Source organism: Lynx canadensis, chromosome A3 (genome assembly GCF_007474595.2).
Source record: "Lynx canadensis isolate LIC74 chromosome A3, mLynCan4.pri.v2, whole genome shotgun sequence".
Classification (NCBI taxonomy): Eukaryota; Metazoa; Chordata; class Mammalia; order Carnivora; family Felidae; genus Lynx; species Lynx canadensis.
The window spans coordinates 102,748,014-102,885,064 of NC_044305.1; the positions used below are offsets into that span (position 1 = coordinate 102,748,014).

The following is a 137,051-nucleotide window of genomic DNA, read 5'->3' on the forward strand; positions in this document are numbered from 1 at the left end:
GGGGAAATCCTCTAGTAAGTATAAAGTTCTTTCAAAGACCTTGCTTTCTCCCCTTCCTACATAACCACCTAGGGGGTTGCAGAGAAGGTACTCCTATCTTTACTCTCCAGGAGAGCCAAGTGACCTGCCCAGACTGTTCAAGGAGTGCTCACTCATACGACTAGTTTCCTTCCAGCCTTTGCCATTGGCTGCATGGCCCAGCTCATGAGGTTCTTTTTTTTTTTTTTTTTTTTTTAATTTTGAGAGAGAGCGAAAGTACGAGAAGGGCAGGGGCAGAGAGAGACAGAATCTGAAGCAGGCTCTAGGCTCTGAGCTGTCAGCAAAGAGCCCAACATGGGGCTCAAACTTGTGAACCGTGAGATCATGACCTGGGCTGAAGTCGGACGCTTAACTGACTGAGCCACCCGAGTGCTCCTCAGCTCATGAGGTTCTGATCTTCACTTCTCTCTACTCAGAAAACAAACAAGAAAGCAAAACAAAACAAAACAAAACAAAACAAAACAAAAAAAAAACAGGAAAAGGTAAAAGGGAAGGAAAGGATAGAAAGGAAGAGAAGGGAAAGGAAGGGAAGGAAAGGAAGAAGGGGTGGAGGAGGAAGGCAAGAAAAACCCTCACAAGGCAGAGCTAGTCCCAACCTGTAGGTCACGAGTATTTCTGGTATTTGTTTATTTGTCTTGCCCTCTTGACCTCCCCAGCCCTGTCCCAGCTTGCTGAAGACAATGACCCAATTTGTTTCTCTTTTCTCTCCCCCTCTTTGGTCCATCAAGAGCCACTTTACAAAAGTAATTTGAGTTTATAAAAAAGGGAATTTAAAAGGCTATTTTCAGTTCATGCTCAGGAGACCGTACAAGAGTTTCCTAATGATTGGGTCCTCTGAAAGTTAGTTCTTTCAGAACTTTGAAACTTTCGAATGTGGCTAAGAAGAACCACTGTGTTTCCAAAGTTCTCAGTGAGGAGACTGAAATGCCTGCATAATGGTAGTTAGTTTCATTCCCCTCATGGGAAGAGGAAGCTGAGATGGGAGGGTGATGCCCATCACATCCCATTTAATCAAGGACCTGGTGCACTGTTGTGGGTTGGATGAAGTGAGTTTCTCTGCTGTGTTTGTTGATGTCTCAAGAAAAGCCAGAAGTCACAGCTTGCTCACTTCTCTGCACTATTCTGTAGTAGAACTGGTCCAGGCTTCTCAGCCTTTCTCAAGCCACGTGGCCTATACCGAGCAAACTGGACAGGATTTGGAGGGCTGTGCAATTTAATGAGCTATTTATTATATATTTGTTTACACTGCACCATTAAAGTTAGAAATATAAAACACTAAGTATATTAATTTAGATATTTCATATTAAATTTATATGAAACTTCCAAGTAACAGTTTTTCAGTTTGCTTATTTATCTTACAGATGTGGACATAACCTTTATACATTGAAGTTTTAATTTTTTTAAGTTCTTGATCAGTTCCTGATCAAGAACTTAATGATGAGCCATTCACATTCTTTTAATTTTTTTTAAGTTCATTTATTTTTGAGAGACAGAGAGAGAGACACACACAGAGAGTGCAAGCGGGGGAGGGGCAGGAAGAGAGAGAGAGAGAGAGAGAGAGAGAGAGAGAGAGAGAGGAGGAGGAGACACAGAATCTGAAGCAGGCTCCAGGCTCTGTGCTGATAGCACAGAACCTGACGTGGGTCTCGAACTCATGAGCTGCAAGATCATGACCTGAGCCGAAGTCTGACGCTTAACCAACTGAGCCACCCAGGCACTCCCTTCACACTGTTGATAGTCACCGTCAATAAGAAACTTCGTTTGCACAAGTAGGTCATAAAAATTTTTTATTGATTTTTTTAAATAACCATTCCAAAATTTCTAACAATAGAAATTATCTTTATAGGCTCTAACAGCCTTTTTTTTTTTTTTTTTTTTGCTCTTTCACTGATAAAATGTGATGCTGGCATTTTCTGTAACAATGCAGATCCTTTTCAAACCCTCAGAACTTTCTTGTATAGAGCACTGCACAGTAACAGTGAAGCTGGCTCCCGTTGGAGACTGCAGCTCCTGGGTTGGCAGCTGGGGCAAGGACCCGGGCTGGGGCACAGGACAGGCGCTAAGCCTCACAGGCTGCGGTGGCTTGGGGCAGCTGCTCACAAGTGGGGAGCAACAGGCCTGAGGGACCAGTGCTCACACTGCATCAGTCTACTGCCTTCACCAGCAGAGGGAGTTAGGTTCTCTGTGCCTCAGCCTGCCCATCTGGGAAATGGGGATAATAGCAGTACCTACCAGCCAGGGTTGTTTTCAGGATTGAATGAGTCCTATGTGTGGCCACAGAGTAAGCGCTACCTGCGTGTTTATTAGCCAAAACGAAAAGGTCGAGAGCCTCTGAAACAAACCCCCAAATCATGTGCAGAGCCAGCCAGAATCAGATTACTGAGTTCTGAAATCCCAGCTCTACCCCTCTCTAGATGTGGGCCATAGCGCGTCACTCAATGTTTCCAGCCTCGGTTTCCTGGTCCATACATGATAGTGGCATTGCTACGTACGGTAGTGATATCCAGATTAAATAGGGCAGTTCACATAAAGTGCTTGAAACACAGCAAGTGCTCAACCAACAACCGCTGTCATGACATAGCAGAGCCAGGCTGTGAACTCACAGATACTGAGTTCTAAGCCTGTTCCTTGCCCACTGCCTGGGTCCACCTCCCGTAAGTTGTGACTCCCAAACGGAAAAGTGTTTTACCTGTCAGACTCTCTCCCATAAGTTATTTTTAATCTTTCCACTCAGATTGTAGTTGTCAACCCTTTAGTATATTTTGTTTTTCTTTTTAAGTTTTTTTTTTTTAATGTTTTTATTTCTTTTTGAGACAGAGAGAGACAGAACATGAACAGGGGAGGGGCAGAGAGAGGGGGAGACACAGAATCTGAAGCGGGCTCTAGGCTCTGAGCTGTCAGCACAGAGCCCGACGCAGGGCTTGAACTCACGAGCCGTGAGATCATGACCTGAGCCGAAGTTGGACGCTCAACCGACTGAGCCACCCAGGCACCCCAGTATATTTTGTTTTTCATCCTTGGACTCTGGAGTGGTTTTTCCATATCTTTCCAGAACAATGCCAAGATGGGTCACAGCAATTGCATCGAGGACCAGCCATTAAGGGAATTTCTCTGCAGAGGCATGGAGGCCACTGGTCGGTGACCAATGTCTTTCAAGTAAGTACAACACACCCTTCCTCATTCAAATTTTATTAGGAAATCACATCAAAGAATTACTTAGTTATAAAACTTTAAACATTAAATAAATCATTCTTATCAAATAGATGATTCATGTAAGAATATCAGATTTTTCATAAGACCAGAAGCAAAGCCAAATACAGCATTCCATTTTACAAATATTTTTACACTTAATAGTCATGAAAAAGAAAAGAACTTTAAAAAAAAACCCTGACTCTGTGCAAATGTTAACATCAAGGAACAGCGCTAGAGATGAGGCTGTTAAAGCTTAAATCTTTGATCTGCAAGGTAAGCGCATGAAATAAGTCATCTTTTATTAAAATAGATCTTTGTCTCTTTCCATCATATACATATAAGTGTATTTCTCTTTAAATAAATATATATTATGTATTTTTAATGATGACTTACATTCATCTGGTGCTTTGGGGCCATGGCATTGGATTGGTAAGGAAGACAAATTCTAAAAACATGGAGTGTACAGAGATCCTCCTAAAGCAGAAGACTTTCCTTGAGTTGGGAATGTCTCTCAGGTTTCCTCATATGAGGACTTCTGAGTCTTCTGAGGAGTCGTCGGCAAATAAAAGTCCATCTGGTGATGGGCTCCCCAAGGGCAAGGGGCTGGAATGGGACCAGGAGACTCCATTTTTTACAAGTTTGTCCTCTGGTAAAACACAGTCTTTTTCCGCCGTCCCTGATGCCGGGGCGGCAGAAGCCAAATCTCCCCACTCCTCACTGCCCCCATTCAGGATGTACCTTTCTTCCTGAGGCTTGCTGTCATGAATTTCTGCTGTGACCACACTGATAGCAGCGCTGGGAGTACAAGAGCCAATGATAGAGTCAAGATCAATGTTCATGTCTAGCTGAGCAAGTGCGGGGCCCTCTCCGGGGTCCTCGCAGCTCTCGGGAAACTGTGTGTTGATGTAAATGACATCAGCTTTGTCCTGAACTTCAGGCAAACTCTCCAAGAGTTTTTCTAGCTGCAGCCTCAGCACAGAAAAGGTCGGTCGGTCCAAGGGCTCAGCTCTCCAGCAAGAATGCATTATTTCATACCTACAAGTACAGAAGAGTGAGTTGTTTCCTGGCCCAGCACCCACAGCGCTTAGGACAATCCACACAGTGTTTTCACCTATTCTTTGGTTTTGTCACATCTTAATCCACACGAATTCCACTTTTGGGAAATCACTGAGGTTTTCCTTGTGGCATAGTATTTGTTCAATGTTTATAAATATTCCATGGGTATGTAATAAGTGATTCTCTGGCTCCAGGAATACAGGACATTCATGGCAATTATATCGAACTTTGCAAAGTAGGAGTATTTCAGGTCTTTCCTTCACTCTAGAGGTTGGCAAACTATATGGCCCATGGGCCAAGTCCAGCCCACTGTCTGCTTTGTAAATAAGGTTTTACGGGAACACAGCTACCTTTATTTATTTACATATTGTCTATAGCTGCTTCTGCTGCAGTGGCAGAGTTGTGTAGTTGCTACAAAAACCATATGGCCTGCAAAACTGAAGGTATTTATTTGGCACTTTACAGAAAGAGCGTGCTGACCCCAGTTCCATACCATCAGATTGGGTTTGTAACCAGGAGGAGTGAGTTAGAAGGGCCCTGGGGCAAGGGCTAAAGAGGCCAGGGGGTGAGGAAGGGGGAAGGTGAAGGATGTGTGCCTCACGGGGCTCAGTGTTGTGTATCACTATATTTAGTCTTCTCGACAGCCCTGTCATTGTTGCTTTGCAATAAAAATGAGAATGGACTCAGGGATGTTACAGATGCCATGGCTCTGTGGGCAGCAGGGGCAGTATGGGGACCAGCCTCCAGCTGGACAACTCCTATCCCCAGGTGCTCATGACCCCTCTGTTGTGTTCTGTACAGACAACTCTCTGGTTTTTTCATTTCCAGTGTCTGATATAACTAAGAATTACAGTGGAGGGACATTTACATGAGCACAACAAAACAAAGAGATGACTGAATGAGGGACCACTGGCCGGAGACGAAGAGGGCGTTATACCATCATTTCATTTTGATTCTTTCCTGTTTTGAGAAATTCATATTCACATCACTAGATAAGAAAACAACCCAAATTTAAATCATCTGACACATGTAGTTGATGCGATGTTGTGAACATAAATATGTAATTCCCAGGGTGCCTGGGTGGCTCAGTTGGTTAAGCATCTGACTTCGGCTCAGGTCATGATCTCTTGGCTCATAGGTTCAAGCCCCACGTCGGGCTCTATGCTGACAGCTCAGAGCCTGGAGCCTGCTTCAGATTCTGTGTCTCCTTCTGTCTCTGCCCCTCCCCTGCTTGTGTTCTCTCTCTCTCAAAAATAAACAAACACTGGGGCACCTGGGTGGCTCAGTCGATTAAGTGTCCGACTTCAGCTCAGGCCATGATCTCTCGGCTCATAGGTTCAGGCCCCACGTTGGGGTCTGTGCTGACGCCTCGGAGCCCGGACCCTGCTTTGGATTCTGTGTCTCCCTCTCTCTCTCTCTGCCCCTCCCCCGCTGGCGCTCTGTCTCTCTCTCTCTCAAAAATAACCATTCAAAGTTAAAAAACGAAATCAACATTAAAAAAATAAAAAAATGCAATTCCCATATTTACACTGAACACATAATATAGATCCTTTGACTAATTCTGCTGGCTTGTGGTACTTCACAGACACGTCCAGATCTCATTTATGTAGGCATATAACATCATCTTTCATTTGTTTGCTTTTTCAGCCTCCATCAAGGGCCGGCTCTGAACACAGAACAGTAAGGTCACAGCAGGGGCACATTCCTCTGATAATCCCGATCCTCACTTGGATCCTCAGACTGAGGAGTGCTTTATACTCTCCCTGTTTTACCTTCAGTAGATGGTCACTTAGACAAGGCAAACAGTTTTTCTTTCCATTTTTGAGGTTTTTATGGTATAAATCAATTTGCACGACTTCCTTTTTTCCCCCCCACAAAGCCTTGATTGTTGACACTCTGAGATGAGCTTGGAGGAATTCTGTCCATGGAGACATACTCTCCTTTCCATTACTTCACCAAGGCGCTGTGTTAATTTATTTTCATTTATTCCAGGTCTTAGGAGAAAGCATTTCAATAATCTATCATTTTTTCATGTGGCAAAGTAACATTGTCACTTTGAAACTTATTATTATTATTACTTTCAGTACTTTGTGAAATACCTAAAAATAGGACTATGACTTTTACAGTCATGTGAGCATGTATATGGTCTAAGCTGCTCCCCTAAAAGGGCAATGCTGTATGAGTGGACCAAGGAAAGGAGCAAGAGAGAGAGCCTTGGCCTGGAGAGTAACAGGGACTGTGATGTTTAGTAATTTAAATTTTGTGGACAGAAAGAAAAAATAGTTTGGTAGTTGCCTTTGTAAACGGTCCCTTTTGTTTTTCGGTTGAGATTTTATAAAAGAGATACTCCTATCGGTTGCCAGGGGCTGAAGCAGGGGAGAAGGGGGAGTTGTTTCATGGGTACAGATTTTCCGTTTCATCAGATGAGAAGAGGCTTGGAGAGATGGACACAACAACGTGAATACCCTTAACCCTACTGAACTGCACACTTACACATGGTTACGTTATGTGAATTGTACCACTATTTAAAAAAGGAGTTTAAAAAGATGCAATCATGCAAATTCGTTAAATTTATAAATGCTTGAATTCATCATATGTGTCAAGCACCTGCTTTGTCCCTGGCTCTGAAGCTGAGTACGGCGTTTCCAGTCTGCTCAGGGAAATGATGCTCGGAAGGCAGGAGTCTCCTAAGCAGCACGTGTCTCTACAGCACTGAGCCACAGTCTGATCCTAGCTCAGCCAGCCAACCCCCATCTCTCCCATCTCTCTCCTGCTCAGGGCCTAGGCTGCCTCAGGTAGAAGCGGAGGGACTGACTGATCGGGAAGTAAAGCAGGGTTTCTGAGAGGGAGAAGGTGGGTGTGAGCCGGGGTCCTTGGAGGAGATAGATGAGCGGCAGGTACAAGTCAGGGCCGGCTCTTCACCTGCTGTCATTCCAGGCCCTGGGAGGTGGGGGTCGGGGTGGTCAGGTGTGGACAGGATGAGGCAGTGCTGTGACAGCGGCAGGTGAGCCTCGGGCAGTGACAGCCCCTGATGCTGGGTGGCCACAGCTTCAGGGCTGCTGACGTGGATGACACCTCAGCAAGTGCCGGCTGTGTGTAAGGCTAATGGGCCGCGACCCTCTGATGTTGCTCGATCAATAGCAGCTCTGTGGAGAAGTGCATTCCCACTCACATATGGGGCTACAGAGGCTTGGAGAGGAGAGGGACTCATTGAAGTCACACTGTCAGTGGCAGCTTCAAGTCTGCCCAACCCCAGGGCCCCTGTTCTTGTCCATGACAACCTGCTTCAGTAAAAATAATAATTGCCGACCTTTTGTTTCTGTTCTGTACCCTATGGCCATCCTGTGAAGTACCTGTATAGATATTAGCTTGCTCAACCAGCATGACCCTACCACGCAGGTACTAATATCCCCATTTTAAAACGAGGACACTAAGAGGGTGATATTTGGCCCCAGGTTGAGGGTGAGGCTGTGGCCCAACTCAAGGAGTATCTAGCACCACTGATCATGTTCTTAACCATTCAGCCACCCTGCCTGTCATGGGTCCGTTTTTGCCCTATGGGCAATGGGGTACACAGAACGATGATCTTTAGGGCATCCCATGATCAGACTAATTTCAGAAAGATGGCTTTGGTTGCCACCCAAAGGATGTGGTAGGAGCCTGGGGGTAAGGAGAAAAACGAGACAGGAGACAAAAGGGCCTGTGCGATTCCATGGGAAACAACAATGACCCTCACCCGCTCATCACTTAAATGCACTGGGATGTCACTGGGCCTCTGTGTCCACATGTGTGAAGGGAAAGTGGAAGTAGGTGGCCCCAGCCGCTGGCCAGCTCTGGTCTTCCATGGTTTGATGGTGTGAGGGGTAGGAATGGAGGGGGGCTCTGAAGGATATTGGTAGGATAAAGAAAGAACAAGGTGGCTCCCAGGTGTCACTCTGGAAGACGAGGGGAATCAGTGTAAGTGCCATGAACCAAACTGGTCAGCTGGTAGGGGGGTGCCCTGAGGGCTGCCGCTGGGAGGCCATGAGCTCAGCTAAGGAAATGTCCCATGTAGGCGACTGGGGAGCAGGGCTTAGTCATTCACAGGTGGGGGTGACACTGTGGGAAGAGGTGGTCTTCACGGGGCAGGATTAGAGAGTGCAAAGTGCCCTCTGTTATTTACATTGTTATCTACATTGTTATCCTACTCGGAGTTGAGTTTAAAAAGACCAATGGGCGACTAAACACAGGAGTGAGCTCATCTCAACTAAGGTTAGGCAGCAAACATGGAGAAGCTCAGAGGTATCTGTTCATTTTTAAAAGAAAACGTGCAGATATGTAAACACAGAGGCCTCTTTGGGAGACACTGTTCTCCAGCATCAGATGCAAGAGGGGACGTGGCAAGAAGGTCCACCAGAAACCCCACAAGCCTGCAGCATGGGGACCATGGAGTCATCTGCTTTGCCTGACTTCCCCGACATGCAGCGTCTAAGGCTCTTTCCCCTAAAAGCTCTCACAGAAGGGGCGCCTGGGTGGCTCAGTGGGTCGAGTGTCTGATTTCGGCTCGGGTCATGATCTCGCGGTTCGTGAGCTCAAGCCCCACATTGGGCTCGCTGCCGTCAGCACAGAGCCTGCTTTGGAGCCTCTGTCCTCCTCTCCTTGCCCCTCCCCCACTTGCACTCTCTCTCTCTCTCTCTCTCTCTCTCTCTTTCAAAAGTAAATAAACATTAAAAAAAAGTTCTTACAGAAAAGCGGCTCAGCATTCCCCATTTGGCTCTACGTGAAATCTCTCAAAACCACCATGTGACAGCAGCTTAGACCTTGCTAAGACCCCAGATAATCACTGCAAATACCAACTTCTTTGGGAGCACAAGCGAAGCGAAGAAAGACACGGCGACAAAACTCTTCATTCAATATTGTTTGGCTGAGACTGCTTCCTCATTTTCAGAAGCAAACGTTTCGTTAACGTGCTCCCTTTAAAAACTACCATGAAACCCCAAATGTAATTTAATTAGGATTTCGTGGTATTTCTCAAGGGCTGATGTTTTTTTGTGTCTGTTCTTAATGTTATATACTTACAGCCACAATGACAACCACCGCCACCCCCACAAAGCAGGGTGAGGGATCAACAAAGTTTCCTTCTGTTTGGCTTGGATGGGATCTAGGAGGCCTGCATGCAGACTGGCCTGGGCCCTGTCACCCGTGTTGAGGAAGCAGGGCCAGAGCATATGCATGTGGAGGGGGAGGGGACCGGGGAGGGGGGAGGGGAAGGGGCCCCGGGAGGCATCCAACACGTGCCTCCTCACGTCAGTGGCCCATCGTGGTGTCCCGTGACACAGCAACGTGCATGCCTGTGGTCCCGAAACGTTCTTGCTAACCACGGTGAAAGTGCCCTCTCTAGGCCCGTGACCCCTGTTGTGTTGGGAGGAGACTCCACATCAGGAAGGTTCAAGCCACCAATGATGCTACTAATAATGGGTACCATGATGAGACACTCCCGCAGGCTAAGCATGCCACCCATTACCTTCTGCAACTTTTCTTCCCAATCCCTCTCCGAAGAATATGTGACTCTACTTTTTTTTTTTTTTTTGTGGCGGATAATAAGGCACAGGGAGGTCAAGTCAGTTGTGATGGCCACACACATGGCTGGTTGGGAGGCGGAGGCCTGTCTCTGACTGCAACTCCTGGGCCTCTTCCCATAGTGCCCACCCTGAAGAGAGAGGGCCTGTCAGGATAGATGTGCGCTGTGGTCCCACACGTTGGAGCTGGGGCCCCTCAGGAGCACAGTTTCCCAGGGCAGGTTTTATTTTATTTATTTAAAAAGATTTTTTTTTTAACGATTATTCATTTTTGAGGGACAGAGCGTGAGTGGGCAAGGGGCAGAGAGACAGGGAGACACAGAATCCGAAGCAGGCTCCAGGCTCTGAGCTGTCAGCGCAGAGCCCGGATGCGGGGCTCGAACTCACGAGCCTCGAGATCGTGACCTGAGCCAAGTTGGATGCTTAGCCGACCAGGCCACCCAGGCGCCCCATTTCACAGGGTTGGTTTTTTAAAACATGCATTTCTGGGCCCGCTCTGTACCAACAGAATCGCGATCTCTGGGCACAGCGCTGAGGAATCTCTTTGCTAGACTATCTCCCCAGCAAGTCCGAGGACCAGGCTGACCTCAGTGTCACGGGCTCAGGCTTCCAGATTTCCTGACTGGAGATACGATTGTGGTCAGTCACAATCAATGTCACAAACAATGGGGTTTGTCGGAAATGCTGCACAGAAGGGAAACTGCCGCTGTGAGAGGGCAGGTAATCACACAGGTGCCCTCATGCACTACAGAGTCAACCTACTGGTCTACAGGACAGATCTCCTACTGGTGCTTATGGACCTCAGGGCACGTGCAGGCTCCCTGGAGAGGCGCACACACCGGCTCCCCGGGCTTCGCAGAGCCAGCCGAGCGGCCCGTGCAGAGTGCCCCGCGTCACCAAGAAGCTCACTTACAGTTCGGCCAGGCAGTCCTCGGGCTGCTTCAGCCTGTGGCCGTGGAGCAGGTAGTCATACATTTCGTGGTTCTGGACGCCGGGGTACGGAGTCATTCCCCGTGTTGCTATTTCCCACATGGTCACGCCAAATGCCCACTGAGAACAAAGCAACAACAAGTTAGGATGCAAGTCTTTTCAGAGAGGCTGAATGGACTTTTTCATTTAGAAAGGTCATTTCCTTAAAGCCCGATGGTGGTGCACAAAGCTGACAATTATGCCAGGGATATGCTGCTCTCCCGACGCGGCAAGAACCAGGGGGTCAGAGAGCCACGCTTGCCCAGTTGTATAAAAGCTGTTGTGACAAAGGCAGATAGAGCCTTCTCTCTTTCTCTCTCTCTCTTTCTCTCTCTCTCTCTCTCTGTAATGCTCTGTTCCACTGCTGTTGTCAGGTGTCTTCTCTTCCCAGTCTCTGGGGAAGGGTATAATTACATAGCACCTTTTATTTATTTATTTTGAAAATTTTTAATGTTTATTTTTGAGACAGAGCACGAGCAGGGGAGGGACAGAGAGAGGGAGGGAGGAAGACACAGAATCTGAAGCAGGCTCCAGGTTCCGAGGCGTCAGCACAAAACCCGATGCGGGGCCTGAACTCTGGAACCGTGAGATCTTGACCCAAGTCACTGTCGGACGCTTAACCGACTGAGCCACCCAGGTGCCTGTACACAGCACCTTTTGCTTCCAAAGAGCCACTGGATGAACCCATTCAATTTAATGTGGATATGACATATCTTCGTGGTGGTCAGTAGGTCACTATATTGTAGCACAAAAAAAAAAAAAAAAAAAAAAAAAAAGATGGGAATAAATGAAAGGCCTGGGCAAAGACAGATCTTCTGAAGGTCAAGCTGCTTCACCGGAATCTAGTGTTCCAGTTAAGGAAGAGCATCTAGCAGTAAATAGGAGGTGTGACCATGCTCCCAATCCTCGGTTAATCAGAAGTAAAATGTCTTGCAAAACTGTTGTAAGTCATTCCTTTCCGTGACCCTTCCATCTTTGCCACGTGGGACTCCACGTCAAAACTCTGTACGTACCACGTCACTTTTACTTGTGTAGACTCGGTCTGCCAGACTCTCTATGGCAATCCATTTCACAGGCATCTTGGCGATGCGGCCTTGGCGGTAGTAATCGCCGCTGTAAATCTTCTTAGAAAGGCCAAAGTCCGCGACACAGACGGTCATATCATCTCGTAACCTACAGAGAGCGAGTTCGTGCCTTCAGCGACCTCCGAGGCAAAGCCTAAACCGGATGCAGCTGAAACATTTATGATAAGGAACTGAAAGACCCCATCAGCTTGTGAGGGTCCTGCTCTGGGACCAATGGCAGAGCCAGTGATGGGGGCGTCAGAAGAGTTATGACCTTGCACCCCCCGCGGTCCGTGTGGGGATCTGTGCACAGAGGGTGGAGCCATGTGCAGGGAACAGATGGTGCACAGGAGGAGAGAGAGAGCAGCAGCCCAAACCCAGGGCCCTCAGGGGGACTCCTCCAGTGCCCACTGGCCGTCCTGCTGGAGGCAGCACTGCTCCTGCCACTTTGAGGGAGTTGGGGAAGTACAAGCTCTAAGAGGGGGACCCTGGACTTCCTGCTAAGGTAGCCAGGTGGTACTTGAGGAATTAACTGCATGTAGAAAGGGATGCAATTGCATTTAGAGCCCAAGCTGTTAAGGCAGATCCTAGACAAGAGGAAGGAGAAAGAGGGGGAGAGATGAGTGGTCTGGAGGTGGGGTAACTGCCTTGTTCCTGTCTGCCCGGCACTGACTTTTAAAACTGACGAGTCCCATGTCCTGGGAAATCTCTCAGTCTCAGGCAAAGACGACAGCTGACCACCTCACCTGATGGGAAAAACATGAAGGAAATAGGAAGGGCAAAGAGAGCTTTTCATGATTTTCCCTCCATGGCAGAAAAAATTACTTAAACAAGAAATACAAACAAGCCCCTTCTGGGTTTTCAAAAATGAGGTGCAGGTGGTAGGGGGCCGGTGGGAGGCTAGGTAAGGAGTGAGGGGGCCCCTTCTGCAGCCCAGAAAAACAAATAACAGCAATACATTTAAGGAACACTCTCTCATTTTGCAATAATAACTTAAAATCAAGAACTAGTTATTATTCTTGAAGATTTACAGCATATAACGACTCTGCTGAAGCAGGATGAAGAGATAGAGGAACTTGAGTTCAGAGTTTTCATAGAAGTCCTTGTCTGCTGCAAAGGAAAGCTTTGGTGTGGGTTCACAGTACATATGCACAAGGAGGCATCATGAAACTTGAGGGGCAAAACCTTTATCATTTCCTTACTGTCTCCAGGATTAGCTGACTTACATATAACTCTGGGTCCAAAACTAGCCGATGGCAAGGGGGAAGGATCACAAAGATCAGAAGTAGCACCCACTCCAAGCTGAGAGTGCGAAAATAAAAAAGGAGTCACAGAGGAAAGTCTTGGAAGTCAACCAGACTCTTGGGAGCAGAAATTGTGAAAAGACCCAGTTTTACAGCAGAGCCATAGAAATCCCATCTCTAGAGCCAGCCACACGCTCCCCTCCCAAATCTGCCCTTCCTCCATATTTTCATAGCAACAGGCCACTCCGTATTCCTACCCTGTCCCCCCAAATGTCTAACATGATGAGGTCTAACCCCTTCCAAGTCAGACCAGGGCTCTTACATGCAATTTCGAGCAGCTAAATCTCGATGAAGAAAATTCCTGTTGCTCAGATACTCCATCCCCTGGGCAATGTCCACCATGAACTTCAGTAGTGTCTGCAGCGGAATGTGCTGGGTGTGGGGGAAGGGGGAAGAAACAAGAAGACAAAGTCTTTTTATAAAAGGAAAACTTGGAGAGTTCTTTCCACCGGAAGTGGGAAAATAGTGTTTATATTTCTTTTTTTTTTTCTTTTATTTTTTAACGTTTATTTATTTTTGAGACAGAGAGAGAGCATGAACGGGGGAGGGTCAGAGAGAGGGAGACACAGAATCTGAAACAGGCTCCAGGCTCTGAGCTGTCAGCACAGAGCCCGACGTGGGGCTTTGAACTCACGGACCGCGAGATCGTGACCTGAGCTGAAGTCGGACGCCCAAACCGACTGAGCCACCCAGGCACCCCAGTGTTTATATTCTTAAAAGCTGGGCCCTGAAGCAAGGAAACACACCTTTAATTTCCACATCATTTTTTTTCACAAATAGTGTTTAAGGGGCGCCTAGATGGCTCAGTCAGTTAAGCATCCAACTTTGGCTCAGGTTATAATCTTAGCACTAAGTGGTCCAATTTTGGCTTAGTTCATGATCTCACCGTTCATGAGTTTGAACCCGCATGGGGCTCTCTGCTGTCAGCATGGCCTGCTCTGGCTTTGGATCTTCTGTCCCCCTCTCTCTCTGCCCCTCCCCAACTCACACTATCTCTCTCTCAAAAATAAATAAACATTAACAAGATTTAAAAAACGGTTTTTAAAAAAGGAATAACACACAACAACAAACTATAAAACTTCTTGGCGGGCGCCTGGGTGGCGCAGTCGGTTAAGCGTCCGACTTCAGCCAGGTCACGATCTCGCGGTCCGTGAGTTCAAGCCCCGCATCGGGCTCTGGGCTGATGACTCAGAGCCTGGAGCCTGTTTCCAGTTCTGTGTCTCCCTCTCTCTCTGCCCCTCCCCCGTTCATGCTCTGTCTCTCTCTGTCCCAAAAATAAATAAACGTTGAAAAAAAAAAAAAATTAAAAAAAAAAAAAAAAAACTTCTTGGCAAAATTTCACATTCTTTCTGTCTTTAAAAATATTCACAGTGAGGGACACCTGGGTGGCTCAGTTGGTTAAGTGCCCGACTCTTGATTTCGGCTCAGGTCATGATCTCATGGTCATGAGATCAAGTCCCAAGTCGGGCTCCATGTTGACCATGGAGCCTGCTAGAGATTTTCTCTCTCTCTCTTCCTCTGCCCCTCTTCCCTGCTCACACTCCACACCCCTGTCTAAAATAAATAAAACAATAATAAATAATAAAATAATAAATAAAATACAATATTGACAGTGATAACATTCTTTTTGCAAGTTATGAGATAAATGGGATTCTTGTGTCCTTTGGAAATGGCAGTGGGGCAGAGCACCTGTGCCAGGAAAAGAGGGGAAAAGAGGGGTGGTCTGCTTTCAGTGGGGGAGGGACAAAAAGCCCACTTACAAGGACTGTTTCCAATTATGCACCCATATGCTATCATCTTACCTTGAAATGTCTGGAAAGATACTTTTCTTCCAGACAGAAATTAGGATAGTCTTTGCCTCGTATCATAGCACCAAGGACCACAAGAAAGTATTTGGGGCTTTTCATTTTTGTTTCTCTAGAGCCGTCCTGTAAGTTTCAATAGTCTATCCTGTAAAAATCAGACTGCATGGCTATGTTAGAAACCCTGCCACGATGGAATTCACGATGAGGGGTGATGACCGATGAAGACTTCTATGCTATAAATAATGTCTTAGCACAGTCAGGGCCCTGAAGAAAACCACAAGCTCCTGGCAGTCATGAATGGGTCCATCCATGACATAGCCTCCCCAAAGCTTTGGATTTGTCATGGTTATTCTCTATGGAACATGAGTTTCCAAAGTGGTATTCACGAAGACACTGAATTTTTAATGATTCCATGGTTTATATGTTCCCGGCAAAGATACGTGTTAATCACATTCTGTATATATAATAATATGCTTTAATCATTCTTTACTCTTACATACTGAGTTGTTACAAAAATGTAAACAAAAAAAGTGTAAACAGGGGCGCCTGGGTGGCTCAGGTCAGTTAAGCGTCCGACTTTGGCTCAGGTCATAATCTCAGTCTGTGAGTTTGAGCCCTGTGTGAGGCTCTGTGCTGCATTCTTGTTAGCACGTGGTATTAGTTTTTTGGTTGGGTTTGATTTGGTTGTAAGCTGCTCTGATAGGTGGATAGTGATACCTTATCATGGCTTTATTTACAGGTCTCTAAATGATTAATGATGTTGAGCATCTTTTCTTGTGGTTATTTGCCATCTTTATATCCTCTTTGGTGAGTGTCAGAGGCTTTTGCTTATTAATTAATTATTTAGTTTATTGTTGGAACAGGGAGAGTGTGCACACGCAAGTGGGGGAGGGGCAGAGAGAGAGGGAGAGAAAGAATCCCCACATGGGGCTCGATTACACAAACCCTGAGATCATGACCTGAGCCAAAATCAAGAGTCAAATGCTTAACTGACTGAGCCATGCAGGCACCCCTATTTTATTTTATTTATTTTGTAAATATTTATTTATTTATTTATTTTGAGAGAATGAGAGAGAGCATGTGAGCAAGCATGAGTGGGGGAGGGGCAGAGAGAGAGGGAGAGAGAATCCCAAGCAGGTTCCTCGCTGTCAGTGCAGAGCCCAACTCAGGGCTCGCTCTCACAGTGAGATCATGACCTGAGCTGAAATCAGGAGCCGGACGATTAACCGACTGAGCCACCCAGGTGCCCCTTGTTCATTTTCTAACTGGGTTCCAAACTGTATGATTCCATTCATAGAACATTTTCAAAAAGACAAAACTATAGTAATGGAGAACAGACGAATGGCTACCCGGAATTAGCCATGGGGGCACAGCATCACTACAAAAGGGGTAGCAGGAGGAGGTGTTTTGGGTGATGAAGCTGTTCTGTATCCTGACTGTGAAGATGGATATATTCATGTGTTAAAAACCGATAGAACTGCATACCAAAATGGAAAAAGAGTCTATAATACTGTATGATAATTAAAAAAAAAAATTATAAAGATTATAAATGGTCTCTATCTGCTCTAACAATTCAAGGAAAGAAAATCCAGTAAGAGGTTACATTTGCAAAGGGACCCAAAGGGGAAGCGAGTTAAACTTCACAAGTAAAGACAGATGATATTTGGCCATCAAACAGCCCAGTGTATTTTACTTTTTGGGGGGAGGCGGGGGAAGAGCGCGCACGCGCGCGCGCACACTGAGAGAGAGAGAGAGAGAGAGAGGAGAGAGAGCGAGCACTTAGGGTAATATGAGAGGTGAACAGAGGGGCAGAGAGAAAGGGAGACTCTTATTTTTTTTTTTTAAATTTTTTTTTTTTAACGTTTATTATTTTTGGGGACAGAGAGAGACAGAGCATGAACCGGGGAGGGCAGAGAGAGAGGGAGACACAGAATCGGAAACAGGCTCCAGGCTCTGAGCCATCAGCCCAGAGCCCGACGCGGGGCTCGAACTCACGGACCGCGAGATCGTGACCTGGCTGAAGTCGGACGCTCAACCGACTGCGCCACCCAGGCGCCCCTTGAATTTTATTTAAATCCAAGATAGCTAACATATAGTGTAATAATAATTCCAGGAATAGAATTTAGTGATTCATCGCTTACATATAACACCCAGGGCTCATCTCAACAGGTGCCCTCCTTAATGCCCATCACACATTTAGCCCATCCCCCCACCTCCCCTCCAGCAACCCTCAGTTTGTTCTCTGTATTTAAGAGTCTCTTATGGTTTGCCTCCCTGTCTCTTTTTATCTATTTTTCCTTCCCTTCCCCTACGTTCATCTGTTTTATTTCTTAAATCCACAAATGAATGAAATCATATGATATTTATCTCTCTCACTGACTTATGTCACTGAGCATAATACAGTCTAGTTCCATCCACATTGTTGCAAATGGCAGATTTCATTCTTTTGATCCTCAAGTATATATTGTATACATTGTATATATATACCACATCTTCTTTATCCATTCATCAGTCGATGGGTATTTGGGCTCTTTCCATACTTTGGCGATTATTGATAGTGCTGCTATAAACACTGGGTACATGTGCCCCTTCAAATCAGCATTTTTGTATCTTTTAGATAAATATCTAGTAGTGCAATTGCTGGGTCATAGGGTAGTTCTATTTTTAATTTTTGAGGAACCTCCACACTGTGGGAGAGAGAGAATTTAAGCAGGTTACATGCCTAGTGCGGAGACTGCCATGGGGCTTAATCTCATGACCCTGAGATCATGATCTGAGCCAAAATCAAGAATTGATGCCCAACCAACCGAGCCACCCAGGCACCCCCCCCCCTTTTTTTATTTTAAACTATAGAATTCACTCTTATGCAACATGATAATCCCATCCCTCCAAAAATTATTAGAAAAAATCATCCCCATACCAGAAAATTAATATGAGTGAAATTGCCCATCATGTGGAACAAGATCCATTCAAGAGGATGCTGTGCAGCCATTCACAGGCAACAGTCTGGAGGCTGCTGCCCTGCTGGAAGGGTGCACAGGAGATGGCGCTATCAGAGAAGAGCTGAAGACAGGGGGTCTGCAGCCTGGGGGCCAGTCCAGCCTCCACCATTGTCTGATCTGTGCCTCCGTTTCCTCACCGGAGATTCTATTAGTAACTACTCCCTATGGTTGTTACGCTATTACTGCATTAATATATGCAAAATATAGGCTGGCCTCTACGTATGCTTGAGAAATGTTAGCACCTTTGATGGCGTGTGGATAGGTGCACAGATAGTGAGCACCAACCTGTGAAACACGTAGGCACAGAATAAGCAGTTGTGATGGGAATGTCTGAAGCTGCCAATGAAACGTGCTAAGATGTTGGGAATTGTAGGTATCTTTCCCTTCTTTTCCAGGCTTCTTATAATAGTGTCCGTTCTTTTGGGTGGAAAAGGGAAGGAAAACGCTCAGCCATGCCGAGTCCCTTACTTTCAATTAGGCCCTTCACTTCTTTGGAGGAACCTCAGTGATTTATAATAGCTCTGAGATGTGGCTACAATTTTCCTAACTCTGGTTAGTATCTGGGTGGGTGGAAGACTTAAAAGAAGTCATGAGGAAGAGAACAAAATCTGAGCATGAGACCAAGGGGAAGTGAAAAAGAAAGGGGCTCACTCTCCTGCTTCGGCCACTTACATCTTCCTGGGAGGAACAAAACAAGAAAAGAAAAAAGAAAAGAAAAAATAACCTTCCATATCCATAACACACAGTGTTATATCCATAACACACAGTGTCGGCAGGACATAGGAAAGAAGGTTCCAGAATATTTTACCCTAAATTGGGCCTCAAGTTTTGTTTTTGTTTTTCAAGTGCCTTGCCAAATTTAACAAATGGTAATGCCTGCAGATTTGCCTGTCTCTTGGGATAAGGACTTGCCCATTAAAAAAAAAAATGTTTATTTGCAGGGAGAGAGAGAGGAAAAGAGAGCAAGGGAGGGGCAGAGAGAGAGAGAGTGCAGTGTAGAGCCTGATGCAGGCTCGAACCCCTGAACCAAGAGATCATGACTTGAGCCAAAATCAAGAGTGAGATGCTTAACCAACTGATCCACCCAGGTGCCCCCAGGGCTTTCACCCATGACGGCCCATACTCAGCATTCTTGTGGCCCCTGGTCAATCACCTGGTAGGACCGGTGGCTGCAATGCGGTGGTATGGTGCTTCCGTCTAAGCTCCTGTTTCTGTCTGGTTTCCCTGTGCTGTGGGATTCAGGGCAGGGTTTGCCCTGTGGGGTCACTGCCCTTCTTACAGGCACTATTGAAGGAAAGTATGCTGGCCCACCAATTCACAACACGCTTTCCAAATCCTGAGGATGGAGGGGCCCTTGATAAATGGAAAGGTAGATGGAGGACATTCATGCTCAGTGTCCAGAAAAACAGCTCAGTGCAACTTGCCTCTGGGAATGAAACAGATCCTGCCTCCAGTGATTTCAGGAGTGAACAAGTCAGAAAGAGGAGACTTTAAGAGAAAGAGGCCACTCTGTCAGCATGGGGGACCCACTTGGCTCCACTGTGATGAGGCTTGGGCCAGGAGACTGTGTGCCAAGCCAGACTTCTTCCTCCCGTAAAATGGGAATAATAAGACTTCTGAGCAGGTCTGCTGTGAGGACAGATCCCACACTTCAGCATCCAGGGCGCACAGTGAGCGCTGACAAAGGCCAATGTATTCCCCCTCCCTCCTTTATTTTCAAGGTTACATGCTGAGGTTCCCCAGGCCCTGTCACAGAAGCCTGGAGGACTGTGAGAGGCAACACGACTGGGTAAATTACCTTGGGTCTGGTCTCCAGTCGTGAATAGAGTAAGTAAGTATGCAGATCCCCGTACTTCATGAAGGGTAAAATTACCATGGGCTTTGGGATGCCTTGAGAGCTCATTTCTATACATACACCTGAAATTAAAACCAGAGAAGGTTACAAAGAGCCCTTGTTACCAGTGACCAGAAAAGCATTGCAGGCGCACTGGCCAAATTGAAACCATGTGCTCTCAAGGTAATGATTAAAGAAGAAAAAAAAACACCCATAACTCACACACTCACTACATAGTAGAATATGGAATACACCCTAGGCCCACGTCTCGGTATTTTTTTCCTTTCAGATTAATGCCAATCTTTTTTTATTTTTTAATTAAAAAAAATGTTTATTTATTTTTGAGAGAAAGAGAGAGAAGGGGCAGAGGGAGAGGGAGACACAATCCAAAGCAGGCTCCAGACTCAGTCAGCACAGAGCCTGATGCAGGGCTCAAACTCAAAAACCATGAGATCATGACCTGAGCTGAAGTCACAAGTCAGACGCTCAAACCAACTGAGCCACCCAGGTGCCCTAGATTAGTGCCACCCTGCATGAGAGCTCTCAAAAAATTAATCTGTAACAAGTGTAGCCATCTAGAAAACCACTGAGTTTTGTTATACTGAGCCTAAGTGAGGGGTTGTAACTGCAGTAGAATTCAAGGGCAAACTAGTTTCATGTAATAGTTAAAAACCTTGGGGCGCCTGGGTGGCTCAGTCGGTTGGGCGTCCGACTTCAGCTCGGGTCACGATCTCGTAGTCCGTGAGTTCGAGCCCCGCATCGGGCTCTCTGGGCTGACGGCTCAGAGCCTGGAGCCTGTTTCGGATTCTGTGTCTCCCTCTCTCTGACCCTCCTCCGTTCATGCTCTGTCTCTCTCTGTCCCGAAAATAAATAAACGTTAAAAAAAAAAATTAAAAAAAAAAAAAACCTTATCAGGTGAACAAGCCCAGTTCAATCAAATGCTTAAAACTATTAAAAGAATTTCGAGGGGCGCCTGGGTGGCTCAGTTTAGTGGCCAACTTCAGCTCAGGTCATGATCTCTCAGTTCACAAGTTATAACCTGCGTCGGGCTCTGTGCTGACAGCTCAGAGCCTGGAGCCTGTTTCAGATTGTGTGTTTCCAAATCTCTCTGCCCCTCTCCTGCTCACACTCTGTCTCTCTCTCTCTCAAAAATAAATAAAAAAAAAATAAAAGAATTTGATGGCCAATCATGTCTCTAAATTTTCATGGTTAACACAGGAAACACCATTTATCATGAAAAGCTAGAACTAGGGCCCGTCACCTGAAGTCAGGCTTGCAAAGCTCCTGTACATCACAGTGCAATTGTAAGTGGCGATTGTTCTCAGAGCCTGTGAAAATCACTAGCTGCAAAGGAGTACAGTAGTTTCTTCAAAATGATGTTGTATCCAAGCATTATTTTTCACATCTCTCTGTAGCTTTGATCCTAATAAAACTTTGAAAGTTCCCCCAACTATTGAGCACTTATCAAATCACGGGACAGAAAAAAAAGTCAGAATATACAATTGTTTCTAGGTTGTTCTTCTGTCTTGGAATAGCGGCACTTACACAGCAACCACTTGATATGATAGCGACAGGGCCACAAACCAAATTCTATTAAATCATGACCCATAAAATGGTCAGCACAGATTCTAGGAAATCGGTACTTGAAAATGTTAATAAATTGTTTCTCAAAGATGATCTATGGAATGTGTCCACTTTGAGTGCTTTACCCCACTGGTATTTGATTCACGGATAACCTTAAGTCACTAACATTGTAATTTAACATAAGCTTTGGTCTTGCCTTTGAGTAACTGGGGGGCCCCATTTTAATCCACAGTCAACTAGAACTCTGTGGACACTAAATGTTCCCGAGCCCTTGGGGTGTCTAGGAAATGCAAGCCCATTTTTACCATCAGCCTCAGAAAGTATAACTGTAAGGTGTCTTTGGGGCGAAAAACACGATGTTATAAATTACTGTGGAGTTATACAAGATGATAAACTTATCTGCCCCAGAGATTTCTCCTGTGGTGTGGAGTGGATTAGCCAAGCCCCACTGGCCCCCCAATCCCGCATTTCTCTGAGGTACCTAGCAGTCGGATGACATTTGGGTGGTTGAAGTCTTTCATGCACGCTGCCTCGCTGAGAAACTCCTCAATCTCTCGCTGAGAAAAAGTTGTCCACTAAAAGAGAAGACAGAAAAAACGTGGGGCACTGATGATTTACTCAGTGAAGGGGAAGGAGGTGATAGCAATTTTGTCCTCTAAAAGTAAAATCAGGAAAAGGCAAACCACAGCAATCATAAACAGATGAGTGGTTATCAGGGACGGGTGGGTGGGGAGGGATGAAGGGGTTGCATGCAGGAAATTTTAGGGCAGGGGGACTTCCGTATGATACTGTGATGGTGCACATATGACACTGTATTTGTCAGAACCCACAGAATGTTCAACCCACAGAATGTGAATGCTAATGTAACCCCTGGGCTTCAGGTAATAACGTCTTATATGGGTATATCAGTTGTAAAAAAAAAATGCATGGATGCAAGATGTAATGGATATGGGAGACTGGGAAGGGAGAGAGAATCATATGGGAATTCTGTGTATTTTCTGCCCAATTTTCTATAAACCTACAACGCTCTAAAAATGAAAGTATACTAGTTTAAAAAAATGAAAGTCAAATGCATCATCTGTTGCAATGATTTTTAACTGAAAAAAAAAAAAAAGAAAGAACTCACATCTCTGTCTCTCTCTTGCAAGACTGGTTGCTCAATCATGCCTTGTGAACTGGATATACTTTCCTAACTTTCACACGGTACCATTTTGGGATTAAACCAACTTGTGAGAGACATCTAGAATTCTATATTACGCTAAGCGAAAGAAGCCAGTCACAGGAGAATAAGGACAGTGTGATCCCACTCTCATGAGGTACTCAGGGTAGTCAAACTTAGAGACAGAAAGGATGGTGGTAGCCAGGGGCAAGGAGCGGCAGGGGAGATGGGAAGTTGTTTAATGTGTAGGGAGTTTCTGTTTTGTAAGATGAAAACAGTTCTGGAGATGGATGGTGTGGATGGTTGCACAACAATGTGAATGTACTTAATGCCACTGAGCTGTACTCTTAAAAATGGTTAGGATGGGGGGCGCCTGGGTGGCTCAGTTGGTTCAGCATCCAACTTCGGCTCAGGTCATGATCTAGAACTTCATGAGTTGAGCCCCACATCGGGCTCTGAGCTGTCAGCGCAGAGCTTGCTTTGGATCTTCTGTCTCCCTCTCTCTGCCCCTCCCCCACTCGTCCACTTGTGCACTCTCTCTCTCTCTCTCAAAAATAAATAAACATTAAAAAAAAAACCATTTTATGTTGTATTTTGCCACAATTAAAAACAATTAAAATCAAAGCCAGGCATGCCTTAGGGAATTTGCTTTAATAGGGTATAAGTTTTGACTGAAATCCCCAGATGAGAGCCATCTAGCATAATGTCTATACATTCTCTGGGCTTTGTATACATTAATTTTCCTATTAAAGCAAATTTAAGAAAAAAAATATATAGATCTGCAAAATGTCTGCCACCTTTGCTCTCACTTAATACCTTTGCTCAGACAACGAGGCGGGTAGAACTTTGAAAGGGTAGGGTCTGCCTTCAAACTCCTCCCCCAAGGGGGCAAGATCGGAGGCAAAGACAGATGAGCCTGGGATGCAGAGGCCAGAGACTAGCCTTTCGATTTTTGAAAATTAGCACAGATGTAATTCATATGCAAGTTATTCTCTCTTTTTAATGTTTATTTATTTTTGAGAGAGAGAGAGAGAGAGAGTGCGAGCAGGGATGTAGTCAGAGAGAGACAGAGAGAGACACAGAATCAAAGCAGGTTCCAGGCTCCGAGCTGTCAGCACAGAGTCCGAGCAGGGCTCAAACTCAGGAATCGTGAGAGCATAACCTGAGCCGGAATTGGATTCTTAACTGACTGAGCCACCCGGCTGCCCCGAAAGTTATTCTAATGAAGTCAAAGAGAGCACAGCCAAGGCCAGAGAGAAGAGAGCCCAGGCCTAGCTCCTTTCAACAAGGTCCCGTAAACCTTCCACATAGTAAATGTGGACAATGGAAAGGAGCCTTCACAGGGACCATTGTGAGGTTCAAATAAAATAATGCAAGAGGCAGAATGGTCCTGAATGTGGCTGGCACCCAGATTTGACTATGTACTGGGTTTAGCTCCACTGAATACTCTAACTTCAGGCTGTCTTGGTTTCCAGGGATGATACCTTTTTTTTTTTAATGTTTATTTATTTATTTGAGAACGAGAGAGCGAACGAGTAAGGGAGGTGCAGAGAGAGAGAAAAGAGAGAATCTCAAGCAGGCTCCATGCTGTCAGCACTGAGCCCGACACAGGCCTGGAACTCATGAACCATGAGATCGTGACCTGAGCCGAAACCCAGAGTCGGATGCCACTGACCCATGCAGGCACCCCAGGGGATAATCCTTGAACCTGCTTCCGAGTTGCACTGATTTCCTCTTCCTGTCTTCCTTATGAATTCAAGAGTGACTGCAGTGTCCTTTGGCACACAGTATTACATAAGTATTGGTCATTATTAGAGACATAAAAGCTTCAGAAAGCAGAAAACAACAGCCCATGTGACTTGTAGGTTATTAGGGTTCCTTTTCATCACTGACTTAAACTTCAGTCTCCGGTTCTGGTTAAAAAGTCTCAATACATGCTTATAAGCTAACTTATGTTTTAATTCCCAGTAAAAGTGAATTTAAATTTTAGGAAGAAACCAATTTTACTCCTTGATCAAAAACAATATTGAATATATACAAGGGTAAATGAGAAAGCAATGTTGAAAACATTAACAAACGAAGCATCAAATCATCTCTCTCCTTATGAATCATGAAAACAACTGTAGATAAAATGCCAGACAATCACGGTCTATTTATGGGTGCCCAGCTGACACGTGAAGAATAAAACTTAAACCACAATCCTGTGCGCCCCAGGCCCTGGAAATGCACTTCCTGGAGAAGGGCAGGAGGGCACATGCTATCATGCTCTGCCACTGCAGCCTGGTCAGTGCTTGGTGATAGAAAAGATCAGCACAATCTTCCCCCTTTTAAGCTATCTGACTTCAACAAGTCGCCATGTATCTGAGCCTAGTTTCCTTATCTAGACCAGTCATTTGCACGGATTCAGGAGTGCCCTAGTCAGCACCCGTCTTACTTTTGTCAACGTTGTAATTCATTCTCTCCACACTGCCACCAGAGTGAACTTTCTAGAATGAATCTGCTTTTGTTCCTCATTTGCTTAAGACTCTTACTAGTGGCTCTGCAACTTGCGGGATAAAAGCAGTTCCTTGTGATGACTTATGAGGCCCTTTCTGACCCAGCTGCAAACTCTCTTCTCAGCTTGCTTGGAAGTTCCAGCCTGTGATCACGGCTCACTGCTCTTCATATTGCCTTTGACCAACGAATACGTCTCTCTCTCTGGGAAATGTACCTTCCAGGCAGCCCGCAACTTCCTGAGGAATATGCAAGCATCCTCAAGTGAGGAGTGACCCACCAAGCTGGCCAGATCAGCCAGACCAACTCCTGGGGTCAGAGGCTGCCGCCAGATCAGCTCTGTCTCGGGAATTCATATTTTACTTTGGAGACATTCACTCTACTAGGTGAGAGAGAGGGGAGAGGGAGAGAGCAGTTTGAGAGAGACAGAAAGAGACAGAGAGGGAGGTATGGTAAAAATTACAAATGTACTACCTTGAGGGTAAGGAATGTATAATGCACTTATAAGGACCTCATTACATTCACTTTCTGTCTGTAACCACACAGTGTTCTGGATGGTCTTCTGACCCATCAGTGACTGAGATCATGACACATGAACTCCATCACTGGCCTTACAGAGCACCAGATTACTGAAGCAAACTACCCAGACCCAGGGGGGATGGGTTAATGCGTGATAACTCACACTTCATAGTCTTCACTGCCACTTTCTGAGAAGGTCCCATCTTGCTGCTTAGATTTTCCTTCCATCACAGACCCAAACCTCCTGTAAAGAAGAACAACATCTCCATAGAGTTTGCAAAATCTCCCCTGACCATAAAATGCTACAGTTCCCGGGCTGCTGTTTTTAGGTGGCCTGAGAGTGACCCACATGCGGCAGCCGGGCAGAGCCTGCCGGGGCCACCCACGCTCACAAACCAGGGACGCAGGCCATGCACTAGCCTCCTGTTTGTCCAAGCTTGGTTGGCTCAGGCTCAGCTCAGCTCATCATTTATTAAGCATTAGAAACTGATCCAAGAAACTTACAGAACAACACGGGAAATGTTACTGAAATGTATAAAGTAGAAATTCTTCATACCATTATCATTCATCCTAACATCAATTTGACAAAATCTATACGCGTTTTCACTTTGTTCTTAGGAACTAATTAGGAAGGTGCCCCAAACAGTAAACCTAAGAACCAGAGGTATTTAAAGCATATAGGAAACCGAACAAATAATTGCTTTTCAAATGAAGGAAGGGAATTAATATTTTTCAAGGGATTACAGTACGTGTAAGACACCATAGAGGCCCTTTCCATATGCAAAATCTGAGCGGCAAAAAACCACCATTACTTTTTCATTGTAATAAATTATAAAACAGAACCTACTTGTATTGTAACTGGAAGTCACAAAATGGTATTTTACATAATAAATACACATTAAAAAAAATTTTTTTAACGTTATTCATTTTTGAGACAGAGAGACAGAGCATGAATGGGGGAAGGTCAGAGAGAGAGGGAGACACAGAATCTGAAACAGTCTCCAGGCTCTGAGCTGTCAGCACAGAGCCCGACGCGGGGCTCGAACTCATGGACCGCGAGATCATGACCTGAGCCGAAGTCGGACGCCCAACCGACTGAGCCACCCAAGTGCCCCAATAAATACACATTTAAACATTACAGTAAACTGCTTCCTTTCTAACCTCACATTTTATTTTATTTATTTTTTAACATAATTTATGTCACACGGGCTTCCATCCAACACCCAGTGCTCATCCCAGTAAGTGCCCTCCTCAGCACTCATCACCCACTCTCCCCTCTCCCCCACCCCCATCAACCCTCAGTTTGTTCTCTGTATCTAAGAGTCTGTTATGCTAACCTCACATTTTATAAATTTTTTTTTCAACGTTTATTTATTTTGGGACAGAGAGAGACAGAGCATGAACAGGGAAGGGGCAGAGAGAGAGGGAGACACAGAATCGGAAACAGGCTCCAGGCTCTGAGCCATCAGCCCAGAGCCCGACGCGGGGCTCGAACTCACGGACCGCGAGATCGTGACCTGGCTGAAGTCGGACGTTTTAACCGACTGCGCCACCCAGGCGCCCCCAACCTCACATTTTAAAAGAAATGAACTGCTTACCTTCACCCAGGATTTTCCCAAGAATTAATAGATTCCTGTCAATCACGACATCTTCTAGTTTATTCTGCAGTTCCTCGCTGACTCCCAAGCTGCGCACTGTAAGGGAGTGACGAAGTACGTGTAAGGGTTGTCAGTCTGCTCCCTTTCGTTCGAACAGAATTGAAATGATCAGATGGTCCTATCAAAGAGTTAAACATTTTCTTCCTTTTGTACCCATGGCTCTTCCCGCACAATGTCGGTAAATAAAACATCACACGGTGATGCTACTATGATTTACGTGAGTAAAATGAATCCTTCAGGGCAAGATTAATTCTGAGGCTTATAAAAATCAGAACCATATTTCTCTTCCCACGGGTGCAGCAGCCAGCAGATTCACGTGGCGGGTGGGGGTTGCCCTTGATTTAAAGGAGTAAGGAAGAGAGTCGCTATGTACTTTCTTGCTTTCTAGTGGCGTACGTGCTATTTTATGGCTAACTATAGGATACCAAACAGCTATTGGGTTCCCTCCCCTGTCCTAGGCCAGGGAAGGAAGGCAGAAACCGCAGGAAACACTAAGAGAACAGGCTCCCTCCTATTCTGCCTATGGCATCTGGAACCTCATTAATATGACACAGAACGTGCTAAATTGAGCACGTGGGGGCAAGTGGAGACGATCTTCTATACAAGGTGTCAGCATGCAGCATTGACCATAAGCATTATCAATAAGAGGAATTTAACCAATTCAGTAACATTTTGGCAAATGATGCAGTTTGTGCCATAGTTATGATAAGCAAGCCTTTGAAAGAAAAAAAATGTGGACAATTAGAAAAGATACATTAGCTCTTAAAGAAAAAAAATTTTGTTTTTACCCAGATGGTCCTCTAATAAAGGAAAGAACGGGTCTAAACGGAGAATTTTTTTTAATGCAAGAACAGATCTCTAAAGGTCAAAACTTGTAGATCAGAAACGTAAAGAAATCAGTAACATTGTACCTTGAGTGAGTTTTTGTTTCTTGGCACCCTGCATTCTATCATTCTTATATCTGTTTTGGTGCTCTTGTTTCGGCAAACATCCTGAAGCCTGGACTTGATATTTGCACGTACTTGTACATGGTTTCTGAAGTCTTCAAGAACACAGCCATCTGTGTATTCTCGCTCTTCAAACTGGAAGGCTCCACTCCGAATCAGCAAAACTCAAACCATAATTGTTGTAAAGTATGTTGGCAAATTGTTCTCTGAGCCCATTGCCACAAAAAAGCAGGAAATAAGCTCAGAGATTATGTCAATTGCTTTGCTGTTTTTCTTGAAATCCTGACCTCTAACCACATCTCTCCTATCACTGTGGTGAGTTCCTTCTTCCTTCCGCATTTCTTGGTGTTAGGAGTCTTTAACACAGGCCGCTTTACCTCAGGTCCACTTCAAGACTTCCAGTAAACCAGCCAGCAGGAAAGCACTTGGCAATGTCTCGCTATCTGCTTGCTGGTTTCTGAAGACATTTTGCATGTTAAAAATAACTCCTTTGACTCCTTTGCCTTTTGTTAGAAATCTATCAATTAATCTGCTGTTCTTTCTTTGCTCTAACTACTTTAGGGAAGATGAAAATTAACTTACAGGTGAGTTCAATGGCTCGCCGACAGAAGGACTTCTTTGCTATATAATTGACGACCAACTCCCGAACCTCCTCTGTTGAAGGCGTTCCTGGGCGAATAAAAATAAAGACATCTCCCACTATTAGGAAAGGGCTGCTGGGGCAGATGCTGATTCCACAAGGATGTAACCAAGCTGTTGCTTGTTGAAAGGCCTCTTTGACTGCAAAGACCCCTCCCACTGGGAGAAATGGACTTCTTTCCTTAGCTCTGTTTTAGGCTTACTTGGCAATATACCACTGAGAACAGAACACATGGGGCTCCCGGGTGCTCAGCTGGTTGAGCATCTGACTCTCGGTCTCCGCTTAGGGCATGATCTCATGATTCGTGAGTTCAAGCCTCACATGGAGCCTGCTTGAGATTCTCTCTCTCCCTCTCTCTCTCTGCCTTTCCGTCTCAAAAATAAACATTTAAAAAACAAAGAGAGAGACAACACAAAACAACTGAGAAGCTCCCAATGGCCAAAGTGTAACAACCTGAGCAAGCAAATAAAGTAGTACTGGATTCTAATCCAAAGTATGAAGTGAATGTCCATGAGTCCATACTGATACGTATGACTGAATAATTAATGAGGTGAAGAGACAAATCTATGCAGAAGAATTCCAAATATTTTATGTAGACACTCTGCCCCAAAGGGTGTAGGAAGCATAACCCCTCACCTGTGTGGGCTCCGCTTGTTGACTTGTTTCCAAAAAGGAAGGGAGAAAAATAACTGTGTCACATCCAAGTGACAAAATTAATGCTAGAACCCAGGTGGTCACATCTTCCAGTCCAGTGCCTTCCCCTCTGTATGCCAGGCTCCCTACCACCACAGGGCCTTTGCATGTACTGTGCCTTCTGGCTGTAATGCTCTTCCTTTTGTCTTTCGCCTAACTAATACCTGCTCTTTTCTTCAGATTTTAGCTCGGTTTCACCTCTGCAGGGAGGCCTTTCCCGACTTTCTAATGCAGTCAAATTCTCCTGTTATACACTCTTACATGTCCCTTTATATAGGATTTACACAGTTGCCATTTCATTTTTTTTTAATTTTTTTTCAACGTTTTTATTTATTTTGAGACAGAGAGAGAGCATGAACGGCGGAGGGGCAGAGAGAGAGGGAGACACAGAATCAGAAGCAGGCTCCAGGCTCTGAGCCATCAGCCCAGAGCCTGAGGCGGGGCTCGAACTCACGGACCGCGAGATCGTGACCTGGCTGAAGTCGGACGTTTAACCGACTGAGCCACCCAGGCGCCCCACACGGTTGCCATTTTATACTTATGTGTAATCACTTGTGTGATTATTGCTTGATTCTCCATGAACTGTGAGCACCCCTGAGGGCAAGTAGTACCTGCTTTTGTTCAGCATTGTACCCCAGGCTATCACCTAGAAGGCTCTCAATACATATTATTGTGCTACTCTTACAACTTCTGCAGAGCCTACAAACCACATCTAGACTCTGGGATGCATTTTGGTCAAGTATATGTTCAGGATTTGGGTCAGATTTTGTCATTTCTTCAAAATAGGCATTCTTAGAATTTACATACTGAGATATAATAATTATAAGGATAGAGTTAATAAGTACTGTAGGTACCCGACCCTTAGGACTAGGATGGACACGAAAAATGGGCAGGATAGCCTCTGCTCTCATGCTTCTTCTCCATGACAGTGAAAAGTTTTGGAGTGGAGTGGAATGTTCCAGTAGCATTCCCAAGACTCAGCAATGAATAAAGGTGCTCAGCTCCTGCCAAAACACAGTCATTCACCCTCCATCACTCTGTCCTATTCCAGCTGTCACAACCCACATCTTACAAAGTACTTCCTCTACCCCATGAGTGATAAACTGGGTTTTCACAGAAACCCAAACGCGCTGCAGAGGCACTGGAGTAGAAAACTGAGTTCCAGAAACAAATTTACACATAGCTTTCTTATCATAGGTTGCCTTAAACACGCCTTCCCATTTTTGTTGATATTTAACTACTGTTTGGTTATAAAGTCAGATGTATAGAAAAGTTAGAACAAGATATTCTTTTACACTTGAATGTGAAAATACAAAGGTTTTCTCTATTAGAAAAAATGTATAAAGGGGCGCCTGGGTGGCGCAGTCGGTTAAGCGTCCGACTTCAGCCAGGTCACGATCTCGCGGTCCGTGAGTTCGAGCCCCGCGTCGGGCTCTGGGCTGACGGCTCGGAGCCTGGAGCCTGTTTCCGATTCTGTGTCTCCCTCTCTCTCTGCCCCTCCCCCCGTTCATGCTCTGTCTCTCTCTGTCCCAAAAATAAATAAATGTTGAAAAAAAAAATTAAAAAAAAAAAATGTATAAAATACAGTAAAAAAAAAAAAAAAAAGAAAACGCAGAATCATCCACACTTATACTATTCAGAATTGCTAATGATTTGGTGAATTTCCTTCTAGTATTTTTATCTATACATACATTTCATTTTTTTTAATGTTTATTTATTTATTTTGAGAGAGGGAGAGAGAGAGAGAGAGGGAGGGAGGGAGAGAGAAAGAGAGACAGCACACAGGGTAGGGGCAGAAAGAGAGGGAGACAGAGAATCCCAAGCAGGCTCCATGCTGTCAGCGCAGAGCCTGATGCAGGACTGGAACTCAGGAACCATGAGATCATGACTTGAGCCAAAATCAAGAGTCAGTCACTTAACTGACTGAGGCGCCCTCATTTTTTTTTTTTTTTTTTAACAGTTAGGATTATTTTTAAGAGTTCTAACAAAAATCCTCATTTTACAGCAACGAAGTTTGAGTACTGAAGGCCTATGGATGAATGAGCCCTTTCAAGGCTAGCTTTCACTGCTGGCTGCCTCTGTAGCATTGGCCTAACTAAGGAAGCTGCCTGTCCCCAGGATTGTGCATAAGACAGGGCACCCAGCCAGGTACAATGTGAGGAGCGGGGCCAGCACGAGAGGCATTATTACTTGGCATGAGAAGCACAGGGTAACACGGGGCAGAACAGTTTAAACTGGGAAACTTACCCAACTTCGTCTCCTGGACTCTTTTTCTGATGACCAGAGAAATATATAAAATTGACCCAATCAAAACAACTCCGCAAAAGCAACCAAGGATGATGAGCACAGGATCTGTGTTGCCAGGTGCCGGGGTTGACGAGGGGGCAAAATCTACCCAACCTAGTAAAATACCAACAGACCCAATTGAAAACATCTCTTTGGGATCCGAAACACATAAGAAACATTAGCTTGTAATAGGGAAGAAGAGAGTCAAAAGCTCTAGAACTTAATCCTTTTATATCTGTGATCTACATACGCAGGCGGTCCTCGCTCTGATGGTGCAAGCTGAGACCACGCAAAGTGATCTTAACAATCAATGGGTGACGCTTTTCATATCAGTTATGAATATATAAGGAATTAAAAAAAAAGGAAAACCAGTGTTTATATGGTACACTGTAATTCAAAAACATTGAGGAATATTGAGAAATAAAAGATTGTATTTCTTGTAAAAAACGTCTCAAGAGGAGTTTGAATGGTACTGTCTTCTGGTCACATAACTTATGATATGGAGAGAATATATTTTCTGTGCTGTGGAGAATTTTCCTCCTCCTCTCTGGGTCTGGATTCATCCCCAACACTTTACCCCCTGTGCTTTCCACATTGCGAGCTATCTCTGAGAGTTCCTTTATGTGAATTCATTCATTCATTCATTCATTCATTCATTCACCGTTGTTCCGTGGCTGCATAGCGGGTCTACCCAATGGCGGCAATATCTGCCTTCCTGTATCAGCTGTTTCTTCCGTAACTCCACATTCAATTCAAATTTCTCTTCCAACACTATCACTCTTCCTTTCTTTTCTGCACTTCGCCTTTGTTCACCAACTCCCTCCTTCAATTACTTATTTTATTATTGACTTATTTTTTAAGTAGGGCTTCACGCCCAGTGCAGAGCCCAACACAGGGCTTGAACTCATCACCCTGAGATCAAGACCTGAGCTGAGATCGAGAGGTGGATGCTCAACGACTGAGCCACCCAGATGCCCCTCAAATACTTATTTTAGGAAGTGTCATGTGGGTGTGTCCCTGGGAGATAAGGAGGCAACGCAAGCTATGGTCTTACTAGACGCATTGTGATCTGAATAATGGAAGTGCGTGTCCAACTACCGAGAACTTTGAAACAAGCAACAAGACCCGTCATGGGCATCGATGAGCATCTGTTATTTAGGTAGTGGTTTGTGGACCGGACCACTGGCGGCAAAGTTTATACTTCATGCAATTACTCACAGTAACACATGACGGTAACTCCAAATTCGGACCATGTCATTGGGGAACTAGTGTTATGTAACCAAACTGTGGCAGCTGAAAAGTATGCATGTTGGGATTGTGCAAAAAAGCAAGGACTGCCAGCATAGCACAGCCTTTTAAAATGGTGGAGAGTTTATATAAAGATGAAAGCTCTGTCTTCCCAAACTCTGATGTTTTTTTAACCTGTGCCCTTAGCATCAGAATCTCACGGTCTCAGAATTTCAACCAGGTAGACACGTCTTGCTTGCCATCACCAGTTACTAACGTTCCCCAGATACAGAGCCGAGGGCTACAGGAACTGTAATATGGCTCCAGTTCAGCATGTTTGGGGGTCGCTGGAACAAACAGACAGGAACTCGATGGTCTACTTACAAGTCCTATTTGCTATGGATACAAAGACCATATCTGGCAAGACCTTGTAAATGCAAAAATTGTACTGATACAGATGCCTGTGCATGCAGGCTACGACAGCAGTTTAATATCAAACAACCCAGAGCAGTGAGAGTCAGAACAAAGGCTCCACTGGTCTATGGAAGCATGGACAGCTTTTAGGGCCACATGGGACACCACAGTGGCTCCTTGCCAAAGGATACTCCAACAAATAAAGAAGACAGCATGCAGGGCTGAGCATTTAGCTCAGTGAGCCCAATGCTGTGTAAGGAGAGCTTTTATAGGAAACACTTTATGTTTTGTACCGATCAATCACGAAGCACGGACCAAGGCTTGAGTGAGTAATAACATGGTAAGCTTTACTGCTTAAAACACACAAAACAAACACTAGCACATAAACAAACAGTGCCCATTACACAGACCTAAAGACTAGCCATACTACAGCTCTCCAACATTCAGTCACGTATACGTCATTTATACTAAATTCAGTAAGTCAAGTCAAATTTGGTATTCTGGAAGGACTGATCTTTCCAGTAACTCAGTACCACCAATAGTAATGGCAGTGGGAGGACTCACAGGTATCAGTGCTCTGTGATGTGTGTTAACATATCAACTACCTTTCTCAGAGCAAAAATTCCTTCTGGTCTTTGTCTTTCATTCTTAAACCAGATACCCATCCCACAGGTTACTCTCTGGCACTCTGCATTGCCTGGACTGGCACATTCTATCAGACGATAAGGAACCCGACTCTCACCGTGCGCAGGGATGAACATTTTCACTGGGTCGCTGAACGGCCCGACTCCCCCCTTTTGTGATGGCGGCAATCCTCACCGTACATGTGGCGTTGTGGACTTGAACAGAAATCTGAGCATGGCTGCCGTTCTGGCCAACTTCTTCAGACAGCTCTTTCTGGGAACAGAGAAGGAGGGAAAGGGGATGAAACAGTGAGCTGCCAGGGGCGTGTCGTCTGCTCGCCCACAATTCCTTCTGAGGGAAGTCATCCCACCCACCTCCCAGGGGGCACAGGCTGTGTCTCTACCGCATCCCTTCCTTACTCAGCGCACAGCTAACGGAACCCAAGGGTGGGCAGGGATGTTGAACGGGCTGGCTGCAACCTCTGGCCTTAGGGCCTTGCCCAAGTGAGTCTGTGAAGGCATGGCACTCAGAATGGTCAGTGAGATGTCTCTGGAAGAGAGGGAGCATGTAGCAGAGGCAGCCAGAGGGCAAGAGCAAGCCTGGCTCTGGGAGACCCCTGCCCTCAGAACCCCCACAGTACAATGCCCAAGAGCCAAACTATACCTTGACATTGACCACCTGCCAACTTCCCTTGAACCAGCATGCATGGGCTCCTGTTCTTTACAATTATAAGAATTTTGACTAAAATCTACCTTGAGGAGGGCACTGGCATGTTTTTTTTTTTCCCCTCTAGTGTGACACATGCACAATTTTCTCAATTTCCAAAAATCTGGTTTCACTTTTACTTATTTTGTTTTATAACCACTGCCATGCACCATGCGCCATTAAACACAGGAGAAAGTGATTTAAAAAAAATTTTTTTTAACATTTATTCATTTTTGAGAGACAGAGTGTGAGTGGAGGAGGGGCAGAGAGAGAGACAGGCAGACAGACACACACACACACACACACACACGCACACACACACACCACACCACACACACAGAATCTGAAGCAGGCTCCAGAATCCAAGCTGTCAGTACGGAGCCCGACGCGGGCTCGAACTCATGGACCTCGAGAACATGACCTGAGCTGAAGTCGGATGTTTAAATTTTTTTTTTTTCAACGTTTATTTATTTTTGGGACAGAGAGAGACAGAGCATGAACGGGGGAGGGTCAGAGAGAGAGGGAGACACAGAATCGGAAACAGGCTCCAGGCTCTGAGCCATCAGCCCAGAGCCTGACGCGGGGCTCGAACTCACGGACTGCGAGATCGTGACCTGGCTGAAGTCGGACGCTTAACCGACTGCGCCACCCAGGCGCCCCAGAAGTCGGATGTTTCAACAACTGAGCCACCCAGGTGCCCCAGGAATAAGTGATTTTTGAAAACAAAACAAAACAAACAACAAAACAAAACAAAAAACCCCAGAACTCTGTTTATATAACACTTTTCCCTTTGTTTCCAAACCTCCCTCTCAAAATAAATAATTATTTTTTTAAAAAGACTGTTTTAGGACCTCATTTCAGCCTTCGGACTGTTTATTTTGAGAGGGAGGGAGGGAGGAGGAAGAGCAGAGAGAGAGAGAGAAGGAGAGAGAGAATCCCAAGCAGGCTCTGCACTGTCAGCACAGAGCCCAATGCGGGGCTCGGCCCCACAACCGTGAGATCATGATCTGAGCTGAAATCAAGAGTCGGAAGCTGAACTGACTGGGCTCTCCAGGCACCCCAGAAACACGTCTTTAATCTCTGCAGTTTGGAGACCTGATTTCACAGACAGAAAGAGAAATGTCACAGCACGCAGGTGGCGCACAGATACCACAGATCACTGACGAGCAGGCGCCTGGTTTGGGTTGGTAACTTTATTCCTGGTCACTTGGTGTCATGCTGATTCCTTCTAACAGTGGGGCAGGTGGGGCCAGCTCAGCCCTTACGGAGGAGGGCAGGCCAGTCATTGGTGACCAAGGGGGAACCTGGGTCAGCCACCCACAGACTTCCTAAATGTAAACAAGCAGTGACCATCAGGTCTCAGAAATAATCTTAGACAAGGGATAAAAGGGGAAAATATGGCTTTAAAATGTTCTGGTTTTTTCCACCCCACTGGACTGTATGCTAAGGAGATTTGTCACAGATTTTTTTTTTTTTATTAATTAAGTAAACAAAATAATAATTAACAATTTGGGGGGTATTCAGGCAATATCTTTTTAGAAATAGAGCATTTTATTTATGGCAAACCCAGTTTTGATTATGGGTTAGTTGGTCATTCTCTATTTAATTTGGGTGGGGGACAGGAACTCATCAAGCAGAGCAACTCTATGGTTCGAACCCACACAGTCATGGAGCCCTGCAGTGAGTCCGGCTGGCCCCTGAGAAATAACATGTCTGCTTCACAATTTACTACCTAACAGCTCCTGAACGTACAAAAGATGTCCTGCCTGACAAACAGCTTTTGGGCCTGCTTCTAGCTTCACGCTTTTCATCTGCCAGGACTCAAATACAATATATCATGGGGCGTCTGGGTGCTCAGTCTGTTGGGCGTCCGACTTCGGCTCAGGTCATGATCTTGCAGTTCATGAGTTCAAGCCCCGCGCATTTAGCTCTGTGCTGACAGCTCAGAGCCTGGAGCCTGCTTCCGATTCTGTGTCTCCCTCTCTCTCTAGCCCTCGCCCACTCATGCTCTGTCTCTCTCTCTCTCTCAAAAATAAATAAAACATTAAAAAAATTAAAAGATATATATAATATATCATTTGTGAGAATTATCTCTAAATTAGAGGACATGCATAATTGTGAATGAATTAAATTCCTATAAGAAGAGAAATCCTAACACAAAATCATCCTTTTGGAAACAAACATACCAGTAGTTGATAAGATCTATTCGCTTAGGGCCTATAATAAGTCACTGTGAAAACCCAGAGAAGGAGCTTTGAAATTTCCACCTCCTGTTCCTTAAGTGCCTCAACATGGCAGTCATCCTGGTTACTGCTGTCATCTTTCCGAATCTTGAAGTACGAAAACGATGGCAGCCACCGCTTACAGGTAACATGCTTTGGAAATACGTAAAGAATTTTCCCATTTTAGGGGTGGAGCTATAATAAATGCTGAAGTAGTGATTAGAAAGATACATGATAACTATTTCAGTGGAGCACAACCATTTTCTCTAAGAATTGCCTTAAATGATAAAGATGATCCCTGTTTCTAAAAATCGATGCAACTGATCCAAATTCTTTTGATGCCAAATACGTAAGCAAATGTATGACCGACCATATCTATATCCCCAATATTTATTTTCATTTGATTTTGAAATTTGACAAAGAAATCCATTTAAAACCAGACCATGTAGGAGCCACCCATGTGTGTATGCTCTCTCTCACGGTCAGGTGCAGAGCATAGAAGGTGAGGCCGTTTCCCTGGCATGAGGTGGTCTGGTTCTGGGGCACACGCCACGGGTGAACTGCAATTTCTCATTCTGTGAGTTTTCAACTTCACCAACAAAGGCCCGTAGCCTCGAGGACTTAAAATCTAAGAGCATTTTCAGGTAATGAAATCAGATTTACAATAGACATCTGATGACATACATGTAGACCCTGTAGGGAAAGTAATAGCGTGTCTTTGGAAACAGTTTCTTTTTTTCTCTTGTGAGGCACTAAGGTCAGCACAACTGCAGTGGCATTTGTTTGCTAATCACTGAAAGGTGTTAAGATCTCCAACTCTGTCAGAATTCACAGCCCTATAATTTATGTAATTAAGAATAAGGCCCATTTTATTGCCTCGAAGAACAGTAACAGTCAACGGGGGAAGCACCACCAGATAAGAGCTTCTGTCATGCTACGCCAACAAAGGTGGCTTGTTCAACAGGCTTCACATTCACAGGACTCATTTTGCATTTGTCAATGCAAAACTCACATCTTACTCTTCAAATGTGTCCTGTTCTTACTTCCTTTTGCTAAGAGGCCACAGTGTGGAATTTGAGTGAGAGACACTGTATCATGAAAGCCAAAGGAATCTGGGAAGGGGTTAGTGGGCTCTGAAAAGCACGGCTCTGGATGTCAGTCTGGCCTGGGTTCCTACCCCAGTGCTGCCAATTCCAAGCTTTGTGACTCTGGTAAGTACTCAGCATCTCTGAGCTTCAGTTTCCTCAAGGTAAACGTTGAAAGTAATACCTTTCTCTCTCTCTCCTCTTTTTTTAATTTATTATTTATTTATTTATTTATTTATTTATTTATTTATTTATTTTTGGGACAGAGAGACACAGAGCATGAACGGGGGAGGGGCAGAGAGAGAGGGAGACACAGAATCGGAAACAGGCTCCAGGCTCTGAGCCATCAGCCCAGAGCCTGACGCAGGGCTCGAACTCACAGACCGTGAGATCGTGACCTGGCTGAAGTCGGACGCTCAACTGACTGCGCCACCCAGGCGCCCCTCTCTCTCTTTTTTTAATGTCTCATGATGTTTTTGTAAGGGTTAATGAATTCCTACACACACAACATGAAGCACACAGTCTGGCACACTGTAAGTAATCAATGGTGGTTATTATTATTCCTATATTCCTCTACCTAAAAGGTGCCATATTTGGATCATCTTTCCCTATAAATGCAAGGTCCTCTTACAGAAGTGACCTTGTAGTGTCTTTCAAGTCCTGGCACAGGAGAGAAAATAACCAAGGCTGCCTAATGCCTCACACCAAGAAGTTTATTTGACTAGTTCATGCGATTTACGTCCATTGTAGGTTTCTCCTCCAAGCTGTGCATATCACCCTTGATTAATTCTTGGGTTTCGGCAGTGTTCCAGACCCCTGGCTGACCTATCCCACAAGAACCTTGCCCATTTCTCATACTTTACCATGACACCTGCTCAGATGCCCTGCCCTCCTTTGAGAGTGAGTGAGAGGGAGCAATAAGGAAAGGAAGAGCCAGTGTGCTCATGCCCAAATCCAAGCTTGTTAGGACGCAGTGGTCTAGGCCTGAGGAAGGAATCCTTGAAGGTACTGTGGCTTCTCTAGGTCTTTAAAGAAGTTATTTCTACATGTCCTGTTGTCTCTAGGCCCATAATAATCTGCCCATAATGAAACCGCCTTCTGATTTAACATCTCTACCCCTTCCAAATACAATTAAACCAGCATTAGAACTACAATCCTATAATAATGAGTTTTGTATAAATAACACATATAACGATGAGTCTCTCTGTTGAACATGTGGGCCATTCTGGGTCAAAGTGAAACAGACTTATTTACTGTAAAATACCAAAGAGGCTTGAGCTTACCAATAAACCTTATTGATCTTCCAGAGAGGGGTATACGATGTGATATTTTATAAACTTATTTGCTCATTGAATCCTCTCTCATGGAAGGTCTACTGACAACTTCTGGGAATGGGAATGGATGGGAAACACTAGTCCACACTCATCAAAAGCCTGTCTCATCACAGAGTGAAACTCTCCAGCCAGTATGGATGTCAGTCAGGTCCACGCATCAAGCCCCATAAATGCCTAGAAAGTAAGTTCAAGGTCCTCGGTACAAAGATGAGCAAGACATGGCCCCAACTTCAAGGAGAATAGATTGCACTTGCTCCTGACTTTTGGATTTTTGAGCTTGGATTAGGAAATGCAAGGGATAAAAAAAAAAAAAAGAACAAAAAAAGGTCGATACCTTCATCAAGATATAGCAAATGTGTGTACAGTAACTATCAGGAGTTTTTTAGTCTGAAAGTGATATAACATGTGGGGATAATAAAGGTATAAACAATAGCCCACCCAAAGATCACTTCCAAGAAAGTTCTGAAGCCGCATACAAAAAACCCACCCTTATTAGAGTAACTCCTGGGAATAGCTTTTCAAAAATATCCAGTTCCATTGTCTTGCATAAAGAAGGTATACCTTAGTATCAGTTTCCTAAAAATGGAAATGAAAGAACAATTTGAGAGATGAAGTTGTATCTAACTCTTGCCCTTCTGAAATGAATGGGAGTTTAGGAAACAGAGGTGATGGGTACGGAGGTCATGAAACTTCACTTTTGGGCAGGGTTTTTTTTTTTTTTTTTTTTAATTTTTTTTTTTTTTTCAACGTTTTATTTTTTTGGGACAGAAGCAGACAGAGCATGAACGGGGGAGGGGCAGAGAGAGAGAGACACAGAATCGGAAACAGGCTCCAGGCTGTGAGCCATCAGCCAGAGCCTGACGCGGGGCTCGAACTCACGGACCGCGAGATCGTGACTGGCTGAAGTCGGACGCTTAACCGACTGCGCCACCCAGGCGCCCCAGGGCAGGGGTTTTAGGATCCTCCCTGGGTCAGCTTTTTCTCCAGCGTTTTTACTTGCCTCTGGTTGCAGCCCACGATGAGCTTGAAGCATGGCTACATCTGAGGAATGGTATCCTAAGGAAAGCAAGCCGCCAAGTCTTTTGTTGTCACGAGACCCTCATGATGCACAAAGTGCAGCATGAGTACAACGCAAATGAGGTTCTCACTAGGATGATCCAGCAGCACCAAGGAGGTAATGACTGGAAAGGTCACAGCTCTCACTGTGGCAGTATTGTTCTCACTGCAGAGGGGACCATGCCGAACAAAAGGCAACCAGAATGTACAGTGCAGCGGAGCGCTGTGGGCATTTAGTGCGTGAGGCTCTCCAGCTGCGTCATCCATGAGGCTTTCGCCACTCTTGCCCTTCAGCACGCCTCAGCTCAGGTCCCCTCCGGAGAGGCAGCTTTCACCCATGCCAGAAGAAGTCGAAAGGATGACCTGAACTCTTTAAACAAACTGGGGTGTTTTCTGTTTAGACCTCTCAAGTGTCTGCTGATAATTACAACCTTCTGCCAACCAGAGAAAAATAAAATCCTTACTGAACTGGAACACAATTATTGCACCTTCAGGTGCTGTTCACGATTCACCACGGTGAAAGGGGCTTGCCTCTAAGACAGGCATTTGATTCCCCTGATTCAGCCGGTGTGGAAACGCAGTTAATAAGGACCCTGCACGGGTGCCTTGGGACAAAAGACCAAGAAACAAGAGGCTTCTATCGTAGGACAACGCTCCTAAGCAGGGTTGTGCCTTGTACAAACAACACCCTATCATCACTCTGAGGCACATAAACTCACGCGCTTCCAAACTCTCTTCTTTTTCCTCTACTTCCATCACCTACCGCTTCCAAGAGTCAGCGTCCTGATAGGTAAACTGAGGCAGGAAAAGACAAAGAATAAATCCCACCCGTCCTTTTGGAAACAACAGCAGTTGCATAAGAGTTGGATGTCATGAAGCTGACGACGACTGAAGCAAAGATTGGATGTCGTCAATGGGGGCAGCTGTGGACTCTGTCCCTCTCTGCTGCCAAGAAGCTGTACTGCTGTCATGTGGCACCCCCAACAAATGCCACGAGGATGCTAAAATCTGATCTGTCCCCAGGGCTAGGTCGATCAGGAATATAACAACACAAAACAGTGTGCTTTGCATGATGGCAGTAAAGAGACAGTCCTGATGATGAACCAGTACATCTGCCTTTCCATAGGAAGCTCTACATCACAAAGAAGTCAGTGTCACCTCAACTATCTTCTCAAGTGGGAAGGGGACCTGTCTGGTAGCTGCCTACCCATCCACACTTGGGCATTACCCCTATTCCTGTGGAGCTGTGTTAAGGCAACCTGTTGCTGGCTTAGCCCTGTCCTCTGGAGTCTGGTTACCCCTTTTCATTCTCTATGAGGCTGGGGTTCTTCCCTGATAATCTTCAGAAAAGCATCCTCTGGAATTTCCAAGAGGCTATGAATTGTTGGACTGCTAAGCCATATAGCTTCTGGACCTTCTGCTCTAGTTATCTGGGTAGTTCTCAACTATCTTCCTACAAGAGCCCAAGTTCCCAGAAGGCACGAATCAAGTGGTGACAGAGAGGAGTTCACCTATTTACCGAATGCATAAACGAATGGGTGAGTGAGTGAGCGAGAAAAGCCCCAAAGATTCCTTGGAATTTTGTTAACTATTCAGTCATCTCTAGTTTTTACTATAGTCTTCACATCCCAGTGAAAGGGACCTCATTCAATAATAATACTTTGTTGTCGGGGTACCTGGGTGGCTCAGTCGGTTAAGCTTCCGACTTCAGCTCAGGTCATGATCTCACAGTTCGTGAGTTTGAGCCCCGTGTCAGGCTCTGTGCTGTGCTGACAGCTCAGAGCCTACAGCCTGCTTCAGATTCTGTGTCTCCCTCTCTCTCTCTGCCCCTCCCCTGCCTGCACTCTGTTTCTATCTCTCTTAAAAATAAATAAATGTTAAACAAATTTTTTTAATTAAAAAAAAAATCTGTTGTCTTCTCATGACAAAACAAAAGCTTCTAGGGGCACCTGAGTGGCTTAGTCAGTCAAGTGTCCAACTCTTAATTTTGGCTCAGGTCATGATCTCACGGGTCATCAGTTCAAGCCCCACATCCGACTCTGCTTGGGATTCTCTGTCTGCCTCTCTCTGCCCCATTCCCTCTCTCAAAATAAATAAACTTTATTTATTTATTCTTTTAAAAAATTTTTTTTAATGTTTATTTATTTTTGAGACAGAGAGAAACAGATCATGAACGGGGGGGAGGGTCAGAAGAGAGAGGGAGACACGAATCTGATACAGACTCCGGGCTCTGAGCTCTCAGCACAGAGCCCGACGCGGGGCTCGAACTCACGGACGCGCGAGATCATGACCGAGCTGAAGTCGGATGCTCAACCGACGAGCCACCAGGCGCCCCAAAATAAATAAACTTTAAAAAGAAAGCTTCTAACACAATATAAATGAAGCAAATCTAAGGAGACAAGTGCACTTTTTCGGAGTTCAGACTTACGGAAGTCTCTGCATTCTGCACACTGAGATATACGGTATCCCACAGGTCCCCATCCTGCAGCTTAATCGGAGGCTTTGATCCATCTGACATCCACCTTATGACGAGATTCATTCAGAAACACAGTGACGTTCAAGGTGCTACTGAAGGGCTACAAAAGGAAAAAGAGACAATGATGAAGAACCACAGAGAAAAGCACATAGAGGCTTATTCTCAGTTTCTGAATGTTTGGTTTTCCAGTGTTCTGTGGAAAGCATTCAAATGAGGTTGAGATTAATAGCAGATTTTCACCCTTTTGTCAATTAAGGAGCACTGAAATACTGCATGGCTTTTTTTTTTTTAATATTTATTTTTGAGAGAGAGAAAGACAAAGACAGAGCATGAGCAGGGAAGGAGCAGAGAGAAAGGGAGACAGAGGGTCCAAAGCAGGCTCCAGGCTCTGAGCTGTCAGCACAGAGCCCAACGTGGGGCTCAAACCCATGAACTATGAGATCATGGCCTGAGCCAAAGTCGGACTTCCAACTGATTGAGCCACCCAGGTGCCCTGAAATACTACATGAGTTTTTAAAAGCAAGCACTTCCTAAACTAAAATCACGAAGATGAGGAAAGGCAGGGAGGAGGTGAGTGGCACTCATGGACTCCTCCTGGGGAAGCAAAACAGATACAACTTGAACAGGGTTTTCCACTAGACGCCTGTGGGATGGAAGGGCAACCAGACTGACTGGAGATCAGTCCTTTGTCGGGTGAGACGTACCAGGCAGGGAACACGGCAGAGCTCAAAGGGAAGCCACCATTTTAAAGTCCAAAGGCAGGTTACTGATGGTCTGAACAGAGTTAATCAGACAATAAGTCTTTAAAAATGTACATGTACATATATACATGTGTGTATACATATACATATACATATACGTATACGTATACATATACATAAGACATCTCATTATTATTGAAGACCAGAGGGTCAAATGCTAATTACTAGATGTCAAAATGTAGAATTTAACCCTGGTTTTCACTATCTGGTTATAGGAAATTCTGCTTAAGTCACATTCCACTTATGTCAAAATGTCTGTTATCTCTCGCAAGGATACGAGGATAAAAGTTACAATACTTTGGAAAAAAGTATGTTTGTGTTATACATATATACATGTATATGTATATGTGTATGTATGTGTGTGTGTGTGTGTGTGTATACACACACGTACACACAAAATAATTTGGGAACAGGTTAAGGTCATTATTAGATTATTTTTTGGGAGTGAGGAACTTGACTATATCTATAAAAACTGAAAATAATACGCTCTTTGACCAGATATTTTATTTCCAGAAATTTAATCTAAAAAATTCTCCTATAGGTGGTATTACATTCATTGAGGCATAATAGTGAAGAAAAGGAATAAATGTAATGCTCTGTCAATAATTATGACATAATACATTTTGATACATTTTCCAATGAAATACTTCCTACCCAGCCACTGGAAAGAATTAGGTAGATCATGGGTACTGATATGAAAAAATATTTAATGGAGGGAAAAATCAAATTGCAAAAAGGCATGTCACCAACTATCCATTTTAGAAATAAAAAAATGTTTTATGTATAGAAAGAATAAAAACAATTGCAATTATATATACCAAACCATTGATTATAGTTGTATTTCTGGAAGATGAAATTATTTATTTCTGATATGCCTAAAAAGAAAACAAAAGGGTATTCTAACCTTCATTTCTGCTGATACTAGGAGCAATTAGAATGAATTTCAGCTTAGGAAATGTCATACAGCTACAGCTGTGCTATGAACTGAATCGTATAGTTTCAAATATATTGTAGAATTTACGGATAAACATGGCCAACTCAACATGTCTTTATGTCTGCTTTTCCTAAAGCCCCTCTAAAATGACAGTAAGGAATTTAAAACAATATTAACCCATAAGATAAAGCAGAGTCAATAGTGGAAAAGAAATGTCAACATATACTCAAAAGCTGAAAAAGAAATGAAGAAGGCATAATTAATTCAACAAGCCTATTCTCCCCAAAGGACAATGGACAGGCTCAGAAGCTGTGCACCCAGGTACTAAAACTGGAAGATTGAAAGTGATCAGGAAGTAGCTAGTCCTCAAGATCCCTCTAACTTATTCCCACACACCTGCTAGGTACTCCCTCAAAACAAAAACAAAAACAAAAACAGAAACAGAAACAAAAACAAAAACAAAAACAGGAGACAGGATGCCCTGTTCTCCAAATTGAAAAGCCTCTGGTCTTGGGGCAGGATGAAGACACAATGAGGGGCCAGATGGACAACTGGGGAAACAAGTGTAAGTTTGTACACTGAATGAGGAGGACTCCACCTCAGTCCTCCTCCCCACATGATATTGGCAGCCATGTTTACATTCCTGAGGCAAGAAACAGAGGAGACTACTTTACTAGGGAAAGTGAGTGGTCCCAGAGGAAAGGAAACCAATTTTGACACTTCGGGGTATCCAAACCAAAACACTTAGGTCACTGCCCATTAAATTAGAAAATATAAATAAGTTAAAAATAAGGAGGAATCAAAGATATATCACATATTCAAAAGAAAGCATTTAAAATGGCTATATTAATATCAAAGTAGAGCTCACAAAAAATAGTACTCTCAAAGATAAAGAAACAATCTCATAATGAGAAGGTGGTCAATTATTAGGAGAGCACAGTAATCTTAAACATTTATGTACAAAATAACCTCTGAAATATTTGAAGCAAAACTGGCTAGAACTACAAAAGGAAATGGGTAAACCCAAAATTATAACTATGGATTTCAATGCCTCTCTCTAAATAATTGGTAGAAAGTAGGCAGAAAAGCAGTAAGAATATAATCAACCAATTCAACCATGTGACATTTATAGAATACTCCTTATAATGAGAGAATACACATTCTTTCCAAGTGCACACCAACATTTATCAGGAAAGACCATGTTCTGGGCCATTAAAAGAATCTCAATATATTTAAAAGTATTCGAGTGATACAGATTATGTTCTTGGGCACCAATAGACTGAAATCAGAGATTAGTAATACAAAGATTTCTGGAAAAGCCCAAAATATTTGGAAACTAAGCTACACACCTAAATGACTAATGGGTCAAAGAAGTAGTCAGATGGGGTTGGGGAGAGGAAATACGGGTGATGAGCATTGAGGAGCTCTTGTTGGGATGAGCACTGGGTGTTGTATGTAACCCAATTTGACAATAAATTATATTCATAAAAAACAAAATAAATAAATAAATAAATAAATAAATAAAATTACAAAAAAAAAAAAAGAAAAAGTCAGAAAGGTATTTTTGAACTGGATGAAAATGAAACACAGCATATGAAATTGTTCTCAAAGGCTTTTGTTTATCATTTGAGAGAAGATATTTTACAATTTTGGCACTAGAGTTTCATTTGTTTTTTTTTTTTTTTTTTTTCAACGTTTATTTATTTTTGGGACAGAGAGAGACAGAGCATGAACGGGCGAGGGGCAGAGAGAGGGAGACACAGAATCGGAAACAGGCTCCAGGCTCTGAGCCATCAGCCCAGAGCCCGACGCGGGGCTCGAACTCACGGACCGCGAGATCGTGACCTGGATGAAGTCGGACGCTTAACCGACTGCGCCACCCAGGTGCCCCACTAGAGTTTCATTTGTGCAAGGCTTACACCCTAAAGATTTCTGATCCTGACCTGTCCCACAGTTTGTATGAAGACTAGGGCACTGACTCAATGAGGCCAGAGGTAAGGGCAGGAAAGGGGTTCTACTGATCTAGAGCTCTGTTGGGAAGGAATAGAAACTGTGGATTTGAATTTAAAAGAAATACAATATCCATTCCAATAGTCACAGAAGATTAAAAAAAAAAATCTCAGAAATCAGAAATAGCACACAGAAAATTCTTTAAAGTTTAAAGATATAAATAAAGTTTGCTATGAGCAAGACAGCATAGAGAGAACCTAGTTCATAGAGCTTCAACGAGGATCTAAAAAAATAATCCATGCAAAGCACCTAATGTGGTGCCTGGAACGTGGTGTTTGGTAAATATTAACAATCTTCACGTTCATTATTTCTTTTTTTGTGTGTGTGTTCATTATTTCTTAAATTTGATGCTATGATTAGTACTTTTTATATTATTATATCTCAAAATAACATGTCATAAAGTGTGCTATTAATGCCTCCCTGTGTAAAAGAAAATATTACCTATACACATTAGGTGTAAGTTTTGTCACTAAACAGAGGGAAAATCTTCTTTCCTATTTTCTTTTTTTTTTTTTCCTCTCTCCCCTCCCCCCCCCCCCCCCCATTTTCATTGGCTACCTCAAATAAAATTCTCCTCCAGGGACAAAGACCAAACAAAGCAAAGTTTAAATTTCTCCATCAGGCCACCCCGGGAAGGATTTGTTTAATCACATGCCATTAGGGGCAATATTTATTCTGAGCTCCAGGGATTACCTCCTTCGGTCGTGCTGGCCAGAATCCAAGGGCTCATTGCGGACCAGCCAATTTCATTCATGCAGGATACACCAATGTTGTAATTAGCCAGAGCTCGCAGCTGCTCGATTTGATACAGATGTGGTGAAGCAGAGGTGTTAAAGACCATGACTGAGCCATTACTCAGCGGATCAACTTCCTTGACCTAAAGGAAGAGTAAAAATGTGGACCAGGCGTTAGTAAGGTGAGGGGAATGTCAGACACAGGGCACTCATGTATTCGGTGCACGTGGCCCTTCCTCTCCCCTGGGGGGAAGTACCTGCTTCCTTTTGGGCCACACACTAATTTCCCCCCCAGCATTACTGTGTGTTACTCATGCCACTGGAGCGGCCACTGAGGACCCGAGGCAAATGCCTAAAATAAGTGTTTTCACTGTGGCAGGTAACAGAGCAACTAAATGATCGTGAGAATACAAAGTAAGATAAATAATATGAAATAAGAACTGAGGTGGTTCTCTGTCATTTCGACCTCTGCTCTTGCTTTGAGGTTATTCTAGTGTGTCCTTTTTTCTTACCCCTGCTCCCATCCCAGTATAAATTCAACTCCAAACACAGACAGAGAAGGTAGATTTTCTGACATCATTTGGTGAGCAGATATAGGGAGGAGTCATTTGCACCTCACCCGCCAAACTTTTCTCCAAATCTTGTTAAAACATCTCAGCTCCTTCCTCTGAGTTCTTTTTTTTCAACCTCCCCTCCATAAGCTCTACCAATCTCTCCACATCCATGTTCTCTGTACACACAAGCAAAAATCTAATCCTGGGCCAAACTTCTACCTTTTTTTCTTAAGCATGCCTCCTGTCTGGGAGTGCGGATAAGGGAGAGCTTCTTTTTTCACTTCGTTTTTCAAAATTTCTACAATATGTAGTACTCATAAAATTGGAAAATAGAAAATGATATCTAAAACACAAGAATGGAGGAAAAAAGTCTTAAACCCTCCATGTATCCCTGATAATAACAGGCTGGTAGTCATTGGGTGTGGATACACAATGCCGTTATTTCAGGATACGTGTGTTGAAATTTAGGCCAAGGGGCCACAAACATTTTAGAATTCTAAATCCCCTAGTGGATACCAAGAGGGTGGTGTTGGGGCCAAGTCTCACCTCAGACTCAGACCCACAGGCTCCAATGGGTGACAAGAAAGCACCAGTTGGCCTGAGGAGCCTCCAGAGGAGAAACAAAGAGCTACGTGCTTATCTTGGTGGTGGCTGTTGGCAGAACTTACTTTTTGTTTCTACGCTTTCGAGTATGCACCTACTTCCTGGTGACCAATCCCTGAAACTGAGGTGGAGGGAACCTTTGGCTCTCCACCCCTGCCCCACTTCCGGAGCAACGTGTGGAGCATTTCCAGGCACAGGGACGCTCTTTGAGCACACACTGCTGGAAGAAGACGGGGTTTCTATAACCGTCCTTCTCAGTGGGTCCTAGGGGACAGGAGGGCACGAAATAGCAAGAAGTACGTGGGAGAGTTAAAAATAGAAATGGAGTATGCAGCCCAAAAATGGGTGAAGAAAGGAACTAACATCAGGGCCAAAGGAAGTGGGAGGGTGTGTCCTGCTAGTGCGTGGATCTGAATCGTGTCCAAAACATTCATTTGCTACCAAGTCAGAGTTTAAAATTGTAACGGACTGGGGACCTGCTACAAAATTATGCTTGGTTCCTTCAAAAGTGGGAATACATTGTTAATCTGCAGCATATAAAAGGATAACTTCTAGAGCCAGTCCTGACTAACTCTGCTAGCACTGGTCAGAGAAGACAGAGGACAGCCAGTTACGTTTGAATTTGAGATAAACAACAAGTAATTAGTTGTACAGGTGTGTCACAAAATTACTCCTGTAATTTAACTTGTAAAATAACTGTATTCTTATTTGCTAAATCTGGTAACCCTACCAGAGATGGAAAGGAGAATGGGTAAAGGGAGGTGGAGCTAGCTGGTGGGGCAAAGACAGAATAACCACATCTGGCACCCCAGGATCCAAGATGGGCAAGGAAGGCCTGCCATTTGGCAATCACTGGATGATTTTTCACTCATGCTATGGCTTCCCAAAGCCAAGGCAAAAGGAGAGAAAGCAAGTGAAGCTTGTGTGTGATCATCTTCTACCTTCAGGAGTGACCTGGTGTTTTCAGATCTTCCTACTTCCATACTCTATCTCACCTCCATCTAGAGACCTGTTCTATCAAGGGGGGGCAGTACTGGTCCTCAAAGTCTCCCTGAGGGTAACCATGGGCAAGAGCCTCAGGTCTTAAAGTCTTCATACAGCTCAGCAGCAGTTTTAAAAAGAGCTGGTCCATGCTTCAGTTTCATCTACATGTATAGAAGGAAACAGGCCCTGGTTGTTCCTAAGAACAGAGCCCTGAAATACATGAAGCGAAAACTGACGAGATTGAAGGGGCTAACAGACAATTCAAAAACAGTAGTTGAGACCCCAATTCCTCACTTCCAATAACAGATAGAACCACTGGGCAGAAGATCAACAAGGAAACAGAAGAAGTGAACAAAACAATAAACTAACTAGATCTACCGGACCTAGACATATAGAACACTCTACCCAACCACAGCTGAATATACCTTCCCCTCATGTGCATCTGAAATGTTCTCCAGGACAGAACTAATGCTAGGCCATTAAACACAAGCCTCAGTAAATTTAAAAGGTAGGAAATCATTTAAGTATATCCTCCAAACGCAATGGGATAATATTAGAAACAAAGGAAGAAAATTTGAGAAATTCACAACTATGTGAAAATTAAACAATACACTCCTGAATAACCAAGAAGAGGAAGAAAAAAAAAGAAATCACAAGGAAAATGACCAAAAAATTTGAGATGAATGGGGAAAAAAAAGCGCCCAAATACCAAAACCTATGGAATGCAGCTAACACAGTGCTTAGAAGGAAATATATAGTATATATAAAATCATCTAGCCTTCTACTTTAAGGAACTTAAAACAAACAAACAAACAAACAAACAAATAAATAAATAAATAGCAAACAACCCAAAGCAAACAGAAGGAAGGAAAGACTCAAATTATTAAAATCAGGAATAAAAGAGGGAACATTACTACTATCCTCAGAAGAAAAAAAGCTTGTAACGGAATATTATAAATAATTGTACACCAATGGATTAGAGAACTCAGAGGAAGTGGACACATTCTTAGAAAGACACAAACTACTAAAACTGACTCAAGAAGAAATAGAAAATCTAGACAGATCTGTACTAAGTAAAAAGATTGAGGCAGTATTTTAAAAACTACCCACAAAGAAAAGCTCGGGATCAGATAGCTTCACGGGTGATTTCTACCAAATATTTAAAGAATTAACATCAATCTTCCACAAATTCTTCCAAGAAATAGAAGAGAAGAGAACCCCTCCCAACTGATTTTATAAGGCTAGTGCCACCCTGATACCAAAACCAGAAAGAGCTAACACAAGAAAACTACAGACCAACATCTTTTTTATGAATATAGACACAATTAGACAGTGGTGATGGTTGCACACCTTGGTGAGCATACTAAAAAAACATCATACACTTTAAATGGGTGAATATTATGGTCTGTGAAATATATGCTTAAAAAAAAAAAAAAAGGATACCCCTGGTGAGGACTTTGTAGACACAAGAATTCCTAACACTTACCAGCCCTTGGGAGGTTTACAAATAAAGTGGGCAAGAATTAAGGAAAGCTGGAGTTGGTGGGGTGAGGGTGGAGGCTATTTTGGGGATAATAGAATGTTTTCACTTTTCAGAGAAGGAACAGCTGTTAGACAAGAGTGGGAGGCAATAAAAACACAGACACTAATTCCATTTGGCATTAAAAACATCTGGTTGTCAACACACAAAAGTCTTTAGAATTCACTGCTTCAAGTTGAACTGGCATGAGTGGCCTATGTCAGGTTAACATGTTTTCGGCTAGTAAGACCAGACGCTTATGAAACTAAGAACAATTTCTGACCCTACTGTTTGATGAAGTACAAGGCGGAATGCATTCATGTTTTCAGTGGATAATCCAAACATGTTCAACTACCTGCTCCCATAAGCAATGTCTCTTCTGAGACACAGAAGAGCAGATGGTTCCGAGCACTGCCTTTGGCAACAGAGCTTTCTGGGTTTGAATTCTGATTTTGCCACTCATGGGCTGTGAGCACTCTGTGAGCACCTGCAGTGCTGGTGTAGGTTTTTTTTTTTTAATTTTTATTTATTTTGACAGAGAAAGAGAGACAGAGCATGGGCGGGGGAGGGGCAGAGAGAGAGGGAGACACAGAATCCAAAGCAGGCTCCAGGCTCTGAGCTGTCAGCACAGAGCCTGACGCGGGGCTCGAACCCACAAACCGTGAGATCAGAGTCCAGAATGCTAACCATTACACAATGGAACCCACTCACAAACTGTGAGATCATGACCTGAGCTGAAGTCAGACACTCAACTGACTGAGCCACCCAGGTGCCCCATGGTATAGGTTTTAAGTAAGATAATGTCCGCAAAGTCTCTGGGTCATTGTGGGCACTCGGTAAACAGTGTTATTGCTACCCTTTCCATTTTAATGAAATGAACACTCAAAGCAAAGCCTACATCATGGAAAGGTACCATTTTAGGATGGCTAGGCTGTATACTTATTACGGCATTATTTTATACCAATTTTAGTTAGTGCTTAAAAATGGGTGAAGATTGGGGTGCTGGGGTGTCTCAGTTGGTGGTTGGTGAGTTCAAGCCCTGTGTCGTGCTGATGGCTCAGAGCCTGGAGTCTGCTTCAGATTTTGTGTCTGCCTCTCTCTCTGCCCCTACCCCACTCATGCTCTGCCTGTGTCTCTGTCAAAAAATAAATAAAACTTTTTTTAAAAATTAAAAAAAAAAAAAAAAAAAGGGTGAAGACTTTGCAAGGCCTGTAGTGCCCAGGTTGTCCAGGGACCCATGGGCCAAGGTGCTATACCTGACAGCAAAAATGACCCATCTCATGCTTGTATGTCCTTCATGGCCACTAGCCCAGGAGGAGCCAGGCTGACAAGTACCTGACTTTCCAAACTCCTGGTCACAAGCCAGTCCTAATTTAGGGATGTGTTTTTGTACCTTAAAAATTAATTCTCCTGCAGACTTTAAGCTGTATTACAAAGCTGTAATCATCAAGACAGTATGTTACTGGCACAAAAAACAGACACTCAGATCAATGGAACAAAATAGAGAACCCAGAAGTGGACCCACAAACGTATGGCCAACTAATCTTTGACAAAGCAGGAAAGAATATCCAATGATATAAAGACAGTCTCTTCAGCAAGTGGTGCTGGGAAAAGTGGACAGCGACATGCAGAAAAATGAACCAGGACCACTTTCTTACACCAGGTTCTTTGACCTCAGCCACATCAACTTCTTACTCAACACGTCTCCAGAGGCAAGGGAAACAAACGCAAAAATAAACTATTGGGACCTCATCAAAATAAAAAGCTTCTGCACAGCGAAGGAAACAATCAACAAAACTAAAAGGCAACCGACGGAATGGGAGAAGATATTTGCAAATGACATATCAGATAGAGGGTTAGCATCCAAAATCTATAAAGAACTTATCAAACGCGACACCCAAAATAAATAATCCAGTGAAGAAATGGGCAAAAAGACATGAATAGACACTTCTCCAGAGAAGACATCCAGGTGGCCTACCGACATATGAAAAAATGCTCAACTTCACTCATCACCAGGAAAATACAAACCAAAACCATGAGACACCACCTCACACCTGTCAGAATGGCTAACATTAACAACTCGGGCAACAACAGATGTTGGTGAGGATGCGGACAAAGAGGATCTCTTTTGCACTGCTGTTGGGAATGCAAACTGGTCCAGCCACTCTGGAAAACAGTATGGAGGTTCCTCAAAAAATTAAAAATAGAACTACCCTATGACCCAGCAATTGCACTACTAGGTATTTGTCCAAGGGATACAGGTATGCTGTTTCAAAGGGGCATACGTACCCAATGTTTATAGCAGCACTATCGACAATAGCCAAAGTATGGAAAGAGTCCAAATGTCCATTGACGAATGAATGGATAAAGAAGAGGTGGTATGTATGTATATATATATATATATATATATATATATATATATATATACATATATATACACACACACACACACACACACATATATGTATGTATGTGTATATATATATATATATATATATACACACTCCATTGTGTGTGTGTGTGTGTGTGTGTGTGTGTATATATATATACAACTACGTGGATGGAACTGGGGGTATAATGCTAAGCGAAATTAGAGAAAAACAAAAATCATATGACTTCACTCATATGAGGACTTTAAGATACAAAACAGACGAACATAAGGGAAGGGAAACAAAAATAATATAAAAACAAAATATAAGAGACTCTTAAATATGGAGAACAAACAGGGTTACTGGAGGGGTTGTGGGAGGGGGGATGGGCTAAATGGGGAAGGGCATTAAGGAATCTACTCCTGAAATCATTGTTGCACTCTATGTTAACTAACTTGGATGTAAATTTAAAAAATTAATTAAAAAAAATTAATTCTCTTGGTCTCACGACATTCTATTCTGGAAACCTGTTTCCTTTCTGGATGGGCCCTGGACTTTGAGCAGAAAGGAAACAGCATCCCGGGGCAGAGCACCATAAAGTGGGGCATGTACGGTGGACGTTGAGTGGGAAGGAGGTCAACGGACCCTGGACAGAGGTGCTGAAGGCCTCAGCACCCATCCTCAGGAGGAAGAAGAATCAGGTAGACCCTCAGAGCACCAAACCGCCACTTCCCTCTTCATCCTGGAGGTTTACCTGAATGCTGCAATTCCTGAATGGGGAGTATCCATCAAAACCCGGGACCCAGGAGATCAGCACGCTGTGTGCTGTGCTGTTGTAGACACTGACTTCAGTTGGTGGGGAGGGAATTGCTACGCAAAAACAAAGACACACAAACAAACACAATTATAAACCACAGGCGGCCACAGCTACCAAACAAACACATTAATACCAAACCTGTTTCCATTTCTTAAGATTAGGAAAATTGAACCCAAGTTTTAAAAAGAAGCCACGTTATGCCTGAGAGTAATACATATGAGCTTACAGACAGGGCTTCCCTTGATAGCACGGTTCTGCCTGGGCCAGAGGAGTGGAGCAGAGACCTGCTTTCCCACCCACTGATGACGTGAGAACTTAGCTGGGGAAGGATGTCAAGACATCTATTTCCTTCACTGAGCTGGTGTTCACTGTTCTACTGTACGAGGGCACGTCTCTGGGTGCTAGTGTTCTACATGGGATCAAATGCTTGTGCAGTTCTGGGTTGAGGAGGGGAGACCCACGTTACCTGAGATCGAGAGAGCCCCGAGCCGAGGAGAGAGAGTGTTATGGTAGCATGAGTGTGCGTGTGTGGCTGAGTGGGGAGAAGCTTTCTAGTCGGGGAGAGTCAGTTCAGGCAAAAGGGTCAACTGCATCTCCTGGGAGTGGAGGCAGGTAATACCACAGGTGTGCAACGATCCTGGCCACATGGGGGACATGGATAGGCCCTTTAATTAGAATCTAGGAAGGACCGGGGGCGCCTGGGTGGCTCAGTCGGTTAAGCATCTGACTTCAGCTCAGGTCACGATGTCATGGTTTGTGGGTTTGAGACCCGCATCGGGATCCGTGCTGACAGCATAAAGTCTGCTTCCGATCCTCTGTTCCTCTCTCTCTGCCCTTCCCCTGCTCTCTCAAAAATAAACTTAGAAAAAAAAAAAAACAACACAGAATCTAAGGAAGATCTGAAGTCTGGGGAATCTTATTTTATGCTAAATTTAATTCTTAATTAGTAGTGATGATCACATTTATAAGCAAAAATGAGGACTGTTGTTTTTGAGTGCTTACTATGGTCTGGCATAGTAAGTTATGTACCTAGTAGTTATGTACATTGTAGTTATGGACTTTGCTTCATCTATTCATTGCTAGAACCCTATCAGACAGGTAGTCTTCCAATCCTCATTGATGGATGAGGAAAGTGAGGATCAGAGAAGTTAAAAATTCACCAAAGATCACAGAGCTCGTAAGCAGTACAACGGGGACTTGAACTCAGGTCTGTATGACCCCAGAGCTGTCAGGTCTGTCTGTCCCTCAGCAGAACACTGGAGGCTGGTTGCAGGAGGCAGTAAGCCCATTACCGTGGGCACCAGCAGGCACTGGGGAGTCTGGTTACCACCTAGCCGGCTCTATGCTCCAGGCCACAGTTTAAATGCCTTTTCTAAACTCTGTTCCTTTTTCTATTAATGAAGATAGTAACAGCACTGCTCCATAGGGCTGTGGTGAGGACCGAATAAGGTAACACAGGGACGAGGGTTGGGGAACGTGTGGGAGACATAAAGGCAAAGACAGGGTGGGCAGGAGATGGGGGAAGGAGAGCTGAGACCATGTAAAGTGCACTGGGTACCATATTCAGGAGTTTCTGTTTACTAATAGATACACAGCTTGGTGAACGGGAAAGAACCGGCACTTTGACTCACTTCCCTGAATAGATTATTTGTAGAATTACCCTCAAATGTCTGCCTTTCCGATCATCATTTGGCCATGTGTATTATAGTTAATAATAGATTATAAGAAGGGAGGCTTGGTTGCTTTGGCATACATTTTTTAAAAAATGAAAGCCCAAAGCATAAGTTTTAGAAATAGGATTGATTTAAAAAAAAAATAAGTTGACATGCTGTGTGAAGCATAAAATGTCAAAAATACTGTTACTCGTTTTATATAAATTTTTACATTATAAGGTGTTTGCACTTTACGAAAATGTCTTTATAACTTCACACCTACTCATGAATTCCTGAAATTCCCAAAATTTCTTTTGAAAATTGTCATAATGAGACTTGAAATGAGGAAGGAAGTTATACAGTTCCTCCGGGAGTAAGTTTCAGTTTGCTCTTTTTTTTTTTTCTTTGTTTTGTTCCAATGAACTTTCAGAAAATGCTCCCTCATCACCTTCATCTAGTTGTTTGCCAAAATGAAAGTATAACTTCTTTTGCAATTTTGAGTCCCCCACTGTATATTACCTTTTAACTCATTATTAAACACATTCTGCTTTTTCCTTGTGTTGTTTCCCCAAGATTAAGACCAAAAGGAATATGAACTCAATATTTGCTTCTCGTTATTTAAATGAAGAACAAATAAACATAAAATTTGCTTGAGTTTCTATGAGAGAAGGTAAGAAATATGATTTGAAAAGGCATAAAATGACAGTATTGACTTTCAGGTTCCAGGTTTTGATAACCTTGATCCCATGGAGAGAGGAGGATGAGGCAGACGATTGGATTGTAATATCTCCACTAGCACAGGGGTCTTCAAACACAACTCTTCCGTTATGTTATATCTCAGAGGGAGAGCGACAAGAAGATTAGGAGGAAGAGGCACAGGGGCTCTGGGCTCTCCCCTGCTTCTGCCCCTCTCAGGGCAGCAGCCGGGGGAGACCTGCTTCAGCCCCAGCTGCCCTGGAAGGACAGAGCCCATTCCTTCAATCAATGCCCTAAGCCACCGCCCCCCACCCCTGCAGGCTCTTCAAGGAGCAATGGGGACTAGTTCAAGGTGGCAGAGGGAAAGATGAAAACAGGAGCTAAGAAAATCAAGGGTAGACATCACAGCCTAGTTTCTTCTCAGACTAAGCAAAACTATATGAACTCATGTTTATCAAAGATGTAAGCACCAGGCGCTGTTATGAAAGCTTTTATTTGCACTGTCTTATTTAAGCCTCAGAAACAGGTAGCTTCTGTAATTATCCCGATTTTATGCTGAAGCCAGAGAGGTTAAGTGACTTGTCCAAGGTCACAAAGGAAGTCAGTGGGGAAGCCAGGGCTCAAACCCAGGTAGCTGGCTGCAGAGCTCAGGGGCTTGGGGGACATGGCCCTGGTGCTTACCTTTGATGTTGATCTGCACACCCTTGGACACGGTCAGCCCTTTGTCATTGTGGGCCTCACAACTGAAGACAGCCATCTCGGTCAGACCTGGAATGGAAGGGGACTCATGAGACCAGTCACCGAGAAACAGGCTGTGGTTCACCAGAACCCTACGGTTGTCTTAGCAATCTTTTACTTTTTGGTTCATTGCTTCAAGTCATAAATGCCAAGTTAATTTGAAAAGTATGCTGGTGGTTGAAAAACATACCTGGGATTAAACCCTAGCTACCAGGAGCAAGCCACCCGTGGGGCTACAAGGCAGCTGTCTTCATTTTCATCCTTTATCTTTCCCTGATGGTGAGATATTAGGTAACAAAGCAGTAACATTTAGATTTTTAAATTTCTGCCAGCAGGTATGGGTATTGCTGGCCCCAATATCATAAAGAATGTTTTTTGAGGCTTGCCTGGTCACTCCCCAGCTGGTTAGCCACACAGTACAGACTAATCACACACTGATGACATTTCAGAATACCAAACACAGCAGGAGAAAAGTCACAGTGCTTAAAAATTTCAGATGATCTGTTGTAATGAATCCTTTTTTAATGGTAAATATCGGTCAGTTCATGCCGAATTATTACATAAACATAAGACACTATTATTACTTGCAGGGAAGACACTAGGGCTGAATGAAGAAAAATTCTATCAGTTCAGAGGTTTGAAGAAGACATCTTAGAAATGAAAAAATTAGTCTGTTTATTAGTTTTAAATAGAAAGGAAGAGAGGCAACCCAGATCTTGGTTTCTAATATGATATGCCAACAAAAGGAACCAGAGCTCCTTGGAAAAATGGCTAATTCTCAGATTGGAGCAGGAAACCTGTAAGATGAGCCTGGAACGGAATATAATACAAACACCATGCAACACACACACACACACACACACACACACACACACACACACACGGCTATTTTCCTGGAACAATTTGAACAAGAAAATAAAGGAAGTAGCATTGGATTGTAACCCAAAGTATAAAACAAATATCCACCAGTCTACACTGCTATAAATAAATGATTAAATAAATGGGGAAGAACAGGCAAATCTCCCATGCACAAGGGTTCCAAATTAATTTATGTGGGTACTCTGCCCTCAGCGGGGAAGACCGTAACTCCCAACCTCTTAAGTGTGGGCTGCATGTAATGACTTCCTTCCAAAGAGGACAGTATGAAAAGGAAATAAAAGCAAAACTTTATTTTATTTATTTATTTTTTAAACTTTAGAGTGGAGAAAATGATAAACACTCCCTTGGCCACGTGACCAAGGTTAACACCACTAAGTCATGTTGACAGAATGTACCCTCGATATGATGTAATGAAAATGGCACTTCCCCTCTGCAATCTTCCTCCCAAACACCTACCACCCAAGTCTAATCAGGAGGAAAATATCAGACAGTTAAAACTGTGGAACATTCTACAAAAAACCTGACTTGTATTCCTCAAAACTATCAACGCCATTAAAGACAGAGAAAGTTTGAGAAACTGTCACAACCAAGGGGAGCCTAAAGAGACAAGACAACCAAATCCTGGATGAAACCATGGAACAATACAAGGGTATTAGGTAAAAACTAAGGGAATGTGAATAATGTATGGACTTGAGTTAATAAAATATATCAATATTGGTTCATTAACTGTAATGAATATATCACACTAACATAAGACATTAACAACAGGAGAACTTGGAATGGGGTTGATGGGAAAACTGTACTATCTCCATGATTTCTAAAATCTAAAACTATTCTAAAATTTAAAAACAGGTTTGTTTGCTTTTCCTTTTTAAAAAAATTTTTAGGGGCGCCTGGGTGGCTCAGTCGGTTAAGCGTCCGACTTCAGCTCAGGTCACGATCTCGCGGTCTGTGAGTTCAAACCCCGCGTCGGGCTCTGTGCTGACCGCTCAAAGCCTGGAGCCTGTTTCAGATTCTGTGTCTCCCTCTCTCTCTGCCCGCCCCCATTCATGCTCTGTCTTTCTCTGTCTCAAAAATAAATAAACGTTAAAAAAAATTTTTTTTAAATTTTTAATGTTTATTTATTTTTGAGAGAGAGAGAGAGAGAGAGAGAGAGGGGGGGGGAGGGGCAGAGAGAAATGGAGACACAGAATCTGAAGCAGGCTCCAGGCTCCAAGCTGTCAGCACAGAGCTTGATGCAGGGCTCAAACCCACGAACCATGAGATCACAACCCGAGCGGAAGTCAGACGCTTAACCAACTGAGCCACCCAGGCACGCTTCCTTTTTTTTTTTTTTTAACGCACAGTCATAAATACCATCTAGTAGAATCTGGAAACTTCTCTGCCTCTGGCACACAGATGTCATCTGGCACAGAGTTCACATCATGAACTGGAGAAAGGCAGAAAAAATTCTTGGAAATATACCTCCACTTGCTTCTTGCCTGAAAACCTTATTTTGTTTTCTTCTATCCATTCACTTGTATAGGAAATTCTCCATCTGATCATTTTAAAATCCAAAGCTTGTCATTAACAGTAATTAAATATTTGAAAATTCAGAGGAACAAGTTGCTGAGGGAAGGCCAGCTGGGCATCAGCCCAGAAAGGCCGTGCCATGTTGGGTGTCCACGTGGTAAATGCTGTGCCAAGGCTGGGCCAAGTGGCCAGAGAGCTGCGTCTGCAAGAAGTTCTGGGAAGAAATGCGAACCTAATCCCTTTTATGTCGGTGCTTCTCCTGAGGGTTACAAGTGCAATGAAAAATCAGAGCCTCTGGGGTTCATTTTTTTCCCATCCAGAAATTAGTCCAGGCACCTGAACTCTGCTGACTAGACAAATCTCTCAAGAAAAAATGAACCTGTCCTACAAACCCACAGTGACTTTTCACTTCTCGAAAATAATGTTCTGTCAGAATGTGACAGCCACTTCAGGTATTTTAATTTTCTGAGGTAAGGAGTATTGCCTTCAGACTGAAGGAAAATCCTCTTAGATTCCCTTGACAATTCCAAGAGCTAAGAAACTAAAATCCCAGGTCGGAGCCATCGCTCTTCACATTTTTGGTCACTCCCTTTTGGCTGACGGATGAAACTGCTCATAGTTTGTGTGATCATTTAGGAAATATTTATTTCACTGAAGAGGAATATTTACCTCAAACCCATTAGCCGCATCTATAAAAGGACACCCTTGGATACCCTGCCTTAGGGGTCTTTAGGTATTTTGCTTGTATTCCTCTCAAATAATTTTGAAAAATATATGCAGCCTCTCATATATTTTGAGGTTTGTATCTTAAATTTTTTATAATTTAAACAGCTGCAAAGAATATAATTTCAGGTACTCAGACATTTTAAAGTAAAATTCCTTTGAAGGCACCTATGTAGCATACTCAAGACTGGGATGGGAAAACCAGCATCACCCACTGAAACAATTTTCCTCCAGCTGCCAGAAGTTTTCCATCATGATTTTCTACTTCCCCTGCAGATTTTTACCCTAATGGCATAAGTGTGTGGGTTTGGAAGCACTTCTTGGCAACAAAAATACACATGCACGTTGAGATATAGATTGATGATCCTTACCATTATTATTAGGGCACAACTCATCAAGACAATATATATAATTCTTAAATGTAAACAGTAAAATTTTACCGGAGGGGCAACTCCTTTGCTGAACAAAATTTGGAATTTTCTATGTAATGATCTGGAAATTTCTTAACATTATAGTGCTAAAACACTATAGCAGCCACTGTCAAAGTGTGGTCTAGAAACTCCTGGGCATCCCAGAGGCTCTTTAAGGAGTTCTTAAGATGAAAACTATTTTTATAATAATAATAACAACAACAATACTAATAATAATGGTAAGATGTTATTTGCCCTTTCCACTTTCATTCTCTCAGAAATGCACGATGGAATTTTCCAGAAGAATTTTCCAGAAGCTGTATGTTGTGTGATAATGCCATTAGCTCTCTCAGCTAATGGAGTATGGGCTTGTTTATTTTTGTGCTTTAAAAGTTTTGTTTTAATTTCTCATTCAGTACTTATCAATAGATAGAACTCACATAAATGAAACCTCTTTGGTTCTCAATAATTTCTAAGGTTGTCAAGGGATCTTGAGACCAAAGCATTTGAGAACTGATACCCCGTAGTGACTCCAGACAAGTCAGGGAGAGGTCTTTCTTCTTTTGCAAAATGAGGGAGAGATGACTGGGAAGCAAGAGTTGGAAAAGAAGCATTGACATAGCATTGGGACTTTGGGTACTCTTGTCAGGCATTGATTTTACAAAAGAAGATAAACATGTCCCAGATGAGGATCGAGACCTTATCCTTCTAAGCCACTGCATGGCGTCTGTACAGCCAACCATTATTTCACAGTCCGGCCTGTGACTCTTTGGTCTTCATGCTGAAGCATCATCTTTAACCTTCCAAGTCATAAGCTCTCAAGTAAGACACCCATTTCACAGGCTCCATGAACACGCAAAACTTGGCTTATATTTAGAAAAATCTGCTTTGGCTCAATCAGAAAATACAGAGAGCTGCTGTGCAATTTATATTTTTAATACAGTTGAGCTAAACACAGTTATTTGACTTCAATTACTCTTGTCAAAATGCTTGGGAAACACTTGAGTACAAAATACAGATCACATTCCAAACTGGTCAGAAGGTCCTGGAGAAAAACAAGAGGGGGGATTCATTTCATGAGATCCGTGGTCTAGCAACAGATCCCTAAGTAAGACAACTGGGGCCCCTTCAGAGCTGCAAGGTTTATCAATGCTGAAAGTGAAACCGCTGATCAGGACCATGATGTTAGGTTAAGTGGGAAGTCGCTTTTCCTTTCTGTGTTTCTTTTCAAAGTGCACACAAAGTCAGGAAAACAATCTCTAGCAAATTCTCTGGCACAAGACATCCACATTAATATGGAATTGCCCAGAAATAGCTAAACCACCTATTATAGCAGTACTTCCTGTGCCCTGGGGTGGTTAATGCCCATAGGCCAGACGCCAGCAGGGAGAAGCAGAACCTGGTTCAAACCGAAGTTAACTTTCTCCAAAAGCAGGTGGGCCAAAACTCAAGGCCAAATATAGTCTTCTTCGCTTAATGTATTCAGTTATGTATTCTTCCTTTGGGGGCTCCTGGGTGGCTTAGTCAGTTAAGCGTCAGACTTTGGCTCAGGTTACGGTCTCACCATTTGTTAATTCATTCGAACCCCACATCGGGCTCTCTGCTGTCAGCACAGAGCCCACTTGGGGTCCTCCCCTTCTCTGCCCTTCCCCCCCCCATCAAAAATAAATAAATATATATACTTCCTTTACGTAATGGCACTAGCTTCCCAGCTAGAGACTCACGCATAAGCCCGGGTTGAATATAACAACTAGTGTGCGCTGGGAAAGACTGCTGCCTGTCACTTTCCTCTTCTCTGTCTGGATGAACAATAACCACCAGACTGGAATAGACCTTGAAGTTTTATAGTCTGAGTCCTTGTGGCTTTCCAGAGGAAAAAATCATCCACTCCCCTAAATCCCCACCCTACCACCCACTCTCTCCCGAGTGACTCCAGCACTGGAGCCTCTAATCTCTCTTGAGCCATGTCCTCTCCCAGTGGGCCATCCACTTTACTGTTACGTCTCACCTCACTCATCACAATTGTTCATGCCCCTCTTGCTTGGTCTTCTGCTGGTTTAAAAAAAGATTGCCTCTGGGGCGCCTGGGTGGCTCAGCTGGTTAAGTGTCCAACTTCGGCTCAGGTCATGATCTCACGGTTTGTGGGTTTGAGCCCCGCCTCGGGCTCTGTGCTGACAGCTCAGAGCCTGGGGCCTGCTTCTCATTCTGTCTCTCTCTCTCTCTCTGCCCCTCCCCCACTCACATTCTGTCTCTGTCTCTCAAAAATGAATAAATGTTAAAAAAAATTGTAAAAAAAGATAGCCTCTGACATAAGGTTTGAAAGATATTTTATTTTATTATTATTCGTTTTTTTAAGTAGGCTCCATGCCCAATGTGGAGTCTGAACTCAAAACCCTGTGATCAAGAGTCGCACGCTCTACCCATGGAGTCGGCCAGGCACCCCTGAAAGATATTTTAAAGAACATTCAGTAACAGGATGTTCCCTTGAGGAAAGGACAATCAGTGTTGCTGAGAAAGCAACTTCTAAGAGCACCAGTTGGGCCAATTCTTTGAGTTCTGGATTAAGCAACCCTTTCATTTTTCCCCCCCTAGAGCAAAATAGGCAAAGCAACAGAAGCAGACCCCGCATAAAGGAAATTGCTCATTAACTTGGAACATCCTATCTGCCCTGAATTCATTCAATCAACAGATATTTACTGAGTACTTACTAGGTGTCAGACATTTTCCCAGGCACTTGGGGTATATTCATGAATAAAAGAGATCCCTCCCCTTACAGAGTTCACATTCTTACAGAGGGAAGTGGGTGAGAAATAATAACCTTCATAAATAAGTAAGCTGCAAGCTCTATCAGAAGGTGGTTAATGCTATGAAAAAAGAGAAAAGGATCAGAGATCCAGGGGTGGGTGGGGAAGTGGGCTGTGATTTTAAATATTCAGGTCAGAGGTCGCTCCTGAGGGAAAGGCCCAATGTAGGGAGTGGGGTGAAGGGTTCTAGGCAAAGGGAAAAGGCCTTTGCTCTGTCTTCTAAGTAGGATGGGAAACCTGGAGCTGTGAGCAGGAGACTGACATGATCTAACTTGTGTTTTATCAAGATCATTCCAGTTGCCACACTGAGACTACACCTAAAGCGAGTAGGTCCCTTAATAGCTCCAAATTTTTTCCTGATCTGAAAACGGGTATCAAAAATGCCTAACTGTATCGCAACTTGCTATGAAGTTCAAAGTCAGTCTTTATAGAAAGCATTGTGAAAATTATGAACTGATATATAAATTGTAGTTATTTTAGAATTTATTTACTATTATTATTACAATGAATACTATTAACTCTATCCCACTAAAACCTAAAGCTGCCTTAGCTGTTACCTAAATGTGGATTTAAAAATGAAATGAGTATTTTTAAAAAATAAAAACCAGACAGACCAGCAGAAGTCCACCACTCTTGACAGAAAGGTAACTCCGAATTGACGAGATAGTAACCACTGCATATAATGAGAGAGTAACCACTCATGTAAAAATTTTTGTAACAGGTAACATTTGAGTTATTCCTGTAGGTTGCCCCTGTACCAAGGGCCTTACCCTCATTATTTCACTGAATTCTCATAAATGTTCTATGAGGTAGACACTGTTATTACCCTGTGTTAGAGAAGAAAGTAGAATAATTTGCCTAGGGACACACAACAGTGAAGCAGTATTAGCATATGTCATAGCTAGGAATCCCAACCACTAACCTACAATGCACTCTGCCATTAAATACCATACAGCAAAACCTTTGGCAGTTCTGTTCTTTATTTTGGGATTGGGTTTTGCCCAAGACAAAGTGCTTTTTAAAAACAAAACTTTGGGGACCCTGGGTGGCTCAGTTGGTTGAGCGTCTGACTTCAGCTCAGGTCATGATCTCACAGCTCGTGAGTTCAAGCCCCATGTCGGGCTCTGTGCTGACAGCTCAGGGCCTGGAGCCTGCTTTGGATTCTGTGTCTCCCTCTCTCTCTGCCCCTCCACTGCTTGTGCTCTGTCTCTCTCTGTCTCTCAAAAACAAATAAACATTTTTTAAAAATTAAAAATAAATAAAAATAAAACTTTGAAATTATTTTCAATTTATAAGAGATAGTACAATTTATTTCCTATTTCAGCAGAAATAGTACAGAGTTCTTGTACACCCTTCACCAGCTTCCCTTAATGATAAGATCTTACATAATGATAGTACAATGACCAAAACCAGGAAAGTGACTTTAGTACAATACTATTCACCCAAATACAGACTGTATTCAGATTTTACCAATTTTTGTTCTGTTTTATTGGGGGGAAGGGTTCTGGTATAGAGTTCCATGAAATTTTATTACAGGTACAGATTTGTATATAATTACAGAATTGCTTCAACACCAAAAAAAAGTGCTCCCTCATGCTTTAGGAACATCCTACCCAAGCTAATCCCTGACTAGAGTCATCACTGTAAGTTTGTCATTTTGAGAATGTCATATAAATGGAATCATACAGCGTGTAACCTTTGAGATTGACTTTGTTGACTCAGAATAATGCCCTTTAGACAAAGTACTTCCTCGCTCATGTCTCTTAAAGACAGCTCTTACGTCATAGAGGGGGGCAGGAAACAAGTGGAATCAAGAGGGAAAAAGCACATGGCCTTCTTGTTCACGAATGTGCTTGCTCAAAGCAAGTATCAACAATCAAGACTCTTTAAACCACTTATCTACTTAGCACTCTCTTTGTAGAAGGGCTTGGGAAAGTTTACTTGAGTTAATTTCAAAATACAACGGCCTCTCCCTGCAAACGCGGTTTTGCATCAGCATGTGAAGCATAAAACTCCCCACACATCTCTGGTCAGGATGGCACCTCGTTCCCCAACATGAACTTTTGAGATAGATTCAGATATTACTAAAGTGTCCTCAAAATTAAACACAGATGTAAAGAAGAAGAAGACTGTTTTATGTAGTTCTTTTACAATGTTACAAAATTCAGCTGCTTGGGACTGGTCCACAGATAGAGCTGATTTGATGGAACTTGATGTGTCCAGCACCAGCCCCATGGTGGGAAGCCCACACTGTTGGACCTTTCTCCCTGGACTTCCTTAAGCCCTTTGTGTCTACAAAATGGGTGTAAAAAAAAATCTGCTCTATTAATATCACAGAACTGGTTAGAAATATAAATGAGAAGAGATGAGAAGGAGTATATAAGTGCAAAAGCCATCATGCAAATACAAGTTACTTCATTATGACAATGTTCCTTTGTCCCAGTGAAGGGATCTCTGACTCAGAGTCTGTTTGTTCACATGTTTGTTCATTAGTTGACTCATTCATTCACACAGTTCTGATGTGCCAGGCGCTATGTTGGGTGATGGTGCTGAGATAACTAATAACTAATATGTAATAATCACACTAATTAGGGGCGCCTGGGTGGCGCAGTCGGTTAAGCGTCCGACTTCAGCCAGGTCACGATCTCGCGGTCCGTGAGTTCGAGCCCCGCGTCAGGCTCTGGGCTGATGGCTCGGAGCCTGGAGCCTGTTTCCGATTCTGTGTCTCCCTCTCTCTCTGCCCCTCCCCTGTTCATGCTCTGTCTCTCTCTGTCCCAAAAATAAATAAAAAAACGTTGAAAAAAAAAAAATTTTAAAAAAAAAAAATAAAAAAAAAAAATCACACTAATTAATAATTTGGGGTGGGGAGACATGTAGATGGCTGTGCTTCCATGTGGGAGGAGGTGCAAGTGTTATGGAAGAGGCACTGTGGATACACAGACAAGGACAGGGTGTCCAGAAAGGTTTTCAGAAAAGAAATATATATGGGTACACGGATGTCCACATAAGTAACAGCAACAACAACCACCGCCAGAATAAAACAACCTCCATGCTCATCAACAAGGGAGTAGTTAAATAAATTATGGTCCATTCATGCACTGAGGCAACTGCCATAAACATTGAGAGGCCCATGAGTACCTACATGGAAAGATCTACAAGTCTTGGTGATCTATCTATGTGTATATGTACATATGTGAGTATACTTAAGGGAGAAAGGCCTAGAAGGAAGTGAACCAATGGCTCACATTGTGTGTGACATCTGTATGGAGAGTGAAAGTGTGGAGATTCAAGGGAGACTTGACCATTTTGCTTTGGTATGTAACCATGGTTTGAATGTCTTACAATGAACATGTGTTCACACATTACTTGTGTAACAAAAAGGCTGAAATTAATCTGCACGTGTCTTATCACTCCAATTTGAAGGAAAATAATTTATATACTTACATCCACCCAAGGGTATATATTCACAGAAGAAGTTTGAAAGGAAACACACCAGTGTTTTCGTCATAATTATAAATGTGTAATGAGATGTAAAAATACTTTCTGAATTTTCTACATTTTAAACATGGAAGCATTTAATAGTTATGTAAAATAAAGTTAAAAATCTTTTCATTTTGAAGTAATTATGGATTCACAGAAAGGTGTAAAGAAATATAGGGGGGAAGTTGGGGCACCTGAGTGGCTCAGTTGGTTAAGCATCTAACTTCGGCTCAGGTCATGATCTCCCGGTTTGAGTTCGAGCCCTGCATCAGGCTCAGAACCTGGAGCCTGCTTCAGATTCTGTGTCTCCCTCTCTCTCTGTCCCTCCCCCACTCATGCTATCTCTGTCTCTCAAAAATGAATAAACGTTAAAAAAAATTTAAAGAAATATAGGGAGAAGTTTCATGTATCCTTCACCCTACCTCCCCAATGTTAACATCTTATATAACCATAGCACATTGTCGAAACCACGAAATTGACATTCGTACTATCCACAAAGCTTACTTAGATTTTACCAATCATACATAGACTCGTTTGTGTGTGTGTGTGTGTGTGTGTGTGTGCGCGCGCGCGTGTGTGCGTGTGCATGCATGTAGTTCTATGTAAGTTAATCACATATGTAGCTTAACAGTTCCATGTCATTTTTAAAAACACACTATTAGGCTACAAACTGCTCTATTTCTTTTTTTTTTTTTTAACGTTTATTTATTTTTGGGACAGAGAGAGACAGAGCATGAACGGGGGAGGGGCAGAGAGAGAGGGAGACACAGAATGGGAAGCAGGCTCCAGGCTCTGAGCCATCAGCCCAGAGCCCGACGCGGGGCTCGAACTCAGGGACCGCGAGATTGTGACCTGAGCTGAAGTCGGACGTTTAACCGACTGAGCCACCCAGGTGCCCCCAAACTGCTCTATTTCTATTTTACTCCTATCTTCTCTACCAAAGAAAAAAAATCTTCAAGTTAAAAAAAAGTAAAATAAAAATTGTAGTGAACTTGAAACCCAAGATAGGTTGTAGTTCTAAGAGTATACCACCATTTAGAAATAAATCAGGTCTCCCATCAGAGACAAATTATATACGGCCTTGGATATGAAAAAGATTTTGCAGATATTATTGCAGAAACACACTTCTACTTTCTAAGAAAACACAAACGAGGAAAAGTTGCAGAGGAACAGAGATAGATTTTGTCCCTAGTTTCATCAAATGCTACTGATCCTGGTAAGGACAGGATCACTGAGAGAGAGAAATCCATAGCAAAACTTAAGACAGGGCTATCAACGGGCGCCTGAGTGGCTCAGTCAGTTAACTATCTGACTTTGGCTCAGGTCATGATCTCACAGTTCCTGGGTTCAAGCCCCACATCAGGCTCTCTGCTGTCAGCACAGCGCTTGCTTCTGATCTTCTGTCTCCCTCTCTGCCTCTCCCCCTCCCCACATGCACCCTCTCTCTCTCTCAAAAATAAATAAACATTATAAAAAAATGGGGGGGGAGAGAGGGCTATCAAACTGGTGCCTGTAAGAATGCAGAAAACTGTCACATCTAGGAGTTAGGCTCACCAACAAATCAGGTCTGATTTCAAGATGAATTCCAAGCTGGTTTCCAGACATTCTGTGATAGTTATTAGCCCAAGGTATCGAGAACATCTCAGAAGATAAGTTGCAGAAATAAATGGGGTGAAAAAGAAAACCAAGCAGATTTACTAGTGGTTAAACAGTGGCCAAGAAAGTTGATTTAATGAACTGATGTCAACTCAGAGGCTGGCTTTATCAACAGACCACTGGACTCTGCCCTTGGTTAGAATAAAATCTAGATTTTCATCAACAACTTGAAAGAGACACAAACGGCAGCTGGCACAAAGCAGGGGGATGATTTGTTAACCAACGAGGGAAATGAGGTTCCAAATGGCCTCAGTGGGCTGAGTCAATGGCTTAAATTTTTGTAAGGATAAATGGCAGGCTGAAATTCCAAAAATAATATATACACAAGAAATAGGAGAGCTCTGGGGCACCTAGGTGCCTCAGTTGGTTAGGCATCTGACTCTTAAAAAAATTTTTTTTTTAAATGTTTTATTTATTTTTAAGACAGAGAGAGACAGAGCATGAGTGGGGATGGGGCAGAGAGAGAGGGAGGCACAGAATCTGAAACAGGCTCTAGGCTCTGAGCTGTCAGCACAGAGCCCGACGCAGGGCTCGAACTCACAAACTGTGAGATCATGGCCTGGGCCAAAGTCGGACGCTCAACGGACTGAGCCACCCGGGCACCCTGAGGCATCTGACTCTTGATTTCCATTCAGATCATGATCTCACAGTTCCTGAGTTCAAGCGCCGCATCAGGCTCTGTGCTGGCAGCCTGGAGCCTGCTTGGGATTCTCTCTCTCTGTCTCTTTCTCTCTCGCTCTCTCAAAATAAATAAATAAACATTAAAAAAAAAAAAAAAAAAAAGAACCAGGAGAGCTTTGACTTTGGAGTAACTGATGAGATAAAAGACCTAAGGATTTCAGTTAACCTCAAACTATTAGCCTTCATCAAAAAAGTCATGCAAACTGCATTACCAAGAATATTGTGTCCAAAACACATCACCGCGGCCTCCACTGAACTTATGCGTGTCTTTTCAAAACAACTCCGGGGCACCTGGGTGGCTCCGTTGGTTAAGCACCTGACTTCGGCTCAGGTCATGATCTCACCGTTCATGAGTTCGAGCTCCGCATCAGGCTCTGTGCTGACAGCACGGAGCATGGAGCCCACTTAGAGGTCTGTGTCTCCCTCTCTCTTTGCCCCTCCCCTGCTCATGCTCTGTTTCTCTCTTTCTCTCAAAAATAAAATAAATATTCAAAACAACACCAACATCACTAAACTCTCTCAGAAAATAGAGATGGTGGGGATACTTCCTAACTAGTTTTATGAGGTCAACAATACCCTGATACCAGAATCTGACACTACAAAAACAAAATTACAGCCCATTTCCCTCATAAGCATTTTTGTACAATAAGGAATTTAGCTTTTGTCCCTTATAATTTCCTGAGTGACAGGAGTGGCTTTGTTACACTAATGAGGTGACTCACAATTGGCCCCTACAGAAACTGGTCAAGAGAATGACCAGCCATGTGATAAGAGGGTTGAGGAGTCTGGAGATTGTGTTCAATCACATGGCCAATGGTTTAGGCTTTCTTTCTTTCTTTTTTTTTTTTTTTAAATGTTTGTTTATTTTTGAGAGAGAGAGACAGACAGACAGAGGGCAAGCAGGGGAGGGGTAGGGAGACAGGGAGACAAAGAATCTGGAGCAGGCTGCAGGCTCTGAGCTGTCAGCACAGAGCCCAATGTGGGGCTCGAACCCACAAACCATGAGATCATGACCTGAGCTGAAGTCGGATGTTCAACCAACTGAGTCACCCAAGTGCCCCCACATGGCCAGTGATCTAATCAGAAGTGCCTATGTAAGGAAACCTCCACAAAAAAAAATCTGCTCCCCAAAGCTTAGTAGAGTGGCCTTTTCCTGGATGTGCCAGGAGGGTGAAACACCCTAATTCAAAGAGGAGAGGGCACAGAAGCTCTGCATTGAGGACCCTCCCAGATATCACCCAAGACGTATGTCTTGTAACAAAACTGTAATCATTAAGTATTGTAAATATTTCCTGAGTTCTTATGATCATATGATAAAAAAATACAATTTTTGGCAAACTGAGAATAGAAAGAAACATCTTCAACCTAGTGAAAGGCATTGTCCCAAACCCATAGTTTATTTCATACTTGGTGACTGGGACAGACACATCCACTCTCCCCACTTTTATTCGGCATTGTGCTGGAGTCTTGGCCACTAAAATAAGGAAAGGGACAGAGATAAAAAGACAAGGATTGGACAGATAGAAGTAAAACTCTCTCTACTTGCAGGTGACATGTCTACATAGAAAATCCAAGGAATCTACAAAACAACAACAATAAAGCCCTCTTAGAATTAATACATCAATGTCACAAGGTTGTAGGATATAAGATCCACATACATAAATCCATTTATTTTCTATATACTAATAGTAAACAATTGGGAAATGAAATCAAATGTGCTACTTAGCAATACCAGCAACATAAAATATTTAAGAATCCCTTTAACAAGTGACATATAAGACCTCTACATCAAAAACTATAAAAAAAATTCCTGAGAGAAATTAAAGGAGACCTAAATAAATGGACAGTGTGTGTTCTGGGATCAGAAGTCTCCATATTATTAAGATGTGATCTCTCCCTAAATTGATCTAGAAATTCAGTATAATTGCAGAAGTGCCTGGTTGGCTCAGTTGGTTAAGCATCTGACTCTTGATTTTGGCTCAGGTCATGATCTCATGGTCGTGACATCGAGCCCCGCTATGCTGGGTGTGAAGACTGCTTAAGATTCTTTCTCTCCCTCTGCCCCCTAAGCCCCCGCTCCATGCGCATGCACTCTCCCTCTCTCTCAAAAAAAAAAAAAAAAAAAAACAATTAAAAAAAAATACAGTTGCGGAGTGCCTGGGTGGCTCGGTTAAGCGTCCGACTTCAGCTCAGGTCATGATCTCGCAATCCGTGACGTCAAGCCCCGCGTTGGGCTCTGTGCTGACAGTTCAGAGCCTGGAGCCTGCTTCGGATTCTGTGTCTCCCTCTCTCCATCCCTCCCCTACTCACACTGTCTGTCTTTCAAAAATGAATAAACGTTAAAAAAAAAATTGCAAACAAAATCACAACAGACTCTTGCAAAACTGTCAAGCTGATTCTAAGATTTATATGAAAATAGGCAAAAGACCCGAAGTGACACTTCACCTAGAGGATATATGACTGGTCTATAAGCACAAGAAAAAAATGCTAAAATCTTTTCTAAATAGAATTTAATATTAGACATTAGGGAAATAAAATGCAAATTGAAAATTTACCATTTCACATCCACTAGGGTGTCTAAAATGAAAAAACTAACCATAGCAAATGCTGGCAAGGATGTAGATAGGGCATCTGGAATGCTCATCCACTGTTGCTAGGAATAGAACTTGGTGTAACTTCAGAACACAGTTTGGTGGTTTCTTTAAAAGTTAAACATATACCTAGTATTTGATCCAGCAATTCTTCTCCCAGGTATTATCCAAAACAAAATAAAAACATATGTCTCCCAAAAAACTTGCACACAAGTATCTGTAGCTGCTTTATCATAGCCAACTCCTGTAAACATCCCAAATGTTCACCACACAGACAAACAAAATGTAGCATATCCATACCGTAACAGCGCTATTAGCAGTAAGCACAAAGTACTCCTACAACAACACGGATGAATCCCAAAAATGTCACATTGAGGGAAAGAAGCCTGAGACAAAAGAATATACACTTCGAGACTCCATTTATTTAATGTTCAAGAGCTAGCAAAACAGGGGCGCCTGCCTGGGTGGCTCAGTTGGTTAAGTAATCCGACTCTTGATTTCGGCTCAGGTCATGATTTCATAGTTCGTGAGATCAAGTCCCGTGTTGGGCTCTATGCTGACAGCGAGGAGCCTGCTTGGGATTCTCTCTCTCTCCCTCTCCCCGGCTAGCGTGCACTCTCTCAAAACAAGTAAATAAACATTAAAAAAAAAAAAAAAAAAAAAAAGAACTAGCAAAACTAATCCGTGATGACAGATATCAGTACACCATTGTCTATGAGAGGTGGGGACTGATGGGAAGGGAGCCTGAGGGGCATTCCAAGGTGATGACAATGTTCTATGCCTTGATTGAAGGGGTGGTTACATGCACGTCTACATTTATCAAAACTCACTGAGTTGTGCATTTAAATTCTACACAACTTAACTGTATGTCAGTTTCACCTCAATAAAAACAAATGTCTTTACAGGACTTCAGAGTTACCATCCTAGAAGGGGTGGGGTGTATTTTGCAAATTGACTTTGAAACTAAAAAGTAGTTTGATTATCAGCTTCTTGGGGAGACTCAAAAATAATTCAGATGGAGGGAGAGAAAACCATACTATTCCTCGTGGAGTCAGGAGTTAGGAAAATGATCCAGAGATAAAACCGAGGGGCTGGCATTCATTTGCTGGTCTATTCTTGCCATGAATATTCAGTGAGTGCTTCTATGAGTCAGGCACTGCCTTGGGACAGACAAAGTCCTTGTCCTTGCTGAGCATATACTCTCTGAGAAGACAGACAAGGAAGCTACAGAAATAAATGGGGTGATTATAGACTGTGGCGAGTGCAACACATGACTGGGAGTCCATAAAGAGGTGGGAAGGTCCAAAAATAGTTGAATGACCAGGAAAGGCTTCCCAGAAGAAGTAATATTTGAGTTGTGTCATGGGGCAGAGGGCAGAGGGCAGAACAGTGCAGGCAGACAGAAGAAAGGATGCAAAGGTCCTGAGGCAGGAAGGAGGGCAATGTGTCTGAGGAAATGACAGACAATCAGGATGACCGGTGCTTAATAAGCAGGGAGAAGAAGGTGCGTCGGGTTGGGTTGGAGAGTCGGGCGGAGGCCAGAGCTCACAGGGCCGATGGGCAGGGACAGGAATGAGTCTGAGCGACAGTCTAAGACAGCCACTGAGGAGGATGGATTGGAGTGGGGACAGGGCTGGAAGCGAAGAGACCAGTTAGGGAGCTACTTACTGCACTGGTAGGGTGCTGGCAGCGGTGTGGAGCAGGGAAGGAGAGAAAACAGATTCAGGATGCGCCGTAGAAGCAGAATGGACAGAACTTGCTGATGCATTTGGCATGAAGAATGAGAAAGAGGAAGGCTGGGCCAATGATGATACCATTTACTAAGATGGGGAATTCTGGGGCAAAGTGAGTGTGGAGAGGAGGTGGAACAGGAGTTTCATTTTAAGATACTTATGTACCAGCAAGTGAAAATGCCAAGGAGGCACTTGGATACATGAGCCTGGACCTCAGAAGAGAGGGCCGGGCCAGGACACAAAGCCCAAGGCCACCGTTGCACAGACAGTATTGAAGCCAAGGACAGAGAGGAACTCTCCCAGGGTGGCGGGAGTGTCTCAGGGTAAAAAGAAGTGGGTCCAGGGATGCGCCTGTCAAGGGCAGAGGAGAAGCAGTGGGGTGGGAAGGAAGCCAGGAAGACTGTTGCCAGAGGTTCACCCCTGTGTTCTCAGAACCTAGAAGAGCCCCTGGGATACAGCACTCCCTGGCAAGATGGTCGCTGACTGCATGAAGAAAGGAAGGATTTGGGGGTGGTGCCCTTCCTAGATGTTGCTGAAAAGATGCCACGAGAGAAGCCAGAGAGGAGTCCACCGGCTTTCGTAGCACGGGAAACAGCAAGGGCATTGACTCCAAGAGCCTTGTCAGGGAAGTGACGGGAACGAAGCCGAGATACTTCCATTCGGATGGGAATCAAGATGACCACCATCAGCGTGGCCACAATCCACAATGACTCAGTCATCCCACAGCAGTGCCGCGTGACCTGTGCGGTTCCCTGCTGTCAAACCTCACATCAGGGGTCTTCTCGTCAAGTGGTTTCCTGAAGTGCATGGCCTGCCAGGCCAGCCAAGCGCCAGCTGCAATGGGAGGTATGAGCAAGACTCCCCCTGCCTGGGCTCAGGGACTCCGGCCACTTCGCTAACTTAACCACAGACACCCTTCAGGGCATTCACCCACTTCCCAGCCCTGGCCTGTGAATTCTCACTCCCGGGGTTTCTTTTCCACGTACCCTCACCTCAGCTGCCACACCTGTGTTTCATTCTCTTCTATCCGCTGCTAGTGCAAGGCAGTGGTCACCAAACTTGTGATCCCTCTCACTATTAGAAAGGAAACAGTAAATAAGTCACACGACTCAGACTTACCAGGCACAGTTAGAACAGAAGGGGATTTTTCTGGCTGTTCATTAACACGGCTACTGTTCTGAACCCAGAAAATGTTGACGGGCTCAGGAGGGCCCACGGCCTGACAGGTGAGGTTGAAGGCTGTGTTTCTTGTGACATTCATGCTCTCAGGCTGTCTAGTAAAGTGAGGAAGTCCTGCGGAGAAAGAGTTCAGTGAAAGAATGTTTCAGATCTTCAAGCAAAGGCAGAGCCCCAAGGGGAAAGGAGACTGTTCTAGAACTTGGCAATAGATTTCTTTACATACCACCTCTGGTCTGAAATGGCTAGTTTGCACCTTCGAAAGTTGGCTGAGAAAGAATAGAAGCTAATTCTTACCCAACTAGCTCCAGCCGGCTTTCTAGGACACTTTCTCAAAGGGGTTATGATGGTGATTCAGAACTGGTTTTACCAGAAGGGAGGCCTGGCGGTGTTGAAATCAGGCATTATTCCAACTCCAGGGACAGGCTGGCACGTTTTTCAGTGTTTCTTACCAAATTACACATGGAGCGAAAACAAAGCCACGTAATAGGTCCACCTGTTTTTGAGGACAATCCACTGCGTGTGTCCCTTTAAGATGAATGATAATGAATTTAAACATCTGTACACTTGCACAGGGCTTATACAGGGCTGGCCATTTTTCAAAGTGCATTCTAATGATAACAGTGTAGACACAGTTACACACTTCCAATCCTAAGATCTTTGACTGTTATTCAGAATCGAGGCCATAAGGAAGGGAACTTTAGAAATACCTCAGAGAAAGCCAGTGAGTACGTACTTGGAGCATATGCTAAAAAATTAACAAGTCAAGTTAACCGTCCTCAGGCACTTAAACCATGTTCTTTGAGGATTGGGAACTCACAGATCTGGTCCCAGAAGGAATGATGTGGGAGTGGCATAATGGGCTTCTTTATTCCTATTTCAAAGTTTTGCAAAACTCCATTTGGACCTAATGTGATCCTGCCCTGGGCATTTTGTTGGGATTCTGACAAGTTAAATGTCCTCTCAACATTTTCCCAACATTTACAGCAAATGTAGGAACACTACCATCCTCCACACCCCCACTTTCCCCTAGGGCTGGTGCTGACATAACCCTGAGGAGGCATTAGCTGTCCAGCCTGGGATGGGCCTAGAGCAGAGCGCTAACACAGACTCCTCTGAGGGGCCTCCCCACCTCAGGCCTCCTGCAGCATTAGTGGGTATGAGGTTTAGGTTTGCAAAAGGATGGGTAGCAGAGGAGGCTTTCCTTGTGGGACAGTTCTGGTTGAACTTCCCTGAAAAGCCAACCACTTGTTTTTTCTAAAGCCTGTGGTGAAGCGGGTCAGGAGAAAGTAGAAAAGAAAGGTGTTTGGGTGCTTCTGCTGGCAGGGGTATCTCAGAAAGCCAAGATGCAAGGGCCCTGGAGGCAGCCCGTGGGCTGGTGAGGAATGACAACTTGTGGTGAGAATAGAGGTGCTTCCTCCTTGAAGGCTTCCTCGACAGGCACCGCCATTGCAGAACCAGGCGTGCGCCCCAAGACCCGGGGCCTTGGGACCTGGGCTCACCTAGCCATCAGCTCACATCCCCTACTGCAGTTCAAGTTCCTTGAGGGCAGAGACCGCCTTCTTCTAGTCGACGTCTCATTCGGACCCACACTGAGCCCGTCTTATGTCACATCATGGAACTGCACTGAACCATCTACCTGACAAATCCTAGGGCCCAAAATAAGTCCTAGATTGAGCTGCTGACCCAGTTCAGGAAAACCACTCACCCTCCTGGCTTCACCATCCACATGTACCGATGTTGAATAATAGGCCAATCATCCCTAGACCAGGCGAAGGGTACCTGGTGCCAGCACTGAGAACCGGATAATGGAATGCATATCGCTTCCAGAAAAGTCTCCAGGTTTCTAAACTGTAAATAACCTGAGGACAAAGGAGTCCATAATCTGTTTTTTATCTCAGCCCTATTGCTCAGGATAGAGCTAAAACTTTGAGAATTGAATTCACGCCATTTATTTATTATTACCTGAAGTCTAAAAAGAGGATCACCTTATAAAATGTCAGTGCTTATGAATTTGCAAAGTTTGATTACAGAGTTATAAATGAGCATGCTAAACTCTAGAGTTTTATATGCAAAGCAATAAATACAGGTCACTCTGTAGCCTCTGGACTTACCCTGCACCTCGATGTAGATGGGGTCAGACACAATCTCTTCGTTGTTTATTTTCATCTTACAGATATATGAACCATTGTCTGAACGCTGCACACTGGTTATGCTTCAAAGAAAACACATAGAGATATTTACACTGAATACCCTTTGAGTTTCTGCTATAGGAACAGAACATTCTTCAACCTGTTTATCATATGCTCTGAGTGTTAATCTTCTGTGTCAACGTGGCTAGGTCATGGCATCTAGATATTTGGCCAAATATTACTCTAGATGTTTCTGTGAAAGTATTTTTCAGATGTGGTTAACATTTAATTTTTTTTTTTACATTTATTTATTTTTGAGAGATAGAGAGAGACAGAGAACAAGTGGGGGAGGGGTGGAGAGAATGAGACACAGAATCCAAAGCAGACTCCAAGCTCCGAGCTGTCAGCACACAGCCCGACACGGGGCTCGAACCCACAAACTGTGAGATCATGACCTGAGACGAAGTCGGAGGCCCAACTAACTGAGCCACGCAGGCGCCCCATATGTGGTTAACATTTAAATCAGTAGACTCTGAGTAAAGATTACCCTTCACAACACGGGTGGGCCTCATCCAGCCAGCTGAGAGCCATACTTATGAGCAAAGACTGAGGTCCTCCAAGGAAGAGGGAATTCTGCCTCTAAACTGCTTTCGGACTCAAGACTATAATATCAACTCTTCCCTCGGTCTCCAGCTGATGCCCTGCCTGTTTCAGATTTGCCAGCACCCACAATCACATTAGCCAATTCCTTAAAATAACTTTCTCTCATTCCTTCTTTGGTTCTGTTTTTTCTGAAGAAACATGACTAACACATATGCTGTCCCTCCCCTTGCCTTCTATGGAAGGCTCTGTACCAGGGTTCTCTATGTTGGGGTATTGCCCCATCAAGGCATTTTGCTGCAAATTTGTAGGGTTTTTTTTTTTTTAATTTTTTTTTTAACATTTATTTATTTTTGAGACAGAGAGAGAGCATGAACAGGGGAGGGTCAGAGAAAGAGGGAGACACAGACTCTGAAACAGGCTCCAGGCTCTGAGCTGTCAGCACAGAGCCCGATGCGGGGCTCGAACCCACGGAGCGCGAGATCATGACCTGAGACGAAGTCGGACACTTAACCGACTGAGCCACCCAGGAGCCCCTGTAGGGTTGCTTTATGTGGGCACAATAACTAGGAGGCACCATGGTTTTTAGGGGCCAGGGGCAACTGTTCCATAACCCAAATGACTTTCTGAGACTAGAACCCAATTCCATTTATAGACACACAAAGAATTTGTCTGGTCTTAATATCCACCTAATACCCAGGACTGCAATTACCTGAAAATGGGGGCTGCCATCCCTTTGTCCTATTTGGAACTTGGCCATGACTCACATCACGGACAGCACCTCCCTATTTGCGGCTGCCACGTGCATGAGGGGCGTGCCAGGGTGCAAGTCCCTGTGTATTCTATGATCTCTCCTGGAGTGGTCATGCCAGGCATCTACATGTTCACATTCATATTATTTTATTATAGATCACCTTTCTTTCGTTTTCCTTATACTATAGTTTTAACACTACATGTTGTAAAGTATCTGCTATAAACAGGTGGCCTTAGCTCTAAGAGCTTCAGAATCCTGCTTTCCACCCTTCAGACATGTTTACACACAAGAAGTTAGGCAAAACCTGCCCTTAGCTGGGTGTGGGAAGGGGTGAGGGCATGAGGAACTGTTTGAAATGCCCTCAAATGCTCTCAAAGGGGGGGACACCTTCACTGACCCAAAGGCACTGATTTCTTCTACTGTGCTCATCAGACAGAGCACAGGCTGTGGCTAGAGAAAGAAAGTAAAGAAGAAAACTGTGGAGGGGTCCATCTTCCTTTCTAGTAGCTTGTTCCCTGATACAACTTATTTATCCCAAAGCAAAATAAGACCCATCCCTCAACCCATCAAGGCCTGAAGCTTAATGCTTAAAAGAGACCAGGAAGCTGGCAAGGTCAGAGGGGACGCCATCTCGGCCCACAGGTGGCAGCCGCCAGGATATACAAACAGCACAGCGGCATCAGGAGCCAATTTGCCACAGCAAAGCCCCTTGGACTTGAGGTTGAACACACGGTTTTGAACACATGGTTTTCAGAACAAACACAGAACATTTTAAATTACAACTTCTCCCCAGTGATACCATGTTGCAGTTCCCTTTTAGCTTCTGATAAAGAGTAAGTAAAATACACATCAAGAATGGTGTCAATCAGGGGCCCCTGGGTGGCTCAGTTGGTACTTCGGTTCAGATCATGATCTCGTGGTTCGTACGTTCGAGCCCCGCGTCGGGCTCTGTGCTGACTGCTCAGAGCCTGGAGCCTGCTTCCGATTCTGTGTCTCCCTCTCTCTCTGCCCCTCCCTGCTCGCGCTCTGTCTCTCTCTGTCTCAAAAATAAATAAACATTAAAAAAAAAAAAAGAGTGGTGTCAATCAGAATGAGGAGAACCAGAGCTGCTTGGGTTAATATTACCTCCTTACTGTTCCCAAGGCCCAATAATGTGACTATCATCTGTCACCTGCACTTTCTGATGTGCCAATCTGAGCAGTGCCCCACTGACTCAGAATACTTTGCCTTCCCCTTTCCCCTCACTCCTGTGCGGGAGTGATATAATTTTGGAATTGCACCTGATGAATGGAAGTTGGACTTGGGGAGGACTCGGGATTTCAAAGAAAGGCCAGATCTCTCCATGCTTTAGGGCAGGACTGAAGGTCACAATGTCTAGAGGTCACTGGGAGAACATGGAAAGAGACTTCACAGGACAAATATCTCCAAATAAGGGGTTAGCTGACCCTCCTCTAATAAATCTCCCTGGATGTCATGGTGGCAGGAAGAAAGAGGGAGAGAAGCAGGTGTCTAGAATGGTGCCCGGACCAGCATGAGTATCAGCCAGGGGCTCAATGGTGCACCTGCTTCTAGGAGCTCTTGAAGATTCTGCATGGCTGAGCAGTCTAGTTTTCTTTGCAGTTCAAAAACAAACCAACAAACAAAAAAATACAACAAACCAAAAAACAAGGTCATGGCTACCAAAGAGGGGGTCCTTTCCACATATTTCACAGGTTCATTTTAGAAGAGGAGTCATTGTCTTGAGGCCAGGCCCAGGAGCTGGACTGATGATAAGATCTGATAGGCTGAGGACGGCTGTGCCTCTGAAGACCTGGCTCTGGCTCAGGGTCCAGAAGCCCAGTGTTGCAGCAGCCTTGTCACATGACTTAGGTAGTCAGGAGCCAGAATGCAAGTGAGGGCCACAGAGGGATGCAGGGCAAGGCCGAGGAAGGCAGCCCAAGGATGCAAAGTACCCCTGTGTGAGTGGGGGGGTGGGGTGGGGGGATGACTGAGAAACTACTGGGTGCAAGTAATAGTTTAGCAGCACAGCTTGGACTTCAGAAATCAGACGCAAAGGGCATGAAAAGTCTAGGAGCATCTTAAGCCAACCAGCAAGGAAGGAAAATTCAACCAGGAGGAGAAAAGGAGAGCTCAAAGGAAACATGATCAAAACTTTGTCTTTAGTCATTCGTATCAGGAAGAGGTCAGCAATCGCCTGGGGAGATGGGTTACGTGCCTGCATTAATTAGCAAGTCCAGACCCAGATTTTCCACAAATAATTCTACATGTTGCTTCCTAGACATGCAAGTAAAGGCTGCCATGCTGAGAGCAGGGTGGGGGGTGAGGTGGAGAAGAGTTGCTGTCCCCAACTTCTCCCCTTTCCTAAAGGAAACAGCAGGCGCAGTCTCTAGAGGCTCCCCAGCGAAGGCTCTGAGCTCAGAATAGCAATCTAGGCATTCCAACAACTGAGTAAGAGGAGTTCCAGAAAGAACACAGGAAGGAGAGCATAATTCAAGAAAATGCCCCAGGGCTGGATTCTAGGTCTTTCTTAACCAGGCCTGTAGGTGGGCAGCACAGTGGAAGAGAAAAGACCCACCAAGACCACCCATCTCTCATCAGGAGATGTCACAACTCCAAGATAAAGTGGAGGTCCAGAAGCTTCCAGAGAGAAGTAAAGTGAGTCATTCACAAATGAATCAGAACCCCACCACACTTCTCAAGAACAAATCTGGGGGCAAAAAAGGAAATATATCAATGACTTCCAAATGACAACAGGAAATTATTCTTTTTGAGTTCCGTATCCAGACAAACTACCTCAATGTGAGGATAGAAAACACAATAGCATTTTCAGACATGCAAGGTCCATGCTGGTGGAGGATGGGCTCTGTGCCAAAGCGAAGGAGTAAAAGTCAAGAGGCGGGGTTGGGGGCAGTGCGGAACCTGGGCTCCAGGAGGAAATAGGAGAAACAAGGGCCCCCAGAACAAGAGTAAAGATGACAGAGCTGCACCCCAGACCCGGGGAGCAACCTGTCCAGACTGGAGCAGGAGAAGGACAGGACAGGCATCTCCTAGGAAAAGATCAGGCCTGGTAATCGCATCACTTTGAGAGGAGATGTTTGTAGAGTTTAGGGACAAATGAGAGTGACACTTAGAAAATTAAGCAAACTAACAAGCAAGGAAACTATTAAATTGAGGACAATCAAAAAGCTGTGAAGAAGTAAGATGTAACCACAGCCTACTGTATGACTCAGCTGAAAACAGCATTTACATAGCCACAAAAAACGTGAAGTCCTGGGTACTGATTTAACCAGAGTTGTAACGTTCTATTAGATGAACTCCAGGGCTAGGCGCACGCGCACACACACACGCGCACACACACGCACACACACACACACGAGTCATAAGGATTGAATACCTACAAAAGATACCCAAGAAGTGGATAACCACAGCTCCTCGTCGGGGAAGGGCTGGAGGCTGGAGCAGAAGAGAGGATTTTTGAACAGTTGGAGTATTTTACCATGTGTATGTACTGCTTTAAAAAAGGTATAAAAATTGTGTCAGATTCTGGTCAAATACAAACATCTGAACCGGGGAAAACCAAAGCCACCATACAGACTCAGCCACCGCGTCTAGACAGGAACCACCTGGACAGAGCCACAGGGCTCTTTGCATCTGCAAAAGCCCATCACACCAGGGTGGCCTCAGCTGGGTGAGTCCCAGTACGTCCTGTAAGGACACAGAGACCCCTTGTTTCTCAGACCTATCACATGTAGACTGGCCTGCTCAGACATGGCTCTGAAGTAGCAGCTACATTCTAGAGGCTTCTTTTTTTTTTTTTTTTTTTCAACGTTTATTTATTTTTGGGACAGAGAGAGACAGAGCATGAACGGGGGAGGGGCAGAGAGAGAGGGAGATACAGAATCGGAAACAGGCTCCAGGCTCTGAGCCATCAGCCCAGAGCCCGACGCGGGGCTCGAACTCACGGACCGCAAGATCGTGACCTGGCTGAAGTCGGACGCTTAACCGACTGCGCCACCCAGGCGCCCCTCTAGAGGCTTCTTAAAAGAAATACAAAAAAGAACAAATGGGGTACAGTTCCATTTACATGAGGTACGTAGAGTAGTCAAAGTCACAGGGAAAGAAAGTAGAATAGAGGTCACCAAGGACTGGGGGAAAAGGGAATGAGGGGTTAGTGTTTAATGGGCATGGAGTTTCCCTTTGGGGGGCTGAGAAAGTTCTGAAGATGGATGGTGGTGATGGGTGCCACACCAAAGTGAATGTACTTAAATGCCACTGAATTGTATACTCGGAAAGGGTCAAAATGGTACATTTTATCCTATGTATATTTCACCATGATAAAAATATTAAAAATGAAAAAACAGTTGTAGAGAAATACAAGTTTTAGAAAACTATAAAATCCGTCCAGCTCTAGCTACAGAGAACTAAGCTAGAATTGAATTCCCAGTGGGGAATCCCTAGACTACACAAAAAACATGTCAAAATACTTTTCCTTTGCCACAAATTACCCCAATAACTGAATGTGCAGGGCCGGCTGGCCTACAGGAACATTGGCTTTTGTTTCTGCTTGAGAGTTTGGTCCCCTCAGTCTTCCGGTCTGATGGCTGGTGCCTCCCTGGAATGCTTTACCTGGCCAGGGAGTGTTTCTACCCAAGCCAGAGAGCTCCTTATACCTTATGCCCGACTTTAGAACTAACTTTTTCCCAAAAAGTACCCCCTCCTTTAGAGACTCCAGGGAAAGGTCCCGGCTACACAGCATCCCGGGATCTGCACAAATGGATGAGCTACAGTTTCAAGCTGATATCAAATGCAAATGAGGCAAGATACCAGTTGGAGAGCCGAGGTGGCTTGGCTTAAGCCTGGTGGCTTAAGCCCTACAAAGGAGACTTGCTACAAGCTCTGGAGAGATAGAGCCTGAGGTGTGCACCATCCAGGACTAGGTCAGGAATATGGGGTCCGGGGAGGGCGGGGGGTGCGATTTTCAGTGTTAATCACCAAGCCATCAATTAGGAATACCCCAACCTGCTGGCGGACACAGAGTGTTCCCTATACCTACAATAGACGTCCAAGTGAAAGAAGAAAACATGCGAATTATTAGCAAAGAATGGACTCAGCTCAAGAGAACACCTGGGCTTGAAGCACCATATCAGTTACTTTTTCCCTTGTATATGCCCCATTATTCATTATTATGCAAAAACAATTTTTAAGGTTTTCCCTTTACAATTTCACATACATCCTTCTGTATTTGCTTCTGCTTTACAACAGTAGGTTACAGTGGCATAGAGCAGTCAGTATTTTGAAGGCGTTTAATAAGACAGGAGAACATTCATAATAGGATGTTACGTGGGGGGAACGAGATATATAATCATCTGTGTCATAAAATGCTAATTTCAGGAATATTAATTTCATATGTTCTTGTAAAAGTTTTCTCAGGGTTGTGGGCCATGGTTTCTTTCTCTGTACGTGTTTGGTAGTTTCTACATATTTAACAAAATACATATATTACTATTAAAAGAACTATTTTTTAAGTTAATTTATCTATTTTGAGACAGAGAGAGAAAGAGAGAGAGAGGGCTCAGGGGAGGGGCACAGAGAGAGGGAGACAGAGAATCCCAAGTAGGCTCCATGTTCAGCTCAGAGCCTGATGTGGGGCTTGAACTCACGAACCGTGAGATCACGACCTGAGCCGAAATCAAGAGTTGGACGCTTAACTGAGCCACCCAGGTGCCCTAAATATAAATTTAAAATATACGCATAGAGGAACTAAGACCAAGCAGTTTCTAAAACCTTTTAGGAACACTCTTACTCATGATGTTAAATCTCCTTTAACCTTTCCCAAGTAGGGTGGGGCTTGTACTTAAATGCGCATGAACTTCTTCTTTTATCATTTCCACATCCACCCCCGTCCCCAGTTTCAATAAACTGAGGTTTGACCGAAAGATGGGTTGGGTCCTGAGTGGCAGAAGTGCCCCCTCAGTCCTGATGCCGGGTCCTCTCCCCTAAATCGATACTTCAAGGCCAAATCTACAAGTATGCACATCTCCTAACCTACTTTTAGGGCCAAAGACCAGATAGCTGACTGACCCTTAGTTTTAGAATGGGGCATTTGGGGGTTCAAGTGTGGGGTCTGCCCGATATGAAAGAAGAAATGTGGAACCAACAAAAACTCAGAAAGTTAAATCACATCCACAATCCTGGTCAGTCTCTAGCAACTCACAACTGCTTCATATTTAAAGGACGCATGCTGGTACGAATTGTGGGGGCCTCTCTCTGGAGACCCCATCCATTTTCGAAATTCATTACCCTTTCTTATAATAACACCTTATACAAAACTGGCTTATGTCCTAACTCCAAACACCTCGTGTTTCTCCCCATACTCCTCTGACCCCTGCCAATATACACATATGTATTTTGTACATTCCCTTAAATACACGTGGCCCATACAGGTATTCTTAAGGGCAACTCCAAGAAAATTACAAGCTAATGAATTCCATGTGTTGAACGCCTAGAACTTGTTTTTAACTCTTCACTGTTCCTGGCAACCAGAGTGGATTTCTTTCAGGGCCCATGAGATGGGAGAAGAGACGATATTGCAAGTGTGCAAACCAGGCCCCCCGTTTAAGGGTGACAGCTTACTCTCCAGTGACCCCGGGCAAGTCACCCTACTCAGAGGGACCTCAAAGTCATCATCTAGAAGATACCATATTTAGGGTCTCCAACATCCTTCTTTCTTGCCAAGAAATTACACGGATATTTATAGTCTTGATTCAGTCACTACAATTTCCTTCATACGGCTCCTGTGTCACCTGAACATTAATATACTTGAAGAATATTGTAATGGTGGACTCAGTACTGTCCCCAAAGCTACTCAATTCAGCTGAGTGTCCACGGTTTACGAGAATTCTGATCACTAAATTTGCTGTATGGCTTAGTCTGGAGGTCAAATAAGATTTTTTTCCCCCTTCAGAATGAGTTTATGAGACTGGAACTGAGTACACGCAAAAGTATAAATTTTTGTTCTAAAGTTCTGAAAATATGACCCAGGTCACCTTCTGAACTCTAAAGACACAAGTCCAAGATAAGACACTGTCTGTTCTAAGTTTAAAAGCTCTCCAATTTGGGGCAGCTGGGTGGCTCAGTCAATTGAGCATCCAACTCTTAATTTCAGCTCAGATCATAATCGCAGGGTCACGGGATTGAGCCCTGAGTCGGGCTCCACACTGAGCATTTTGCTTAAAATTCTCTCTCTCTCCCTCTGCCCCTGTCCCCTGTTCACTGTCTCTTTCTCTCAAATAAAAAAAAAATTCTGAGTGTCACATCAAAAATATTTTTTTAACTAAAACTCTCCAATTTAAGTCCTTTAAACATCCCATGGCCCCTTAGAACACACTTGAAGCTGCTGGTCACGTGATGCAAACCTATCTCTTTGGCAAGAAGGCAACTCACCCACGGTCTCACAGCTGTCCAGTGGCAGGACCCCCATTCAGGACTCCCAGCCCAGAGAGAGCAGGGCAGTGTTTTCCTCCTAATGATACCTGATGGGACCAATGTCCCAGCTCTTCGTTCCTTTAAGCCATTAAACTGCTCCTTATTCATTATTAAATGGATCATTAGAAGCTGTGTCTCTATCATGATAAAACATCTGTGTCTTGTAGTTGATGCAGAAAAAAAAATGCAGTCAAATCTCCTGAGTGGTCTCAGCCACCGGCTGCGGGTGGCAGCCTGACAGTCCCAGCCAAAATTTAAATCAACCAACGGAAAACGTGACAGTTGTGTTCTTTGCTTTGATGCTAACCAAGCCTATAACTTGGGAAAACTATAAAAAAAAAAAAAAAAAAAAAAAAAACTAAAAACAAAAAAAACAAACCCCCAAGGTGCATCTTCTGGAAATGTTGACACACTAAATTCTAACGGGAGCTGTCAGTACTGTGGTATCTCTGAGGCAGTTTTCTGAAAAGGAAACATCAAATGATTCACCAAAAGACGGGACACCGTCCGGGACTGCCCCAAGCATCAGACCAGGGAAAGTGAAAACACACCAGATCAAAGAGGGCTCCCCTCGCTCGGAGCACAGGAATCCTAGGGAAAAGGCACTGGCGCCAACTCTGCACGGCCCTGACCTCATTTTGAGCTTTTAATGACCACAGGTCCACCGAATTCTAGAACTGCACATGCAAGGACAAATAAACAAGACCAAACAAAACAAAACACTCAACCCCTCTCCTGGCTGAAGAGGAGCGAGTAGAGAATAAAAAAGGGATGGGGAGAAGAGAAGCAGCTGTCTCACTGTCAGCGGTACTCTGAAATACGATGACTCAGTCCTAGGGACAATGGGTTATTCCAGATACCTGCTGACTTGGCTCTGTCACCCCCCCACGCCCACCCCCAATGCATTCGGCTGGCCCCTGTCAAAACAAAGTGGAACAATGAGACGGTGACACGGTGACACGAGGACTACCACAGTACCATGATCTGCAGGAGCAGGGGGTGTAGGGGAGGGGGGAAAGGGAGGATAAGGCAAAGGAAAGGGGTGGGAAGCCTGTTTGTTTTAAAACCTCCACCCCCACGGTGCGATTTAGCCGCCTCCACATACTGGGTAAGAAACGTCGTTCCCACTCACTGGGAGAGCTCTTGAGTCAAGCAGAGCGTGACGTGACTTGTAGGTCAGGTGGGAAGTGGTTCCCCAGAACCCAGAGCCTCTGATAACCAGCAGTTCCAGTGAGGCCAAGATCAATGTAAAAGAAATCAACAATACAGACCGTCAGCTATTAATCTACACTGTAAGTGGATCGGTGAGTTGCTAACACAGAAACTAAAAAAAATGTTTTTTAAATTTTTTTTTTTCAACGTTTATCTATTTTTGGGACAGAGAGAGACAGAGCATGAACAGGGGAGGGGCAGAGAGAGAGGGAGGCACAGAATCGGAAACAGGCTCCAGGCTCTGAGCCATCAGCCCAGAGCCTGACGCGGGGCTCGAACTCACAGACCGCGAGATCGTGACCTGGCTGAAGTCGGACGCTTAACCGACTGCGCCACCCAGGCGCCCCTAAAAAAAAGTTTTTTAACCTATGAGGTTTTTCCTTTTGATAACAACATTTAACGAAAGAAAGGAAGAAAGAATACGTACCTGAAGGAAGCGATTATTGCTGTAACTTCATCATCTGGATAAAACTGAGTAATTGCATGATGTGCCCCCAGCAACTCCTTCCCATCTTTCCACCAAGAAATAACTGCGATGTCCTGGTACATATTAGGTATATTGATCGAGCAATTAAATTTGACATCTTTATGTTCAGAAAGTATTATGTGGCCAATCGTATGATTAAATGCAAGAGGCGGGAGCTTTGACCCAGCAGAGGTCACTCCAGGATGGACTGCATTGCCCGTATGCCGTCGTCCGGGCTGGGTTGGTGAAAACATCAAGGCAGGCTGGTACCCACTGGTGTGAGGAAGGGAAGATGGCATGTGGTCACTTTGAAGGCTTCCTGGGTATGGCAGGTCAGGCTTGGTTTCTTTCTTCACCTCTGCAAAAGCTGCAAAACAGAACACCTGATTTTTAGCCTTTTAAATAAAGGAATTTTCCAAGTAGGTTCCCAATCTCTAAGCCTCTGATGACAGACATGGGGTTTCCTCAGGGTCCTCAGAAAACATGAGCAAAATGTATTTAACACACATGTCTGGACATATATTCTCATTCACAAATTCATTCATTTGTTCACATACCTCCTAAAGAATGTTTAAGAAATAGAACTCCTCCCACCCATTTTTTTCTTTTCTTTTCTTTTTTATTGAGATGCAATTGATTTATATTAAGTTTCAGGTGTACAACATGATTTGATATTTGTATATGTGGCAAAATGATCACCACTACAATCTAATTAACTTAGTTGACTACCAGTTACAAAATTTATTTCTTGTGATGAGAACTTTACTTTTTATTATTTTTTTTATTTTTATTTGTTTTCTTGAGAGAGAGGGAGACAGTGTGCACCTGCGAGTGAGTGGGGCAATGGCAGAGAGAGAGAGAGAGAGAGAGAGAGAGAGAGAGAATCCCAAGCAGGCTCCATGCCCAGCACGGAGCCCAATGTGGGGCTTTATCTCATGACCGTGAGATCATGACCTGAGCTGAAATCAAGAGTCAGATGCTTAACCAACTGAGCCACCCAGGCGCCCCTCTTGTATTGAGAACTTTAAAGATCTACTCTCTTAGCAGCTTTTAAATGTACAACACAGTATTATTAACTGTAGTCACCTTACCGTACATGACATTGCGAGGACTTACTCATTTTATAACTGGAAATTCGTATCCTTTGACCACCTTCCTCCATCTGTGAAAATTGTGACTCATTCAAAGTCCTTCATATCCAACTCAACAGCATGGCAGGAAGGTGATGGCAACTGAGATCACTTTTCTCACTGTGTTCTCAATCACAGACTATGCCACAAATTTGACCCATGGTCTTGTAAAGGCTGCTACCAGTCACAAAGATATGAGTTTACAATTCTGGTGCCTCAACATGACCCATCTCTAGGTATGGGGGGGATAAAAAATCAATGTCACTTATGTCATCAACAACAGAATGACTTGGAGCTTCCATTAAAATGCTTGCCTGCCGGAATGAACCTGGCAATGTTGATTTCATCTGGCCCACAAGTATTTCTAAAAATATTGGCCCACAATAGTTGTACTTCTGGCTTTTTTAATAGCACTTTTGGAGCATACATCCTATGCTGGTTGTTACGTATTCAAACACGTTGGCCACAGTTGAGATAGGCAGAGAATGGGAGAGACATTGTGTGGGAAAGTGACTGGGGGTACACAGAGGTGCCCATCCCCACTCCAGAGCTGTGCCTCTGCCACACTCAGGATGTTGCACCCTCCTGGGCTCCTGGGTGTGTATGTGCAGGGAGAGTAGGGTGGTTTCTGCTTACGGTTGTGACAGACTTAGCAAGTAAGAACGCAGGAAACCCAGTTGAAATTGAATTTCAGATAAACAACAAACAATTTGTAGCATAAATAGTCAACTAAGCTTATTTGGCCAATGGAGATACAATCAGGAAATGTGGGAGCAGAAGGAAGGATCTGAGAATTTGTTCCTCTGGCTTCCTGCCTGCCAAGTCGCTCTGGACTGCACATCTCCCTCAACTGAAGGTCATGGCTTCTGTTAGGGAGTCTTCTCTATGTGATTCTTCCATGCCAGGTCGGCTCTCGTGGTTGCTGCATTTGGGAACTGCCTCCAGGGTGAATGCCAGGTTGGAGAAAAAGAGATTTCACTATCAGAAACGAGGGAAGGGGTGCCTGGGTGGCTCAGTTGGTCAAACGTCCAACTGTTGATTTCGGATCAGGTCATGATCTCAAGGTTCATGATCTAGCCCAAAGTCGGGCTTTGCGGTGACAGCACAGAGCCTGCTTGGGATGCTCTCTCTCCCTCTCGCTCTGCGCCTCCCCACTCTCTCTCTCTCAAAATAAAGAAAAAAACTTTAAGAGAGAGAGAGAGAGAGGGAGAAAGAAGTCAGGGAAAGCTCACTGCTTGTCCTCAGCCTGAGGTCTCAGTGGCTGTGGGAGAGCAGGGGCCCTCCACATGCTTTGGGGGAGGCTATGTGGGTCAGCCGCAGGCTGGCTTTGAGCCCGGCCATCCAGAGAGATGAGTGTGCTGTGACAGAAGCATTCATTTATTCCAGGGAGTGGAGGTCAGGGTGACTCTGCAGGGAGAGGCCCCTGCCTCTCCTGTCGCCGCCACGCCAGGCAAATCTTAGGCACAAGTGTGGGCCTGTGCTCTTAGCAGGAAATGGCAAAACTCTGCCTGGGTGCCATCCAGCTCCATCATCTTCCTCTGAATTTGGGGATACTTTCTGCAGTTATGAATGCTCTGGCTATTTATCTTATGCCTGCAGACCCTGTGCAAGAACTCTTTTTCTTGAGGCGTTGAAGCACTTATAATTCACCTTTGCCTCTCAGATCAGCAAATTTATCGAGAGTCCTTATTCACGGACATCCATGAGACTGGGAAGGCAGGGGGTTTGTCCAAATAACCGTGTTTTTCTTTAAAGGCAAAAAAAAAAAAAAAAAAAGTGGAGTGGGAGAAGCAAATAATTCCTTGGTTTGTTTAATTTACTTAAAGACACTTAAAATGTCAAATTATAAGGGTAACCCAAGTTGGTAGTGGAAAATTCACATGTTTACAGAAGCCCAGAGAACATAAAATGGGAACCTGTTTTTAATCCCAAGGCTGCAAGATAACCTCTGGTTACAGCTGGGGTCTAGCCTTCAGTTTTCTCGGAGCCAAGCTGCTAAGTGAGCAAACTAGAGACAGGGCCACCCACTCAGAGGTCGGAGGGGCAAACCCACCCTATAATCACTATGGCTGGTTTAAAAGATAGCTAAGCTCCACGAGCTGAACTGCCAGGAGTTGGCAGAATGATTCAACTGCCAGTAAGCATTTACCTCGCACCTACCGGGTCTAAGATTTGTTGTGATAGTGTAATGGGATACAGAGAGGCACTCGCCCCAGACGGGGAGCAGCAGAGGGTCCCAGGAGTTAAAAGGAAGAAGGGATATGGGGAAGTGGGGCAACAGGGCTGTCCTGACAAACGTCAGCGGGGCTTTCCCTGGTCCGTCCCCACCCCCGACTACTTAGCCCTCCTACTTGGGGTGCTGGGGCTCTCCCCCTCGTAACGTCTCCTGGGATTCCTCATTCGGTTCTTTCTCTCCTGCTGGACTGGGAGCCCCAAGAGGGCTGGCACCCACACTCTAGCCAGGTCATAGAAGACGCTCAAAATAGGCGTGTTGAATGAATAAAAGTAAAGGCATGAATTAGAGAAGGGATGTGGGAGGGGGGACAGGGTTTCTAGGGGCTGGGGCGGTGGGAAATTGCAGAGAAAGAAGAGGCCCTAATAGTTTGGGAACATGACTGCAGCTGCAGGGTGGTGCTCCTGTGCTAACATCAAAGAGCCAGAGCAAGTGGATAGAGCTGACCGTGGAGACTCCTGGATCCTGGCTGAGGCAGCAGTGATTCCTGGAAAGTTTCTGGGCAGCGGAGGGAGATCAGAGCCGTACCCGACTCCGGCACTGACATCTGGCTGAGTGGGAGCCCGAGGAGCAGGAAGGAGGAGGCCAGGAAGAAGGGAACCCGCCAGGAAGATGGCACAGACCTAACTACCAGAGTGGCTGGGAGCAGGAAGGATGCTGGAGAGAGAAGAAAGGTTGACCCCAACAGTGTTCCCACTATGGCCATCATCCCACAACAGAAAGGTCGGTCTAACACCAAGTATTTAGGAAGGATATAACCTCAGAACACAGGAGAGTTCTCAGGAGTGGTCATTATACTGGTTGTTGTTGGCAGGCCGGGAGGCTGCTTCCGGTTCAGTTGTCTCACACGGAGAAGGGGGATGGTAACCATGGTGCCCCACAGGGTATTGCTGCCAGCAACAAAGGAGGTATCGCTATGTCTGGCTCATCATCAGCTCTCCAGTAACTGTTAGCTATTGCTCTTTTTTATTATTTTCCCAGGTTACTCTGAATCAGTAAACACCTGCCGCACACAGCCCAATACTTGAGAGGGGCCGATTTACAAGGGTTGATACAGGGAGCTGCCCAACTCCTCGTGGATGATGGTGCTGGTGAGGCTTCCGCTGCACAACTTTGCTGGGGGCCGGAGGGGGTGCCGTTCATCGAGCAGTCTGTGTAAATGCTGTTTTAGAGCTCTGCAGTGCATACAGGGAGCCCTGAGCGATTTCGGATAATGTGGAAAAGGGCAAAATAAAAACCAATCCAAGGTTTTGGACCCAGGGGTCAGGGCAATGACCGATCAGAAATTATATTTTTTTCATAACTTAAAAAAAAAAAATTAATGATTTTTTAAAATGAATTAATTTATTTATTTAGACGCTGGGCTCAATCTCCCTAATTGTGAGATCATGACCTGAACCAAAATCAAGAGTTGGACGCTGAATGGACTGAGCCACCCAGGTGCCTCCAGAAGTGGAACGCTTTACGATTATTTTGGGAGAGTTATGGCAGGAGGAGGAGATCAGACCAACAAGGCCTGCTTATACAGCAAACCTTTTAGTTCTCACTAACATGCTCCTATTAACTCATCTTTACGATGGCAAAAGGGAGCGTGGTGGCCTTGGTGTTAGATGGATAAACATTTGAGACAATGTTTAGTCAAGGTGAGAGATGTATTAAAAGCCCACAGAGACTGGGGGCGCCTGGGTGGCTCAGTCGGTTGAGCGTCTGACTTCTGCTCAGGACATGATCTCGCGGTTCACAAGTTCGAGCCCTGCGTCGGGCTCTGTGCTGACAGCTCAGAACCTGGAGCCTGCTTCAGATTCTGTGTTTCCCTGTCTCTCTGCCCCTGCCCACTCATGCTCTCTCTCTCTCTCTCTCTCTCTCGAAAATAAATAAACATTAAAAACAAAACCAAAAACAGCCCACAGAGACTGAATGAGAATTTTGTACTCTCTACATAGCATACATGGAAAAGTGGGCTGCCTCTGGCTATAATTTGGGTGGAAGTCACAAGAAACTTCACCCTCCCCACCCCTCTCTTCCTTCTTTCAAGGTTGTTTCCATCTGTGGACTGGATAAGCTACTCAAGTGGGAGGTTGAGCCTTACATAAGTAACTGCTACTAAGCAGCCTTGGATAAACGGCCTCACACCCAGGTCGGACAGCAGCTGTCCCACTGTTCCAGAAGCTGCCATCTCCCCCCCAGCCCCCAGCCTGGGAGCTGCATGATGGAGCATCCCTGCCCATTCCCAATCACTACTCGGCCCTTGCCCAGATTCCAACGTCAGCTTCGCACAGACAGGGATTGTGCCTCCGTCATCGGCCTCCAGTGCCAAGCACAGGGATAGGCTTATGGGACACAATTAGCAAATGCTTATTCATCCCACAAATAAATTGGTTCAATATACTGTCCATTGTTTCCCGCAGGTTTGCCTTGTTTTTCTGAACAAATTTGTAGCTTTCTCGAAAGCTGGAGGTGACATCCTTCGAACCCAGCAGGACGAGAAACATGGATTTACTCTGCAGTGAACATTCATGGAAAAAATGGGTGTGATGATGTGGGCCGAGTTCTGAAGGGTGAGCTGGGAAGAGACGTGGTCCAGGCAGGGACACTGCTGGGGCTGGGGTTGGGACTGAGGGGGGACACTGGCATGCCTCTGAAACAGCCCCTCTTCCACCAAGCACACACAGCCTCAGTGAGCCAGCCATTTAGGGACCTTAGTCTGTTAGACTCAGAATTGGTCACTGAGGGGATGTTAGTAAATAGGCCACTTTCTGTGCGATCAACTAGCACATCCCACCTTTAAAATCCATGACTAATGGCTCAGTGCTTGCTGAGTGTGCATGATGGCAGGCGGGCTGGTGGTCAGTACTGTTCAGTGGTACCCAGCAAAGTGCCTTGGTGCCTGAGACATGACCTCAGGAAAGCTCTTTAGCCTCTCTGGTCCCCTGCAAGGATAAGAGTGCCTCAGTGGTAGGACATGATCGGATGTATAGGGTCTGCCAGCACATTCTACGGATTTTGGCTGATGCTGTTGTCATTGCATTGCATATAAACTGGGCCTGTTGGCCACCCGAAGTAGGATTTTTTTTTTAATGTTTTTTTTTAAATGTTTACTTATTTTTGAGAGAGACAGAGACAGAGCTTGAGCAGGGGAGGGGCAGAGAGAGAGGGAGACACAGAATCCGAAGCAGGCTCCAGGCTCTGAGCTGTCAGCACAGAGCCCGATGCGGGGCTTGAACCTACGGATGGTGAGATCACGACCTGAGCCGAAGTCGGACACCCCACCGACTGAGCCACCCAGGCACCCCTGAAGTCGGATTTTTTTTCTTTTAATTTTTTTTAAGTTTATTTATTTTGAGAGACAGAGCAGAGGAGGGGCAGAGAGAGAGAGAGGGAGAGAGAGAGAGAATCCCAGGCAGGCTCCATGCTGTCAGAGCGGAGCCCGATGTGGGGCTTGAACTCACGAACCGTGAGATCATGACCCGAGCTGAAACCAAGAGTCAGACGCTTAACCAACTGAGCCACCCAGGCGCCCCAAGCAGGACTTTTTTTTTAAGTTTACTTATTTATTTTGAGAGAGCGAGAGAAAGAGAGAGAGAGAGCACAAGCAGGAGAGGGGCAGAGACAGAGAGAATCCCAAGCAGGCTCCATACTGTCAGCACAGAGCCCAACGTGGGGCGCAAACTCACAAACTGTGAGATGGTGACCTGAGCTGAAGCCAAGAGTCGGATGCCTAACTGCCTGAGCCGCCCTAAAGTAGGATTTCTGAGGTCCAGGGGCAGCAGATGGAATGGTGGCAGAGCAGGCCCCCAGGCCCTGGACGCCCTCCAAACCACGGGAAGAAGACTGGGCCAGCAGCAGCCCTGCAGGAGGAAGAGTGCGGGTGGGCGAGCCTATCCAGCCCTGCCTTGGGTGTCAGGTGCCATCAATCTGCCTTACAACCCTGGGTGCCTGGAAAGCGACAAAGGAAGCACCTTGGCCTGAGCGTTGGAATAAGGGCAGGACTGAAGTGCCAGCCGGTGGGACCCACTACTCCGCTCTTTCTACTCTTCCTCAAACAACAAAACGGACAGAGGCATCAAGCAAGCTCTCTGAAGGTCAGCCTCACAATCAGGAGGCCCAGAGGCGGGTGCAAGAGTGAGGGCTTATTCCTGAACTCCTGGGGGTTCTTTGCTTCTCACCTGCAACCTACGTGGCCCAGGGGGGCAGCAACAGACAGAGGGGAGGATGCCCTTTGCCCGAGAGCTAAGGCCTCCATTCTGGCCTGGCTGTCTGCTGTGGGCTTTGCTATCAAGCAGCCCCCTTGTAGTTGGGAGAAAGGCCTCCTTCAAGAGTGTGTTTGCAGTTTACAAAAAGGCTTTCGGAGGCCGCACCCCGTCCCTTCCCCTGCAGCGCCCTGGGTCCGCCTCTAAGAGAAAGGGCCATACCTGGACCCCCACCGCCCCAGCCTCACCCCCGTCCTTCTGGCTGCTATTTGAATCATGTCCCTCGGCAGCTTCCCTGTCATCTAGTTTAAAGGCTCCTTCCCCACCCCCATGGCTGGCTGAGGCCAAACCAAGAACAAACAGAACCTTGCTACTTAGTTTTGTGTCACTTTATGTAAACATGAAGGTTTCTCAATTGATAAAGAGGAACAACAATACTTAATAAGAGAAAAATGTAAACCCTTTACCCTGGGGGGCCCCGGGTGGCTCGGTGTGTTAAGCGTCTGACTTCCGCTCAGGTTCATGGGTTCAAGCCCTGAATTGGGCTCTCTGCTGTCAGCTTTGGATCCTCTGTCCCCCCCACCCCGCCCCTCCCATGTTCTGTCTTTCTTTCTCTCTCTCTCAAAAAAAAAAAAGAACCCTGGAGTCAAAGAAGCAAGATTTAGCCCCGCGCCGAGGCCAAACGACCTGTGCAAGTCACTTGTCCATGTGAGAGTCAGTCTCCTCATCTGGAAAGCAAGACACATAACACCTCCTTCTGTCAGAGATAATAGCAGAACACTACACGTAAAGCTCTGTGCAATGCCTGGCATGCACAGACATGCAATGAATGGCAGTTAAGATTTTCATAACATGAAACATCTGATCCGTCTTGTTTTGAAGGTGCAACTAGTCATGTCTGGACCATCAGTGCTGAACATATGGGACCAGTTATGCTGACTTAGACCATGCAGCCTCCTGCAGTGAAATATGAATATATGTTTACTTAACTAAGGGTTTTCCTTCTCTTCCCCCTTTGGCAGGACACCAAGTATCATGGAAAGGCTGAAGGAACGCTTTCTGGCCAGAGTGGTGAAGCAGTTGCCCCCTGGGGGTTTGGGGCTGATTCTCCCCAAGGACCAGATGTGGCTTTCACAACATATAGGAGAGACTCTCAGTCTCCAAGTTTAATTCCTCCATCATGCCACTCCCGACACTATGCTCCGGCCCACCAATACCTGAATGCCTATTAATAAAAAGGCATTATTTCAAAGAAAAAATTATTTCCTTTAAAAATGTGACTATTTCTAGGAGCGGCTGGGTGGCTCAGTCATTTAAGCATCCGACTCTTGGTTTCGGCTCAGACTATGATCTCACCGTTTCGTGAGTTTGAGCCCCACATTGGGCTCTGTGCTGACAGTGCAGAGCCTGCTTGGGATTCTCTGCCTCCCCCTCTCTCTGCCCTCCCTCACCCACCCCCACTTGCACTCTCTCTCTCTCAAAATAAGTAAATAAACTTAAAAAAAAGAATAAATAAAATGTGACTATTTCTGGACCAGCAAACACCTAACAAGAATAGTTTGTTAATCTCTTTCCTAAATGACAGAGGGCACAGAATTCTGTCCAAAAACAGATATACTTTTCCTTACTCTTCCCACTAAGTACACATAAAAACAATGGAAACAAACATTAAACAAACAAAGCCACTACCAACAACCCTGAAAAGTGGAAAAGGCAGACTGACTAAGGACTTCAGGGTGCTAGAACACTGTGATGACGATTTCCCTGGGTTTTCCTTCGGCTCCACGTGTCTCAAGTTGGAAATGTTCACAGGCAAAGACCACCACCACCAACAAAACACACAAACAAAAACACAAAATCAAAAACAAAAGTCGGTTCTCCAGAGTCAAAAGACCAGGAAAGGGGCAGCCCATCAAGACAGAGGACAGTTAGACCACAAACTGCTCTCCTCCAGGCAAACCACCCAGAAAAAATTATGGTCCCATCTCCACTCATGCCAGCAAAGGTCAAATGGGGAGCCAGGACTTGCACCCTTATCAGGTTGAAAGGCGGTGCCACAACTATTCCACTGGGTGGTATCAGAAAGGGCCAAGTAGAAAGCTGGGACTTTCATCCTCACTGGCTTGTGGGGAGCCTGGACTTCTACTCCCACCTGGCAGTAATGAGGCATGCCTCCTGGTCCTCACTGGGATGGTTTCAGAGAAGGCCTAGTAGAGAGTCAGGGCTTTCACTGCTGCCCAGCGAGGCCATCCCTCCCCTCCCCCTACTGTCAGTGGGGGTAAGGTGGGGAACAGTCAGGAAGTAATAAGGCACTCCATCCCCTCCCAGACAGAAGGTATCAGTAGAAACCTAATGGGCAGCCAGAACTCCCACCCACCTCTGACCAGCAGTTACTCACATTCAGATGCCAATGGAGGCTGAATGGAGAACCCAGAATTCTACCCTCACCAGGCAGTAAAGAAGCAGCATACCTCTTTCCCAGCCAGAGCAGTTGAGAGGAAACCAGGTATAACAAAAGAATAAAAGATAAAAACAAAAGCCAGGGTCTCATAATATAATACTGGAAATTTTTAGGTTTCAATAAAAAATTCAATCTCAAACTCAATGAGATACTAATACCAAAGTGACAGAGAATTGTCTGAAAAAGACTTTTTGGTGTGGTGGGGGGAGGGGGGGCAGAGAGAGAGGGAGAGGGAGAATACTAAGCAGACTCCATGTTCAGCAGAGCCCTACATGGGGCTCTATCCCATGACCATGAGATCATGACCTGAGCCGAAATCAGGAGTAGGACACTCAACCAACTGAGCCTTCCAGGCACCTCTGAAAAAGGTTTTAAAGAAAGAATAATAAAAAGACTCCAATGAGCAAGTATGAACATGAAACACATGAGAAAATAGAAAGCCTCAGCAAAAAAACATAAAGTCACAGGAAAGAAATCAAAGATGCATATTTAAAAAATGTAAACTTTCAACTAAAAAATACAATAACCCAGTGTATGGGCTCAATAGCAGAAGAGAGGGGCAGAGGAAAGAATCAGTGAACTGGAAGACAGAACAATAGAAAATTATCCAATGTGAAGAACAGAGAGAAAAGAGACTGAGAAAAAACAAACAGAGATTCTGGAATCTGTAGGACTATTACTAAAAATCTAACATTTATATTATCAGAGTCCTGGAAGGAGAGGAAAAAGAAGAGAGTAAGAATGAAAAAGGACTCAAAGAAATAATGCTGAAAGTTACCTAAACCTGACACAAACTATAAACCTACAAAGTCAAACATCTGAGTGAACATAAGATAGCCCCCCCCCCCAAAATATCCACACCAAGATACATCATAGTCAAAACTTCTGAATAGTAAAGACAAAGAAAACATTTTGAAAGAAATGAGAGAGGGTGATGATACCTGACCAATAGAGGAAAAAAACAACTCAAATGGCAGTGTATTTCACATCAAAAACCATGGAAGACAGAAGGAAATGACATAATGTTGTAAGTACTAAAAGAACTGTCAACTCAGAATTCTTCAGAAATGAAAAGGAAACCAAAATATTCTCAGATGAAGGAAACCTAAGCATTTGTCAACAGCAGACCTACTCTTAAAAAACAGCCAAAGTAGGGACGCCTGGGTGGCTCATTTGGTTGAGCGTCCGACATGGGCTCAGGTCATGATCTCAGTTTGTTAGTTGGAGCCCTACATCGGGCTTGCTGCTGTCAGTGCAGAGCCTGCTTCAGATCTTCTGTTGCCCTCTCTTTCTGTCTCTCCCCCCGCCTCCCCGCTCATACTCTCACACTCAAAAATAAACAAAACATTTTTAAAAATTAAAAAAAAAATAGCTAAAGGAAATTCTCTAAGCAGAAAGAAAACAATAAAAGAAGGACACTTGAATCATCAGAAGAGAGGAAAAAAACACACAAAGCAAAAATATTTGTCAATGCGACAGACCTTCCTCCTCTTGAGTTTTCTAAATTATGCTTGATGGTTGAAGAAAAATTGTAACACTATCTGATATAGTTCTACAAATGAAGAAGAGATATTTAAGATAATTATGGTTTAAAAACATTTTTTTAATGTTTATTTATTTTTGAAGGAGAGAGAGACAGAGTGTGAGTGGGGGAGGGGCAGAGAGAGAGGGAGACACAGAATCGGAAGCAGGCTCTGGGCTCTGAGCTGTCAGCACAGAGCCCGATGCGGGGCTCGAACCTACGAACTGTGAGATCATGACCTGAGCCGAAGTTGGACGCTCAAGCGACTGAGCCACCCAGACGCCCCAAGATAATTATGGTTTAAATGGGGAAGCAAAGGAATTTAAAAGGAGGTAGGGATTCTATAATTCCCTTGAACTGGTAAAACTTCAACACATCAATAATTACATTAAATGTAAATGATTTAAATACATTTAAAGACCAAGATTAACACAGTAGATTAGAAAACATTACCCAGCTATCTGCTGTTTATAAGAAATTCATGCCAAATATAGTGACGTAGGTAAGTTGAACTCATAAGAAGATATATCATTCAACCATTAATTAAAAGAAAGCAGGATAGCTACATGATATCAGATAAAGTAGATTTCAAAGCAAAGAAAATTACCACAGACACAAAGGCACATTATATAATGATAAAAGACTCAATCTACCAAGAAGACATAGCAGTCTTAAATAAATATATACCTAACTAAAGAGCTGAAAAATATGTGAAGCAAAAACTGATATAATTGAAAGGAGAAATAAACAAATCAACAATTGTATTTGGAGACGTCACCATCTCTCAAGAACTGATCAAATAACTGGCAGAAAATAAGCCAGGATACAGAAGAACTTGATGACATTGCCAATGAAAAGAATCTAGTCTACATTTATAGAACATTCCACCCAACAACAGCAGAATTCACATTCTTTCCAAATGATGTTGGAATATAAACCAAGATAAACCATATCTTGGGCCGTAAAGCAGATCTCACCAAACTTAAAAGATTTAAAATCTCTGTGCTTTCTTTTTTAAATTTTTTTTTCAACGTTTATTTATTTTTGGGACAGAGAGAGACAGAGCATGAACGGGCGAGGGGCAGAGAGAGAGGGAGACACAGAATCAGAAACAGGCTCCAGGCTCTGAGCCATCAGCCTAGAGCCTGATGCGGGGCTCGAACTCACGGACCGCGAGATCGTGACCTGGCTGAAGTCGGACGCTTAACCGACTGCGCCATCCAGGCGCCCCTAAAATCTCTGTGCTTTCTGACCACAACAGAAAAAATTACAAATAACAGAAAGGTAATAGGAAATTCTCCAAATACTTGCAAATGAAACTTCTAAATATTCTATGGATCAAAGAGGATGTCTCAAGGGAAGTAAATAAATATATACTGAACTGAATGAACATGAAGATGCAACATATCAAAATTTATGAAACACAGCACAATGCTGAGGGGAAAATTTATTCAGTAATCTAAGTAAGCTCAGAACACCAACAAGGAAGAGCAAAACAAAAAATAATAAATATGAGAAATGAAATTGAAAAAAGAAAAGCAATAGAGAAAATTAGTGAAACAAAGAGCTGGTTGTTTGAAAAGATCAGTAAAGTTGATAAATCTCTAGTAAGACTTACAAAGAAAAAAAAAGACACAAATCACTAATATCAAGAATGAAATAAGGAATATTACTATTGACCATACAGACATCAAAAGGAAAGTAATTAAATACTATGAACAGCTCTACACATGAATTTGACAGCACAGAGGAAATGGACTAATTCCACCAAAAACAAACTACTATAACTCACCCAACATGAAACTGATAATTTGAATAGCACTATAACTAATTAAGGACATTACATTCATAATCTAAAAAACTCCCCCAAAAACAAATTTCCACGCTCACACGGTTTCACTGGAAAATTACACCAAATGCTTAAAGAAGAATTAGCACAAATTCCACACACTATCTTCCAGAAACTAGAAGAGGAGAGGACAACTGCCAATATATTAGTCCTGTTGCCCTGATATCAAAATTAGACAAATACAGTACAGAAAATGTACAGATCAACATTCTTTGTGAATATAGGTGCAAAAATTCCTTAACAAAATATCAGCAAATGGAATTCAACAATTTATAGAAAGAATTATGTACCAAGACCAAGTGGAATTTATTCCATGGATAGGAAGTTCGTTCAATATATGAAAATCAATCTGTGTCATCCACCATATTAACAGGCTAAAGAAGAAAAACAACATAATCATATCAATCATTTAATAAAGTCCAGCAGCCATTCAACACCCATTCATGATTTTTAAGAAAATAGAAGACGAGAATTTGCTTAACTTGATAGAGAACATCTACAAAAACCAATAGCTATCATTTTACTTCCCCTCTTAGGGGAAACAAAGCAAGGTGTCTGCTTTCTCTATTCTTTTTTTTTAAATTTTTTTAATGTTTACTTATTTTTGAGACAGAGAGAGACAGAGCATGAACAGGGGAGGGTCAGAGAGAGGGAGACACAGAATCCGAAACAGGCTCCAGGCTCCGAGCTGTCAGCACAGAGCCCGACGCAGGGCTCGAACTCACGGACCATGAGATCGTGATCTGAGCTGAAGTCAGCCACTTAACCGACTGAGCCACCCAGGCACCCCTGCTTTCTCTATTCTTAGTCAACATAGTGCTGAAAGTTCTAGCCAATGCAGTAGAGCAAGAAAAAGAAATAAAAAGTATAGGAAAGGAAAGACCAGAAAGGAAGAAATAAAACAGTCACATTTGCAGGTATGATTGTCTACATAGAAAATCCCACAGAATCTGCAAAAAAGGTCCTTGAGACTAACCAATTTCATCAATGTCACAGGATATAAGATAAATATACAAAAGTTATTTTACTTCTATATACTAAGTAAGAACACATAGACATCAAAATGAAAAATACAATACCTTTTACAATCACTCACAAATGATGAAATACTTAGGTATAAATCTAAAAAAGCACATACAGAGCGCATATCCTGAAAAGTATAAAGCACTGATAGGAGAAATGAGAGATCTAGATAAATGGAGAGACATACTGTGTTCATACATTGGAAATCTCAACATCGTAAAGATATAAATTCTCCTCAAAGTGATACACAGATTGCAGTATAATAAAAATACATATATCTGGCCCTTGTCCCCAGTTCCTCACAGATAGCCTAAAATGCTTAGAATTTCCTGGATGATAGGAATGTCTCTTGTTATTCATAATGAGCACCTTTGGAACACATTTGAGTTCATGCTAACGAGGTGACTTAGGGTGGGACCCTTAGATTGCTTCAGGATGGAAGCTGGTCATTAGAAGAACATGGGATTAGAGGGTTAGAATATTCTGCCCCATGCTCAACCTCAGGGTAGGAGACAGGGGCTAGAAATTGAGTTTAGTCACTAATGACCAATGATTTAAACAGTCATGCTCATGTAATGAAACCCCCATATAAAATTCCTAAGCAACAAGGTTTAGGGAGCTTGTGAGTTAGTGAACACATCTATATGCTGGGAGGGTGGTACACCCAGAGAAGGTATTGAAGTTCTGAACCTCTTCCCCTCGACCTTGCCCTATGTATCTCCTCCATTTGTTTTTTCCTGAGTTGTATCATTTATAATAAAGCTGTAATCATAAGAAGAGTGCTTTCCTGAGTCATTCTAGTGAACAATGAAACCTGAAGGGGAAAGAATGGCATGGGAACCACTGAATTTGTAGTCAGCTGGGCAGAAATGTGGGCAGCCCACATATTTCATTTGAGTTGGTGTCTGCAGTGGGGGTGGTCTTATGAGATTGAGTCCTTAACCTGTAAGGTCTACACTAACTCCAGGCAGTTAGTGTCAGAACTGAATTGAATTGCAGGGCACCCAGTTGATGTCAAGAATTGGAGAATTTGTGGGGCGCCTGGGTGGCTCAGTCGGTTGAGCGTCCGACTTCGGCTCAGGTCATGATCTTGCTGTCCATGAGTTCGAGCCCCGTGTCGGGCTCTGTGCTGACAGCTCAGAGCCTGGAGCCTGCTTCGGATTTTGTGTCTCCCTCTCTCTCTGACCCTCCCCCATTCATGCTCTGTCTCTCTCTGTCTCAAAAATAAATAAACATTAAAAAAAAAAGAATTGGAGAATTTGTTGTTGTCAAAACAACATATTTGATGTCAGTTACAAAAAGCACATACTCCCAGATAGATTTTTTGTAAATAAAACTAATATATTTCTAACATTTGTGTGGAAAGGCAAAGGATCTAGAATAGCTAAAACAATTTTGAAAACGAAGAATGAAATGGCAGGAATCAGTCTCTCTAATTTCATAGCTACAATAATCAAACTGTCTAGTACTGGCAGAGATATAGACACACAGCTCAATGGAACAGAAGAGAACCAGAAATAGATTCACACAAATATACCCAACTGGTTTTGGCAAAGGTCAAAAGCAATTCAATGGAGGAAAGATAGCATTTTAAACAAATGATGCTGGAACAAGTGGATATGTATAGGCAAAAAAATTTTAACTTGACCTAAGTCTTACACTTTATTCAAAAATTAACTAAAAACGGGCCACAGATTTAAATGTCAAACATAAGCCTGTAAAATTTTTAGAAAAAAGACAGAGGAGAAAATTTTCAGGATCTAGGGTTAGGCAAAGAGTCTCACACTTGACACCAAGAATGTAATTCATAACAAGAAAAAACGGATAAATTGAATTTCATCAAAATTAAAAATGTCCACTCTGCACAAGACACTGTTAAAAGCATAAAAAACACGACTACAGACTAGGAGAAATTATTTGCAAACCATGTATCCGACAAAGCACTAGTATCTACATAATTAACTCTCAAAAACTCAATAAAAAACAAATAACCCAACTAGAAAATGGGCAAGGACATGAAAAATTGTTTCACCAAAGAGCATACATGGATGACAGATCGCTCATGAAAAAGTGTTCAACGTCGTAAACCATTAAGGAAATGCAAATTAAGACCACAGTGTGATATCACTTCATACCTGTCAGGATGGCAAAAATTAAAAACAGTGACATCACCAGATGCTGTGGAGAATGTGCCATCTCCAGGGCCTATAAAAGGAGAAAGGGAGGCAGAAGAGTTCACATCAGTGGTGCCGTGCGAGAAGGATCCAGCCCACGCTTGCTGGCTCTGAGGCTGGAGCAAAGAGCCAGGAGCCAAGGACTGTGAGCGGCCTCTAGAAGTGAGAAAAAGCAAGGGAACAGACTCTCCCTACAGACTCCAGAAAGGGAGGAAGCCCTGCTGCCCCCCTGATTTTAGCCCCAGGGGGGCCCATGTCACGGTTCTGACTTACCGAAATGCAACATGATACAGTATTTTGTCATTTTGCGTAACTACGTTGGTGGTAGTTTGTCATAGCAGCAAATGGAAAATGAATACAGCACGAATCCATTTGTATAGCATTTTTGAAATGACAAAATTACAGAAATGGAGAACCAGTTAGTGATTGCCAGGGGTGAGGGAGGTGAGCGGGCAGAGGGACATGGGCACCAACGAGGGATCCTGGGGTGGTGGAGTACACGACGTCAATATCTCACTTGTGAGCTTGTTCCACAGTTTTCTAAGATGCTACTCTTTGGGGGGAACTAGGTAATGGGTACATGGGGGCTTCTCTGTATTACTTCTTCTTAGATGTAGCATGAGAATCTAAACTGATCTCAAAATTAAAAGTTTAATTTTAAAAATCCAACTATGTTTAGCATCTTCTATTGGGTAAGAGGCAAAGGCTGCAGCACTTGAATTATTGTCTCCTTAACGTTCACTCTCTGCCAGCCTTTCCACTTACACAATCTTCTCTGATCCTGGGCAGGGAGTATTGCTGTTCCCAGTTCAGAGCAGCAGACTGAGGCTCATAGGTGCTAAACAACTCACGCAGATCTTCACACACAGGAAGAAATGAAGGGACTTCTCCCGGTGCCACCTATCCTCACCTCACCGGCCACATTCAGAGCCCAGCTCCTGAGCCCCTGCTTGTGGTTGTTTCTCAGGGCTGGGCAGAACAGGGCTCCAGTGTGCCAGAGGCAAGGCTGGGGATGGGGCACTGGGTGGTGAGCCTGGAGGGCCAGTGGGTGATGCCAAGATGGTCTCAGCCTGCTTTGCAACCTGACTACTACCAGCCCTGAGCAGCATTACCTGACCTATCTAGAGAATTCTCAAGATATTGGAGAAACGCCTCAACCGAGATCTTCCACGGCAATAACATACCTGTAAGATGTGCAGAAAGAAAGCTTTTCTCCGCTCTAATCATTTGGCAGTATACTTTGAGGCTGAAATGCATCTATCCTACGACTCAACATTTCCACCCCTAGAGACTCACGCATGTCCACAGTGAGACAGGCACCCAAGTTCCTGGCTAACTTAACTGGGGTAGTGGTTTTGATACACGTTTGCTAAAACTCATCAAACTGGACACTTTACTACCGCGAATTAAACCTCTATAAACACAAGATTAAAAACAGGCATAGTGATGGCAACACTGCTTGTAACAGAAAACAACACCAACAACAACAAAACTCTTCAGTGCCCAAAAAAAGGAGACTGGATAAATACCGTTATCCGCATAGTTGCCTATGAAGGTAAATAAACTGGAGCAGCACTGTTCAACCCAGAGGAGACTAGCAAACTTAACACAAAGTGAGAAAGCAAGCTGAAAGAAAGCACACACGTAATAAATATGTTGCTATTCCTTACAGCTTGGCCCAGCCAGGGAAAGCCAAGCTGAAGTCCACAGCTTGGGGCTTCGCATAAAGCCATCATCTCCTTATGGCCTGAAAAGGGCAGACTCGGCTGCTATGAAACTGGTTGTATTTTTGTCCTTCCGGATTCTTTCTTCTTGGAATGCAAATGGAAGGCCCAGGGAGGCACCATCCACGTGGAGACCATGAGCACGAAAACCAGCCACTAAAGAAGGCAGAATAAAGAGCCAAGAAGAGCCAGGTTCCTGACCACATCGTGGAGCCTCCGTCCCAACCCCAGCCTGGCCATCCTCAGACTGCTCATGGCAAGAGAGAAACACTTTCCTTTTGGTTGAGCCACTGAAGAGAAGTTCTCTGTTACATGCAACCAGAAGTAGACCCTACCTGACATGGTGTCAAACAACACAGTAAAGTGTTACCAATACAATTATGTGTGGTCAAAGGGTAAAGAGGTGCATGGGAATTAAATCACCCGGTGTGGGGGAGTGGTCTCCTCTGGGGGAGGTGAGGCGAGGGGAGGAGACTGGAGTGGGGAGCAATGGGGGATTCCAGGGCGGGGAAGGTGTGAGGCTCCCCACTCCTCCTTGAGGATCAGATGCACCGCATTGGTGGAGTGGAACAAGAGATGTGTACAGAATGGCTCAGCCTTCTACTGAGTAGGGTTGCACCCTAAAGATTGAGTCCATAGGTCCTAGGTGGGGCCTGGGCTTCTGTATTTTGAAAAAGCTTCCTAGTTGACTTTCTCCTTATCCTCCCAGCCAAAATGCTTGGGAGCTTTACATCCTACAATTCATACCATAAAATACTCATTTAATTTCCAGATATAAAATGACATCATGATATTAAATGAACAGAATTTTTTTAAATGATACAGAACTCCCCCTGGACCCTAGGGATTCTGCTGTGCACCCTGGGGAGACATGCTCTACTCTGCCCAGCCCAGAAAGACTACCTAATTATCCCCATACCTTCCAGAACCCAAGAGTCCACACTGCCTGCAGATTTGACAGGAAGAAGCCATAATCTGTTTGGACAGGTCCAGTATTCTCAGAAATATACATCCATGTTTCTAAACTATTCTATTAACCCAGACAGGGCTGGAGGGGGAATTTCACAGGAGCACAGACATCTCAGGCCGCAGGGAATGGCATCTGCCCACAGAAAAGAACCCACTGCCATGACTCATTTTTAAGAAATACTCTGTATTGCCTCTGGCCCCGTTTCTGGGCTGGGGCCTGAGGACACTCACAGCCAGAGTCTGGCACCGGGTTGAGAGGCTGACACTCACGCTAAGGCACTGTATCTAGAACCACAGTGAGCAAGGGTCCCACCTCACCTCTGCCCTTCAGATAGAATCTGTTTTCTGCCCAGAAAGGGCCCCAGAATCCCTTATCTGCCCTTCCATTCGATCAGTGGGGATTTGAAGTTTCAGAAAGGTGTCCCTACAAGTTAATATCAAAACCGAGATGAGAATTTACACCTCTGGACTCCCAAAGTGGTTATGTTTTTTAACTCATGCTTTAGATGTAATACTAAATCCAATGAACTTCCTTTTTGCTTTGCTACAAATCTTTCAAAGAACATTGTTTCCATCAACAAATCTTCAAATCATGAGCCAGAATGGTAAAAAAGGCTTAAAAGCGGGTTTCACTTCCTGTGTGGAGGCAGCCTGCCATGTAATGCAGTGGAACGAACACCAGCCCGGCAGAAACAGGCAGCACTAGGGAGCCCATGAATATTTATCACCTCACTGTGCATTCACCAAGTAGTGCCGGGACAGAAAACAACTTTCAGCAAGTTTGAGTCCATGTTCTAATATTCTCCACCAAGACAGCTTGTTCTGACTTGTGTAAAAAAAAAAGGTCATTTTCAAAAACCATAATGAGGCCAGTCTACTCTTAATAGCTTTAATACACCCTGAAGCTTAAAATAGCAAAACAATCGCTTCTCCAAGATAAACAAGGCTTTCCTTTGTGTGTCTAATGAGAGGCAAGACCACAGCTAAGGCACATTCTAAGCTGTTTGTTGTCCCTAAATGCTGAGGTAACTGGAGCTCCCCCACCCCTCCCAAAACAGCAGATTACACAAAAAGAGATCTGTCTGAGAGCTTTTGCCTGATCGTCAAACGACAACCTGAGACCCCAAGTGAGCCAGGGCAGTGCACGAATGCTGCAATGATCAGCTCTGGCTGGGGCCTTGGCTTACTCTGCAGACGCCAGACAGCACCTTTGAAGGAACCGACTGAGAAGTACCCAGAAGACACCACTAGCGAATGGGTACAAGGGGACATATAGGAGCACAAAATTTCCTGCCACAAAAACCTATACATACATTGAGATATGTAATGAAATGGGTTTTCTCCAAGCAGAAGTCTCTCAAACATTCTAAGTCTGGGGCGTAAAACTTCTCCTATATGATCTTGATTCAAACCTAAAGTCAACATCTGCCTCCTCTCTTTTTCTTCCTCCCCTTCTGCTCCTCCCCCATCACCCCCAAGACTCACGGAAAATCCATTTTGCCATTAAGTGAAAGAATTAAGTATAGGTTTCTCTATGAAATGCACAAGACAGGGGCGCCTGGGTGGCGCAGTCGGTTAAGTGTCCGACTTCAGCCAGGTCACGATCTTGCAGTCTGCGAGTTCGAGCCCCGCGTCGGGCTCTGGGCTGATGGCTCAGAGCCTGGAGCCTGTTTCCGATGCTGTGTCTCCCTCTCTCTCTGCCCCTCCCCCGTTCATGCTCTGTCTCTCTCTGTCCCAAAAATAAATAAACGTTGGAAAAAAAAAAAAAAAAAAGAAATGCACAAGACAGAATCACCCTGGGATGCCTGGGTGGTTCAGTCGGTTAAGGGTCCGACTTCAGCTCAGGTCATGATCTCATGTTTGGTGAGTTCCAGCCCCTCTGGCTCTCTGCTGTCAGCACAGAACCTGCTTTGGATCCTCTGTCCCCCTCCCCTGCCCCTCAAAAGGAAATAAACATTTTTAAAATGTTACCCTTTCTTCATTTATCACCTTAAAACACCAGGAACTGACTGGCGCCTGGATGGCTCAGTCGGTTGAGCATATGACTCTTGATTGCAGGTCAGGTCATGATCTCATGGTTCATGAGTTCGAGCTCCTCATTGGGCTCTGCCCTGACAGCATGAAGCCTGCTTGGGATTCTGTCTCCTTCTTTCTCATCCCTTCCCGCTTGCTCTCTGTATCTTTCTCAAAATAAGTAAAATTAAATTTAAAAAAAAGGGGGGGAGGTGCTTGGGTGGCTCAGTTGGTTAAACGTCTGACTTTGGCTCAGGTCAGGATCTCAAGGTTCATGAGTTTGAGCCCCGCATCAGGCTCTGTGCTGACTGCTCGGAGCCTGCTTTGGATTCTGTGTCTCCCTCTCTTTCTATCCTCCTCTGCTTGTGAGTGCTCTCTCTCTCTCTCTCAAAAATAAATAAACATTAAAAAAACAAAACAAAAAACAAAAACACCACACACCAGAAACTGAGGAGGTGACCTGGACGTGGCAGCCTAGGGCTTCCCCAGAAGGTCACAGGTCATGCCTGCTGGATCCTGCAGACTGCAGAGGACCAGAGAATGTAAACAGCAGTGTTGCCAAGAAGAGAGGGATGCCCAGCTATTCCAAGTGCTGCTGCGGCCGAGTCGAGAGGTCTCACAAAACTGGGGAAAGCCTGGACCTTGCTGCAGTTAAAAATCTTCTACACAGTTTGGGGTGCCTGGGTGGCTCCGTTGGTTAAGCATCTGACTTCAGCTCAGGTCATGATCTCATAGTTCGTGAGTTCGAGCCCCGTGTCGGGCTCTGTGCTGACAGCTCAGAGCCTGGAGCCCGCTTTGGATTCTGTGTCTCCCTTTCTCTCTGCCCCTCCCCCACTCGTGCTCTGTCTCTCTCTCTCTCTCTCTCTCTCTCTCTCTCAAATGAATAAATATTAAAAAAAAAAAGATATCAAATTAAAAAAATAAAAAAAGGATCTTGTATACAGTTCAACGGCTGCAAGTCAGGCAAAGGCCTCCCAGGGAGGAAGTGCCAGGGTGGCCAGGTACTTGCAATACTTTTGCTGTCCAAGAGGGGCCCACAGACCCTGATGGAATTCTCACCCCCTGACAGGCTGCACGTTCAGCCTTCAGCTGGAGGCAGAGGGACTAGAACAGGGAAGGGGTATAGAAGAGACAGAACAGGTTACTTCCCCATCAGGGGTTAGCAAATGCCCAGAGTGTAGGAGGCAGAGAGGAGTCAGGGCTTCCCTCAGGGTGCCTGGGGGATGGCTCACACCTGCCACCACCAAACAGGAAGCATCTGGGAGCAGGAGTGCATCTGGGGCTCCCTGCCCGTTCCATTTGCTTGAGGACCACCTGCACACATACAGGCTCAGACGCGCACACAGTTTACTCTAAGAAACTGAGCCTCATGTTGCATCCATGTTGTATCAATTGGTAGACCTAGTTTTCGAGGATAAAAAGGAAAGGGATTACCTGGATGTTTAGATTCAAAAACAACAAAACTAAAACAAATGCAAAAATGAAAACAAACCATACCCACTTGGGAGTAGAGTTTTGTGAGAAAAGTTGAGCTGGAATTGGACTTCATTTTTATACCTTCCTGAGAGGCACAGGACAGGAAGCTATTCCTGTACTTTGTTAAGTCTGAACTCCACAAGTGAAGGTAAGGGGAGGGGGTGGCAGCAGGCAGGCCCTGCCTCAGATGACAAGTGACAAGCCTGGGTTCTGCTGGCAGGACTACTGGGGACAAAGCCCTAAAGAGCGATAGCAGGGAGCTGGCTGTTATAGGGCTCTAGGATGATACGGACAGCCCCTTCACAAAAGTGCTCTGAACGGTGGAGGGTGATCCACGGCTCCGTTCTCATATTTCGGGCTGTAATTTAGGCTTCATTTCAGCTAGAAAACAAGAACCTTTCCCCCAATGCCTTTTGTCTAGGAAAAACAGTTCTACAAAATCTGAGTTCAAAAGAACGGAAGGGAACCATCAGCAGTGATCGGGAACATTTTTGGAGCATTTCCTGTGTCCCCTTAGCTCATTTCATCCTTCCGCCAGTTCTGTGAGTATCAGAGTGGAAACTGAGGTCCTGACAGTTACCCACGGCCCCCAGGGCTCCACAGAGGCCAGGTAGATGGGACATAAAGCCCAGCTCACTGCCCACCCAGCACCCCGTTAACATTTTCATCCCAGTCCAAAGAAGCTCAGGTGGTGAACCAGCTTTTTTCAGTTTTTTTACTCATTAACCTCCCGCTAGGATGCATACCAATCCAGATGCTTGGGTTAAGATTAAACCAGTGACAACCGGCCAAAGTCAAGGCACTCAGGATCACAGCTAACTAGAGATCAGGCAAGCTGCCCCCAGCAAGGAGCTGCTAACACTGTGTTTTTAAACTGAAAAATCAGATTTGGACTTTTTTCCCCCTCTAGCTGGAACAGTAAAGAGAATATAAAATAAAATGTTAATAGTGCTATATTGGGTTAATATAGTCCAAAAATCTATCTTCTTTCAATGTCTTAAGTGTCCTTGTAATGAAATCATTCTTTGACATCACAGCAAAATATAAGGCTGATTTTGTCAACCAAGCCCCAAGCACAAGGGCATGAGAGCTGCAGCAATTTTGTTTCTGGGTGAGCCAGCAGAAAGACAGAGGGGGAGGAGCACATGGTGAGACCCACAGGGTCCTGGTTCTCCGATACCATTCACACACACTCACAGAGCATCTGAAATGGGTGGAGCAGGGCACCATCTCACCATCTCGTCGTGAAAAGTGTTATCAGGAAATTAAACCCAATGGCGCGCGCGCAGCTCTGGCTGGGGTGGGAGTGAGGGAAGGCCTCTTCAAGGGGGACATCTGAGCTGAAACCCAAACTATAAGAAGGAGCTGGCATAGAGAGATCTTGGGTTAGAGTCCAGCTAGAGGGAACAGCCAATGCAAAAATGCTAGACAGACGCTTATAGCTGGAGCAGAGTGAACATCAGAGCTAGAAATGAGGCAGGGGGAGTGGGGAGGGGGCTCCTGGCAACTTTGCAAACCCTGGTCAGGAATGGGAAGCCACTGGAGGATTTTAAACCAGGGGACAACACAGTCCAGTTCATCTTCAAAAGCTCATTCTGGCTATAACATAGGAAGCAGCAGTTACAAATATGTGTCCATTTGCAGGTTGGGGAGGGAACCAACATCCTGGCTCAGCTTTTCTACCTGGTAGCATGTTCCCAATTCACAGGCATCTTAAGATTCAACCTGTTCGTAACCAGCTCTGACTGGCAACTCACTGGCCCTGCTCTTCAGATTATCTGGAAATTCTTTTTTTTTTTTTTAATTTTTTTAATGTTTATTTTTATTTTGAGAGACAGAAACAGAGCGTGAGTGGGGGAGGGGCAGAGAGAGAGGGAGACACAGAATCTGAAGCAGGGTCCAGGCTCTGAACTCACAGAGTTCAGCACAGAGCCTGATGTGGGGCTTGAACTCACGGACCGTGAGATCATGACCGAGCTGAAGTTGAATGCTTAATCGACTGAGTCACCCAGGCACCCCAATCTGGAAATTATTTCTAAAATTAAAATTGAAAAACATAGTTACTGTTAAATTTTAAACGTATCTGTGTTCCAGTCATCACTTTAAGAAAGTAGATCAGGGGGCACCTGGAGGCTCAGTCAGTTAAGCGTCCAACTTCAGCTCAGGTCATGATCTCACAGTTTGTGGGTTCAAACCCGCATCAGGCTCTGTGCTGACAGCTTGGAGCCTGGAGCCTGCTTCAGATTCTGTTTCTCCCTCTCTCTCTGTCCCTCCCCCACTTGTGCTCTGTCTCTCTCTCAAAAATAAATAAACATTAAAAAAATTCTTTTTAAAAGGAAAGTAGATCAGAATGACTTTATTTCTTTGCTTTTTCATTTAAGAGAGAGAGAGAGAGAGAGATAAAGAGGAGTGGGGGAGAGAGGGAAGAAAGAGAGAAAGAGGGAGGGGGAGAGGGAGAGAGAGAGGGAGGGAGGGAGGGAGGGAGGGAGGGAGAGAGAGAGAGAGAGAGAGAGAGAGAGAGAGAATGAGAATTCCAAGCAGGCTCCACACTCAGCATGGAGCCCGATACAGGGCTTGATCCCACAACCTTGGGATCATGACCTGAGCCAAAATCAAGAGTCTGAGACTCAACTGACTGAGCCACCCAGGTGTCCCCAGAATGACTTTTAAAAAATTATTATTTTTTTAAATGTTTATTTATTTCTGAGACAGAGAGAGGGCATGAGTAGGGGAGGGGCAGAGAGAGAGGGAAACGCAGGATCCGAAGCAGGCTCCAGGCTCTGAGCTGTCAGGCACAGAGCCCGACGCGGGGCTCGAACTCACAGACCGTGAGACCATGACCTTAGCTGAAATCGGTTGCTCAACTGACTGAGCCATCCAGGCGCCCCTTTTAAAAAATTATCTTTAAAATGTGCCCTGCTTACTTCCAAAAAGCATTCAAGGCCATTGTCAAAAAGCCTGTCAGCAACAGGACAACTTCAAGTTCTCCCCAGGAAAACGTTTACAATATATTGTAGTATCTGTTATGGCATCAGTTTGGGGTAAAAATGCTAATGTTGAAGGGTTTTAAAAGCCCAATTTGTTCTAAGGACTATGTTTAGCTGCATGTACAGTTTTATCATGGGCTGATTCGCTCACTTAAATCCACTTTTATATTTTTCCTCTTCTATCCTCTCCCTGGCCCTCTAGAGAGCCACCCTTTGCCTGGTTTTGCTGCTCACTGGCTCCCCCATCAGAGACTGAGCGGAAAGGAAAGATTGGAAAGCCTGATGCCCCTGGTTCAGCAGTTTCAGTTCTGCGTGTGGGTAATTCTTTGTGGGATGGTGTTTATGTGTGTGCATGGGGGCGGGCAGTCCTGGGTTAAAGTGCTATGTGAATTTTAATTATTTACCAATTCTTCTCCATTGTTATACACACACATCCCTCACCTTGTCTCTCTCTCTCCCTCTCTAAAATCTTATAACTGGACAGAGTCTAATTTCTCTCTTCCCATAGCATTTTTACTTCTGTTCTAATTCTGTCAGTGAGAATTCCATCCTTTAAGCTTTTGCAAAGTGATATACAACACTGTCACACATCTCACAGGTAAATTCAAGATAAAAAGCAAAAGGCAGAAGAAAAACAGACATTTTTCATTCTTCCTTCTGGGTGGGTTTTAGCAGACGTTTTATGATTATCTGACTAAAGCTGATTGTCAGCTACAAGAGTTTTTTGATTATGGTTTTTAAAAAATTTAGAGAAACGCTTCATTTTTAAATACCTTATAAGCACCAAAACTATCGTTTCTGTTACTTTTCCCATAATTGTCACCACGTTCACGTTCACCACCAAGACTAGGTACGGCTAGTCCTCACTAGTAGCAAAATAGAGATTTGCAGCAGATTATGAAAAGCGGGATCTGACAGAAATGCTGACGAATTTTGAAGGGTTTTGGTGGGGATGTAGAACAGAATTGTTTTAGTTCTTTGATTGGTTTGGCTTTTGATGTTTGCTTCAAACTACTATGTGGTCCCAAATTATAAATTGCATATGTAATTTAATGTATGAAACAAGAATGTTCACTGCTTAAAAATTTTTTAGTTGAGCAACTGACCTTTCAAAGGAAAACCTCAAAGGAAAAAATTTTAAGTAAATTGCCTCTAATTGAACTTTCCAGGTATTCTTTAAAAAAATTCTTTGTGATTAGGTAAAAGCTATTCAGTCATGTTCATGGGCAAAAGAGACAAAAACCACATGCTGAATTGAAATAGAAAACTTTTAGCTTAAGGGAAAATGCCAGGGATGTGGCATCCCCCACCATTTCTTTTTCTTTTTGGTAAAACCTGGTTACTCTCCCCCAGCTTAGTCAAAAAATGCCATCAGCAATCAAACTTCTAGCTTGTTAAAAACTTATTCTCCAAACAGTTGATGAAGAATGGAACCTGCCTTACTTGGCCTCTACTTATCAATCCACTATCTTACATTGGAATGTGACATTTTCAGGACAAACTCAGACGCTGTCCAAGCACATTAGATTCTGTTCAGCAATAACAGGGGTTAAAAGAATGCTTCCCCTTTGTCCAGGGCCCCCACACTCACAGGGTGTCCCTGTAAAGGGGTGCTAACATTGCCCATAAGGGCCCAGTGGGAGCAGCCTGGACGGCAGGCAGTCCCTCCCTGGCGGACTCCCGTCCCGGATCGATCGCAGCACCAAGAATGTGACTCCAACTCCCCAGGCGGCTCGTCCCCGGCACCGGTCCCTTGGGAGATGGGGCCCGCGGCTCCCAGGACTACTGACAGAGCAGGGGTCCAACTACGCAGCGCTGTCTAGGGGAAAGTTTTCAGAGCGTTCCCGACCAGATCTGCGACCAATGTTCCCGGGGGCTGAAAACTTGGCGACCTGCAGCGGGCCGGGCCGAGCTCCATTTCCTCCTCCGCAGTATAGGGGAACCCCTCGGCGCCCACCCCCTAGCCGGCTCCACCGGGACACGCACCCACGACCCGACCTTGGCGCTCTATCAGTGAGTTGGTGTCGACCCCCGCGCTCCACGCCCTGGCACCGCTGGGGCGTGCGGAGGTGTTTGCAAACTTGCCCGGCAGCCGGGCGCGTCCCCGTCGGCGCTCCCCCTTCACCGAGCTCCGGCCGCAAGCCCCCGGCCCCCCGCGCCTGGCTCTGGGCCCCGCGCACTCACCTCTGCTCCAGAGCGCGGGGAGGAAGAACCACGGCAGCAGCGGTAGCACGGCCCACCCCATCCCGGGGCAGCGCGTCTGGAAATTCTCTCCCGGTCCACGGACAGATGGACGTCCCAAACCTGCCCAGTCCCCGGTCGAGCACGCCAGCTAAGCAGCCCAGTACCGGCGGCGGGGCAGCTAGCGCCGAAGTGGCGGGGCCGCGCCGCGGGCAGGAGGCGCCTAGGGCTGGAAGGGGCGGGCCGGGGGCCGAGTCCGAGAGGACCCGAGCCAGTTAGGGTGGGGAGGGGGCGGGAAGGAGGGCAGAGAGGCGGGCCGCCGAGGGGAAGGAAGGGGACCGAGCTGGACCGCACGGGTGCGGAGGGGCGGGCCATGGGCCGAGCTGGGCGGCCAGGGATGGGGAACGGGGGTGGAGAGAAAGGGAGGGGACTGCAAGAAAGGGAGGGAATTAGAAACCAGTAGAGGGGAGGGGCGGCTGGAGGTGTGGAGTAAAGAGCAGCCCTGGCCTCTGGGCTGGCCAGGAGTTCAACACGTGTGGGTGGGAGGGAGACTGAGACAGGGAAAAAGTTGGAGACGCGTGGAGGGCTCCCGAGGCAGACCCAAAAGGAGGGTACAGCACCTTGGGGTCCGCGGCGATTCCGCAATCCAAACGTGCAAGACACAGAAAACCCTGGCAGCAACGCTCCCAGAGGCCAAGGCCATCGTGGCACCGCTCCCTACTGAGCGCTCCCTGGGTACCTGGCCAAAGGTGTGAGACCAGTCTTGGCGGCGGGGAGCGCACTGCCTCCAGGGGAGCGGTTCCTGGTGATGACAGGAATTGTTTGCTGCGCCCGCCCGCGACAAGTCTGAGAGAGGCAACGCTCAGGGAGGGAGCTCCGTACCTCTGAAGTGTGGAGGGGCCCAGAGGGCAGCAGCCGAGAAAGTTAATCATAAAAGAAATCAAAGCCACTTTTACTAATAATTACAACAGTAACTTACATAACTTCTTAAAGGAAACATTTTGGGGGTTAATTTATTTTAAGTGATCCTTTTTGACCACATGAGCCAGATCATTGTCGTTTCTCTGCTCAGAACTCTCAAAACTCTCCAATGTTTCCTGCTTTCTTGCTGCAAAAGGCCGAAGGCCTACAAGGTCCTATGGGACCTGGTCCCCTATCCTCTCTGACCTCATCTCCTTACTCTGCTTCCATTTATGCTGGTTTCCTGTCAAGTAGTCCCTGACCCTGAGGCTGGCTGGCCTCTTTGGGTAGATTTGGCTGTACAGAGAGAACCAACCCAAATGGAATGGATTTAGACAGGTTATGACTTACACTGACAGCAAAAGCAAGATCAGCACCATGCCAGCTCCTTGCATCCCCAGCCCCGTGGGAGGACACCAAGCCAGAGGGAGCAGCCGGTCACTCGCTGAGCAGCCAACTCTAAACTACTCCCAGGCAGTTTTACAGACTGATACTGAGCCTGCAGTTGTATCCTTCAGGGGAGGAGGCGGCATGGAGGCGAGGAGATGGAAAGTTCTGTGTTCAACTACAACTATGGAGGAGGAAGAAAAACACGTTCCTGCAGTCTCCCGCAAGAAAGGGATATGAAGCTGCCTTCAAACAGCTGCTCATCAGGCTTACCTCCTCGTGCTCCAGGAGGAACCGTACACAGTCGGTCTAGACCTGGGTAAGACTACAGTCAAGTCCTGCCTACATGCCTATGCGGAGATGTGCAAGGTGGCAGGACACCTCAGTGGGGCCTTTCTACAATTTTCTTGCTATGGCTCACGTACCCTAGACACTCTGCCACCCTGGGGTATTGTACCGACTGTCCCCACTGCGCACAATGTTCTTCCCCCAGACTCACACCCTCTTGGTTAACTCTACTCCTTCAAGTTTGCTCAAATCTCTTTCTCTACCTTGCATGGAACTGTTCCAGTTATCCATTTCTGTGTGACATATGACATATGGGGATAAAACAAAAGCCACTGTATTAGAGTCATGGAATCTGTGGGTCAGAGATTTGGACCAGTGCAAGGGAGATAGTGTGTCTTTGCTCTCCCATTTCTGCTGGGATCTTAGGCTCAAATGGCTGGGGATAAGAATCATCTAGAACAGGGGTCAGCAAACAACAGCCTCCGGGCCCATCACCTGTTTTTGCAAGTAAATGTTACTGGAATACAGTCTTTGTGTGTATGTTATCTATGGCTGTTTTGGTGCTGTAACAGCACAGCTGAGGAGCTGTGACAGAGATCATATGGCCCTTTAAGAAAAAAGTTGGCCAACCCCTGATCTAAAGGCTTGCGCCCTCACATAGCTGGCGCTTGCCCTGGGATGACCTGAAGACTAGGGCCGCAGACCAGAGCACTTAATGAGGCTTCTCCATGGTGGCTTCAGTGCAGTTGGAAGTCTTGCATGGTGACCTGGGCTGGCAAAAGCAGGCATTCGTTCTAGTGAACGAGGGAGAAGCTGTCTGGCCTTTTGTAACCTAGCTTCGGAGGTCACCTAGCTCCACTTCACCAGACTCTCTCCGTGGAAGCAGTCACAACCCCACTCTCCCAGGGAAGAACCAGAGACACCCCCCCCCAACTCCTGATAATGGAAGTGTCAAAGAATTTGCAGCTATGTTTTTTAACTTCCACAAATAGGAAAACTTGGTGAAAATGTGGGATATCAGTTCTATCGTATTAGTTTCATACATGCCATGCACCTAAATGACATTGTCATGTAATGTGTTCTTCACAGGATCAAGATATGTGAAGGGAAATGTGAGCCAAAAAGAAAAAAAATCAGACTCCCATATTAAACAACTATTTCCATGTTTATAGGACCTCTGCCTATACACATTTGTGCAACTTCAACAGGGCAACACCATCCTGGAACCCATACTTGAATGCCCACTACGTGTTGTGCGTTTACTAAGACTTGGTGTGTTACAGGGAGGAACCCTGTTGTTTATTCCCTAAGAAAAAGAAGGAGTATCAAGGGCCTGCAGTAGCATCCATTTAGGGGTTGGGGAAGACTACCCCCAATGACTTGAGTGTAGAAGGGCTGCGCCCCAAATGTAGTGGCATTGTGATCCCAGTCGGTAAATTGATCATGTTCAACGTAACAATGAGAAGGTTTAAGACTTCCAGTTGAACTCCCCACATGAACTGTGTAGAGACTCAGTTCTCAACCAGCCCACTGGAAAGCCGTCTTATTTCTCTTTGTCCTTCTGCTATCCCCCCTCTTACCCTTTCAGCCTTGTCCCCAGATGTGGCTTGTAATTTACCCCCCCCTCCAGTCTAGCACGTGGCCCCCTCATTCAGGGCAGGCCTCCCCCTGTCCACTTTTACGTAGTGCAGACCACCCGATAAAGTATTTACACAGCTGGCTTGGCCTCAGCATGCTCTGAATGAGGGTGTGCTGGGAAATGGCCCCATCCCTCTTTCAGTGCCAGAGAGCCATTCATTCATTCGCTATTCCACAGAAATCAGCTGAGCTCATGCTCCATTCCAAGTGTAATACCAACACCTGGGACATACGCACAGCACCTCCACGAGGGAGCCATCCCACGGCCCCTCGTGCTTGTTACAGCCTGGACTCACTCACCCCATTCCATGCTCTTCCAGTCCCAGCACCCTGGTTTTCCTTTGCAGAACCATGGCTCCCACACTCACGTCCCCTCGTGCCCCTGAGCCCGGAGGTGGGGTTCTTCTTGCTGTCCTAAGACCATTTCCTGTCCCTTCCCTCTAAAGTCTGTGGCTTGAACATTATGTTACCAGCCCTGTTTGCTGCAGATATCTACAGACCCCTAGGGCGCTCTCTCTCTCTCTCTCTCATATTCCTTGAAGATTTTATTGTATTTTATTTTTAATGTTTATTTTTGAGAAAGAGAGAGAGAGAATGCAGAGGAGGGGCAGTGAGAGAGGGAGACAGAGGATCCAAAGTAGGCTCTGCGTTGTCACTACAGAGCTGGATGCAGGGCTTGAATTTTCATCAACTGCAAGATCATCGTGACCTGAGCCAGTCAAACACTTAACCAGCTGAGCCACCGAGGCGCCCCTCCTTGAAGATTTTGGTACTTGCTCCACAGTCACTCCTTCACACTATCCCTGTCATAATTCTTGGTGCTTTCAGTACCACATAATGACGTTCCAACACTACGTATTCTAAGCCCCTTGATCTCTTGTCCTCCATTCAGTGTGCTGAGCAACGTGTTGTAAATAGAAATGCCAAGTTCTTGAAATTTGCAGGGGGACTGGGATGGTGCCAATAAGACAGGCAACTCAGGGGCACCTGGGTGGCTCAGCTGGTTAAGCATCTGACTTCCGCTCAGGACATGATCTCACAGTTCGTGAGTTTGAGCCCTACGTAGGGTTCTGTGCTGACAGCGTGGAGCCTGGAGCCTGCTTCGGATTCTGTGTCTCCCTCTCTCTCTGCCCCTCCCCTGCTCACACTCTGTCTCTCTCTCAAAAATAGAGTTTAAAAAAAAAAAGGCAACTCAGAATACTCCAAATCTTAAGGAAAACACAACATCTTGTAGTTTTTTGGGCAACATAGATGCTGCATGGAAGGGTCTCCATTCAGTGAGCTCAACAGGTGTATACCTCTCGGGTGACTATGTTGTAGGGAAGGTAATTCACTAGGAATCCTGACTCTAACACAAGCCTACCGCTGCACTTGTATAGCTGCTAAGTAGCAGGTACACAGAAATCCATTGCTAAAGAAAACTCACCAGATCAAAATCCTAAAGTTTGTTACAAAAAGAGAATACGATATAGGAACAACAATAAAGTAAGAATATGCATCACAGTTACAGGTTGTTTCATGGTAAAGGGTCCAGAGAGGCCAGGTACAGGGTCCTTCGTCCTCCCTCTGCAAAGCATGTGGCCAGATACACTTTCTCTCTTGGATCAGGAACCACGTGGGACACCTTGGAGACAGGGAGCACAAAATAGTGGCTCAGCTGGGGATTTTTAAATTTTGGTGGTCACCTAGGCATATTGGTGAGGCATAATCAGCCTCCATAGCAGGGCCCTCTGGGGTCTTGCTGAGACCAGGTGCAAATTATCCCCCTCACTGTTTTCAATAAGCAATGCTGACAAGTTGGTACAAATCTCCTTAAACCTCCACAAACCCATGATTACAAAGGAACATTATTAATCGGTATGCTTCATGCCCTGACCAGGAGTCAGTGCCATGCAGGAACTTTAACAAAATAGCTCAGGCTAATTCCAGACCCTCACAGCACAATAGCTTTTGTAGTTGTTGCAAAATGAAATGGTACATAAAAGTTTACCTCCAGCATAGTGATTATCATCGTGAAATAAAGGCATTTCTTTTTGTGGTTTTTGGGGACTCTTTTGCAAGAAAGTCCATTTGCCAGGCCCCAAAAACTTACTGGAAGCAAAACTGTCTAGCTCAAAAAAGGGATAGTATTGTTTAAAGATGCCCCTCAGCGTATTCAACATTGTATAAAACGATTGTTGGGCTTTTGTAGTTGGTTGGGGGAAGTGATGTTGTGCATGTTAAGAGAACCCATTGGGTATCCTGGAAAGAGTAGAAGTGCAAGTATTTGAGTGTTACAATTTGTTATAAAAATGGGATGGTGTATGTTTTCCCCGCGGTCGCGGTGGAAAGAAATGGAAGTAGTATTATCTGGTATTTGTTATTTGTTATAGGACTGAGAGAATTCTGGTATGACACTTCATTCAGCCAGCAAGCTGAACCATGTAACAGAATGCCAAGTGCCCAGTTCTTGAATTTGCTGGGGTATGATAACGGAGCATACAAAATGCCTCATTCCATGTGCTGAACAACAGATTGGAAATTATCCAGTTCACGTATTCACATGTGCTGGCATTTGTGTGGTGGGGGCAGGGAAGGCAAATTCAGATTGTGTGTTTAAAAGGCTCAAATCGGGGCGCCTGGGTAGCTCAGTTGGTTAAGCGGCCGACTTCAGCTCAGGTCATGATCTCACGGTCCATGAGTTCGAGCCCCACGTCGGGCTCTGTGCTGACAGCTCAGAGCCTGGAGCCTGTTTCAGATTCTGTGTCTCCCTCTCTCTGACCCTCCCCCGTTCATGCTCTGTCTCTCTCTGTCTCAAAAATAAAAATAAATGTTAAAAAAAAATAAATAAAAGGCTCAAATCACCAAGGTCAACAACATTTGGGAAGCTCAAGTATTGGAGCATGTACGTGACTGGCATTTGAAAGGGTGAATGACAAACTGGAAGGACCAGTGTCTAGCCCTTGTAGCTTTTGGAAACCTGAGATGACATTGATAATATATTCTTTCGCCATATGCTGAACAACATTGGGGATGTGCAAATATCCAGACACTAGAGTTCACCAAAGCACTGAAAACTGTTCTGGAAGTACAAGTGTCTGACACTTGAAGATTAGAAGAAATTGAGATGGTGGATGTAGGGGTTTGTTCAGCATGCTTCAGAACATATCATAAGCATAGAGATCTAGATTTTGTAATTCAATGAGAAACTGAACTGATGCTGGTAAGCGACTCCATTTAGCTCCTTCAACAAAATACTAGTAGCCTAAGAATTTTGCCTTTGTAGTTGCAGGGTAATTGAGATAGTGCATGTAAAAGACTCCATTTTGCTTGCCAAAGCCATTCTGGAAGTAAGAAGTTTCTAGTTCTTGTAGTTTGTTGGTGGGATGGGGGATGGTAAGTAGATGAGATTCCATTTGCTGAACAATGTACTGAAATCACAGGGGGCTCGTTCTGGTAGTTCCTTGGGAACGGACGACTGGTGATCTGCAAGGTAGCAGACAATAGAAATCTGATTGATAATAGTTTTTGGTTGCCTGTTTGGACACTTGTACTTCTGTTACCTCCTTGCATTCTCTGTGCTCTTTGAGGTATTTGGTTGGCACTGGGAGTGCAAAAATGGTGTATGTGTGCATGTGTGAGCGCATGTGTGTGTATGTGTGCTGGAGCTTCGGGGTTGGTGTTTTTGAGTTCCATGTTTCCTTTTGACCCTTGGCTGAAGTTGTTAAATCTAAGCTGGTAGTTCTTTTTGTAGGAATGAAAACTGAAAGAGGGACACAAGAGAGAAAATAAGTCTTTTCTTCCCCAAAGCGAAGTGTGCTAATCTTTTACAATGTCTTGTTTGTCAATAACTCTTTCCTCTTTCTGCATCTCTCTGTCTCCTAACTTGAGGGGAAAGCTCCATGTACAACAATAAAGTGTTATTAAGTCTTAAAAGCTATGCCCCTAACCTCAGCCACAATTTACCTAGACAAGTGCTACAGCTAAGTGCACATAGCAAAATAGCTGGAGTTAATCCAGCTATTAGCTCCTTTTGAGAGTCCCCGCTTGCCCGAGAGTAATTGGTCTTCCGGAAGAAACATCAAAAGAACCACAGTTGAGAACTGTACCATAGATACAGAATGGACTGGCATTGTCAACATAGACTGCTGTCAATCTGCACTAAATGACTGGGGTAGGGTTTGCAGACTCTTTAGTCCAGAAGGAGGCAAATGCATAAGTACACTGCTTAACGCAGGAGCCACAAAACCTACTTTAGATTTAATTATAGGTAATATCCTTCTTTTAATAAGCATATTAAAAAGCTTTTTCTTTATCGCTAGCCATCAATCTTATTGCCATATTTGCTCAAACTGGAATAAGACATCCTTTAAATGGGATCTTATTCCAACTGACCCCTTGGAATTCAGAATAAGCAATCCCATAAAAGAGTGTATAGATCAGAAGCTAACAAGTAAAGAAAAACACCCAGTAAGGATTATGTTATGATTAATGATATATATTGATTAGTGTTATCTACAAAACCACTCAGAATAATGGTAGTATTGGTGAAATATTATATAAAGTATCTTTACCCAGTTCTTTTCTTTCATAGCCATATACATATATATTTTTTGCATTGTTTCAATATGAATCTGTCTTCCTTTTCACCAGGTTACAATTGGATAAATCAATTAGTAACCATGATCATGATGAAGATCTCACTTAAGTATGATAAGAGCTTTATCAAGGAACAAAGCTGTAGGTTTCTTTTTTTTTTTTTTGAGTTTTCAGAATTCTTTATATGTTCTGGATAAAAGCCATTGGTCACAAACTCAACACCCAAAAAACAAATAATCCAGTGAAGAAATGGGCAAAAGACATGAATAGACACTTCTCCAAAGAAGACATCCAGATGGCCAACCGACACATGAAAAAATGCTCAGCATCACTCATCATCTGGGAAATACAAATCAAAACCACAATGAGATACCACCTGACACCTGTCAGAATGGCTAACATTAACAACTCAGGCAACAACAGATGTTGGTGAGGATGCGGAGAAAGAGGATCTCTTTTGCAATGCTGGTGGGAATGCAAGCTGGTGCAGCCACTCTGGAAAACAGTATGGAGGTTCCTCAAAAAACTAAAAATAGAACTACCTTACTACCCAGGAATTGCACTACTAGGCATTTATCCAAGAGATACAAGTGTGCTGTTTTGAAGGGACACATGCACCCCAATGTTTATAGCAGCACTATCATCAATAGCCAAAGTATGGAAAGAGCCCAAACGTCCATTGATGGATGAATGGATAAAGAAGATGTGGTATATATATATATATATATATATATATATATATATATATATATTATACTATACATATAATTATATATATTATATATTATATACTTATTATATATGCTGGTATATCGTATACACACACACGCACGCACACAATGGAGTATTACTCAGCAATCAAAAAGAATGAAATCTTGCCATTTGCAACAACGTGGATGGAACTGGAGAGTATTATGCTAAGCGAAATTAGTCAGTCAGAGAAAGACAAATATCATATGACTTCACTCATATGAGGACTTTAAGACACAGAACAAATGAACACAAGGGAAGGGAAACAAAAATAATTAAAAAAAACAGGGAGGGGGGCAAAACATAAGAGACTCTTAAATATGGAGAACAAACAGAGTGTTACTGGAGGGGTTGTGGGACAGGGGATGGGCTACATGGGGAAGGGCATTAAGGAATCTACTCCTAAAATCATTGTTGCACTATATGCTAACTAATTTGGATGTCAATTAAAAAAAAAAAAAGCAAAAAAAAGCAAAAAAAAGCCATTGGTCAGTAATGTGGTTTGCAATATATATATTTTTTCCAGTCTACAGCTTGGCTTTTCTTTTTCTTGACAATGTCCTTAGCAGAGCAAAAACTGTTAGTTTTGATGAGATTCAATTCATTATTGTTTTTTTTTTTCTTTTTTGGATTGTGGTTTTGGTGTCTTATCTAAGAACTTTAAAAAACAGCTTTATTCAGATACAATTCACATAGCCCAAGATTCACCCTTTTAAAGTATGTAAGGGAGCCATTTTTCTATATTCATAGACTTGTGCAACCAGCACCATTATTTTAGAGCATTTCATTGCCTCAAAAAGAAACCACATACCTATTAGCTGTCATTTTCTGTTCCCCCATCCCACCCTCTACCCCAACCTCCAACCCCCTGGCAATCACTAATTTACTTCCGTCTCCATAGATTTGCCTATTCTGGGCGTTTCATATAAATGGAATTATAAAATATGTGGCCTTTTGTGACGGCATTCTTTCATTAGGCATATTATTTTCAAGGTTCATTCATGTTGTAGCACATATCAATACTTAATTCCCTTTTATAGCTGGATAATATTCCATTGTATGCATATATCACATTCTGTTTACCCAGTCATCAGTTGAAGGGCATTATGGGTTACTTCCACTTCTTGGCTATTATGCATAATGCTGCTACGGATGGTCATATAGAAGTGTTTGTGTAAACATACACTTTCAGTTCTCTTGCGTATATACCTAGAAGTACAATTGCTGGGTCACATGGTAGATCTAGGTTTAAATTTTTTGAGAATCTGTCCACCTGGTTTACCAAGTGGCTGCACCATTTTGCACTCCCACCAGCAATGTGGGAGGGTTCCAATATTTCCACATTTTCATCAACATTTGTTACTGTACAACTTTTGGATTATGGCCATCCTAGTGGGTGTGAAGTGGTATCTCACTGTGGTTTTGATTTGCATTTCCCTGATAACTAATGATACTGATCATTTTTTCACATCTATTTTTTTTTTTTTTTTGCCCATTTGTTTATCTTCTTTGGAGAAATGTCTATTCAAATCCTTTGCCCAGTTTTAATTTGGGTCGTCTTTTTGTGTTGAGTTGTAAGAGTTCATTATATATCCTAGATAATAAATACAGATATATGACTTCAAATATTTCCTCCCATTTTATAGCTTGTCTTTGCACTTTCTTTTTTAATTAAAAAAATTTTTTTAACGTTTATTTATTTTTGAGAGACTGAGAGAGACAGAGTGTGAGCAGGGGAGGGGCAGACAAAGAGGGAGACACAGAGTCCGAAGCAGGCTCCCGCTCTGAGTTGTCAGCACAGACCCTGATGCGGGACCCAAACCCACAAACGGGGCCTGAACCCTTGAATCATGAGATCACGACCTGAGCTGAAGTCCAATGCTTAACCGACAGAGCCACCCAGGCGCCTCTGCACTTTCTTGATAGTGTCATTTGAAACACAAAATCATAAAATTTTTATGAAGTCAAATTTGCCTTTTTTTTTTTTTTTTTTTTTTTGATTCCTTAAGCTTTTGGTGCCATACCTAAGAAATCATTGTCAAATCCAGGGTCACAAGAATGCACACCTACATTGCTTTCTTCTAAATGTTTTATCATTTTACATTTATATCTTTGATCCATTTTGAGTAACTAGTATGAGGTATGGATCAAGTTCCTCCCTTTCTTCCTCTTTTTTTTTCTTTCTCCTTCCCTCCCTCCCCACCTCCCTCTTTCTTTTCTTTCTTTCCTTTTCTTTTCTTTCTTTTTTTGCATATGGATATCCAATTCTTCCAGCACTAATTGTCAACAAGACTATCTTTCCTCTGCTGAATTATTTTGCAACTTTGAAAAAAAAAATCAATTGGCCCCACTCCTTAAATGAGGGCTGCACATATTGTCTTCCTTCCAAAGAGTACAATATGGAAAGGGGGAACAGTAATTTCAGGTATATAAAGTAGGTAAGTTACAAACACTACCTTAGCCAGGTGACACAGCTAATGATAAGTCATGTGGTTGGTATACACATGATGGGATGAAACGGCACTTTATCTCTATAAGCTTCCTCCCCCAAATCCATATCCCCAGTCTAATCAGGAGAAAAACATCAGAGAAATTCCAGGTAAAGAATATGCTACAAAATACCTGACCAGCATTCCTCAAAACTATCAAGGTTTTTAAAAACAACAAAAGAAGCTTACGGAAACACAGCGTATCCTGAATTGGATTCTTTAACAGAAAAAGGACTTCAGGTAAAAACTACTGAAATTTGAATAAGGCATGGTTTTATATTAATAAGGTACTGATATTGCTTCATCAATTTTAATAAATGTACCCACCTTACATTTTATAAATGTAAAATATTAATAGAGAAAACTGTGTGGGAACTATGGGAACTCTCTGAACTAGCTTTGCAATTTTTCTGTTAAACTGTTCGAAAAAATAAAGTTGATTTAAAAATATCAATTGCCTCTATTTGTATGTATCTGTTTCTCAACTCTACACGCCCCATGGATCCGGGTATTTATCCTTTCTCCTATAACCCACTCTCTTTTTTTTTTTTTTTTTTTCCAGCTTTATTGAGAGTCAGAGTTGACAACTACAAACGTAATATATTTAAAGTGTACAACAACATGATGATCTGATGTATGTATACATTGTGAAAGGATTCTTCCATCAAGTTAATTAACACATCTATCAACTCAATGATTTTCCTTTCCTTTTTTTTTTTTTTTAAGTGTTCTTACCACCACTGTCCCTTTGACCAATGTAAGTCTTATGGTCAAGGCCACAATCAGAGTAGAAAAGGGCTACAAAAATGGATCCTCAGCCCAACCTCCTCACTCTGTCATCTCTATGTTCATACCCACATCTAGGGGTATCTGATGCCACCAATTCCTGAGACTTTTGAGGTTTTATGATAAAATCTGGCTCAATTCTTACCTCTCCCCCATTGTTAATATTTAGTTTTCTTAAATGACTTAATCACTCTGCTGCTTTACAGCTTCCAAAATATTGGAGCTATTGTCTTTTCCCATGTACTCAATCCTCCTAAATTTCTGGGTTAAAACAAAAATCCTTTGTTGTATTTAAGTGCCATTTTGGGCACTTATTCAATGTTAATTTTACATAGAAATCCCCTCTTGTTGAATATGTAGGTTGTTTCCATTTCCCCCTGTGATATGAATAGCCTAGTCCATTTCTGTCTGCTCTCCTTTCTGTCTTCCAGAGAAGCATGCATGTTTACACTCTAACAATGCTCATTGCTCCCACCTTCACCAAAATTTGCTTTTGTTATTCACTCATTCATTCATTCATTCATCCATTCATTCACTCATTCATTTAAGAAATACATATTTCTCATCCACTATGTACCAGGCTGAATGGTAGGTGCTGTACTGCTGTCCTAAATAAGATGGAGTTTATATTCTGGAGGGGGGTTAACAGACAAGTAAATACATTTTTAAGAAGAACAGTTTAAAAGTTTGTGAAAAGTTTTATAAAAGGAGTAAACTGGATCACAGAAGAGGACTTGGGGTACCAAGTTTAGATACGGTGGACAGAGAAGTTTTCTTTGAAAAGGGAGCATTTGTTTTTTTACTTACTTTGCTTTTTAAAACTATTTATTATGCAAAATATTAAACATTGGCAAGAGTGATTCTACTTTTAATAATGAACCTTTATGTGCCCATCATTAAGAATCTGCTATTATCGGGCGCCAGGGGTGGCTCAGTCTGTTAAGTGTCTGACTTTGGCTCAGGTCATGATCTCACAGTTTGTGAGTTTGAGGCCTGCATTGGGCTTTGTGCTGACAGCTCAGAGCCTGGATCCTGCTTGGGATTCTGTGTCCCCCTCTCTGCCCCTTCCATGCTCGCACTCTGTCTCTTCTCCTTCAAAAATTAATAAACATTAAAAAAAAAAATCCACTATTACCAACATTTTGCCAATCTGGTTTCATCTATCTCCTCCCCCCCCCCCTTCTTGCTTGAGTACTTTAAAACAAGTCCCAGACACACTATTTTACCCTTAATCTGCATCTTAAACTGATAGGATTTTTTAAGCTTAACCACCATTATCACATCTAACAAAGTTAATAATTCTTTCAAATCCTCTAATACTCAGTACATACTCAAATTTCCCTGGTCGAATCCAAGATGTCATTTAATAGTTGGTTTTTGGGGTCAAAAGATCAAAAAGTCTTCGGGGCACCTGGGTGGCTCAGTCAGTTAAGTGTCTGACTTTGGCTCAGGTCATGATCTCATGGTTTGTGAGTTCGAGCCCCGCATTGGGATCTCTGCTGTCAGCATAGAGCCCGCTTTGGATCCTCTGTCCCACTCTCTGTCTGCCCCTCCCCCACCCTCTCAAAAATAAATAAATGTTAAAAAAAAGAAATAAAATTAATTTTAGAAAAGTTGTCACATTGTATTTTGGTTTGTCTCTTAAGTTTTTTATCCTAGAACAGTGCATTTCTAATACTTTCAGGAATTCTCTTTATTACCTGGGATTCTTCTATAAAAAGAACTTTCTTTCACCAATCCATTAATTCTTCTGAAACAGAGATCACAGAGGAAGGACTGGATACATGCTGGCTTCTTTCACTTTATCAAATTTCAGAGAAGTGAGTTGATGGACTAGGCAATCTCCAGTGTCAACCAGGAAGGTTTTGTTTGTTTAGCATCATTACAAATACACACATTTTTACATCTCTGATGTGTTTTAGTCTGTTATGATCATTATCCAGATTATCCCACTGGGCTAGGGGCATACCTTAGAGTGAGCTTCCTTATTTTTTTGCTGGTATGTTGAGGCTTCTTGAATGAGCAGCCTGGGGCTATTCCTCCTTCCACACAGACTCCTGATTTTATTTTCTCTACTCCTAAGCTTCTTGAGGCTTTTGCAAACCAGCCATTCAGTTTGTCATCTCCAAGCCTTTGCTCAAGCTGATTCCTTTGGCTAAAATGCTTTCTCCTGGGGCGCCTGGGTGGCTCAGTCAGTTAAGCCTCTGACTTCGGCTCAGGTCATGATCTCATGGTTTGTGGGTTCTAGCCCTGCCTGGGGCTCTGTGCTGACGGCTCAGAGCCTCGAGCCTGCTTCGGATTCTGTGTCTCCCTCTCTCTCTGCCCCTCCCCCACTCATGCTCTGTCTCTTAAAAATAAACATTAAAAATTTTTTTAAAAAATTAAATAAAATGCGGGGCGCCTGGGTGGCGCAGTCGGTTAAGCGTCCGACTTCAGCCAGGTCACGATCTCGCGGTCCGTGAGTTCGAGCCCCGCGTCGGGCTCTGGGCTGATGGCTCGGAGCCTGGAGCCTGCTTCCATTCTGTGTCTCCCCCTCTCTCTGCCCCTCCCCCGTTCATGCTCTGTCTCTCTCTGTCTCAAAAATAAATAAAACGTTAAAAAAAAAAATTAAAAAAAAAAAATTAAATAAAATGCTTTTTCCTACTTATGCCCCCCAACTAATTTAGGTATCCTTCAAGACTCAGGGCCAGTGTCGCCGCATTTATGTAGTTTCCCTAAATCCCCCTAGACTTGAAACTCCATTCTTTCTTCCAATGCTGTAGTAGCCCCAACAGCACTGACCACCTTCTATTGATAACTGTTTGTAACTCTGCTCCCCACAACCGTGAGTTCACTGATGTCACAGGCCTTCACATAGCCATTTTGTTTTTTTTCTAAAACTTTTTAATGTTTATTTATTTTTGCAAGAGAGACAGAGTGCCAGCAGGGCGGGGCAGAGAGAGAGGGAGACACAGAATCCGAAGCAGGCTCCAGGCTCTGAGCTGTCGGCACAGAGCCCAATGTGGGGCTTGAACCCATGAACCGTGTGATCATGACCTGAGCTGAAGTCGGATGCTTCACTGACTGAGCCACCCAGGTGCTCCCACATAGTCATTTTGTATTTCTCAAGTACATGGAAGCATAATAAAATAATTCCTAAATGAATGAGTCCATCCATTTATTAAACAGATTTGCTGTCTACTGTGTAATAGGTAATGATGTTTCTGAGATAATTTGTACAATTCACTGGGTCCTGGAGAAAACAGACAAAGAAACAAACTACAATGTTATAAGGGCATGGTAATTTTTTGTCTGTGGGTGTAGCTACATTTTCCATTTTCTGTTCCTTCTTCCCAGAATGCTCCTCACACCTCATCTTTGCACTGTTGACACCTCATCATTTGAGTTCTCAACTAAAAGGTCCTCTCCTCAGAAAGAGTTTTCCTCACTCTGTCAGATAAATGATCTGAAGTAGCCAACAGCCAGTCCCCTCCACAAACACATCTGAAGACACAAACCAACAGAGTAAGTCAAATGTGATGGGATATACGTAATTGTGTGATTCTTATAGACTCTAGTGCCCATTTTGCTGGAATTGTTTGCTCTCTCTCTTGCTGGCTTTGAGGGACCAAGTGGCCCTGTTGGGGAACCCTATCTGGTAAGGCCTCTTGGAGCTGAGGGCATCTCCAACCCACAGCCAGCAAGAGACCAAATCTCTCAATCTTACAACTGTAAGCAACTGAATTCTGCCAACAACCCGAGTGAAATTGGAAGCATATCCTTCCCCAGTAGAATCTGGGATGAGACCACAATCTTGGCCAAATCTTGAGTGCGGTTTTGCATGCAATCCTAACCAGAGGAGCTACTTAAGCCACACTCAGATTTCTGACTAGAGAAACTGTGAGATAATAATGTGGATTGCCACTAGGTTTGTAGTAATGTGGTTACACAGCGAGAAGTGATAACATGTAACCATTGTGCAATTAGACTTTTTTTTTTTTTTTTTTTTGAGAGATAAAGAAGGAGAGAAAATCTCAAGCAGGCTCCGCACCCAGCATAGAGCTGGGCACAGACCCCAATGTGGGGCTTAATCCCATGACTGTGAGATCATGACCTGAGCCAAAATCAAGAGTCGGATGTTTAACTGACTAAGCCACCCAGGTGATCCAGATTCTGTACACAATTTACTGGTATGGAAGAAACTTTGATATTGGAGACAGTTACACTTTGCCATGCTGGGAGACAGTTCCTCTTATCTTACACGGGGGCACCCTGTCCTTGTTCCTTTGTTAGGAAACATTGGAAGATAGAGATAGTGTCTGTCCCTGGAGCAAAGGGTAGGTTTGTTTATAGCCTTTGAAGACAGAGATCATGTCTCTTCTGCCTATTACTAAAGGTTTTCCTAACCTCACCGTGCCTTCCCTCTGCTGCAATCCAATGTGTATGCAGATGTCATCTGGCCTTCTTCATGTCACTCGGTGGAAACTGGGGCTCAGGGCACAGGCACAATAATGCTCATACTCTGCTGCTGCTGTAAGAAATTATCCTTCATCTCTGACCCAGTGGTTTTCTGGCTTCTACCAACATTCATGGAACTGGCAGGCAGATAGAGTAAAACCGCAGGCCCCTCAGAGTTCTTGAAAAGCTACAGAAGGGGCCCCTGGGTGGCTCAGTTGGTTAAGTGTCTGACTTCGGCTTGGGTCATAATCTCACGGTTCATGGGTCCAAGCTCCACATGGGGCTCTCTGCTGCCAGCAGAGTCTGCTTCAGATCCTCTGTCCCCTTTCTTTTTTTTTTTTAAATTTTTTTTTTTCAACGTTTATTTATTTTTGGGACAGAGAGAGACAGAGCATGAACGGGGGAGGGGCAGAGAGAGAGGGAGACACAGAATCGGAAGCAGGCTCCAGGCTCCGAGCCATCAGCCCAGAGCCCAACGCGGGGCTCGAACTCACAGACCGCGAGATCGTGACCTGAGCTGAAGTCGGACGCTTAACCGACTGAGCCACCCAGGCGCCCCTCCTCTGTCCCCTTTCTCTGTGCCCCTTCCCCCGCTCTCTCTCTCAAAAATAAAATAAACATTAAAAAAAACAACAGACAAAAAAGGTTACAGAGAATGATGCAGAACACACATTTACCTGTGGAAATCGAAAAGCATATATATGTATATGTATGTATATACGTACACATATACATACATATATATATATTTTTTTCCAGAGGTGCAAATGTAAATACTATACAAAATTACCCCTGAACCTATTAAGGAGGCAAGTGATAATTCAAGCCTTGTAGTTCTTCATTCTCAGCATATGGTGTCATTCCTTCTTTACTAATCTCAACTACTCACCCTCACTTGGTAAATTCTCCATACGTGAGATCAATTAGGCATGAACAATGGCTAAGAATACCTTTATCGTGGAGGGATTTTAGAAAGCACTACCTTAATTGTTGCTTGTTACGTTACTGGGGCCGTCATCCCATCCACAGATAGCTTGGTGCTATTTGTATTTTAGGTCCCCATTCAGTACCACACAATAACATATTCACTGTACTATGAGGAAATTTACTACTGTCATCATTTCAAGGTTTGTGGCCTACTAATTTAGCAATTATAGGACCCAGAGGCTTAAAATAGTAAAGTATTGCTGGTTAAAATAAAAATTGGGAAGGAAGGGCTTGATATAAAATGTACTAATCAAACTACCCTGAATTGCCTTTGAAAAAAAAAAAAAAAAAGATGGTCTAACCCAATCTTTTACAATTTAGTTTCCACATGCTGCCTACTCTCAATTTTTTTAAATGTTTATTTATCTTTAAGAGAGAGAGAGAGAGTGTGAGTGGAGAAGGGGAAGAGAGGGAGACACAGAATCTAAAGCAGGCTCTGAGCTGTCAGCACAGAGCCTGATACTGTCAGCAGAGCCTGACATGGGGCTCGAACCCATGAACCACGAGACCATGAGCTGAGCTGAAGTCAGACGCTTAAATCAACTGAGCCACCCCAGTGTCCCTACCTACTCTCAACTTAATCTCTAATTACAGTTCTCTAAAATTGTTGTGTTTTTCTTGGGGAACATGGGTTATTTTTGGAAAAGGTAGCATTTAAATTGTGAAATCAAAATATTGTAAACATTCCGTTTGATAGAGAAAAATTTTAGATCAGAAATAAGAACTTTCTCTTTAAGATGGGACGTACTACATTGTGAGACTTAAGTTGGACCAGCCAGGCTAGCCATACGTTTGAAATGAAGATATTGTGTTTTATGTGCTGAGGGGTTCATTTCCCTGAATTGTCCCCAAACCCCAGAAGGTAAGGGTTTACTCACATGTGTATAAAACCTGCCTTTTGGGGCGCCTGGGTGGCGCAGTCGGTTGGGCGTCCGACTTCTGCCAGGTCACAATCTCGCGGTCCGTGAGTTCAAGCCCCGCGTCAGGCTCTGGGCTGATGGCTCAGAGCCCGGAGCCTGTTTCCGATTCTGTGTCTCCCTCTCTCTCTGCCCCTCCCCCGTTCATGCTCTGTCTCTCTCTGTCCCAAAAATAAATAAACGTTGAAAAAAAAAATTTAAAGAAAAAAAACCTGCCTTTTGTCATTTCAAATTAGGTTGACCAGTAGTCTCGGTTGCCATGGGCTGTCTGGTTTTAAAACTGAGTCTTGCATCCTGGGAAACCCCAGTTCTGGGAAAATTGGGATGATTGGTTACCCTACTTCAAATATAAATCCTAACCCCTATGCTTGGATTATCTTCAAGTTTGTGAACCATGTATTGGAAAATTGAATACATTCAGAAAATATTACATGATAGCTCATTAATTATACCTCTTGTTATTCACTTAACCATGTAAATGAACTGGTTAACTGTCCCCTGACCTTCTGGGTCCTTCTTCTTCACCTGTATAAAAATCAAGTATGATTTCAGGTGTTTGAGAAGCAGCTTGTTTTTCCTGTGTCTCCTCTGCAACAGTTAAAACACAGAAAACTTGGTTTTAACCAAAGTCCTTCTGTGGTTTCTGAGACTATGAGGTTGTGGAGAACTACAGGGTGAGACAGAGTCAGCTGAGGGCCCAGGGTGGGTCTGGTAGAGAGGCAGATGTAGGGCCCTGTGCAGGCCCAGAAAGGAAGGGCAGAGAGGGGGCTGCTGTAAGGGCTCAGAAGAGAGGGAGAACTTGGCATACATTTTATTCTCCGCCAAAATGGGTAGTCTAAAGCCTTATACTTACCAGACAGATATTGGAGACTGTAGTGGGCTGCTTCTGAGAAGACTTCCAGTGATCCCTGCTTCCTTACGTAATCCTTCGCCAGCCCTGAGTGTGATTCCTTTTAACCCTCAAAGGTGATTAGATGTCACTTTTGTGACTAGACTAAGTTTGTGACTTCTTGCTAGTAAATGCTATTGCCTTCTTGGCTTGCATGCTTTGATGATATTGGGGAACACCACAGGGATTGTGCGTGGCTTCTAGTTGCTGAGGACAGCCTCTTGCTGACAGCCAGCAAAATGCTGAAGCCATTAGTCCTAGAACTACAAGAAACTGAATTCTGAGTGAGCCTAGAAGCAAAGCTTTCCCCAGTAGAGCCTTGGATGAGACCATACTCCAAGCAACACCTTTATTGCAGCCTTGTTAGACCCCAAGTGGAAGACCCATCTAGGCCTGGACGCCTGACTCATAGAAATTGTGACATAATAAATACATGTTATTTTAACCCATACGTTTTGTGGTAATGTTATTATGTAGCAATGGCTACTAATGCAGAGACTTGCATTTTTTTTTTTGTCACAAATAGATTAAAAGTGAGAAATGGGGATTTTATTCAATTTTTTTGGCGTGCCAATTATATATGGGGAATTTTGCTAATTACTGGGTAAGTACACCAACAGAAGAGGTCTACTTTATAATACTGGATACATCTGTATCTGTATCCAAAATGCAATCTCAGGAGCCCTACAGATAATCCATGTTCATTTGGAGGACATGACAGAAGTGTGGTGAGTTGGTTGCCTGTAGGAGTCTACACCAGGGTTCTGTGTTCTGAGCCAAGTGGATGCCTCAAACGCTAGAAGAAAATGGGAGGATGATGGAGGTAACAGATGACCATTTTCTAAAACTCCTGGATTTGTGGTTTGGACCCCTATGAGCAGAGGTTAATGGCAGAAGCTAGAAGATTTCCTTTCTTAGAAGACTTTGTCAGACCATGAGTCCAAGCCATGCTGTCACTGACACTGGAATGCTGCAGGGGTGCACCTGAGGAAGGATGGTCTTTGGGAGTACTGGAGGGGAAATGTCCACATTGACCTTGGTGTCCTCACAGAGCACATCCGCTGAGGCCACAGAGAAACATCTTGAGAATTTGCGAGCAACAAGGGAACACCCAGGAGGGAGAGCTGAGTGAATGCTTTCAGTGACTTGCTTTACAGATTGGATCATTAGCAGCATGAGAAACTCTTTAATGGATTGTGCTGCTTGTGTTCCCTAAAAAATAGAGCCAGAGGCAAGTGTGATGAGTGCTGATGCTTTCCTCCAAGCTGGAGAGAATGAAGGGAAGGAGCAGGGAAGGCTAAGAAGTCCTGCATGGATGCTGCTTCACAACGGGCTGCCTACGCATCAGTAGTCTCCTTGGCAGGTGGCCCACTCAGCCACAGACATGTCTTGACAGGTGATGCAGAGAAACCATTCCTTACAGTCGTCTATCTGAGGGAGATGAAAGGGAATTTATTTGTGTGGCTCCTTCCTGCCTCGTTCCTACTGACCAATTTGTCTTGATCAAAATCTGATCCCTGTATCAGGCCAGGGAAGTCTGGGGATATTTTGTTTTCAAGCAAATGACTACAGTGAAAGGCAGATCTCCTCAAACTTCTAAGAGAGTCTCTGTCTGAGTCCATTTGGGCTGCCATAACCAAAATACCATAAACTGCCTGGCTTTACAAACAGCAAACATTTATTTCTCACAGTTCTGGAGTCTGGGACGTCTGAGATCAGGGCACTGGTAGATTGAGTGTCTGGTGACACCTGCTGTCTGTTCCATTGATAGCTGTCTTTTACTGTGACTTCCCTTGGTGGGTGGCAGGAGACAGGGAGTTCTGTGAAGTCGCATAAAAAAGCACACTGGGGTGCCTTTTTTCAGCTCAGGTCATGATCTCATGGTTTGTGAGTTCGAGCCCCGCGTCAGGCTCTGTGCTGACAGCTCAGAGCCTGGAGCCTGCTTTGGATTCTGTGTCTCCCTCTCTCTCTGTCCCTCCCCCACTTGTGCTGTTGCTCTTTCAAAAATAAATAAACATTAAAAAAATTAAAAAAAAAGTACACTAATCCCATTCACGAGGGCTCCATCCTTATGATCTAGGCACCTCCTAAAGGTCACATTTCCTAATGCCATCACATGGGGCATTAGGTTTGAACGTACGAATTTTGGCAGGACAAACATTCAGTCCTCAGTAGCCGCTTTCCTGTTGGAGTGAAGGCTTCTGAGAAAAGGCATTTGAGCCAAACCCTGAAGGCTAACATTCTAAATAAAAAGCCGAGATACCAGACCACGAAGTGCAAAGTGTGTTTGGGGAAACCCTAGTGTACATAAAGTTTCAGCCAACTTTACATTTCTGGATAAAGAACTTGAACTATTTTTTAGGCAATAGGACGCCTATCAATACTTTTAACCTAGAGATATCA

At 44.2% G+C, this 137,051-nt stretch overlaps 1 protein-coding gene across 1 annotated transcript; it reads right to left on the reverse strand.

The window, feature by feature from the left end:
- Positions 1-3,212: 3,212 nt before the first annotated feature.
- MERTK (MER proto-oncogene, tyrosine kinase) lies at positions 3,213-115,736 on the reverse strand. The gene is given in 23 exon segments (XM_030311141.2): positions 3,213-4,266; positions 10,759-10,895; positions 11,828-11,987; positions 13,445-13,554; positions 19,788-19,906; positions 21,889-21,974; positions 25,735-25,772; positions 25,774-25,819; positions 27,173-27,272; positions 28,766-28,852; positions 31,764-31,916; positions 34,186-34,240; positions 34,242-34,340; positions 42,898-42,972; positions 42,974-43,037; positions 45,037-45,046; positions 47,344-47,527; positions 54,168-54,283; positions 57,260-57,346; positions 74,905-75,078; positions 77,076-77,176; positions 87,572-87,977; positions 115,546-115,736. Coding segments are annotated over 23 exon segments (2,982 nt in total). The 5' UTR covers positions 115,607-115,736; the 3' UTR covers positions 3,213-3,752.
- Between the last annotated feature and the right edge of the window lie 21,315 nt (positions 115,737-137,051).